The 144,179-nt window shown below is 41.6% G+C and overlaps 1 protein-coding gene across 7 annotated transcripts; it reads right to left on the bottom strand.

Moving 5' to 3' along the window:
* Positions 1–22,869: 22,869 nt before the first annotated feature.
* Positions 22,870–140,944, bottom strand: utrophin. 7 transcript variants are annotated; one of them, XM_042332831.1, is made up of 25 exons: positions 140,409–140,941; positions 130,522–130,694; positions 127,914–128,070; positions 113,802–113,931; positions 103,843–104,111; positions 85,797–85,943; positions 80,458–80,536; positions 79,960–80,023; positions 73,844–73,905; positions 70,566–70,640; positions 63,908–64,109; positions 60,032–60,117; positions 56,241–56,398; positions 54,823–54,989; positions 53,702–53,813; positions 52,087–52,223; positions 47,646–47,684; positions 46,753–46,818; positions 42,969–43,034; positions 42,476–42,634; positions 38,980–39,220; positions 31,736–31,844; positions 28,715–28,792; positions 25,572–25,597; positions 22,870–23,984 (listed from the first exon to the last, which is right to left on the bottom strand). In XM_042332831.1, exons 1-25 carry the CDS (start codon positions 140,457–140,459, stop codon positions 23,976–23,978), a joined length of 2,862 nt encoding a protein of 953 aa, XP_042188765.1. In that variant the 5' UTR covers positions 140,460–140,941; the 3' UTR covers positions 22,870–23,975. The 7 variants fall into 7 exon arrangements, with proteins under 7 accessions (XP_042188765.1, XP_042188766.1, XP_042188768.1 ...); XM_042332832.1 differs by having other exon boundaries at positions 25,572–25,594; XM_042332834.1 differs by lacking the exon at positions 47,646–47,684 and having other exon boundaries at positions 140,409–140,944.
* Between the last annotated feature and the right edge of the window lie 3,235 nt (positions 140,945–144,179).

Raw genomic sequence — 144,179 nt, 5'->3', positions numbered from 1 at the left:
TTCTGCCTGTGCTGTGCTATCTCAACCACTAATTCCATTATCTCGCTCTATCTTTGTGCCCTGCAGAATCATTGAAAAAGATCAAACAGAGAGAAAAGTAATTTCTGTTAAAAAAAATCACTTTAACTCCTTGGGCTGTAACACAGGTGCAATGCATTCATTTCACCAGAGGAACAGTAAAGTCTGCTCACTCTCTCTTTAAAACAGTCACTAGACTTCACAGTAACTAATGTGAATCACTTAGACATGTATTGATTTACAGGGGCTATTTTAAAAAAAACGCAAGTTCTTTCTTTCTCCCAGTGAGGACGCTGCAAAGGCTGACGTTTTGAAGATCGTCTTAAACCAAACAAGGATTTTGAAATGTGTATCAAAATTTCACCACAATGCACAGCTCTGACATTTTGTTTCGCCAATATTGTAAATTCTAATAATCCTTGCGCATGATAAGGTACAGGTATATATACCCTTGAAACATCTCAAAGAGCTTCACAGAGAATTTCTGTAAGTGTAGTAAGTACAATATTTTGTGGGTGAACACAGCAGCCAATTTTCATACAGCAATGACCCACACACAGCCAAGAAGTGAATGACAAATGATATCTGGGGGATGTTGGCCAATACACCGGGAGAAACTCCTTCCTCTTTTCGAATAGTGCCACGGGATGTTTAATGTCCACCAGGACAGGAAGATAGGATCTTGGTTTAGCATCTCATATGAAGAATGGAACCTCTGGCAATGGCAACATCTACCAGGATGGTACAGGAATATTAGCCTAAACTCTGAGTTCAAAGTAATAATAATAATAATCCTTGCATTTGATATAGCGCTTTTCACGTCGGGAGGACGTCCCAAAGCGCTTCACAGAACACACTGTAAAGGGAATTGACTGTATATTTGTGGGCGAACGCGGCAGCCAATTGCTCACAGCAATGTTTCACAAACAGTCGTAGATTGAAAATGACCAATTTATTATTGTTTTTGGTTTTGGAGGGATTATTATTAGGCGTGTGGAGTAAAGAAACTTGCCCAAGGTTTCGCCCTCAAGCTCACAACCTTCTGACTCAGAGGCAAGAATGCTGTCAACTGACCAGGCTGTCAATGGATGCAATTAGTTTTAATTTGAACACAGTGAGGACCCAGGTAGGGCATGAAGACGTAGAAGGGAGCCAAAGAAGTTAAAGGACCTATGGCGGGATATGTGAAGCTTGAGAGGAACAAGAGATGAAAGTTCGGAAGAGAAATTATGACAGCAGCAGAAATAAAATAGAGAAAGATGGGAAATGCACCTATACAAATTGGTCCCACTGTGACAGTTTTAGAAAAAGTCTCTGTGACTGATTACTGACCTCCCAACCCAGTACAATGGCTCAATCAATAAATCTCACTCACTGGCAGCAAAATGCAATCTACTACAGAAATGTTATCACTTGTTTCCTTCTCCATCTCCATTGCCTGGTTTCAGGCAGTGGAATGTGCTGCAGCATGATAAAAGCCAACAGATCCACAAAACCAAATGGGGGGGTGGTGTGGAGGGAGGGTGGGGAGGGAGGAAGTCAAGCCCTTTTTATAAACTGCCCTGGGACCATTTGAGACAAATTAAGGTTTCAGTGTGCCGAATGATCCCCTATATGGGAGAATCATCTATCCAATGACAAAGCGATGGAGTGTCACCTGAACCAGGGCAGCCATCTCTCTCTGGTCCTGCTCTCCCAGTAGAAAAAGGACAACGAGTTAAAGTTTACAGATCCTTCTTCATGTCAGTGTTTAGTTGTTTCCATTAGGAGAATGCTAGTGAATGATGAATTTACAAATCAGGAATTTATATGAGACGTGAACAAACTGGATTTTACCTCTCTCAGATTCCTCACTGAAAGGATAGAGGGAAGAGAAGACAAGCTGTGTTGCGGCAGGTCAGTGCAGCTCCAGCAGTCAATGTCCTCAAGCCAGAGGTCTGAACAAAGCCAAGGTTTCCTACCACTGACCTAACACTTATGTGGACAGCCGTAGTAAGACGATCCAAAATACCAAGCTCAATATCGCTTCTTCGTTCTATGTTCCATCAAATCATAGAAGTTTACAGCCCAGAAAAAGGTTATTCAGACCATCATGTCTGCACAGGCTCTGAGAGCGAGGTGTCCATTCAATCCCACTATCCTCACCTTAACCCTTCAAGCTGGATCAGGAACGTAGTCTGGATGAGGAATGTAGTCTGGATCAGGAGTGACTCTGCAGTGAACCAGAGCTACAGAGCTGCAGGACCCAAGCAAGTTTGGAAAAAGCCTCTATCTATTATATATACTTGTCTCCTTCCCTTCTTGAAACCCACCATGGGCTAATCCTTTACCAACTTACGCGGCAGGGCTTTCCACATCCCAAAAACTTTCTGTGTGAAAATGTTTCTCCTAAGGTCTCCTTTCACTTCTCCTGTGGTTATCTTATTACTATGACCCCCTCATCATGTGACTGGCCTTCAAATACTTTGTTGCGGCAATGCTGGTGGGGAAAGGCTTTGGAACAGTGAGGAAAGAACAGAATAGTGTAGACATCCAATTTGTCCAATTATGCCAACTTCCTCCCATCTCTTTTGTCTACAAAATAGTCACTACACTTAATAATAAATAATAATAATAATCCTTGCATTTTATATATAATATATATTTGCCCTTGGCCATCTAAAATATATATATATTATATATACAGTATAACCTGTGAAGCATTTTGATATGTCCTCCAATTATTATTTATAATTATTAATATGCTGGTGAACTTTCTAAAGGACACCCCAAGATAGATATTCCATCTGGGTTTAACATTTCAAAGCATGCAAAATATGGCAAATTTGTAAATACAATCTGAATTTTGAAGCCCTTTTTTGGTAAGTTCTGTGTTCAACAATTTGCCAGACTCTGAATACTCCAATAGAGCTAGTCTCGAGCCAGGTGGAATTTCTCTCCACCCATGGCCATAAAATGGCATCCAAAAATATGCTTCACAGCAAGATCAACAACAACAACATCTTGCATGTATTATAGATTATTATAGATCAAGCAGCAAGAGAGTTCCATTCCCAATGCTGCTGCAACTAGTCTGAACCTGGTGTATCCAGAACCATCTAGAACTTGCAAAAAACATTCAACATCACCAAACATTACAGAAAACGGTGTCCATAAAGTCTAATAGGCAACTATTTCTAACCAGCCTCCTCAATAAGGAATGCAAGTGGGGAACTCCTTCCCATAAGTGCACGGTCATGGCTTGTGCCACGATGACTTGTTGGGAACTTTGTTACAACAGTAAATTGTGCTGAACAACAACAAGAACAACAAAATTACATTTGTATTGCGCCTTTCACGTCAGAAGGATGTCCCAAGGCGTTGGATCGACAGAGTTACGGACCCAAGCTGAGGGTCAGGGTAGGGGATGGGGGAGGGTAGGAGGAAAGCAGGGAAATCGAAAGCACGGTCGAAAGCACGGTTGAAGCAGATTTCCCCAGAATCAGTCACCGCCCATCTGCCTCTTCTTTCTCCAAACCTGCTTGGGTTCCAACTCTATATCTGTAAAGTACTTTCAGATGTTCTCCCATGTGAAAGGCATTATGAAATTGCAAGGTGTTAATGATAATAATAATAATCCTTGCATTTGATAAAACGCCTTATCACGTTTTCCAGACGTCTCAAAGTGCTTCACAGAACTTACTGTAAAGTGAGTTGACTGTACATTTTGTGGGCGAAACGCAGCAGCCAATTGTGCACAGCAGTGTCCCACAAACAGTCGTGGATTGAGTGACCAAATTATTATTATTATTTTAAAGGGATTATTACTCACGGAAAAGCGATTCACCAATCGACTAACAACCGGGTTCCTACTTACTGCTAGGTGAACAGAGGTGTGTGGAGTATGGAAACTTTCCTAACATTTCTCCCTGCCCGGGAATCGAAACCTAGTCCTTTCGCTTGCGAGACAAGTGCTCTAACTACTAAGCTAAAAGACTCCACATTCAAGATGTTGTAATGTGCTTCTGGTTTCCTCAGTAAGGCTCCACATATGAGACATCATCATCAATAAATCTTCATTCCTCTCAAGCTTAGAAGGGTGAACACAGTTTAGAATCCATTACTTTATGCAGAAATGTACTGACTTGTCCAGGGAAGAATGGAGGTGGAGAGTATTAGATAAGGATTGGAGAGTGAGTAAGAGTCAGCGACCAACAGTATTTAGAAAAAAAACCTAATTAATTACTTAATTACTCTTACTTTGGGGCAAAATGGCCACATTTTAAGGAAACCTTTTATTTCTATTCCCTGCTCATATCCTACAACTAGGTCCCTATTGTGAAAAAAATCTCGAGTTTAATTTCTCCCGAGAAATAAATCAAACTGATTTTAACCATGATAACGGTTATTGCAAATCTGAAAATAACTTTCAAATCAATTTTACAACTGTGCTCATTAAACACTTAAGAGTGACCTAGAACTTGTGAAAGATACACGGCTTCTTATCTATCCCATTAAGTACAGCATTGGGCAAGGGGGAACAGAACAAAACCTATGGGAGGATATTGCAGAGGTTAATTTCTCATTTCTCGACAAATCCAAACTGGCTATTCGATTTCTAACAGCTGTATGTAATAATAATAAGCCTTACATTTGATGCAGCGCCTTTCACATCAAGAGGACGTCTCAAAGGGCTTCACGGGATTTACTGTAAAGCACAGCAACTGTTTATTTTCTAGTCGTACGTGGCTGTCATTTTGTGCACAGCAACATCCCACAAACAGCCATAGAGTGTATGATCGATTTTATCCGGGGCTTGTTGGCCAAATCATAGTGAGAAACTCCTTTTTTTGAACAGTGCCATGGTAACTTTAACAGCAACAACTTGCATTTATATAATGTCATTCATGTGGGGTAGCGTCTTGGGAATCAGTTTAATGTCTCATCTGAAGGACGGCCCCTCTGATAATGGGGGACACCTCCACCATTGCATATATTGTCATCCTATATTGTTCGATGAACCCATAACCTTCTCACTTAGAGATGAGAGCACGATCAATAGAGAATTTAAATTCAGGCTGACACACTGGATTTAAATTATATATGTTGCTTTTCCACTTTAAACCTGAAGTGTTGTGTGTACCTGTCTCTGGAAACCAACTGGTGCTGTATATTTTCAACAGAGCCTCATTGCAATGCTATAAAAATATTATTACAATGATAAATATATCAAATACTTTGACAGGTTTATTATTGTAATGTTGACCCTAATGTAAACCCAATTTAAAAACATTGAATACTGGACTCACTCAATCCTTCTTTCTTTCTATTTTCTTTGCCGTATTCTCTCCATCACTTTTTTACTTCTGTTTGACTTTACTCTTCAATATTTACTCTACCTATTGAAAAGTTACCATTGCCTCAACTGCTCCTTTCCTACCATCTCCTTTGGCTGAAAGCCTTGGAATACAGTTCAGAGGTATACATAGTACAACAACAACAACAACAACTTGGATTTATACAGCACCCTCCACGCCGGATGGCGTCTCAGAGCGCAGAGTACTGTGTCAATATATGCTCATCAGAAAATGTCATTTGTTTCAAGAACAAGTTAGACAGATTTCTGTCAGAAAATAATATCTCTGGATACAGTATATAGTTTGGGACACGACATGTCAAGCAACTGCTAGGATGATGGAAGACGAACTAAATGGACCTTAGTCTTCTTTCACCTAGCAAATTCTTATGTTCCTATGCTCTATCATCTTTGTTACTGACAGTATCTACTGCATTTCATATCTTTCATATTGGCAAAGTAGAGTGGGTGCTGTCACCTTTAGTATTAGCAATACAGTATATATTATATTCTGCCATCTTTAAGACTAATTGTATATAACTTGTACAGTACAAGTTTACCATAATGGTTGCACAGCCTTTTGAGACGTGTATAAAATGGTTATTTGCCTGCTATCCAAAATGGTTTCCAGATAATGTTTTTTGCACCTTGTTCAAGTGGCCCATCTTCACAGAGTAAATAATAATAACTTACTTGCCTTTCACATAAAGGAATTACTCAAGACACAAAGTAACAGGTCATTTGTAGCACGTTCCACTGACACTATAGCCGAGATCAGCTAATTCAGTACTAACCAAAATTGGGACCTTTTTAGGTCTGTATGGTTCCTCTCTAACACTTCCTTTGATGCAATTCTCCCACATTACAGCCTATCCCCAAATATGCTCTGCTCCGATAGAACTGACACCATTATTTCATTTCGTAAGTAAAATAATGTAAAAAAATGACTTCATGTTGAAAGTAAAAGATGATATCAAATATGCCATGTGAAGGATCATATATTTATCCTGTCTGGATTAGTTGCAATGTTCTAGCTTTAAAACAGTTCATTAAGAATTGACCTTTCAGTGCAATACAGTTGTTAGAGCTGATTTTGGAGCTCTTCCTGACTCAATCTATCGGGATTGCATGGCTGATCCAGAATACATTCCTGATTTGGACTACATTCCTGATCCGGCGTTGATCCACTCCACTCTATCCAGGACCACTTCTGATCCAAGTAGCATTTCTGAATCTTATTTCAAGGGCTCAGTTTTAGTTCTGCTGATCCAGACTACACTCCAGATCCAGGGTAAACGCTTGTTCCAGAGTACAATCCTAAATCCAAATCTAATTTTTGAATCTTAGTTCAATTTTGGCTCGGGTACAGCACAATTTTTAACTTGCATCTTATTGCTTTGTAACTTTTGAAAAATTGGAACTGAAATCAACCATAACTTTCCACTCATATCTGTTTATAAAGCAATCCACCCCACAAGAGTATTGATATTACCCTTGTCTCTGTTTTGTTTCCATTGCCTTTCTGTAATCTTTTTTTCATCCTCCAAGCTTCATTCTGAACAGCATTATTTCAGTAAACAACTGAAAAAGGACCATTTTGCAGTGCAACATGATCTACTTTGCAGTGATCATGTTGAGAATAATCAATAATATTCCTTGCATTTGATATAGTGGAGTCCTGTAGCTCAGTGGTTAGAGCACTCGCTTTGCAAGTGAGAGACCTGAGTTCAATTCCAGGCAGGGCGAAACCTTGGGCAAGTTTCCTTACTCCACACACCTAATAATAATCCCTCCAAAAAACAACAAAAAAATAATAAATTAGTCATTTTCAATCTTCGACTGTTTGTGGGACATTGCTGTGCGCAAATGGCTGCCGCGTTCGCCCACAAATATACAGTCAATTCACTTTACAGTGCGTTCTGTGAAGCGCTTTGGGACGTCCTCCCACGTGAAAAGCGCTATATCAAATGCAAGGATTATTATTATTATAGCACTTGTAACATTGACAACTTTTCACAGAGATTTCTGTAAATAATAATAATAATAATAATCCTTGCATTTGATATAGCGCTTTTCACGTCAGGAGGACGTCCCAAAGCGCTTCACAGAACACACTGTAAAGTGAATTGACTGTATATTTGTGGGCGATGACTGTATCTTGTGGGCGAATGCAGCAGCCAATCTGTGCATAGCAATGCCCAATAAATAGCTATGGAGTGACCAATTGTACCTGGGAGATTTTTTAGTCAGGACACAGATCTAGTTACAGATTCAATTTATTGGGATCTAATTTGCAGAATTAACTAACAGAATTCCTTAATAATGGAATCAAATCACTCAAATGGGATAACTGGAAATCCCTAACAAGACACGCAGGAATCTGTTCAGACAGGATCTACTTACAGAGCAGAGATCCTGCAGGTTGGTTTGAGTTCTGAGGAATCCATTTAAAAAATACCATGTTATACCCTGTTGTCAGTATAACTTTTGGATGGATTTAAATGGGGATTGTGTTTTTGAATAATGCCACTAAAACATCAGAGTGGTCATTCATGAGGACATTGGCTGGTTCAGCTGCTCCACATATTGTGGAAATAATCAAACCTCATTCTAGTGGGAGATAATTCCAGTTGAGAGTCTCAACTTACACTGCATTGTTTCAGACATTTCGGACGATGCAGAATTTGTCAAATTCTTAATTTCAGCTTTAATTCTGAAGCAGTTATTTCGTAGTTCTTACAAAACTTGCAGAAAATTCACTTCAAAACAGCATAAGCTGGGAACTTTTTCTCCCCCTCCCCACTGCCCTGGTGTATTCTATAAACATCAATATGGACGATATTTACAAGCTTGCACACCAGTATAGAGCGCCTCCAACATAACTCATTGTCAGAGCTTCCTTCAAGCTGAGAGCAGATTCAATATTGATGGGAACAGTACTGAATTATAATAATAATAATCCTTACATTTGATGTAGAGTCTTTCATGTCAGGAGGACATCTCAAAGCACTTCACAGGATTTACTGTAATACGCTGTGACTGTATATTTTGTAGGCGAAGGAATAGAAAAAATAATAATAATTACTGAGAAAATGGGAAAGCGGTACTTGTTCTGCTTTCCATCTGCAGTTATGGTGATTTCATTATTATAGGAGGAAATAAAATGGGTTCAGTGAAGAGAAACCAGCATCAATGTTTTTCCAATCTATAAAGGGAGAGAAGTAAATGACTTTTTCTATTACAAGCGATCAAGAAACCAAATAAACACTTTTTTTTAATAAATAAGAATGTGCATGTTTAAAGGGGCCGTATTGCCTGCCTGGGGGTAATTGTTCAGAGTGCAGCACAATAATCTTGCAGCTTTTGCAAGCAGATTCCCTAAACAAGTAAGTCATGTGGTACTGCACCTGAATATGTATGAAAGACAAGACCATTGCACTGCATTTTTGTACACTGCTATACACATTGTATTATTAACATTACATTAGAAAATCTACCTACCTTTTGTCTATCTCCTGAAATTTGCAAGCATAAAGCATGGAATGGAAAAGCCCATCCCTTTCACGTGAAATCTATTCCATTGTGGACTTCACCGCACCCATTCTATCTGCTGGAGGAAAGTTCTGCATCAATGCTGCATGATTGCCAAAGACTCCCCAAATGATTCACTCTCACTCAACAAATCTAAATGTTCATGCTTTGCACATCGTCACATTTGTGTGACAGCTTGGCTTTGTTGGTAGAACGCTTGCCTCTGGGTCTGAAGGTTGTGGGTTCAAGCCCATATTGGGACTTGAGGCATTAAGCTAAATATCCCATAGCACAATTCATGAAGAGATTGGAGTGTCTCCTGGTATCCTGCCCAACATCCTCCAGTTAAATTAGTCATTCACCTCAAGGCTGTTTGTGAGGACTTTGCTGGAACAAATGACTGCTGCTGTTGTCTAAAAAAACACTACACTTTACAAGAACTAATGGTGAAGTATTTTGAGATACTGGATATAAGATGCCATAAAAACGCAACTTTATCATTATTCTACATGTAGGGCATTATATAAATGCAAGTTGTTGCTAACTCCAGACACAGGACATGGAGCATTGTGATAATGCTTATTTTATTTGTTTTTCAGCCACCCTCGTGACCTCAAGCAAGTTTGCTCATTTAATGCTAATATGTGCCAAATTGCCAGGAGCTTGGTGCTGTGCTATAAGCCTGTGCTTGTTAGGAATAGGTTCAGTTTGACCAAATCTATTTTTGTGTTGGATACCTTTTGCCATTAGAGAGATAATATTTTCATCCATCAGTTTTCCAAACATTTTGTTTTGGTCACCTGGGTGTCTGAGAAATGTGGAAAGCCATCACCGTTCTTCAGAATATACAAACCTGATTACTGAGCGTGCACAAGATTAGTTTGGATGAAGCAGGCTCTTCAGTCATCTGATTTCACCTTTCCAGAACACCCACCCTCACAACATCAAGATCCATCACTTTTGTATTGAGATTTCCATCAATTAGAATTGCTGATGGTACTACACTAATCGGCCAGTATAGAGAATATATAAAGGAAACTGAATAATTTGATTGGATGAGAAGCAATCAAATTCCTTTGCTTAATTGACAGTTATTTCAATATAGTTGATAATAATCCACTCTGGTACAAGAACTGTGCACATGGTAAATGGCAACTAAGCAAAGTGGAGGTGTGATGATGAGCTAGGTGGTCGATGTAAAGGTGCTATTAACAATTTTGATTAAGGTAAAATAACTGACCTTGAGTATTAGCAAAGCCAGGGAGAGGTCAAAAACAACAACAATTTTCACTTTGACACTGTCTTTCACATAGGGAGAATGTCTCAAAGCACTTTGATGAGGAGCACAAGTTGGGAGGAAAATAGGAGCGGGAGGAGGGAAGTGGGTAAAAGCACAGTGAAATGGCTACTTTGTCAGGCAGGGTACCAGAGGTGATCAGTAAGTTATAGATCTCTACTCCAGCAGGACTTCATGTCTTCAGGCAAAGAATGAAGATTGGTGGAGCTGGACATTCAAATATCACTGGATAAATATGCAGTTGTGAAAGGAATTTGAGGTTTATAGGACCAAATATTGGTAGTGATGACCAATACTCCTTTGAGAATTGTAGTCAACATTTGGACAAAACAATGGGCTGAGAGGATAATGTTAGATTGATATTTTGGAGTTTTATGCTCAATTGCCTATGTTACAGTGATACATTTCTCTTGGATGATGGTACTGATTTCTAGAGTAATCTGTTCTTAGTCAATCTTTCTCTCCATTGTGGTGATAATCCATTCTCCTCATAAACAACAACAACAACTTGCATTTCTATAGTGCCCTCCATGTAGAATAATGACTCTGGGGGCATAAGAGTGAAAAGCTCAGCGACAAATGGTGGCACAGGCAGGATTGGGCCCCTCATCCTCCTCATTCTTCTCAGCTCTCTCTCTCTTTCCCCCTCCCCCAGTCAACTGTGTCAAGGCTCTGAGACATCCTCCCGAGGTGAAAGGTGCACCATAAATGTAAATTGTTATTCTTGTAATATATCCTATGTTTGCCTATCAAATACACCCAAAAGGTAGAGTTTAAAATGTCCTTTTATTACATTGTATTAAGTGTTACATTTGATTCCATTCCAAACTCGTGCACGGTTATATATTATTCTGTATTACTTACAAATCTAGATTGAAGGCTTATAATTCAAGACAGAGTTATTGCTTAAGGTGAAAAGAGATGATCCTGCATACTATCTACAAGGCACCTGATGTTTCATGCACAGCCAAGCAGCAGTTAAACTTTTACCCAATCCTTGTGGATCGCTCTCTGAAGAGATTAAATGCAAGCTCTGGGTCAGAGAAATCTTGACACTGTCCTATGAGTTCTGTCATGTAGATGAGCCCAGAGCAGGGTGCTATTTATAGGATCCAAGGGTGAAAAGGTGAACTATACATTTCAAAATAAAATTTTATTTAATCACAGTGCATTGACCCTCTTTGCTTTGCTGATCCAACAACTGCAAATAATCTGCACCTCACAGATGGCTAGAGGTCATTCAGCACACAAGGGGTCTGCTGTTTTATTTGCAACAGCTTTAGGTCGATGGGGATCAATGATAATAATAATTAATAATAATGATAATAATCCTTGCTTTTGAAATCACATCAGGAGGACATGCCAAAGTGCTTCACAGATTTTACTGTAAAAAGTAGTGATTGTATATTTTGCAGGTGGCAGCCAATTTGTGCACAGAAATGTCCCACAAACAGCCATGAAGTGAATGACCAATTTTATCTGGGGTAATTGATACCTTTTGAATAGCTATGAGCTCAAATATACAAAATGCTAAGGGATTTACTCTGTGGTGGTCTCGGTAGTTTGGTTCCTGAGTCAAGCGGATCAGACAGTACTCCAGGGCAAGCCAGCATGGTTCTTTGGCAGGACTTGGAGGAGTTGAACACTTGGCAAAGGAATTTGTTCACCAGAAAACAATTTACACTTTAAATAATTAAAACAGCTGGCGTTCCCCATAAAGCCGAAGGCACCATTAAATATTTAAATATCCAAATGTTGCTCTCTTCTGCGTGGTCTAATTGCTTCATTTTTTGTGCAGCACAAAAGCTATCTGACTGTAGACATAAGCACACATGGGTAAAATCTCCAGCGAGTTATACACAGAGTCTTTGGTCATGTACAATTTTAATGGGAAATCGCACTAGAAGCCAACACCACCAAAGGCAATCCTTACCAGAAATTTTCCCCAACAGTTTTCTCACAGCTGTTTGTGTGCAATTGTGAAATATGCAATGCGTTCAAGCATCAGGGATAACAAGAAGAGATGGGGGAAAAGCAAAGTATGTCCGAAGCATTTTGATAGAAACAATCAGTTATTGCTTCTTAACTTAATATGTGAAGCTGAGCTCAGACCAGATGCTGAGTCTAATATGTAGTATTGCTTAATGGAATTCCTTAATAAGAGTCTTCATATTCATCCAAACCTCTCTTGTGATCTGCTCTCCTTGCTCTATGTCAAGTGGTTAATCTAACATGTCTGTTTGTCATCCTTCTGAGATTAATCCTTTGCAGAGTTTAGTTATGTCAAACAGATCATTTGGGTTTATCTGTATTTGAAATCTCCTGCCTTTTTTTTTGCCAGTTTCTAAGGCTTCTCCTCATATGTAAGGTACCCAATGCTTGCTATCGATCCAGGCAGAGCGGGTCAAAGTAGAGTAGAGTTCCCAAAGGTCAGTCTGTTTGCAGAAGGAACTTGAAATACCCAAACCACCAAAAGCAGTGGTGGGAGAATAAAAAGTAGGAGGACTTTAGAAGTAACTTTAGGCAGAGTTGAAGAGATGTTTTTTAGGAGATTTCTGAAAACAAGGGAGAGGGATTAACCACATACAGTCGTTTGGGAGCGTTTGGAAGTGCTGAACTCTAGGAGAAAACAAAATGAGGCTCTGAGATAAACTCCAGCAAGTATTAACTGGAAAAGAGAAGCAAATGGAAGTTAAATTTGGAAAATGGATGTGGAGAGATTGGACATAGCATCTCTCTTCAACTCATCAACATATTGCAAGAGCTCAACAGCTGAATAATGAGGACACAAATATTCTAAAGGTCAAGCAGAAATATTTTATAAGATCAAAGAAACAGTGAACAATGAGCCCAGGGAATTATATAAAGGTTAGTTGAGGAGCATTAGCCCTAAATTGATAGCAGATACTGCCTGCCTGAGTAACCCAGCTCACAAACCAGGAGACAGAGACAAATACTGTTACAGTAATATAGCTATTCTAGCCTGAGCATTGCTTCATTATTATAATATTAACCCTAAATTAGAGAAATAAATAGCCAAAGCACAATTCTCCTTGGCTTGTGGTTTCTTATCCATAATTTTCTTGTCTAATTTTCATTTGATTTCCCTGTCTATTCAACCAACCTTATCTTGCTCCAATCTACATTTTGATCTGTTGTATCTGTGTGAATTGGTGTGTTTCAGCCTTACAGTATAGGAGCTGAACACACACACACATACACACACATATATACACATAAATAACAACACAGCTGGCCCAGGGACCATGCTATTTCCACAGACCTAAAAGCAATCTAAGCCTGTTGTCAGTGCTAAACTCTGGTCCGAGGATGATTTGCAGTACAGTTGGACTAGAATAGCCAGAATATTCAATGATGTTTATGCTGATTGGACCCTATATTAGCCATTTCTTGAAATCCCTTTTAAACGCAGAGGTGTAAGATATTGGACCCAGGGTGGTTCTATAAAGGAGTGTTTATAGAGTATAAATAAGAAAATGTTGCAAATAGCAGATAAAAGAACAATGCTGACAAATGGTGCTGGGTATTCCCCAAGAAATTTGTACAATTTGCTTTTTAGTTTTACATTAAACAAAATTAGCAGCTGTCAACTTGAAGCACAGGGTGGACTGGGAGGTAAATGTAAAAAATCCACAAAAAGAGCTTGTTCTGGATAGTGACCTTTACAGACATCTGTGTTGAGAGGTTCTGACAATCATTTCAACCTCTTGAATGTCAGGCAAATAATAAAGAGACTGGATGCCTCAACAGGGATACTTACCTGAGAGCAAAAAGGCTGGTGATAGGAATTGTAACCCACAGACGCATCAAAAGGACGGGACACAAAATCAATTTTGATGCAACAAAACTGATACATAGAGAGAACTGCCTGTACCATTGAAAGGTCAATAAAAAGCCTTTGACATTGTTCTCACTGCCAACCATCACCTAACAAAACACAATGCACGCTCAAGTCGCCACGCTGGAGAATATCCACCAACAATTATTCCTCTTCCTGGCCTGAACTCAGTGTACCTCCTCCTGCCCTGCTCACATGGCTGAGATTGTCAACAAACCTTAACAGCACATCCAGACCTAAAGAAAATGTTACATCCCACAACGTTGTCCCTGCAGTTATACTTGGAGTGACATATGCAAGTCTGTACTATGGACTCTTTATTCGGCCTTAGAGCTTAGCCATGTAGAATGGGGGTGAGTAAGGATTGTTCCTTTTATTTGTGTCCCCTGGTTTCGAACTCTTTCTTTAATGAAAAAGAGCCTAACCTATCCAGCCTAACCTGCCAGCGCTGGTATCATCCTAGTAAACCTACTCTATACTCCTTCCATCACTACTTCTTGTAGTGTAGTCCAAATGTGGTCTAACCAAGGTTCCTTACATATTCTACATCACCTCTTCACGTTTATGCTCTATTCCTCTGGGTATAAAGCCCATTGGTCTTTTAATGACCTTAGCGACCTGTGTTGCTACTTGTAGTGATTTGTGGCTCTGAATTCCCAGATCTCTTTGTTCTTCTACTCCCCTTTGGTTCCTTTCCTCACCTCTGACCTCCACTTCCTTTCTCTCCATCACAACCTATTATGCCCCTACTTTATTACTGGTGATGTCATGTTACAATTTTCCTCCCTATTTATTGAATTACTTAATGTTGGCTTTGAATGTGGAGCGACGAGAGGGGGGAGATATGAGAGGGGGAGAGATGAGAGGGGGGAGAGGCAAGGGTGGGGGAGAGACGAGAGAAGGAGAGATGAAAGGAGGCAGAGGAGAGAGGGGAAAGAGGCGAGAGGGGGAAGAGGTAAGGAAGCAGAGGGGGGGAGAGATGAGGAAGTGGAGGACTGAGATTAGGAGACAGAGGGTGGAAAGGCATAAGCTGCAGACATGGCTGTGGCTGTAAATACTTTAAACAAAAAGTTTCTCAAAGACTTTGATTTAAGGACACAAACCCTTTAAAATCTCAGGCAGCCAAGAATTGTGTATCCCTGTGCTAATATATACAGTTTGAAAGGCAGAAGGTCAGAGAGTTAATGTAAGAAAACTTGTATGTGTGCCCAGATGGGGTCAGCTCCTGACTTCTTGAAATAGATGTACAGTAAATGGCATGTGCGGAAACTAATCTGTTTCTATTTCCTAGCGAAGTGAAATTTCAATACGAGTGGAAAGATCAAGTCAATAACAAAGGGGAATTATAGAACGTTGTTACATTTCCCCACATCCAGGCTGAAGCAAATGTCACTCGGTCTATTATGGGAAATTTTACCCACTCATATGTGCAGTTCATCCAAAAGCAAAAGAGTCCCCGGTTTTATAAATTGCTGGTCTTACAGTGGGGTCTGGGCATCAGCTCTGGAATCTTGGCTCATAGCTTGCCAATGCCCTTACTTCTGGCTTGTCCAGTATAACACAGTATCACACCATAGTCCTAAAGTGAACAGGGCCACAGACAAAATCTTATTGAAAACCCTGTACCTGTGACTTGTGATTTGACCATTTTGAGGACATTAATGTGTCCTGTCCTCATGCCCAGATGAATGGATACCTAATGTACTACCACCCCACCATCATAAGTGGCTGAGCTTTCAGTCCTTCAGTCAATATGCCCTTAATCTCTAGAACCCTTGCTTTAATCCAACTACCTCACTTGTCTTTAAACAAGAGCTTCTGACCGCTCTTCTCATCCAAAGGACTGCACTGCCAGCAATGCAGTGCTTCCCCAGCACTGCACTGGATTGTCAGCCTCACCTATTGTACCGATTACTTTAACTTTCAGAGTTCAAGATCATCTCCTAGTTTATACTAAGCATTATTAGTTAGGGAAGCTCAGTTGGACATCAGCAGCAAAACAGTACATGGTCTCAGTATTCTGGAGCGAGGGAGGTGCATGTTTAACCATATTTAACCTTCAAACTCTTCAAAAAAATTTAAAAGTAATAATAATTTGGTCATTCAATCCATGACTGTTTGTGGGACACTGCTGTGCACAATTGGCTGCCGTGTTTCGCCCACAAAATATAGAATCAATTCCCTTTACAGTATATTCTGTGAAGCGCTTTCAGACGTCTTGAAGACGTGACAAGGTGCTGTATCAAATGCGAGAATTATTATTATTATTATTCTCCCGAATACAATTCGCTGTTGCAGTATTCAGTCTCTTGCTGAGGAAAATAAGCATGTGGGAACCTTGGATGAGGACGAGATGAGATTCAGACTTGCAGTCAACCAACCTCTCTGAACTCACACAAGATACCAGGACTGCTGCTGGCACCTGTGGATTCAATGGTTAAATCCCACCCTCCTGACATGACTCTGTGCCATCCATACAGCCCTCACCCGAGAGCATGGTCAGACTCACAGGGCTCAAGCAGGATGTTATGCCAGTTTTTAAACACTGCTAATCGGCTAGCTTCAGAAGCTGTGGTTTTTGAAGGAAATTGTATGGTCTGTGTGTGACTGCCGCAAGGCTTTCTGCAACTACATTTGAAAGTCAATACGAGTAACTGTGCAGAAATATTGCAACAAAACTTTCACTTACTCGGAGCAGGCTCTTTGTATTACACCCAATGGCAACTGAGAAGGGGTTTTTCATTTAAATCACAATCCTTGCATTTGACATGAGTGTCTTTAACATCGGAATATCTAAAAGCAGTTCAGACGCAATTGCTGTCAAGTGTGGCAGTGACTGTAAGCAAATGCAGCAGCCAATTATGGATACAGCAGCATCCCACAAACAGCTGTGAACTGAATGACCAATTAATGTGGGAGATTATTGGCCAGGGCACATGGCTGCTTGTGGGAACCTACTGTGCCCAAATTGCCTGCTATATTTGCATATAAAAACAGTCATTACACTTGACAGCAATTACATTTGAACTGCTTTGAGGCATTTTGATGTCATGAACACTCTATCAAATGGAAGGATTATTTTAGACCAGTGGTGGGCAATCAGTGGCCCGCGAACCGGAAGTGGCCCATTGGGAAGTCAAGAGGCAGCCCTCGAACTTTCTCAGGTGTCTGGGTAAGTCCGTGTTCTATCAGTAGCGTGTTCTCATTTTTTTCTTGATTGAATATTTCTTGATTTGTAACATAAATTAAAAAATATTCTATTCAGAAAAATTATTTTATTGGCCAACCGTAAAGCTGGGCTGGATTGATTTAGATAAAAGCTCACCAGCAGATGCCACTGAGAGTAATACAATTCTCTACCACTAGATGCCAGGACAGAGGCAGTACCATTAGTGTGAAATAAATAATAATCCTTTGCATTTGATATAGCACCTTATCACGTCGTCGAGATGTCTCAAAGCACTTCACAGAATATACTGTAAAGTGAATTGATTGTGTATTTCGTCGGTGAGGAGTGAGTAACCAAATTATTATTATTTTTTAAGGAATTATCACTTCTGGAAAAACAATCCTCCAATCGACTAACAACTGGGTTCCTACTTACTGCTAGGTAAACAGAGGCATGTGGAGTAAGGAAACTTGCCCAATTTTTCGCCCTGTCAGGAATCAAACTCAGTCTGTCTCTCGCTTGCGAGGATAAGTGCTCTAACCATTGAGCTACAGGCCTCCACAAATACGAGATTGTTTCTTCTCAATTCGCCATTATCAGATCTTTTCCAGCCAAACAGGCTGGTTGTTTGGTTGGAAAAATAGTTTAAACAGCCTCCTACTGTTTTGTACATTTCTATGGTTCTTCGCTTAAAGCCAATTCTGCAACTGACCAACAGGGGCCATGCTTTACCTAGAGTAAAACATCAGGGAATATCTTATGATTTTTCAGCGCGGTGGGATTTAAAAACACATTAGTTTCCCAAGTTTATTTGTCGAGGAGGGTTGAAATCCCTGTTCTCTTAGTCTCCAAATTAACTTTTATCGATCGGGCAGGTTGAGTCTGAGTGGAGCAAATCACTTACGTAGAGAGATAATAATAATCTGAAATGCAGAAGCCAATTGCGCATAACAGTGTCCCACAAACAGTCGTGAATTAAAAATGACCAATTTATTATTGTCTTGGTTTTTGGAGGGATTATTATTATTATTATTATTAGGCGTGTGGAGTAAGGAAACTTGCCCAAGGTTTCTCCCTGCCTGGAATTGAACCCAGGTGTCTTGCTTGCAAGGCGAGTGCTCTAACCACTGAGCTACAGGACTCCATAATGCGCTTAATGTGCCACCTGCTGGTATTCCTAAACATTCACCTAAAATATGTTTAGGAACCGTTCGGATTCCTGCTAACATTACCTCATTGTTTGTATTTTACTCTAACTCATAACATTGAATAGACTGGCTGAGTCTAACTGCACATTTGTCATCCAATACAATGCAATTTTATGGACAGAAAGAACCTTTCCTCCTCTGCATCTACATTTGAACATAATGCTTTATTTTATGCCTTACTGGAACCAACACAAATCAATTAGACTTTCTTCAGGCTAAGGCTCTTTTCATGCATTCATTCTCCAATGTTCAAAATTTTGTTCAAGCCAAATGTCTTTCAAGAAAAAAATAAAAGTAAATCTTTCACTTCTCAAGGATTAATATACAAGCAAATTTATATCAATACCAAATATATCATTATAAAATCACAATAAGGGGACCTGTTGATTTATACCCATCAATTTGCTAAATATGAGCAATTTGCTCATAGATAAAAACATCAAATGTGACTGATTTTCCTTATTAAAATTAAGGGAAAGCTTTATTGAAATAATCAATCAAAAGGCTGCAGTGTTACATTGATAAGCCTGACAAAAAGTACTTTTTGGCTAACACATGATTTCAGTGCTATAAGTAAATTGATTCCTTTTTAAAATGGGTAATGAAATTTATTTTGGCAGCGCAGTTGTGAAATATGTGTTATGGGAGCCCTTTCTTCTCTGTAACAAGGTGGAAGGTTCCTCTGTTGGTTTTCCAGTTGGATTGCAAAGACGATGGTTTAATATTTATTGCGATTAAAGGACACACGTTACAGTGGAACACACTTATCAAGGTATCAATTCATAGTATCACCTGATAACATTTCTGTGCATGTTCAGAACAATACTTCAGGACGCACCAAGATAGTAGAACAAGTTTTAGTTTTAGAGTTGCAAAGGGCAATTTCAGACAGACACCAGGGTACTCTTTACTCAGAGGGTAATTACCAAATGCAAGGATTTTAAAAATATAATTAACCACCGGAACAGGTTGCCAGGAAAGATGATTGAGCCCAGGACATTGGACTCTTTTAAAAAGTGAGATCTTGTGATGGGGGAATGGTGGGGTGGATATTCTGGAGGGAAGTGATCAAAAGGGCCTTCTTCATCCAGACTAGTCTGGTGATGTTATCTGGCTCCCAATCATGTGAAAGCACAATTATGGTCACATATTTTCTTAAACCAGCTTCACTTACCGCAGCAAAATGAATTCAGGGTGGAAGAGAGACTTTATCCTGCGTGGAGGCTGCTATATAAATGCAAGCTGTTGCTGTGATTGTGTGATATAATTCCTCCATCCAATAGTGGAATTGAAGTGAATTACGAATACTGTACCGAATATATGAAATTAAAATTGATTGATTGTGCACTTTGGAATATTTTCTATCAGGATTTGAGACCCCATTATCTAGGATTTCATGCTTTCTGCCATCTTACTCGCTTTTGTCTTACAAATCTAACCCATTATTTCCCCGGCCAGCATTTCACCACCGAGTAATATCCCATTAACTCACATTATGTATATGATTACTGCCTTTAATTTGGGCTATCTAACTTGCCCTTCAGCACTCAAAGATTCTATTCTACATGAAGAGTGCTATATAAATGCAAATTGTTGTCATCCAGCTTCCATTCCAATGAAGGTAATGTTACGCTATCTTTCTCTCTCGTACCTGATTGGCCTCTATCCATTTCCAACACCTCTTGGTTTTATTTACATTTTAATAGTTTGGTCAAGAACGAAGCAGCTTGGCTGGCAAAGATAGAGGAATCAACTATTACTTAAGGCTGAGATTTGAACCTGTGATCCTCAGAGTTGGAGGGAATTCAATAGACCACAGATGAAGCAATATGTCTGCTGGGACACAGAACAAAGTAGACTGGATCCTGCAGTTATTGAAAACAACTCACAAAGGTGATTGCATTCACCTGAGCAGATATGTTCAGTCTCCTAAAGATATGGCAGAGATCAATTTGTTACAAATCCTTCAAAGACCCCAAGGGTTAAGCTGAAACACAAGGTATTCCTATTTAATAGCAGCTCCCAGAGGTGTTGGAGCAGACTGACATGTCAGCCTGGCTCAGCTGGTAGACTTAGCTGAGTCAGAAGGTTGTGGGTTCAAACCCCACATCGGGACTTTGAACTCTTAGTCTAGACTGACACTCCAGTATAGAACTGGGGAAGCACTAAAATTGTAAGAGGCACTGTCCTTCAGATGAGACGTTAAACTGAGGTCCAGCCTGTGCTGTTTGGGTGTAAGTTAAAGAGCCCATGGCATTGTTCAAAAAAAGGGAGTTTCTCCCGATGTCCTGACCAACAATCCCCAGTAAAATTGGTCATTCATTTCCTGGCTATTTGTGGGGCATTGCTATGCGTAAATTGGCTGCTGTGTTCATATTCAAATTACACCTACTGCTGCGATTGTGTGAAAGGGTGCCTGAAATGGTGTGTAAGCCGATTCAATAACAACTTTTAAGAGAGAAGTAGATAATTATTTGGGGAGGACAAGTTTGCAGGGCTATGGGGGGAGAACAGAGGAGTGGAATTGATTTGGGTAGTTCTTTTCAAAGAGCTGGCATAGACATGATGGGTCGAATGGACTCCTGTGCTGTATAATTCTATGATTCTACTATATTACACTTCACAGTGAAGTAAGTCCTCCTGACATGGAAGATACTATATAAATACAAATTTATTGCTGTTATTGATTTAATATCACCACTAAAATAATAAAGGAAGAAATTAGGAGAATTTGTTTCACATATATGCACACCAAAAATGGTGGCTGGAGTAGAATCAGGGATAGCTTTCAAAAATAAAATACTTGAAAAGCGAAAAATATAAATTTGGGAGGGCGGGGGGAGAAGGGAAAGGAGAACGCGCAGGGGAGTGTGACTGAACTGTACAGAGTATCCTTTGAGAAAGCGAACACAGCACAATGAGCCAAATGGCCTCCTTGTGTGTTGTGGAACTTATATGTTAAACAAGTTTAGCATTTGTTGAGAGGTTATAAGTGAGCCAGCAGCCTGGCTCATTCAATGATTGGTAATCTATGAATTTTCTATTTTCTTTCTATTATTTAATATTAATTTTGTTAATTTTCTTGAAGTTGCTTCAATGAAACACATTAAACAATGAGGTAAGTCTTGTGAAGTACTGTATTACCCTTGCAGTTAATCTGTCTGAGCACTAGAGAAAAATTCTTCACAGCAGCACTAAAATGATAGCATTTCCAGATAAATTCTTCTTCTCGGAGTTAATGCACAATCTTGGGATAGAATACCATTATGCTTCAACTATCAACTGGTGAATTAAACTTCATATGTCCTATTCCCAACCTACATTTAAATACCACAATAAAAAACAGGTTTCAAATATCTGGCAAAATGACTGCATTTTTGAGATGCTGCTTTATTTTTCTCCTGTGTAACATTTAAAGCCATGACTGGAATACTGACAATAAGCTCGATTTAACAATAAATGTGGATTTGGGATATGACAGTAACTGTTGAACATCAAGCAAATAAAGCAATGTTTCAAAAGATCAGTGACTTGGGAGTTGATAAATTTCAAGTTTGAAAATGTTAGTTATAGGTACACCTGGAATATCATACGCATTGTGCCTTCAGTGCTTGTCTTTCAAGAGTATCCCACTATCACAATCTGGTTGCAACACAAATACCCCATTCCCTCCTTGGACTGTTCTATAATGGGAGACACAGCCTGTAATTCGGGATCCCACCTTGTCATCCGGGATGGTTTTAAAGCATTTCAGAGTTGCTTACAAATGAACGATAAAATTGCATGCTGGTGGACAGCGAAATGGGGTTTTGTGCAATTCAATAGGTTCACCTTTTAAGATCATTTCCCAGTTCAGTTTAATTAAATCTGTTGTGCTAAAGTGGTAAATCTGTGCGGAAAGCATCGAAGAACACATAACATCGCTCTGGCACAGCAGGATAATTCATTATAACCAAGGACTTTCTGTCCTTTGCAGATGCAGACTTCCAATAACTCGTAATTTTTACTATGTAAAGGCACAGAAATATGTATAAAGTGAGCAGTGAAAACTACATTTGAAATGAATTACAGGTTTTATAGCATCTAAGAGATGAACCAGTTCAGTTATAAGAGTGAATGTAGATACCATGAGATATAAAGCTGAACAGGGTCTCTGACAACCAGAAGGTACAGCTTACAATAAACAAGATACACAATACATCAGCAGACAGTCACTCATTGATATCTGGCAATGGGCATTGCGAAAGCAAACCGATTGAATATTTTTTCTCAAATGGCTTACCTTTCCACATTGCTAACTATGCAATGCTGAACATTAACATGAATCTAGCTAAATAGCATTAGTCAGGACCACAAATTGTGTAGGGAGAATCCCAAAAGACTAGTGCAGGTTAGCAGAGGTTACTAACATCGACCCCTGAAAACAGAACAAAGAGAATTAGGAAACAATTGTTTTGTTATATATGAATTTTATTTTGAATGAAATATGTAGTGATGTCAAATGTGATCAGCGTTGTAAGATATAGTCTATAAATCTAGAAGACAATATAGTACCTTTACATGTTTAAAATATCTAGATTGTTGGACTCGGGAGAGCGAGAAGTTTACAGTGTAATGGTACAGCATACCTACTGGTCAGTAATTACATCATTAGGAGGGACGGGGGGAGAGGAGAGAAATACAGCTATATGAAGTTGGAGGCAGTCCCAGTTAGACTTGACACAATACACAAAAATAATTAAAAAAACACAATTCCACCAAATGATTACCGATGGATTACTTGGACCCTTCTGCAAACTCTGTTTGAGCCGTTTGGTCTGTTGGAAATGAAAAGCTTTGAGTGTAAGAGAATGTTATTCAGACTGGTATAAGATCCCCTACAATGAAAGTGAGGCCTGAGGTAGAAAGGTGGTCATGGCTTTCTTTTGTTACAATACGTTAAAACAATTAAAATTCTACTCAAAAAATTTCCTCGGGGCACAGATTCGTTAAAAGTCCCTCTATAAAGAGGGGGCTGAGGGGGAAATTGATCCCCTCCCATTTACCCGCAACACTTTGGCCTAACTAAAAAAAAAGGAACTATATCCTTAGGCACGCAGCCAAGTGTTGAAAGCCACAGCTATGAGACTTGGCTTCAAAGGAGGGTGATGCTGGAGAGAGTGGAATGACTTTTTGTTTGTAAAACTGTGTAAAATGCACAAACCATGACTTGAAAATGTTCCATCAATACTCTCTTCACCAATAGTAAAAAGTGATATAAAGCCCCTTCCCCCTTCTCAAATGCTGATGTTTATACAAATAATGGCAAGTTTTTCAGACTCCACCTAACATTTTATACTTCATTATTTTACAATTGCATAGTAAAAGAAGCAAACAGGAACATAACAGTGACAACTTGTGGTCTTTGGGTCTTCAGGAAGTGAACTTCTTCAGTAGGACAGATCATTGAAATCCATAATACTTTTGAGGGTCCCGTTTCCGTATATTTGTAACTAATGTCGGTCATCGGGGTTGGTGGACGATGCTGGAAGTTACTGGCTAGTGTTTCCAACACGTCTTTACATCATCTGCACTCAATGCAAAAGAAAACGCCTTGTTATTCTAACCCTCCACCACAAACCTAAACCCAAACCCAAGCAGACATTCAGTGAAACATCTATCCTTTCAGCTCAGGTGCAGTGGGGTTTGTGCAGACACGTATTTGAACGCTCGCGAGGTCAGCATGCATACACCAACACTCTCCATGACAAACACACACACACACACACACACACACACACAGACCACTCAGTTAACTTTCAGCTAAGAGAGTTGTACCTTTGGACACAGTTTAAAAATACCAGCATTTTACAAATGTTTTTGTTCCAATGTTGGAACAGAGAAGATTGAGGGGTGACCTGATAGGAGTCTTAAAAATTATGAGGGGTTTTGCAATAGGGAGAAATTATTTGCTCTGATTGATGAGTCAATAACTAGAGGGTATCAATTTAATATGGTTAGCAAACAAGCAAATGGGAAGGTTAGAATTGGTTTCATGCACAGAGTAGTTAGGATATGGAATGTCCTGACGGAAGCAGGTGTTTGAAGCAGAAGCCATTTCAGCTCTCAAAAGGGAGCAAGATAGATATCTAAAGAGGAGTAAATTACAGGGGTATGAGGAAAATAGAAGCAGAAGCGATTGAAAGGATTGCTCTTAAAAGAGCCAGCACAGACACAATAGGTCAAGTGGCCTCCTTCTGTGCTAAATTTAAAAATGTTAACACAAATCATTACATGTACCACATTATTAGCAAGAAAGTAGAGGAAGTGGTCACTCAGCAATACCACTTTTTATTAGATCCTGCCAGATCTTTTAATATTTCCCTTCTTTTTTTATAACCCTTTATACCCTTAATTCCTAAGTATCCACTATTCCTTAGACATCCTCGTTTCTCCAAAGGAATAAAACAATTTTCTCCTCCTTACATTCCCCACCATCTTGCTACAGAAGAGCAGAAAGGTGACCTGCTCCCAGGCCTCCAACAATTATATTCTCTAACAGATATATGGAGATGAGTAACAAGGACTCAGAATCTTTTCTCCACTCAGGCGTCTTGTCCTGGTGTAATCTGTAGGTTACACCCCCAGGCCGTTAGCAAGACATTAATGCAGCATGTAAATATACAAACATTATAACACCATAGGTATTCACAGTATGTATAGATAGCCATACATCCATCCATGGCCTTGCCCCCTCCTACCTCTCTGACCTGCTGACTCCCTACCAACCTGCCCGCTCCCTCCGTTCAGCGGGCTCCGGTCTGCTCCATGTCTCCACCTGATCCACCTTACCATCGGTGCCTGGGGTTTCAGCCTCTCTGCCCCCACACTCTGGAACTCCATCCCACAGTCCCTTCACCTCGCTTCCTCCCTTGTCTCCTTCAAGGCCGGTTTCAAGACCCTCCACTTCGATCGTGCCCTCAGTCGCTTTCCCACATCTCTGCCTTCCCTCACCCCTCCCCCATGCTCAGGTCCTGACCCCTGATTGTCTAGCACCTTGGGACATCTTCCTGACATGAAAGGCGCTCTATAAATGTAGTTTTGTTGTTGTTGTTGTATATGGTTCACCCCTCCTTCAATACACAACATTTACAGATGTGTTGTAAGTGGCATACCTGCTGTCTTGGAGTGAAACTTGCTGCTGGAGACCAAATTTTGGTTGTGTTGGGGAAAGAAAAACAGAGACATTAGGAGGAGCAGTGTAAACAACAAATTACATTTGTATAGGGCCTTTCATGTCAGGAGGATGTCTCAAGGCACTGAATAGTAAGAGATTTGCACCCGAGCAGGGGGTTGAGATTGAGTGGGGGGTCTGGGGGGCAGGGAGGGTAGGGGCAGGAGGGTGGCCAAACGCACGGTCGAAGAGGAGGGTCTTAATACGTGCCTTGAAGGAGGCAAGGGAGGGAGCAAGGTGAAGCGACTGTGGGATGGAGTTCCAAAGGGTGGGGGCAGAGAGGCTGAAGGCCCGAAATCTTTTTAAAGACTTCTTTTTCAAGTAGAAATCCCAACAGAGGAGGTAACCTCGCCATTGATGTCGCTTATAAAAGTCGGTAACAAAGAAATGCAATTTCTCTGAACGCCAGCTTTGACCTCGGTTTAAATGGAGTGTTCTGATACCATCATTATGGGCAATGACAGTCTCACGGGGAAACTTATACTTGAGTATAAATTCCACCACTAATGTCAAGCCCATGGATGTACAGCAATAGACAGATCAGTAGCTCCCATGGTCTCAAGGAAGGAGAATGGGAGTTAATTGCTTTGATGTCTAATTCTACTCATTTGTCAAAATTAAATTGAGCTGCGATATTCAAGTCTCTGATGAAATATCAAATTTCAGTAAGCATATCAAGGACCTTACATACAAAGGCATTGTATGTAACCCAGAATCTGAATCTGCTTGGACCAGCTGATGAAAAGCATCTCGATACAGGGCTGAAAATTTACCCCTAAAATGTGTTAGAATGGATGAACTGGGGCTGAAATGAATGAAGGTTAAGAGACCTGATAGAGGGTTTTGAAATTATGGAGCGGTGGGAGGGTGGTGGTGGGGTGGGGATGGCGGGGTGGAGCGGGTGGTTGACCACGTAAACAGGGAGAAATTATTTCCACTGGTCAGTGAGTCAGAAACTTGGGTGCACAGTTTTAAGGAAATCACCAAAAGTGCAAAGGGAGAAGTTCGAAGACCGTTTTTACACAGGTTGCTATGACGTGGAATGCACAACTTGGAACTGTGGTTGAGAAAGAATCCATATCAGCTTTTAGAAGTAGATAAATATCTGAAAAGGAGAAATGTGAAAAGGCAGGAGAATGGGATAAATGGAAAGCTTTTTCAGACAGAGTACACACCCAACGGGCCAAATGACCTCTGGGCTGTAAATTTCTATGGTTCTATGCTTTATTGCCTTATTATTATTATTTTACTGCCTGCAGACTGAGGGGAGAAATATAAACCGCAGGCAGTGGATAGGACATAATAGTTGGATTTCAATGCATACATTTCACCCGGGATTACTTTTATGTACATGCTTCCTTGGGAAAAAAATCTCAGGCTTTTTTTTATTAAAGCAGCTTGAAGCTACCTTTATGAATACTGGAGAAAGGGGCAGAATTCAGTTGCCCTTAAGAAGCAGCTATATCTGGATGAGGGAACATACACCACAGGGCTTGATGAGAGTAAAATGTCTCATTTCTCTGAACAGAAGCACCATGTCGATGGCAAAGAAAAGGGAGCATACAAAATGAAAAGAAGACAAAACTAAGAGAAAAAGACCCAAGAGGTTATTACCAACTCAGCCTGCAACTGTGGTTCTAATGCAGAGTTTTCTTCTGAAACCCAGCGCATATAACATTAACTTGTGAAGTTCGGCTAATAGCTGCTGAAATGTTTTGTTATTAGACAGTTACAGTTAAGTGGTGTGGGGTAGAGCTGGGCAATGAGTATGAACGTACAGCTTTCTCCGAGGGCAGGTGCACATACAATGAGCTCAATAATAATAATAGTTGCATTTGATGTAGCGCCTTAGCATATCTTCGAGATGTCTCAAAGTACTTCACACAATATACTGTAAAGTGAATTGACTGTATATTTTGTGGGTAAAACGTGGCAGCCAATTGCGCACAGCAGTGTCACACAAACAGTTGTGGATTGAAGTAAACTATTTATTTTAATTTTTTTCCTACTTACTGCTAGATAAGCAATGTGGAGTAAGGAAACTTGCCCAATATTCCACCCTGCCGGTAATCGAATCCAGGTCTCTTGCTTGCTAAGCAAGTGCTTTAACCACTGAGCGACAGGACTCCTACAGTGCAATGGCCTTCTGCCCTGTAGGATTCTATGATTCTATTACGTAAGCAAGGCAGGAGGCTCACAGAATCATAACAAATTTAACAAACAATTTTGCTAAGATTTATCATTTTAACCCTCTCCTACTTTAAATCTTTGAGAAAATTGATAACATCAGTTATGTGTATGAGTTTAAAAAAAACACTACCGACAAATAAGATTATAGAAAATAAAAGTATACATATTAAAGTAAGTTGAAAACAAATTAACTTAAAAACGCCAATGACTAAGAACAATGTGATTTCAGTCCCTGGATCCGGTTCTCTGACTGACGTAATGTGTTGTTCAGATGCTTTGACCACGCAGACCGTCTCTGCCTTAAGTTATTACCCAGCAACACCTATCCTTGCTTACCAGCTTCCATTGACAGATCATCATGTCTTAGGTTGTGTATCACATATGAGGTTGTGTACTCACATATAAGTTTGAGATCTCAAGGGTACTCGCTTGGCACTGATAATTTCTTCAATTGCAAGTACTACGTGCACTCTTATTGTGTGAATCTTTTCAGGCAAAATATAACTCACCCAAGGCTAAGGGGATTAATTATACTTTAGGGGAACTCTATAACTAGACTTAGATTTGTGCCAGGTGGGCAGCAAACAGTCTAATGCCAAGTAAATAACCTTTTATCTTAAGAGTCCATTAGCACTGCCTTGTTTTTTTTAAAAAAACACATTCTCTCTTCCTTGAAGCGTTTCCTCTTAGTTTCCACTTATGCTAAATTACACTACCAGAGAGTTCCGCACACCTTGTTGATCTTCCTTGCAGCACTGCAGCAAAACACGGACCATTTAACAAGGCAGTGAGTTTCTGAGGATTGTAGGACTTAATGCAACATCCATAAGAGAATGGGAGCATTGGACTATAATTGCAGTGAAATGAACAGAGAGGAGCCATAGTCATACTTACAGGGGAAAGTGTTATTGATCTGCTCCATAACATCCGTAAGATCTGTATTCGTATCCTGAGGTGGAATCAATAAGTCATCTGAAAACAGGACAGTAAGGGCCGTTACCGCAAAAACTAATCTGATAAGATTTGTTTCAAAGGAGGGGTAGAATCAAGAGTGAACAACATAGATATGTCATGACAGGTTATTACTGTCTGTGCTAGTTACTTTTACAAATGAGGAATGTTAAATGATGAGTGTTTAAAGCAAGGCACGTCTATCAATGTTGGAATTTTCCAGTTAATTTCCCCCAACTTCTGGTCATCATTCAGATATAATTCTTTCCCTGTGGATAAGGAGCGCTCCTCTGGTGTTCTCAGTCCTGCTGCATGGTACATAAATCACAGTCACTATATGTCACAATAAATCCTGTGAAACGTTACAAGACAGCCTCCTGCCATGATAGGTGCTATATCCACTGTAAGGATCATCATTACATGCATCTTTTGGCTCCAAATAAGTGGTTCTATTCTGGAGCATGAACTCCGGAGGGTTGGGGTAAAAATTAAAGTCTTCCAGAATAGATCCACTTTTGCTGGATGCAATGTAATGAGGATCCTTACATCCTACACCAGTGCCTGTATTCCAGGGTATAGCTACACAGTCGGCCATCAGCAACATAGACTTTCTGTGAAACATTGAGTTGCTGTGCTGATAGCCAACCTGCTCCGCGCTCCATGCTTACATGCCAAGTTGATTGCAAGGATGTCCAGTTACATGCAGACACTATCCCCAGGTGAACACTATCTCCCAAGAGGAAGATATTGATGGTCAAAGAAAGAAATGGTGGTGGGACCAGCTACTGAAGTCGCTCACACTTGTGTCAATCAACCATTAAGATCAACATGTGACATGTAACATGAATTTCCTGATCTGAGAAAACGCACCACAGAAAATGGAGTCTAAAACGTGGCAATTTTCAACAGAATTCCTAACAGTACTGACTCTCAAATTGGGATTTCTTCCAGTAAACAACAGTATTCTGACCCACAGGAACTCCACTCCATATGGAATTCTGTGTTAACCTCTCATGTCGGGGATGGGAATATAGGCAAGGATTCAATCTCAGATCTAATCATTTGCAGCACAAATGCATCAATAAAAAATACGATTTCATGATATCTGAATGGAACAATGGACCCACTTAAAACAATAATATGATACTCGGCTCACCAAAAAGAGATAAGTACCTCTCAAATATAAGTGTAAGTGGATTAAGCATTCTCCCAAAGAAATGAAATGGTCAATTTGTTAAATTTAAACCTACAACCAACAATAATAGAGTTGATAGAGTGTTGCATGTCAGGAGGACATTTCAGAATATTTCACCCAGCTAACTGTTCACCCAAGCTGGGCAGCGTTTGAAGGAGGGTGGGGGTGGGGGGAAGCCATTGTAACCAAAAGGATGGTTAGAATGAAAGGTCTTAAATCAAGCTTTAAAGATGGGGAGAGAGGGACCCCGGATAAAGTTCCCGAGAGTGGAGGGCTGAATGGCTGAAAGGTAGGTGTACCGAGGTGAAAGATGAAGCACCACAGTGCCTCTGTGGGTGGCTGGTTTGAAACTATTGCTTAAGCTACTTCTCAGGCAATTTGAAACTAGTCAGAGTGACAGGTACAGAGGTGCAGGTTAGCCTTCTTGGGCCTCAGTAGCAATGCGATCAGGTTGATATTGGAGTCACAACTGTGCTGCAACCTCAGGGCCTGCCAGTACACAAGACATGCAACTATTATATTGATAATTTTGTTTAAACCAATACCTCCTAGGAAATTTGTGATTTCTTTAAAAACTGAAATCTGAAGCTGTCACTCTTAATCCATTGTGTGCTATAAGGTACATCTGCACACCTTCAAGGCAGCCACCTGCAATGTGGATTAACCACTGTCACAACAGGAGGAGGAAGAGACAGTCTGATTGACAGCAAAAATAAAATCCTCTTTCACATCCAGGGTTGAGTTTATAGCCGAAAGGCATGTCGGTGTTGCTGGCTTGATGCAGCATGTACAGTAATACTGTCTGTGGCAGCTTTTTTCACTTTCTTTACACTCATCATTGTAGTCAGTCAGTGCATCTCGTCATTCATTTCGCACACAAGTTAACCTTCGGATTTTCTTCTTACTAACCCAAGAGTTTTCAATGGCCAATAATTAACGGTTACCACAGCCTTTCTTTCCTATATAAAATAACCTAGCAAGTAAGCTTCCATTCATGATGAGGTTCTAGGTTTGAGTGAAGTGCACACTGAATTCATAAAGCATTCTGTGGATCACAATAGCTCTGGGGAAAATGGAAAGGTAACCAGCGCTGGATAAGTGATGTGGGATTTAAAGTCGTGGATATTCTGAAGCTATACATGGCTTACCTTTGGGAAGCAAGGAGAAACCTTGCATAACCTTTCCTGAGGAGGTTTGGAATAAGGATTGGTAAGTAAGGAATTGAACAGTAAGGAATGGAATCCATCCCAGTGTCCGTCCACTCACCCCCTCCCTTCCCAACTTTAAAACCTGCCTGAAGACTTTTCTTTTCAACTGTGTTTTTAGCTCCCCCCTCCCCCCAGCCCTCACTTTCCTCCACTCAAAGCTGGCTCTGTGCACCCCTCTGAGACACTGCCTGGAGTGAAAGGCACTACATAAGTGTAAAATTGTTGTTGATAGAATAATAAGAATTACAGTAGAGACAGAAGTGATTTAGGCCAATTATGCCTAAGCTGGTGTGGTCATCTCCTCTACTGCACTAATTCCCTGCTCATTCCTCTCACATTATTGCTGCAAGTTGTTTCTTTTCAATTAAGTAGATTGTCTGTGGTCTGTGGAAGGGTCTGACTTGCTGCCCTGCGCTCTTATATCATTACCCAAATACTAGGCACATCCCTTGGAACCAGATGGGTGACAAGCCTAATTTCAACCATTTGCCTGATGTATAGGACACTTTATGTACTGTTGCACTTCAGGTCAACTTGCAGTTTTTTTCATCCAACGCTAACCTGTCTGTGAGCTGAAGTCCTCATTGAAGAGCTGGCCATACTCAGATAGCTGAAAGGAGGTGGATGGAGAAACGGCAGCAACCCCGTTCACTTTGGGATCGGTCGATGGCTATATTAAAAAAAAATTCAACAGTGTAAGTCAGATCGTTCAATAAATTTATACTGGAAGTTGTTGATTTTTACAAGGCTGGCAAGGATTTCTAAGTATATTAAAAGCTGTCGGCAATATAACATTTACCATCATTGGGACACCATTTTTATAGCCCCGTCCTTCTGTTCACAGATAATAATAATGCTTGACAATCGTTTTGATGACATCTTATCATGTCATCAAAATCTCTCAAGAGCGCTTCACAGGATTATAATAATAATCATTGCATTTGACATAGCGCTTTTCACGACTTCTAGATGTCTCAAAGCGCTTCACAGAATATGCTGTAAAGTGAATTGACTGTAATATTTGTGGGCAAAACGCAGCAGCAGCCAATTGCGCACAGACAGTCGTGGATTGAAAATGACCAATTTATTATTGTTTTGTTTTTTGGAGGGATTATTATTAGATGTGTGGAGTAAGGAAACTTGCCCAAGGTTTCGCCCTGTCTGGAATTGAATCCAGGTGTCTCTCTTGCAAGGCGAGTGCTCTAACCACTGAGCTACAGGACTCCACAAATTACTGCAAAGTCAGCGAACAAATAAAAATTTTATGTACATACGTGTTATTCTGAGCCTAGACACTACAGTATAGTCTTCTCAGTACAACAGTTAGTAAATGGAACTAGTCTGTAATCAACTCTGTAACCCCATCACCTCAGTCCTTGCCAGGCTCCATATTGCAGAACAGATCGATTTTAAGATCCTCACACTTGCGTACAAATCACTTCAACTCTGGCACCTCCCTGCTTACACCCCACTCCTCTATCTAAGAACATAAGAATTTGATAAGACGAAAGAAGACCAAGGTCCATCTAGGATGCCTTCCACCATCCTGGCAGTCGCTTGACATGTTGTGTCCCAAACTATATACTGCATCCCAACATATTATTTTCTAGCAGAAAATCTATCTAATTTGTTCTTAAAACAAACATTTTCTGCTTCCACTGTCTCCTTAGGGAGCCTGTTCCATAAGTTTACTCTCGCTCACTGAAGTAATGTTTCCGCAGATTTGTTCTGAATTTACGCACCCTTCAATCGCAGGCTGTGTACTCTAGTTCTACTGTTCGGTACAAGAAAAACAGCTGATCATGGTCTACATCATGGTCACTGTGCTTGTGATTCCTAGCTCCAGGTCGTTTATGAAGATGTTAAATAAAAGAGGTCCCAAAACACACTCCTGTGGAACTCCACTGGTAACATTCTCCCAGCCTGATGACATTCCCTAAACCACCACCTTCTGGGTTTTCCCCTTCATAAACTCATATTGGCTATCTTTTATCATTTTATCTTTTACCTGCCCCCTTTGTTCAGCTGGCTTTCGCCTCCTTATCTCCGCATTCCACTATCAGCGGCTGTCCTTTCAGCCACTGTAATCCTAGACTCTGGAACTCTGCCTAAATCCGTCTGTTTTACCCTCTCCTTGACCATTTTCAGATCACGCCTGAAGACTTCCCTCTTCACCAGTGCATATGATCACCTCCCGTCTCTCCTGAGCTCAGGGTCAAGTGCTCTGAAACTTTACCACTATATAAATGCAAGTTGTTGTTGATGTTGTTGAATGACAATATCAATGTAAGACATGGATATGGGATAGGTAAGATCTCGCAAGCTACAAAAACAGTTAATGTCTCCTGCCTCCAATGAATCTGGTGGTTTGGCTTAATGCCCAGAGAGTTCACCTCTTTGCTGATCTTACTTGAAATACAACGACTGAGAGACTAAATGCAGCCGCTTCAACTAACTAGTTAAAGAAAGCTCTAACCAAAATGCTAATTAACACAGAATATTTGTCACAGCATTGTTCAGATCTTGTTGAATGGATCAACCAAGAACATAGCAGCCACAGAGCAAGTGTTATTCAATGACCATGGATTAACTGAGTTTTTTGATTGGGGGCAAGTTTGCAGGGCTACAGGGAGAGAGGAGAGTGTGATTGATTTGGATAGCTCTTTTCAAAGAGCCGTCACAGACCTGATGGGCCGAATGGCCTCCTTCTGTGCTGTATAATTCTATGAGCAGAGCTGCTTTCCCATCAACTCACCTTTCTTGGGACAAACTTGTCATTTTTAAAATAGCTAGATCCATTTCACTTTTTAAAAACAGCGTGTTTTCATTATAAACACATAGAACAGCTCAGAAATGTTGCAATCTTACCATCCCCACAACCAAAAACTGTTGCATGCAATAGCTCAAGATGTGCGGATACACAATATTCTCCTCGAGAACAAATGAGCCAATATTTCACAAGTCACAGGAAACAAACTACCACTGCAGCTGAGGGACATTGTGGTACAAACCATTTCAACTGCGATGAGGTGAACGAATTTCAGAATGTTTAAAGCCAAAGGCTTTATTGTACACTCAAGGTCATATGAGGATCAGTAGTTTACACCCATAGCTCCATCACTACAATGAATAGGTAAACATTCCCTGGCAAGGTAATAGCATTGGTCCTAACAAAGGTAATACAAAACCACTTTATACACCGTGGAGCAAGGCTTCTGTCCTTTCAGCTCTAATGAGGCTAATGTAATAGGCCAGCAGCTACCCTTTTACTCCTCCATATTGGCAACAAAACATCATATTTAAAGTGTCACATGGTTGGAATTAAAAAAAACACTACTTTTAACATCAAGAGTCACTCTAATTAAAAATAAAGATGAGTCAAGTTTCTAACTGCCAAAAAGAATGATTACTACAACAACATTACATTTATATAGTGCCTTTCACGTCGGGAGGACGTCCCAAGGCACTGGACAGTGTACAGCTTTTCAGACCCAAGCTGGGGTCAGACGGGGAGAAGGGAGGGGAGGGGAAGGGGGTTGACCAATGGCATGGTCGAAGAGGAGGGTTTTGAGGCGGGACTTGAAGGAGGCTAAGGAGGGGTCGAGGCGGAGTGACTGGGGGATGGAATTCCAGAGTTTGAGGGCAGAGTGGCTGAAGGCTCTCCCACCAATGGTGGGGTGGGTGGGTCGGGGGACGTGGAGCAGGCCAGAGCCGGCTGAATGGAGAGAGAGGGTCGGCTGGTAGGGGGTTAGGAGGTCAGAGGTAGGGTGGGGCGAGGCCATGGAGGGCTTTGTGGGTGAGAACCAGGATCTTGAACTGGATCCTCTGAAGGATAGGGAGCCAATGGAGTCGGGCGAGAGTGGGGGAGATGGGGTCACGGAATTTGGTGCGGGAGAGGACACGGGCTGCAGAGTTCTGGATTATCTGCCGCCTGTGGAGGGAGGATAAAAACAGATTATTTTACTTGAAACTATGACCATGGAGTAAGCGAGTACAAAATTAGCGAGCCTCGTAAAAACGTTATTTCTAGAAATGTTTCTCCTGAGAGCAACAGATATTTGGATCCCAACAAAACGTGGTTTAATACCTTCACAATGAAAAAGGCTCGATAACTCTGTGACTGGGACAGAAGGTTAAAGGAGGAAGAATAGAGAAATACTGACTCTCTGTGAAACACAATGGTTCGAATTCCTGCCAGAGCCATGCAAATGTCACTGCATCTGGTTGAACCATGTGGATTGAATGTGCAGGAAGGAGCATTGGGTTTAAAGTTCAAATAAGAGCCCATAAGGAGAAATTACAGAGCCTCCTCTCTTTGCAATTGTACCTGTGTTTCTTCATTACGTTTAGTAAGTTATCTGGAATTCACTATGGTACAATTGGAAGGGATGGGTTCACGAGCTGAATCAAAGGACATTAATGGAAAGAAATCACAGCTTCTCCCCATCCAAAGTGGAAACAAAACATTTTCGAAAGATTCTTTCAAGAAAGTTGTGAGGACTTTGGGCTAACAAGCCATTCAGAATTGCGCAATTTTATTACAGGTCAATACTGGCTGGGTTCAGCCACTGTAGATTGTTTTGCAGCTTTGAGAAGCTACTCCAGCTATTGCACCCCCACCCATCCTTTCATTATTCCTGGGCTTCAGGCAAAGTGAGCTCTATTGTGAGTGAACATACATACACACCGAGATGTAAGTGGCAATCAATACTCCTAGTTATTGACTGGCTCTCTGTTGGTTCTTGGTTCCAGTCAGTCTACTTTGCCTGACAGGATAAATTGCACAGAATGTCACTTTGTTCACTAAGTGACATGTCCTGTGGCGTTCTGAATTCATGGAAAATTACATTTAAATTCTCAATTCCATTTTCCACATGATGGGAAGCTTAAGACTCATCTCTTTTACTGCGCTTTTGGTCATCTCCTCCCTCCCCCACCCAAGTTCGGGTGACCAGTCAACTGTGTGAAGCACTTTCCCTTCGAGACATCCTCCCGCCGTGACAGGTGCAATATAAATGCAAATGGCGTTGATGGTGCTGCATTGTACATTCCTGGTTATTACCTTCCTCAATTATTGCGTGGAGTGGAAAGCCAGGGACGATTTTTGCAGAGCCATCATGTGAAAACTCTCAGATGTGGTATTGAGTGGCCAGGCTGTGACATTCCTGACTCAGGCACAGAGATGGTAATCTTTTCCACATGGTTACCTCGGCCAATGAGCTCAGGCTCAGCACATCAAGCAGATGTTGATGGTGTTGCATTGTACCTTCCTCGGCTATTACCTTCCTCAGTTATTGTGAGAAACGCCAAGGTTCCGGACCCGCTGAGTGAGGCAGAGCAGAAGAACCACAGATATTCACAGTGCATGGTTATAGCCTCTGCACAACTGCAACATTGGCTTTGCAGGAGAGGACACGAGCTGTAGAGTTCTGGATAATCTGCAGCTCGTGGAGGGAAGATTTGGGAAGGCCGACAAGCAGGGAGTTGACATAGTTGAGCCCAAGTGTGAATGAAGTTTTCAGCGGCCTGAGGTGACAGGCTGTGGCGGAGCCGGGCAATGTTGCGGAGTTGGGGGAAGGCAGAGTGGGTCATGGCACAAATGTGGGGTAGAAAGAACAGTTGAGGGTCAAACAAGACGCCAAGTTTCCGGACTGGCTGAGTGAGGCGGAGCAAGAGAACCATAAATATTCACAGCAGAAGGTCATTTGGCCCATTGTCTGCGTTGGCTCTTTTCAAGAACAATCCTTTCAATCAATTGTCTTCCTGTTCTGTGCAGTGAGAAGTGATTGGCCAGTGGCTATCAGGAAATCCCACATGTTAAATACTCTCTGGGCAGTTTCACATTAGGGTGACTTCACTTAGCTGCGTTATCGCTAAACTGCCAGGTGGTCACTGAAATGCATACACAGATGCCCACTTGAGAATGATCTTTTTTGTGCAAACATTTCAAAATTCCCACCAAATGGCTAGAAAACAGCAGCACGAGGTCGGACCGGAAAATACAACAACAATTTCAGGCAGGAGCAGCCCATTGTTCCACCAGCCACCCCAGCCAATTCCCACAGAATTCCTTCAAGGTATCTATCATTAAATCTAATATTCCCGAATCCTTTTAGCTGACAGGAACTTGTCTAATTCCCTGTGAATTTCTAGAGGCAGAGAGAGACCAGAAATACCTCATCTGCACGCAAATGATTTAGTTACTTCATTTGTCACAAGGTAAATTCAGAGGCAAATCTTCTGGCAGAGTTCTATTTGGATTCAGTGAACTTTTACATGAGGGATTTCTACTGTAGTTGGAGGTAGGAGCTTGGGGAGGTATAAGCCAGCAAAGGATCAGCAAAGTGAAGTACAGAATAGTGAGCTCAATCGTTCAATCATTGCTGATAGATTTTTCTTTTGAACTAAAGAACGCAGCCAATTATAAACTGAAAATAAGAAAGGCCTCAGCACCCCAAGGCCGTGCATTAGAATGAGACTTCATCCATTTACAGAGCAAATCACCTGCAAACTGCAATCAATTCCCTTTACTTGATGCTTCAATGACTCGTAGTATACAGCTCATAGCATCAGTCCCACTGGGAACCGAGAGTACAGAACCTTTTCTCTCTGTATCACACAATACAGTTCAAGATCCTGGTCCTCACCTTCAAAGTTCTTCATGGCCTTGCTCTCCCCTACCTCTGCGAACTAACCCACTACTAATCTGTCCGCTCCTTCACACTCAGCGGGCTCCGGCCTGCTTCACATCTCCCTGCCTCGCCTGTCCCACCATTGGCGGGTGAGTCTTCAGCCACTCTGCCCCGCCCCCTCCATCCCGTAGTAACTCTGCCTCGCCCCCTTCTTTGCCTCCTTCAAGACCTATCTCAAGTTCTGCTCTTTGACCGTCCTTCGATCACCCTCCTTCCCCCACTGCCCTCCGCCCCGCCTGATCCCGACCCCCAGCTCGGGTCCGAAACACTATTTGTCCAGTGCTTTGGGATGTCTTCCTGACGTGAAAGCCACTATACAAAAGTAATTTTGTTGTCGTTGCTGTTGTCATCTGACTAACAGTGACAGTGTATTAACTGGTACCTTTTGCCTTTGGGTTGAATATTGCCGTCTCTTCACTGATTCCTAAAGGTTCAATCTGGGCACCACCACATTAACACACATCATAAAGAAACCTGTAAACATTTGGGTGCTAGTAGAGGATTTCACCTCCCTTCTATAAACAGCACTTTACACCACACGTTGGCTGGAGAACGCAATCCTGCTATAATAAATAATGCAATAATAAGCCTTTTAACATTGGCGTGACTGGCTCCAAGGTGACATGCTTGCCAATGGAATGTTAGAATCCTGACCAAAGTAGGTCTGCAGTTTTCCAGGACATTGCTGATGACAGCACCGCCATCCAGGCTGATCAGCAGGACAAGGAAAGTCAGACTAGTCAGCTCCTGTTAATCCTGCAAATCAAAGCCCTAAAGGGGAGGGTTGTCTTAGCAGGACCAGCAGCAGGAAAGCTTGCCAGACTGTACTCTCAATGGCAAGCTATGCAGTTTTAGCTGGTTAGACTCCAGCAGTATCCCAACGCCTATTCTGGGTCCCAGCCTCGGATTTTGCCATTTCCAGCTCAATACTCTGTGGAATTAGGTAAGTAGGATGGGTCGCTTCAGGGAACGCCAGTAGCCATTCCAGATATGGGAATTTGGATGTGTAGGCAGCATATAAATGTGGAACTTAAGATACTTCAGATACTCTTCAGCATGGTGACGGGCTTCTGCATGTTTCAAATACCTGGCTTTCCCACCAGTGGTTATTACCTCTTCCAGTAGTTTACGCAGACGACACAGCTGTGACTCCAATTGCTTGTTGTGATCCTCCAGGATCTGCATCCTGGCTTCCAGCCTCCCCTTGTGCTGTCGCAGGAGCTTGGCCTCGGCCAGGAGCTCAGCATCCTGGGGGCTCTGCTGGGTGGGAGAGAAAGGGTCGTGTGGAGATGACGGATTGAGCCCCTTCAGCAGGTGCTGCTGTTTTAAACGCTCGTATTCAGCTTGCAGAGTCCTGTGAGGGCAGGAAGGATGAGAATTAATTGCAAATGCAGCTGCCACGCACAGGGCTGCTGTGCACAATACGTGGCATACAGCGTACACACATAGAGCTGTCACGCATACCACCCGGCGCACTGTGTACACACGCAGGAATGTCACACACATGTGGCACACAGTATACACACAGGAATGTCACGCACAATATGCGACACATGCGGACACACAAGACTAACACACAGCAGTCCTGCCACACAGATAGAAGCACTGAATAATTCAGTAAAATCATGGTCCCGCACAGCGTCCTCTTGCTCAAGCCCACATTGTGTAAGATAGCTGGCAATAAATCTAATGAATTAATGCAGCAGGAGGAGAATATGTTAATCAGGAAATTTATGGAGTGGATGGATATTCATCGGTTATAAAAACCAGGCTGAGAGAGCGAGACTCATCTCTAATTAATATTTCCAGGTTATTTAAACAAACCTTGTGAAGTAGATGGATGGCTTCAGTTTCCACCTACAGATCTGTCAGTGTAACATTTATTGGTTGGCCTAAAGAAATATATTACTTTATAATCATCTATGCACAATTGGCATGGTTCATGTTCACAGACATTTATAAATACCATGCTTCAGATACATACGTTTAGCATTCTAGCATGGGAGAGTTTATTAAATGAAATAAATGAAAATGTGGAAATGAATCGAGATGATACGGTCATTAAGAATCAGTTCACCAGTAACTTTCTTCAAAATCTGTCCGTTCCTCACATTTCCTTAAAAACACAGCTCCATTGAAAAGGTTACACTTGACGTACTTGTGAGAGGGAATACAAATGACATCAAAATCTCTTCACTTTATGACCCTGCTACCCATCCTTAAAATCTCTTTGATCAAAAATCTCAGTGATTCTGATTGTTTTTCTGAAGGGTTTTGAGATGTTAGTGTGGCACAAGGTCAACTTTGCTAATGCTACAGAAATATGCTTAATCAATTTTTGCTGCAGAAATAACTAAAAGGTTTTCAATCTCTTTCCCCATCGACAGTACATTATTGTCCATTCCGAAACTCAGTTTTAACCAGTACAAGGTTACATCAACAAAACACGACTGAGGTGAGCAGCAATGAATCCTTTTAACAGGGGTGACAGAAGGTCGCTAGATGCCGTAAAAGAAGACAGGATCTTACAGAGAAACAATTTTCCCCTCCCCATTTGAAATTCACGCTCATCCAGGTGTTGGGGGTGTTCATGCTGGGACCTGGGACATTTTCCTTTTTAAGTGCTCACCAACAAGTGCTCCCAGATCACAAACAGCTCAGCCAGATCAAGAGTAAAGACACTTCTCTCTTCACAATGGTCCTAATCCCCAACCTCAAAAGAGCATGCTATTGCCACTTCCCACACCAGCTGTCCTGTGGCCTGAATGAAATTGCCAATTTAGGTTGAATTAAGCACATTTTTGCTGTGAACTCACACCTGCTAAGAGCTGGGTTGGGACTGTCCAAACTGATTTCACACAAGGCCCTGACAGCCAGTTAGCAGAGGAGAACATCATCAGATCTACAATGAATTCAGACCCAGCTCCCAGAATTGTGTTAACCCAATGAAGCCCTCAGATTTCATACATTAAGAATATTATACTGTAATAACTGTTTGGCTCTTGCACTATCCCCATGTTGAAAGCAGTCATTCTTTCAAGTGGCAAAGACAAGCTTTTCATTACTCAGGTATTCCCATTCAGATGAAATGCAACACTTCTCATTGGTACTCTGAGCTCACATGTTTAAACCATTTGTATTGGTCACAGCAACCTTTCCCTGATAAATGTGAATGTCTTTGTGTCCGGTTGTCCCCTTTGTAATCGTCCGTGCCTAAGCTCAGATAGTTTGTACCTAAGGGTGAGGTTCGGGTTTTTTGTTCAATCATTAATGCTTTGCAGCTGCCATCATATTCAGAAAAGCACATCAGATGTGTTGTGTTAATGCACTGCCCACAAGTCTTAGCAGGGTAAAACCTAGCAGCAAAGAAAGGACTTTCGGCAGAGAAGGCCACCGAATCACTCATACCTCTCCTCTTTTTGTCACATATGGATTATACTTCACAACAATCTTTAAATGCTAGTCACAGCTTCATTTCTGATTCATACGTTAGCAGTTTAATCTTTGAGAGGTTTTTGAAGAAAAAAATATTTTCCATCCTACCCCACACAACTTTTAAAAAGAAAAAAATCCACAAGCTTTGAATTCATGAAACAGATTCCAATCGGTGAAGCAGAAATTGTGCGGAGAGTTCGGTGTTTAGCAGAATTTTTCTTTTGAAACTAGGATTTTATATATTTTTTCAGGCAGCACAAACTGGGACTGTTGATAAGCAATGTTAATAGGAAGGAATAATTCCCCCATCACTGTATTTACTTATCGAGAGAAGCAGGCCTGGACTTCCTCATTAAAGTCGAGGTAAGCACAGCCTTTCTGGGTTCATTGTTTTCTACATGCTACCATCCACCACATTTCACCCGGAAAATATTCAGTCAATTCACTTTGCAGCATATTCTGCGAAATGCTTGGAGACGTCTCAATGGTGTGATATGGAGAAAAAAAAAGAATTTTTTAACATCTCAAATTGAAGGTTGCTAGTACTGGGTAATCCTACAAACTTTACAGCACAGGAGAGAGGGGATCATTTGGCTTATCAAGTTTGTGCTGGTATTGACTCCCTTCCACCTACTCTAATAATGGAAACGTTTGCATTTCAAATACCAAGCGATGTGTCACCATCAAGAACTCCCAGATCACTTACAGGATGGCGAACAGGCCACAGGTACAGGAGGAGGCCATTCAGCCCATCGAGCTTGTTCCACCAATATTAGATATTGGCAGATTACAAACACTGAACCCTGGAACCCACAATCGTCACACACTGGCAGTCATGATCGTGAGGAACATTTGTTACACGCTGAAGTCTTCTAAAACAATATTCTAAGTCACAATTATGATGTGATTTGGGGACTGGTTCTTGGTCAGAAGATCCCAAATTGCAAATCCATCAATTACGGTCACGGAATTGCATTTGGTGCAGTGACATAGCCCAATTGCAAACCCATATTTTTGCCCTTGGTGTAAAGTTTAATTAAAAGCTAGCAGAAGAGATTCCACTAAAAGACCTCCTCTCAGAATTAGTTTTCAGGATAACTAACATCAAGTCAGAAGAAAGTTCTGGTGAAATCACTGAATAAGTAAAAAAAAGCAAGCAATAACTCGTCTTTACCTTTGCTCCTCTTCAAGGTCGGCAATAATGTGTTCCAGCTCTCCTTGTTCTTCCTTCTGCACGGACTTCAGGATCTGGGCAGGGCTCTGTGGCTGGCTGATGGGAGACTCTCTTCCCAGTGTCTGACAGTAATGTTGGATCAACGTGTGCTCATCGTCTCTGCACCACAAACATACAAGACAGACTCATTTCACACTCTTCCTCTTCCTCGGACAGACTTTTTCACTACTTTACTCACACTAAGCGGGAAGCATGTCAGATGCCCATCAGCCACATGCCAGTTCAAGCTGTGAACAAATGAATCTTATTGATTCAATTACACCTCAAAGGAACAAAATTCATTCACCAACTCGCTGGGGTGTTTATTGTGCACCTCAGTGACGGGCTGGTTTGAGCAGTAGGCCATTTTAAGTGGTGATCAATAAAAATGATATCTTCTGCCGCCTGTTGAGCAGCTGCCCTTTCCCAGTCAGAAATTGCTCTAATCACTTACATGCTTCCTGTGGTCGAGCTGCTGTCTGTGAGCATGGAGCCATTGGTTCTTTCCATCTGTGCCAACCTGAGCGAAAGAGGAGATAGTATATCATTCCATAAACAATCAAAAAGAAACTAAAAATGATCAATAAATAATAATTAATCCTTGCATTTCAGGTCAGGAGGATGTCTCAAAGTGCTCCACAGAATATACTGTGAAGTGCAGTGACTGTGTATTTGTAGGTGAACCCACACGGTTGTCATTATCTCTCAGGGGAGGGGATGGAGTCAAAATTACAGGAAGAGTGGCAGGACTCATTTGGTAGCATTCTTGCCTCTGAGTCAGACAGCTGTGGATTCGAGCCGCATGTTAGAACTAACATAGTTTAACCTGACACTTCAGCACAGTGCTGTATTGTTGGGAGGTGTCTTCATTATCTCCAGGCTCGACTATGCAAACGCCCTACTTGTCGGCCTTCCCAACTTCTCCCTCCACAGGCTGCAGATAATCCAGAACTCTGCAGCCCGTGTCCTCTCCTGCACCAATCTCCATGACCCCATCTCCCCCACTCTTGCCCGACTCCATTGGCTCTCTATCCTTCAGAAGATCCAGTTCAAGATCCTGGTCCTTACATACAAAGCCCTCTATGGCCTCGCCCCACCCTACCTCTGCGACCTCCTAACCTCCTACCAGCCCGCCCATTCCCTCCGCTCAGCCGGCTCTGGCCTGCTCCACGTCACCCGACCCACCCGTCCCACCATTGGCAGGAGAGCCTTCAGCTACTCTGCCCCCAACCTCTGGAATTCCATCCCACAGTCACTCCGCCTCACCCCCTCCTTAGCCTCCTTCAAGTCCCGCCTCAAGACCCTCCTCTTCGACCATGCCATTGGCCACCCCCCTTCCCCCCCTCTGACCCCAGCTCGGGTCTGAAATGCTGTACTCTGTCCAGTGTCTTGAGACATCCTCCCGACGTGAAAGGCACTATACAAATGTAATCTTCTTGTTGTTTTGTCATCCTCCAGATTAAACTTTAAACCGAGGTCCTGTCTGTTGGGGTGGATGTTAAAAGATTCTGTGGCATTATTCAAAAATGGAAGGCAGTTTCTCCCGGTGTCCTGTCTATCAATCCCCCAAATAAAATAGGTCAATCAATCCATGGTTGGGACTTTGGTACATGCAAAATGGCTGCCATATTCGCCTACAAAAAAATCACTGCACTCAACAGTAATCAAAGCGTTTAGATACGTCTTCACCTGATAAGGTACAAAGAAAATGTCACAGAGGTAAGATGGGGTGAGGCTATGGAGAGACAATGTAAGGACGAGGATCTTGAATTCAACAGTCTTCATGGAAGAGTTTCTGGCAACCTTGTTTGTTTGGGGGAAGAACCACCCTCATTGGTCACAATGGATTCAAAGGGAAGGAAAGTTCAATAAACATGTTTTTCATACATGTAGTGCCTGCCCCTTCACCATTGAACTGGAACCCTAAAATTGAGTGTTTCTCACTTTCTGCACATTTTACTTTGGACTGAAATGGCACAGATTTACTCAGAGGTCACAGTTTTTTTTAAAAAAAGAACTACCTAAAATATACACATTATATATTAAAATCTACCCATTAAACCTCAAAGACAAAAATATCTTCAGTTCTGGAGACAATATGAGGAATGAAGCATTTAACCACAGATGAGAATTGCAGTGGGGAACTGCAGGATCTCAGGCAAGTGTTAATTCAGAGTTGTCTTTCACCACTCAGTCTCCAAACACATCGCCATTCAAAAACGTGGTGTGCTTGAAATGTCAGCCTCAGCAAATCCAGCATTACTAAATAGGAGACCGAAACTTGTAAGGTGATAGCTTTTTGATAGCTATCGTTCACAAAAGAAAAACCTACAGCTTTAAGCGTTTAATTTGACATCGAATCTAATCCTTCAGTGCTGCTAATTGAAAGATGATTGGATACATTGTGCAAATTGAATTCAGGATTCAGTTCACAGCAACCTCCAAAGCCAGCGTTTACTAAAACCTCTGCTATCTGCAGCAACAATTCTGTGGCTGGCAGCACTAAAGCAAATGTCATTTTTGGCGTTCAACCTACGGGAGTTGCACTTTGAACAGTTCAGTTCAATGATGACAAGGTGACCTGGTGTTTCAATCTTCTCTTTTTGAATAGTGTTATGGGATCGTTAATGTCTCCTGAAGAATAGGCAGATGGGGACTTAAGCTAACATCTCATTCAGCAATGATAAGTTGAACTTTCAGCAGCTTTGTGATCTGGCGTCCTCTTAGCATTAAAAATTGTGCTTTTTGTTTGCAATGTTTTAATGGTGGGACATCCACTGTAAAGATTTAGTGGGAAAAGTGGCTTTTTCTTAGCAATCAGTGTGCATTAAACCTACAGATCTTAAAAGTGCTGGGTTGATATATACTGAAAACAGGTCACCCAGCACTTCAGGCAGTTCAATACATAAGCATAATCCTCGGACTTGATACCCCAACAGCATACTGAGTAATTGGAATTGCACTGATTCTCCTATCGGCCCTGTGTTAAAATGGACATTGAGCCATCAACGAAACGAGACTGATGTGATTGTGGGGCTTTGAAATGAGAATCAGATAACAGTTGCTACTGCAAGTCACTGACATAAGCAAATGGAAACCTGTATGTAGCACTCAATCATAAGGACGAAGCCCTCGTAATTTTTTTTGCTACATTTTATGTTCTGATGGGTGGAGAGTTCAGGAATAATCTCGTGGATAACATTCATCCTGGCAGGCCCTGTGCCAGAAGAGTGAGCTGGCAAGCTGGAGCCTATTCAAGAATCCATTTCCTATTCAGGGCTCCCCAGTGTGTTTAATCCTCATTCTCTGCAGTTATCAGGAATCAGCCTATGGCGTGGGTAAAGGTGGGGGAGCTTACAATTGGCCTCAATATTCTAGCTTGGAGGGAGAAGGGAAAATAAATTTAGTTACAGTTTCAGTTTACAGATTGTTAACTAACGACTCCTTTCAAAATGTGTGTGGATGTGGGTATCAATTGAAGACAGCCTTGGCTGTGATGCCCCTCCAGGCCTCATAGTGTGTTGCCTCCTACTGCCTACACTAAAACATGATAAATGAGAGGTACAGAAACACAGACAGCATCTCCAGAACCGTACTCCAGTCAACACAGCACCTCTTCATGAGAGGAGAACACTTTGAAAATTGCGTTTGTGTGCGTTTGTATGTGTGCTTGAATGAAGAAGAGATGTTTTTTAAAAAAGTTAAGATACAATCTTTTGAAGAGTCAGCCAAATTAAAACAGAGGGTAGATTAAAACAGATTTTGTAGATGCTGCATGACCTGTTGAGTGTTGCCAGCGACTTCTGTTTTTGTTTAAAACAAGAGGGTGGTGGTCAGAAAAGGATTTTTTTTTAAAAAGCATCTTGGAAAGTTTGGGGGGATGTAGAAAAGAACTTTTCTTTAAAGATGTATAGATTGCTTCCCCCTGTGTTCCAGCCAACAATTCTTCCCCGCCCCTCTCCCCTAATCTCCTGACGTATCTCTCTGCTTTGAGATCTCACTAACAAGCATCAGGTAACAGTGAGCTGGAGGTGTTGTGCTCAGTGACAGCCAGGCCAGATCAGCACCTCACTCGGCCAAACACTGCTGTCAGCGATGCAATGATTTATAAGACCCGTAGTGACTTTTACCTTTGGGTCGATGGCCTGTTGTAAAGTTACACGACAGAAACCAATTTCCTCCCTTCACAACCTGCAGAAGCACATTAGCATTTTAATGACGTAATCCTTTATTTTTACCTGCTGGCATAATGTTCTATCCGGGAATGAGTGTCATCATGGGACAGCTGTGGAGACTGTGTAGGGCTGCAGACAAAAGAAATAACTTGCTTTTTAATAAAAGAAACAAAGAAACGTCAGGGACTTTGAGTTACACAATTGGTATCGAGATAAATTAAATGAAAAACTGGTGTTATCGCCCTTCATGCCCTGTAAAGCGAATATCATTGGTGCGATAACATCACAGCTGCTTCCACCTCTCCCTCTAACTAGCTGTAAATCCACTTTAATCAAATATGTTAGGGCACACTTTTATGGACTGCAACAGTGCAGTGTGAGAAGCCTGGTATTTTGTTCTGTACAGAGGCTAACGGAATGTTTTAATTATTCAGCCATGTCTTCGGACAGTCACAGGAGGAAACGTTCCCACTGGCTGCGAATCGCTGGTGAAACCAGTAACTCTTGGGGTTGATTTTAATAACAAGTACACTAAAGGGCTTCTCCAACACACCATCCAGCCTAGCTTTTGGGAGAGAGGAAAAGAGCGAGCAAAAACACAGACGTTCACATGAAGCATCCTTCATGCTTACAATAATCCACATAAGAATGAGTTATTAATGTTTTTCTAAAGTAATTAATCTTGAAGCTGGTTACATGAAGAAAACAGACAATGGAGGGAAATAAAATCCCCGCTTTATCCCACTTGCAAGGAAGATCTTGATTGAAAACTTCCTTAGACTGGAAATAAAACAAGTCAGCCCCAGGGCGCTACCCAATCAAACAGCCGAGTTAAACTCAGACCAGATCTTCTGGATTGTAGTTGCACTGGAAGTTTAGTTAGTTCAGGAAGTAAATCATGGTTAGGATGAAGATGAGGGTCTTGGCATGCAGGAGAGTAAGAGGTCCATACTTACTCATACTGCTCAGGCCACATACTGATGAGCGTGACAGGGCTGCAAGAGAAAGGTGGAGGAAACCACAGAACAACCTTTAATACAACTCAAATCAGAATGCCGAAGAGCTGAGCCTTAACAAGGCAGAACCGTGTTCTCAGTCCAGCTGCTGAGAAAGGGAAGAAAGGAACTGTGGCACCAAATACTCAAGCCTGTGCATATCACCCACAGTCTGTCAGACCGTTTTGTAACATTTAATAAAAAAAATTTTGTTACATAACTTGTTTTCTTTTCCCTTCCATCCCGCTCACAGTATTTCCTTTCTCTTTAACATTCCTTTCCCCAAATTACATATGAGATGAGGAAGGAAGGATCATCCAGCCCTTGCATGGACAAGCTCGCATTTTTCACCGCCTGCACTTTGAACTATCAACGAGTTCAAGCCAATTTATTTAATCTCTTCAGAGATAAATTATTGTGGATAAGGCTTCACAAGAAGATTAATTTGTGAAATTTCTTACCTCCCACTTTCCCAGTGACTGGCATAACCTCATGAAACTGCAGGATATCAGTCTGATAGAACACCTGCATTATTCAAGCCTAACCAGCTGCATAGCATATGACATTTTCATCATCCCAAGTGCACAGGAAGTGCATTGCCCAGAGTATTTCATCATGTGTCTCTTATACTTATGACCTTCCATCCTTGATCACAGAGATACAACAAGCTCCTTTTTAAGAGTTGTTGATTTACAGATTATTAACAGCTTTTAAAAGCAATCTGTTCCACACATCAGCTCTACTATAAGTGTGATTATATATGTCCATCCAAGTAAGCTCAAGTGCGTGTGTAGTTGCTGTCTGTGTGAGAGTGTACTCAGGCAGAAATATACAGAGCATTTTAAAAAGACTTTCACTTAAACTTCTTCCCTCTCCTCCTCCCCCCCCATTCTGACCATGAAACTAACCTGCCAAACAACAGCTACTTTTTCCATGAAATTTCTATCTCAATATTTCCCAAAACTCCCATTGTTTATGAAAGAAATTAATTCTCTCCTGTTCAGAACATAGTGGAATTGTACAGCACAGAAGCCAGCCATTCAACCCATCGCATCTGAGCCAGTGATACCCGTTTATTTACATTTCTCTTCCTTAATCCCATATTTTTAATTTTTATCAAATATTTCTCTTTTGTTACGTGACCTTCTAAAATCCTGGGCAGGTTGGGTTTCATTTGGTGTTATTTTTCCTATTCTTTTCTCTCGTCTTCTCAGCACAGATCAGGGAGTGAACTGGGACCTGCGGCACAATGAGCAGCCTGGTCTGAGCTGAGAAAGCTCCCCTTCAATTGACCTCAATGTGCCAAGAGTGAGCGGAGCACCAGCTTCTGTTTGTTAAACTGTGATCAGGAAGCACTTCTGTACTCAGAACGTGTAGCAGCTGGAATAGATCACCAGGAAGACAGCTCACAGGACTCATTTAAGAATCAGCTCAATGTTATAATGGGAAGGCAGTAGCTTGGGTGTTTTGAGTTATTTTGATCTCTCCTGAAGATCCATCATGTGGACACAGAGAGGAGATAGAATGGAAGCTTGTTTGTGATGCCCCATTCCCTCTAGAGTCAAATAACCCCCACCCTTCCCCCATACACACACACACTTTTTCTTCCTCTTGGTTGACACACTGTATTAGTGGACAAACTTTCACCAGAAAGCAATGGATCACAAGCCTTTTGTCGCCAGTACTTGTGGCTGAGCCACAGCACAAAGACCGAGTGGAGGAGAGTTATAACTGTGGCCTGTCCAGCCCCGTTGAGAAATGCATTTTAAGGTTGTAGATTGTGAATCTGACCTTTTTTATATAAATAAAAACAAATCCTTGATATTTTAATGAATTATTTCTAGCCCAGGGATTTTATTGGAGTAACTCCTGCTGCGCACTGTTATTAGCACAGGCTTTGTGCTGCCTGTTCACGGGGGCAGTTGAACCTGATTGCAGTAATCTGCTATTGCTGAGGACATTCACATTAGATTGGCTCATCAACTCCAGCACCAATGTTACAGCAGTTCAACCAGGCAGAAAGGTGCTAATGGCAGTGCGGCTCACACAAAACGTTTAGGCATTTATGTTTCAGCTGAAAAAGGTTGAGTGCTACTTCATTTCCCAAAACTCACTTTCCTCTATTGGTTTAAAATCCTTTCACTCTTATTTTTCCACAACAACCCCACACACACGTACACACTCCCCAGCCCCCACTGTGTCACAAACCATTTCCCATGAAGGAGGCTTATGTTGCTTTTTAGCGTTTCCACTCTCAAACGCTAAAAAGCAACATAAACAAAATGGATTTGTTGTATTCATTGCAACTTCCTATTTGTTATTCATAATATTGAGATACACGATTCAACCCTACTCCTCCCCTCCCACCCAAATCATCCTCAAACATCAAACCACTGAAGCCCAAAACAAGACTCTGTATTGTTCTCTTCTCCCTGTGCCAGTCACAACTGTCCTTTCCTGGCTCAGGATTCAAAACTTGCTGGCTAGCTGTTTTTTTCTGGAGGGTGGTGGGGGTGGGGAAGAGTTCCAATTTCATATTCATGAATTGCAAACCAGGTGTTGTAATTAATGCAAGAAATCTGTTCACAAATCAAATTATGCAAATTTATCATCTTCACAGTGTTTATTGAGATGTGTGAACAAGTCGAGAGTAACCTGCAGTTCCACTCATTCTCCCTCCCCACCTACGTCTGTCCTTCCCCAACTTGTGAAGGCAGTACCTGATGTTGAGCTATTGGTTTCATGGACACTATCCGGTTTCTGGCACCTCAAACAAGCGCTCATTCTTTGAATGAAAGCTCAGCCAGTGATTGCAGCCAACCGTGATCCTGTCCTAACCCAAAAACTAGAAGCATGCAGACATCAATGGATAGTGATTGGAGCGGAACTCCTTTTGCCCTCCCCTGAGGTATTGAGCTTGATTGCAGCAATAAAAGCCTGCATTGCTGTCACAGCCAGGATCAGCTCATTTAGCATAGACTGATCAAGGATTGAACCCATGATCTTCCTGATCTGTGTGGCTCAGTTCACCCTCAGCAGTTCATCAATTGATCCACTGGGAATAGTTTTATGAGTGGAAATCATTGCTGACGTTAAAACATCATATTCCTATCATCCTTAAAATCTACGCTGCTAAAAACGATAGACAAAATATTAGAAGCCGCAGCTTGAGAATGAAAATCCCCATTCAGAAATGGAGCTCTCCTCTTCCCCCCACCCCCCAAAAAAATAATTTGTTATTTGATAAAAAATGTTCTGCATTGTTGTGAAGATAGTCTCTTGACACGCAGCTTATGGAAGTGAACTTAAAGCCCTTGATGCTGCAAATTGCTCTCTGTAATAATGCCTGGACTATTCAGTGAACGCAATGGATATATAATGGCTTATCACAAGTTCTAACCAAACTAATTATTCACTGATAAACTTTACATCATTACTTCTGTTTGCAAAAACAATAAATCTCGTAAACTCGCTTTCGTTGAATGCAGGATGTACATAAGAGGATGAACAAACCATAAACAAGCAAGAAATCCTCTACATATATTACACAAAGGTTGAGCACACAAGGGTTAAAAAATAGTAACCAAGGATAAAATCCTTGAGTGTTACTTTTTTTGTACTGGATATACTATATGTACTTACACCAAGAAATACAGATGATTTAAAATGAAGCCTGGTAGAATCTATAACAAATTGTTGTTCTCTGCAGCAGAGGATTTACTGAACACTCAAGTCACTTCACTAGTTACACAGACACTGCTATGTGGAGAGGGAAGGAGCGGGGAGGAGGAGGAAAAAGAGGGTGGGGGGGGCACACATGTGTGCAATCGGCCAGATAGACCCTTGTGGGGAATCATTTATTTCAGGAACAGATCTTGGTTCTGATTTCAAGGCTGTAATGGATCCCTCTACCAGAGGAAAGAGTCATCCACTATCTAACCTGCCAATTCCTTTCATTATTTTAAATTCCTTCAATCAAATCACGCCTTAATCTACTGCACTCTAAGGAATATAAGCCTAGTATATTTTGCCTCTCCTCTTCATAAGTGATGATACTTCCTGGCTTTGCGTTGGCCAGGCCACAGATGGGAAATCACATCTAACAGATGTTAATCCTGCAGCTCTCAAGATATGTCAATAACTGGTAAGTATCAGCATTGCTTTCATATATAGTATTGGAACTGGTAAGTATCAGCATTGCTTTCATATATAGTATTGGACTCCCACTGGATGTACATGCACGCTACCTTGGAGGTGACCACAGTGGTCACTGCTTCATGGTAACGACACTTCTGCATGCAAAGGTTTCTCCCACACACAAAACCGCAGGCTGCTGTGTACATGTGTTGTACTCAGCAGCATGTGTACATTACAGAATACTGTGTCACATAAGGAAACTTACATTTCAAGGTTATCGCCTTCCAGAACGGTTTGGACGGGCAAGTAACCCAATCGGGGGTGTTTGGCGAAGTATTTTTTTGACCTGAACTTGTTTTTCAACACCTTAGTGAAATCTCGGACATCTTCGCCAGACGTGGTCTAAAAGAATCAAAAAGAAATCCTGTTAGAGAACAATGTAAAGATTCACACTCACTATTTCACTCCAGCCAGGATTCTGTCACATTAGAACCAAAGACATCACTTTTCTGGACAAGTTATGTTCAATGATAAAGTGAATGTCGTCCAGGATCAAGTCAGAATACAAAGACTCAAAGGGGACCTTATGGAGGTGTACAACATTTTAAATGTAATTGAAAAAGTAAACCCAGATCAATACTTTGGACCAAAGTGTTGGATTTATCAAGACAGTAGAACAAGAGGACATAGGTTTAGAGGTGTAAAGGACAATTTCAGGACAGATACCAGGAAGTTTTTCTTTACACAGAGGGTAATCAATGACTGGAAATGATTGCCAGGAAAGGAGATAGAGGGCAGGATACTGGACTCATTTAAAAAGCAGCTTGATGCAGTGATGGAGGGGGCGCTGAAAACAGGAGGACGGGTATTGTGGAAGATGAGGTCCGTTGGGCCGAGAGGCCTTCTTCATCTAGACCAATCTTGTGAAATGGCCAGAGCTTTAGACACGTCACACAAGACTTTGATCAGCGGTATTGCCATTGGAGTCCTCCAGCTCAGTGGTTAGAGCACTTGCTTCGCAAGGGAGAAACCTGGGTTAAATTCCTGCCAGGGTGAAATGTTGGGCAAGTTTCCTTCTCCACATGCCTCTGTTTACCTAACAGGAACCCGGTTGTTAGTCAATTGGTGATTCGCTTTTCTAGGGGTGATGATTGCTTCAAAAAAAATTGTTCACTCAATCCACGACTGATTGTGGGACACTGCTGTGGCGCTGTGGCTGCTGTATTTCGTTCACAAAATATACAGTCAATCCGCTTTACAGTATTTTCTGTGAAGCGCTTTGAGATACCTTGAAGATATGATAAGGCGTTATATCAAATGCAAGGACTATTATTATTATTTAAGTATTTTCTCACAAAAAACACAAATATGAGCAAACAGGGATTATGGAATGGGGGGGGGGGAAGAAATTGACCAAATATTAAATAGCTTTAGTGGAGGAGCTAGCACTAGCACAAATATCATTGACTCATTAAGAAACAGCTTGATGCTGTGATTGGAGGAGAGAAGGGTTGGCAATCTGGAAGGATAAGATCAAATGAGCTTAAAAAAAATTCTTCTTCATCCAAACCCCTCATCATTTTCTCACCTACACCTAAATTTGACCAGTGTTTCCCACCGAAACATCATTAGAAGTCACAGCTTTAGAACAAGCTCCAAAGACAGTTGGCATTGTCGAATGTTGAAGGATGGTTTGTGCTGTGTGTGTGAAACCAGGCTGAGCAACAAAGCAAACGCACTGCCAGGAGATGGTCTTTACCTTACAATCCTGGGGGGGGATCTCATTTAACCGAAACTTCACAGAGATTTAAAACTGCCTGCCCAAAACCTTTTCATAAAGACAATGCAGAGGACTACAGGATAAAACATGCATTACTCACTGGAGTGCAGTACTCCACCATTGGGTAATGCAATTTATGTCCTTTTGCTGTACGTCCAGAAAAGAAACAGCTTTGGCAGATGTCATAGTTGAAGTGTTTGAGACTCCGGTACCTGCACAGAAACACAAGCCAAATGTAATCAGATTCTTTCTTATGAACCATTGTTACTAGTGAAACTGTTTAATTTACAGTGATTTCTTTTTAAATCCTAAATTTTCTTCTCTGCTGATGTTCCTTCCTGATCATTCCTTATCACCAGCTCCTCCCCTTTCCTTCACACCTGGTAACTTCCTGACCGAGAGGACAGGCCGAAAAGGACCTCAAAGCCTGACTCTCCATAAATCACATGATAAAATACAAACGGATATAGATGTCAGTTAACTGCAGCTTGAAATGGTAATGAGTTAGGTTTTACTGCAAAAATCCCATAACGGTCTCACCCGACCCTACCCCTGCGACCTCCTTCAACCCCACCGACCCTTCGCTCAGCGAGCAACAGACTGCTTTATGCTTCCCAATCTGCCTTACTATCGGGGATGGGCTTTCTGCCATTCTTTCCCCGATCTCTAGAATTCCATCTTGGAATCCCTCTGACTCGGTCCCTCACCTCATTCAAGGTCCGTTTCAAGCCGTGCCTCGTTGACAGCTGATAGCATTTTCGGGCACCTTTCCCCTCCCCACTCCCCTCAGCCAGGGTGCCCAGCCAAGCAGCATCAAGGGCTTTGAGACACCCTCTCGACAAGAAAGGCCCTATATAAGTGTAAACTGTATTGTACTTTCCTCAATGGCCTGAAGCATCTGCGCAAGAATAAAAAGTTCACCACTTTTAAAATTAGAATAAAAAATGTGGCAAATTCACTGTTAATAATATCCCTAGTCGCAAAAAACAGGATGCGGTCGAGTGCCAGTGGATGCTGTAACCAAATACTCTTCTCAGATGAAACAGACTTCATTCAATTCTGGTTTCTCATGAGTGATCAAATTACTTGGCAAACCCATTAGAAATTTAAATTGCTCCTGTTGTACTTTATTTATTTTGCCCTTGGAAGTTTCACAATGAATTACCGCAAAATCTGAAATGGTTTCCAGATCATGATTTGGCATTTTGTTACCCGGCTCACCTAAATCCAACAATCGGACATTCTTTACAGATGTTGCACTTTGCCTGATGTTTTGCTGTTTCAGCAGCTGCCACTCGATGCAGAACAGGCAGCCAGACCACGGACTGAGGCTCCAGTCTCATCCACTCCACAAACAGTTTAACGTCAATCTCTGTCTTGTTCTGAGCCTAGAAGAAAGTAAAATACCATCCACATCAACACTGGTTCAAGGATTATTGCATTCCATAGTGAATGAATTACTGGTAATGTGCTAGAGGCTGCGTTCAATCTCCTGGTATTCTCAACGCATCCACTGGATGAATTTAATTAAAATACTAATCGTCTTTTATATACAGAGGGCTCACTCATCTACAGTTGTAAATGAACCAACGTTGCATAGTATAAGCAATAATAATTGTATTTAATATAGTGCTGATAATGATGAAAAGTCTCAAATGCTTCACAATATTTAACAGTTTTTGGCATGATCGTGAAACATTTTTTAAAAAAAAGCAAATTATCAGTATTTTTTAAATAAAATTTGTGTTTAGCAAATTTATCATTGCTGTTTAGCAATAGATTTCTCTTCCGAGGAGATTGATCATTTCAAGAGTGAGCAACCAATATAATGTGAGCCAGAAAACAAACTATGCAATGAATTTACAATTAAATTCATTGATGCGCCTTTCACATCAGGAGGACATCTCAAAGTGCTTCACACTACTGGCAGGGCTGAGGAGCTCAGCCAAGTAGAGACCTTAAGGTGATCTTTAGAAAAGGGAAGAGAGAGGGAAGGGGTGAGGTGGAGGGACTCCCAGAGAACGGGGGCAGAATGGCTGAAAGCTCACCCACCAATGGTGTTGTGCATTGAGCAGGGAAATGTAGTGATTGGTAAGTGGAGGAAAGGGGCTGAGTTGATAAGGGTTGCCGGAGGTCGTAAAGGTAATAGGAGGTAGAGGGATTTGAATGCAAGGATGAGGATCCTGAATTAGATCTCTTAGGAAATGGGGAGCCAAACAAGGATGGAAGTCATAGGCTCACAGAACCTGGTGGGGGAGAAAACACTGACTGCAGAGTTCTGTACGGTCACCAGCTTGTCTAATGAGAAGCTGAGGAGTTTGGCTGTACTAAAACCGTTTGGCATTCTTCATGCAACTCTGGTTACTTTAATTAAAATACCAATTGCCTGTCATATACAAAGTATACAGAGATAGAGAATGATGTGCATTTTACACATCGTGGGCATGGTTGTGAATATATACACAAGTGGGTTGAGAATACAGCCACTTAGAAAAGCTCAATGTTAGGTTTTCAGTTGTACAATTTTAGTTAAGGCTTCGATCAAAAAATGTAATTAAAAGGTACATTAGTACAAGCTTGACACAATATCACAAAAATGTGCACAGCATATATATCATACTGGTGTATGGCAAACTTACGTGCTGGAAACAACTGCGTACACTTGGCTCAATGTTACTCCCACCGAATGAGGCGACTTCACCCAGCTGCCGAGGGATCTGGATTGCGTCGTGAAGCAAATGGCTCAGGCCTCGCTGGTCACACTGGGCATTAGGTCCGGCCACTTGTTTGAAGAGATCTGTATACAGGCAAAAGCTAAAGTTGTCGATAAAGAAAACAGTGACACTGCTGAACTTACAGCAGCTGAGAGGAGTTCTATGTAATGGGCACTGCGTCCACACATACACAGTTTGTATTCCTGCAACTTAATCTCCAGATTCATGTCCATCAGCAACTTTGAGTTGCCCAGCTTAAAGAAAAAAGTTATTACATTAGAACTGTGCACTTTTCTCATCTACCTGTTCTCACAAGCTAATAAATAATAATAGTCCTTGCATTTGATGTGACGCCTTATCATGTTGTCAAAACACTGTCAATTGGCACGCTCACGTGCTAGTCGACTGAAGTGCTGAAATGTGAATTGTGCCATTGCAGGATTGTTGGTTTTAAACTGAAAGACAAGAAGACATCAAAGTCCAACTCAAATCTTTATGAAATGTGAGAGTTTGTTCACTAAGCTGAGGGAGAAAGAGTTTTTTTGTTAAAACTCTTAATCATGTTAACATGACTCAAAATACTTCTCAAGTAATTACTTGTCCAGTTTAGTGATTGCTTTTCCCACACCAGACTCTAGGAACCTATCACCCCTGTTTTTCACTGGCTCCCCATTCCTCAAAGAATCGAATACAAACCCTCATTTTTACCTTCAACGCCCTCCATGGTTTTGCTCCCGCCTCTGACCTCATGACCCCATATCAGCCTGTTCGCTCCCTTCGCTCAACAGATACCGGCCTGCTTCAGGTCCTCCGCGCTTCTCGACCCACCACTGTCGGTCGGGCATTCAGCATCTCTGCCCCCAGACCCTGGAACTCAACCCCGCAATCCGTCTGCCTCACTGCCTCTCTTGCCTCCTTCAAGTTCTGTCTGAAGACCTTTCTCTTCGATCGTGCCTGCGGCTACCCTCCCACCCCCCCCATCTTCCTCCCCTTCTGACCCCCAACTCTGGTCCAAAAATCCTTGACTGTCCAGCGCCCTGAGACGTCTTTCCGACATGTAGGGCGCTATACAAGTGTCATTGTTTGGAGTCCTGTAGCTCAGTGGTTAGAGCACTCGCTTTGCAAGCGAGAGACCTGAGTTCAATTCCAGGCAGAGGGCGAAACCTTGGGCAAGTTTCCTTACTCCACACGCCTAATAATAATCCCTCCAAAAAAAAAACAATAATAAATTGGTCATTTTCAATCTACGACTGTTTGTGGGACATTGCTGTGCGCAATTGGCTGCCGCGTTTGCCCACAAATATACAGTCAATTCACTTTACAGTGTGTTCTGTGAAGCGCTTTGGGACGTCCTCCCGACGTGAAAAGCGCTATATCAAATGCAAGGATTATTATTATTATTATTTGTTGTTGTTGCTTTTTGGAGCCAAAAAATGTAGCAATCGTTTGCACTAGCAAGGCATCAAAACAACCATGGCGTACATGATCCACCACTGGCCAGGGCACTGGGAAAAACTCCTTGCTCTGTTTGAACACTGTTATGGGATAATTGGTAATGTCCACCCGAAAACAAGCAGATAGGGTTCAATATTTCATTCCAAAGATGGCATCTCTGCCACTACTGCTGTCTCTCTCCCAGCACTACACTGGAAGGAAAAACTGGACTATGAGCTCAAATCCTGACAACAACAACAAGATTCCATTTATAGAGCGTCTTTCACATCGGGAGGACGTCCCAAGGCACTGGACAGTTGGGTCAGGACCCGAGCAGGGTGGATATGGTCAGGGTGAGGGGAGGGAAGGGAGGTAGCGAGAGGGGCTAGAGAGTCGAGAGGGGAGCTGAAGGCACGGTCAAAGAGAAAGGTCTTGAGACCGGCCTTTTCCGGTCATGAAGTAAGATGGCATGAAGTAAGACGGTCAGATTATACTACTAATTAACTTTGCTCCACAACTCAGATACCTCAAAGTCTCACTGTGGTGCTATCATTTATTGTCTTGCAAAGAGATCCCACTGTTAAGACTAGTCTGATGCTAACAGCTCAGACAGGAAGGACAGAACATTGAAAACATTTAGAAGAGCCATATGCTTCTTCCGATTAGTATCTCTGATCAGAGTCTCAACATATTCTTGACAATGTGATAAGGCCTAGATCAAAGAGAAGGATTATTATTATTACTCATCACAAGCCCTTTTCTGCATACAAATCATTAAAGAAACCTAATTGTTCGCTTTTTTTCACAAAACTCACACGTACTGTTAACAATTTGTCATTATTATTCCAGAGCACAGCTTGCTCACATTTAGATCCACACACATTTTTATTTGTCACTTTTAACAGCTGAAGAACTATACTGAAAACGGAAACAAAACACTCATTTTGTAATTAAAATTACCATCAAAACTGAATAAGTTTCCGAAGATGAACATGCGATGATTGTACCCAACAGTACAGATGACACTCATTGTAATGATACTCATTCACTGTTTAAAAAAAACATTTCTTCGCTTCATTTTTTTGTCAGCCCAATTACTCACACTCTGAATGAAGAAATTAATTCTCATGTCACTTTAATGACACAAACTGACACCTCATTTACATCAGTGCACATATTCCTCCATTAACATCAAACAGCATTTCTGACAGCACCCACGATGAATTAATTTGTTACTAAGTACACAGACAAAATTCTCAGCTTCTCAGCTACAGTGTTAAGGAGGCTTAGATGTGTTGTTTTGTATTAAAATATTCTGTATATACCCATTTAATTTTGCTCTGGTCTTCTTTAAACAGCATTCTGTGCAATGCTCCAGCAGTAATAAATTGTGCTGCAATGCCATGGGGATAAGTCACAGATTTCCCTAAGCTTCATAAATACTCTAACAGCTTGGTTCAGCAAGTGAGTATTAGTTCTGCATCTAAACTTTTAAGGACAGGGGACAGCTCCTCAAGTCACGACACTGGGAGAGATTTCCACAGGCAGAGAGGCAGTGCATCATGTTTGGTTACTGGCACCTTTTGAGATTGATGCAAGATATTGAGACAGCAGTTCTCATGTTCCTTGCATAATACCAACAACCTGTGACAGTATGGCTACATTGAGTGGTGTTGCAGACAGTGGACTCTGTCTTGGGGCAGACATTACTCATCAGGCCCATTGGCTCACTTTACTGGCATTCTGGACTTCCCTGAGTTTGAAAGGAAGACATCTTGCTTCCTCCCATGTACGCTGGGCTCCAGGCTCAATATTTGCATTAATGCACAAATTTACTGTCAAAGGCAAATTGCTATAGACTTCAGAGAAGAAAAGTGACACATTTTTTTCATTGCAAAGTCACTTAGTGAACAATGCAAGGCCAGAAGTCTAACAAACGCCGTCGCCGAAAATCTCCATACAACTTTCCACAGCCAGAATTGTCATTTTTTTTGTGTTTTGATAGCTTTTGACGCCCTGTAAATTGTCGCTGAACAAACACTATGTAAATGAAGTAAGTCAAAACGCACTATGAAGGGGACTGCATGGTTAGATTCCACGTACAATTGCACCGCAATGAACATTTGCTCCAAATAAAAGCAGATGGTTATAAGGACACATTGCGGTTTCCAGCTGATTGTCAGTGTGTCGTTCAGCAGATCACTTCTACCCTTAAAATTTACAGCTCAAAACATTCAGTCCAACTGTGCCTTTCCATCTGCAGTAAATGAATCAGTACTCACTCTTGTATTTTTCCTCTAGGAGACCCTTAGATAGAGACATCAATCCGATCTTCAGAGATAGCACACGGATTTTTCCACTCCTACCCCTGGGTAATAAAGAGCAGTACACAAGGTCACCTTCTGTTCAACTGCTGATGAGATCACCTCACCAGCACGTGTCCTTTCTTTGCTTAAACAGTGAAGCTCGACTTAGTACAAATGCATTTACTTCCGGGCACATCAAGCTCCCACAGCAGAATAAATAGATCTGTAAGTGTGCCGAGTTTGCACTTTATATCACCTCACAGACCCAGGGGTTGGAAAAAGTGCCTCGGGGCCACATGCGCAATTTAGATTTATTCTGTGTTTTGCGTGTCAATCTGTGAATGAAGTGCCAATCACACAGGCCTAACACTTTGATCCAGATGATCTGAAGTGACAGCTCTCAGGTAGGTCCTAGTGACAAACAGCACAAGACAGCCGCAAAAGACTAGGGCACCTAGCCCACTGCGCTTATATTACCTGCCGCAGTGGGACATTACTGGGTTGTGGGAATACCTGCAGTCCTCAGAACTCATATCCTGTGTGGATCAAGGCACCCAGGTACACTTGGTTCAAGATTTATTTGTACAGGTTTAAGGTCATTCTTCTTCTGCTCACACTACACTTACTATTAGTGGGTAAGCAACTCTACAAGTAAAATTTTAGTGTGACCAATTATTTTTCTCCCCACTGGCCTCTCTGCTCTTAGTCTGTCCCACTCTTACTGGTGCGGTTTACAGGTGCCGGTTGCCCTCCAATATCTTATCCGAGTTGCCTTGTTCATGTGTGAATCTCGGCAGTAAGTGTCGGCAGGCTACTCAACTGTGAAGGATGTCACAGCCGAACCTGATTTCTCCACACTTACACGTACAATCGGTAAAGGGTGCCTTCGAGTGACCAGCATCAGGAACCAGCCATTTATTCCCTCCCTCACCCTGAGAAGGTTAGCGCAATTTATCTTCTTTATGCAGTCCAGCCTGAGACCAGGAACTTTAGGACGCAATGTGATTCAAACCAGTAAACTCCTGGTCCATAACCTGTAACTCAACCCCATTGGGGCTGCCCAGGTTTGAGAAATTTCAACATCAGCTGTTTTAACTATGGATGTGATCACGCAACATGATTTCCAGATAGTTACTAGCATATGCAAGCAAACACCCTAAACATATCGTATCAAAACTGTCTTGGCACTGGTCTTCACGAAACTGCATATCTATATATATATATAGAGAGAGAGAGATGGCTTTTGGTTTGAATGGCAGATCAATCATCTTCAATTGAAAGATGAGTGAAAGCATCTCAGTAACATCTGACTGTCTGACAGTCAGTCAGTCAGTCAGTCGTGTGACAAGATCCACCAAACAAGCAGCTCAAATATTGTAGGTTGCCAGCATTATGAATAATAATAATAAATAGTCACATTGAGCTTAGAATATTATAAATATTCGAATGTAAATTTTGGCTGCCATCCCGGGGGCAGGGCATTAATAGTCAAAGACACATTAGCACTTGAACACAAAGTGTTGCATCAAAGTGAATCAGACATTTTAATAACACACTCTAAAGACTTCAAGTGCAAATATATTTGTTCTATTTCCTGAGTACGGTAATCAGGGTGAAACATTCATGGAGCAGAAGCATGCAAATGGAATCAGTTTGTCTTTAGTAATGCTACTGTCCATCTGATTACCAACATCTATCCTTAGGTCAGACATGTGAAAAGTCAGACAGGCCAATTTCCATACTGAGCAAAAACTGAAATTTTACAAAAAAACCTTTGGAAATTTTCCTTCTTTTGTGGTAACATTCGGAAGATGTGGATGCATTAGCTTAAAGTGGCGAACGACATGTAGGGATGAACTTCTGAATCTCACTTCACTCAAATTTGATTACCTGATCAGTAATCCTTGTGGATGTCATTTTGCATTGGCACAGCACACGGGTATCAGCATTTCCACTCGTAGGCGATTTACAAGTCGATTCTCTGGACTTTTACTTTAATATTTAAAAAAGCAATTTCTCCATCTCATGATTAATTTACCAAACCACGAGGTTAGGCTGGTGGTTCAATCCCAGGTGTGGGGACTGAGTCAGCATAAGTATGCTTGGTGGACATTCCTCTCAGACATCTCTCTGTGGGAGCCTCACAATCAACTGCTTCATGTTGTACTGTCACACCAGTTAACAATTTCTTCTCGTCTTAACTATCTCCACTGTTCTGAAGCAGCTGACTCAACCTAGAGTATAGTTCCATGGCACCAGCTGAGTCCAGTCAGCAGGTGGTTTACAACTGAGCTCAATCTAATTCCCACCAGACATCCACACAAGTGCACATCCTAGCACATTGATAAAATGTGTGAACCTTGATTGATTTTTGCCTCCCCAATGCTGAGCCCAATTGTCAGACTCAGAACCCTGAGATTATCAAACTTTGCATTCATCAAAGATCTAACTTGGCACCTTCCGCATGACTGTCAGACTGAAAAGGACAATTACCTATTAAGCCAGCAGAGGAGTGGACATTGCTTATTTATGTATCTAAGAATATGATTGACCAGGTTTTGAAGCCAGTGCACAGTTTGCTTTCAATTAAGTGATAAGCAAAGTAGCTCATCAGTGATCTCTTCTTGCTGCTTATTCTTGATAATTAGTAGATTATTTGAAAAGCACCAATTTATTACTTTTGGAAAAAAACTGTAATATTACTTTGATACAATATACAAATGAAAATTGAATGGAAACGTAACAGCTTGTGGCTATCTTAAATGAGTTTATGTAATCAGCCAAATTTATTCCAAACAACTTTGAAATGTTATGAATACGTTATCAAACTTAATATCACACTAATTATAGAAAAAATAAGCAGAGGTTTACAGGAAGTGAAATATACAAACATTTACATAAATATTGTTCTATAAAATGTGAAACTAAATTGGTTTGGATGGATAGAAATAAGTTTTAACAAAACATTTTCTTGACTTGCAAACGTTAGAACAGGTTTTTGTGGGGGAGCAGGGTTAATATGGAGGATTCTCTTCTCTTATTACAAAGAAGCAACTTATTCAAACTCCTGAGGAGGGTCATGAAGTAGGGCTGTTGAAGATGATGAACCTTAAGTAGCGATCGTCTTGTACTAAAACCTAAAAAGCTACTTTGTGAGTGACAAAATTTCCACATTCCCCAAATTTAAGATTATCCCCCCAAAAATCTCCATTAACCAGCAAGGTTGATTATTCTTTCAAAGTCCAATCAATATCAACTGGCTGACTGATATGTCGAGAAGTAGCTCTTTCTGGGTGGCACTGTCTGAGTTACCAAATCCACTGATGCAGTCGGGCGCTTCAGGTGAGAATCACGACCCCAAGGTACTGCAACACTAATCCAATGTCTTTTCCTCTGAATTAAGAGGATCAGCTAACGGTTTGTTCCTATTAGGTATCTATTATATACAATTTATATATGTACAAGATGCGACATTGCAATTTCCACTATACGAATACATAACTGCATTATCATCATCATCCGTACATTTGGTATCACATCGGGAGGATGTCCCAAAGCGCTTCACAGGATTCACTATGAAGTAGAATGACTGTATGATAGCAGGAAAAAGTTCTTTACATTATATTAATATTATTATGGTCTTTATATTATATATTTACCAAACCTTTGGAATGGGAGCTGATGAAACTTCCTAAACTTATTGTAATTTATACCTTCAACTTAAATAAAAATTGAAAAAGCAAAACCTTGTGTAAATATTGCCCTACTGTGAATGAGTATTTATCATCAAGCAGTGTTCATTCCACTCAAATCATGTGTGTCTCAAATCTCAAACAAGTAAGTAATACGTACGTGTCAAAGACATTTAGAAGCCAGTTCAAACACATGTCCACACACAGCGGCACGTTGACCAGATCCTTGTGGCTTTGCTCTAGGCCGTCGTAAATAGTTGTTAAACAATTGATCACCTCAGTCACGTTTAGAAGTTGCTCATTTTGTGTCAGCTTGTGCTGTTCAAAGATGCTATGTGCAGTGTTCAGGTCCAATAAATCCACTGTGAAAGGAAGACATTACAAAATTAGAACTCATCAGAATTTAAACTTATTGGAGCTGCCTGAACAAAAGTTAGACAGTCTCTTTCTGTCCTGTAAATGATCGCAGCGAGTCAAGGTAGTATTTAGTATTGGCATAAACAGGCCAACTCTTCTAAAAATAACAGCAGTACTTCCAGCATCAGGCTGTGATTCCTATTTAAATGTGAATATAGAAAAATATGCTGTACAGTCTGTTGGTGGAGGTACACTGGTCCTGACAGAAGGACTTGGCTAATGACGAGATAGTTAATACTTTAAAGGATCCCGATTGGAATCTTCATTCTCACTATTTAAAAAAAATTGGGTCACTGAATCCACAACCGTTTGTGGGACACCGCTGTGCGCAATTGGCAGCCGCGTTTCGCCCACAGAATATACAGTCAATTCAATTCACAGTATATTCTGTGAAGCACTTTGAGATGTCTAGAAGACATGAGGCACTGTATCAAATGCAAATATTATTATCATTATAACCAGTTATTATTTTGCTGGATATTCTGGCAGACACCAAACCACCTAGTGATTCCTGCGTCAACATGAAGTCAAAATAATTTCATTTCCACAATGAATAGACATGTAGGAGTGGAAAAATGCAGCATGCGATGTGATAATTATGATGCGGGACATTCCAATCGATGCTTGCAGTCGATAACTTCTACAGGGAACTTCCACTCCCTCTTTAAGTTGTTTTTTGCCCAAAAGCCGATCACTTCAGCTATTGTGCTGGCTGCTGGGGCCTCACAGATCCTAGCAATTCAATGTTGCTTTGGCTTAACTCGACTTTTAAAATTATAATTATCCCCAGTGTACAAATATCACATTACTTCACACACCAGATTTTTCACCATATACGGTAGTCTCAATGCTCAAGCGAAGCACCAATGCTTAGGCTTGATCTGAAGATGCGCAGTACAGGTGCAAACAGCGGAAGCGGCATTAGGTTTCTGAAGCCGGGTGGCCGTCTGGGTGACTTGAAGAGACTTCAGTGATGATCAATGATTTATTTCTCAGGCAGCACGTTCAAAACCAGGAATATGCTTTTGGGTGGTCAGGGTGGAAGAAAGTACGCGGTACATGTACAGTACATGTATGCGGATGACACCCAACTCTATTTTTCCACCTCTCTTTGCGACCCCCAGTCCCCTGATGTTCTGTCAGCCTGCCTGTCAGATCTCAAGGGCTGGATGAGCGCAAATTTCCTTCAGCTGAACGCTGACAAGACGGAAGCCATACTCTTTGGCTCTCGTCAACGTCTAAAATCTCATGGCTCTCACCTCCTCCACCTACCAGACCTCCCACTAAAACTCTCCGAACCTGTACGCAACCGAGGCGCCAGTTCGACCCCCAATTATCCTTCCTCCCCCACATCCGGTTCCTCACCAGCACCTCCTTCTTCCACCTCCGACACATCACCCGTCTCCGCTAATATCTCTCTCCGAAAGTCGCTGAAACCCTAGTCCATGCCTTTGTCACCTCTCGGCTGGACTATTCTAACACCCTCCTCGCCGGTCTCCCCTCCACTACCATTCATAAAATCCAGATTATTCAAAACTCTGCCGCCCGCATTTTCACCCGCACCAAAATCCACTCTCCGATTACCCCAGTCCTTGCCAGACTGCACTGGCTGCCTATCCCAGAGAGGATCAACTTCAAGATCCTCACCCTTGTATTCAAATCCCTCCACTCCTCTGCACTGCCCTACCTCTCTGACCTCCTCTCTCCTCAAACCATTGCCCACTGCCTTCGTTCCTCCGGGTCTGTCCTCCTCCTCGTCCCCCGAGTCCTCCGTTCCACACTCGGCGGCCGTGCCTTCAGCCACTATGCCCTGAGGCTCTGGAATTCCCTTCCCCAATCCCTTCGCCTTGCTATTTTCCTATTTTCAGGTCCCCGCTGAAGACCTTTCTTTTCGACCGCACCTTTGGTCACCTTCCTCCCCCTTCCCGTGGCTCGGCCCCCGGGATCCGTTACTATGAAGCGCTCTGAGACGCCGTCCGGCGTGGAGGACGCTATATAAATCCAAGTTGTTGTTGAAAGTGCACCACTTTCTCTGTGGTCTCATTGAGGATGGGTTAATAAGTTGGAACAAGGACAACTTTTTTCCACGCAGTTGGAAAAGAGTGCGTCGTATTACAGAGGTCATACAGCTGCACTGTAGGGAGCTGTTCAATACCTACAAAGTGATGCAGGAGATAGAGCGCAGTCATTAAAATATGTGCTGGAAAATAGACGGGACTCTTTGACTGTGACTAAAAAGGTGTGGCTAAATACAGAGAATACTTCCGGAGGGTTTCTCTTTGAGTGCTAGCTTCTGGTTATTGAGGATTTTCCTTTTTTTATTCTTACAAGAATTGACAGCTTTGTTATCCCTGGATTAAGCAACTGGTGCTGAGTAAGCCTGGTATGCGGCATTGGACTCAGACCTCAAGAACATCAAGGTGGCTGGCATGTCACAAACTGTCCTGTAAAGGTCTTCCCACCATGCTGAACTGTGTTGCCCAAAAGAAACTCGCAGGGAATACCTGGTACCTGCAATCTACCTAGTGAGGGCTCAATCCTCCGCTTGTGGATGACAACTGACCAACTGGTGACTAAACTCGCAGGGAATACCTGGTACCTGCAATCTACCTAGTGAGGGCTCAATCCTCCGCTTGTGGATGACAACTGACCAACTGGTGACTATCCTCCTTGGGCGGGAGGTAAGCGGGGTCTCCTTGGAGCTGAACTGCCTCCAAGGTTTGGCAACAGAATATCAGAATCAAGCGAACCTTCTGTGGCAGACTCAGTAACCAGTACTAGAGCCAGGCAGGTCCGCAGTACTCCAGGGTGAATCACAGCACAGTCAACCTGGTTCATTGGCAGGACTTTGAAGGGCAGACCAGTTACTGGGGCAGGGAGTGATCCCACTCAGGTAACTCTGCAAGCCAAAGCTCTGACGGATGGGGTGGTCCGAGCTGGACAAGCGAGGGAAAGCTTGCAGGCAATGTTCTCGATGGCAAGATATGTTGAGACTACAAAAGTCGTCCCACAACACTGAAGGCAGATGCTTGCCAGATAGCTGATGGTGGCAATGCTCACTCACATTTCATTCTGAGATACGTTGCCCACCAGGAAGCTCACAGGGAGTTCCTTGTACCCACCATCCACCTAGTGAGGGCTCAAACCAATCAGCGCTTGCCGGATGTTGAATGGCCAACCAGAGACTATGTTCCTGTGGGGGATAAGTAGGGTCTCCTTGGAGCTGAACTAGCTCCAAGGTGACATGCCTGGCAATGGAGTGTCAGAATCAAGCCAACCCTCTGTGGTAAACTGGTTCCTGAACCATTTGGATCCACAGTATTCCAGGGCACTGCTGATGACAGCACAGTCACTGGGAGTCATTCCATTTACCTCCTGTTAACCCTGCAACTCAAAGCCCTAATGGGTAGGGTGGTCCTGGCTGGACAAGCAGCAGGAAAGCTTGCCGGACAACAATATCAATGGCAAGCTATGTGGTTTTAGCTGGCTAGACTCCAATGCACACTCTGGGGTCCCCAAGCCTTGGCTTTTGCCAACCTGGGCCTAATATTCTCCGGAATTAGGGAGGAAGGATGTGTCCCTCCAGTGAAAAGTTGATCCATTCCAATAAACATCTCAGATATTTACATGCATGATTTGAATATTCTTAAGCATGATGATGGGTTTCCACATTTGTGTCACACACCTGGCTGGACAAAACAAAAAGGAAGCTAACCTGTAGAAAAGATGGTATATATTTTTACACTATCCCCTAAAAGTACTCCTGCAAGATCTCCTAAAGAGGCAATTGCTCAATTTGGAATCCAGCCCAACAGATTGGCAGCAGCACCACATAAAGCGCTGTATGAATGCTCGATAAGTGTCATCCTGTCTGCATACCATACACCAGCAATCGAACATCAATAAAGGCTGACTCACCGCAAGAGTTTCTGGATTGATTTTGTGTCCTGGTGACTACAAGCTGTGATAAAGATCCAGAAAGATACCAAGAGAATTTGGCAGTCCAAATGCTACGGATACGTTAATGATCCTATGGCTCTATTCAAAGGTCCTGTAGCTCAGTGGTTAGAGCACTCGCTTTGCAAGTGAGAGACCTGAGTTCAATTCCAGGCAGGGCGAAACCTTGGGCAAGTTTCCTTACTCCACACGCCTAATAATAATCCCTCCAAAACCAAAAACAATAATTAAATTGGTCATTTTCAATCTACGACTGTTTGTGGGACATTGCTGTGCGCAATTGGCTGCCGCGTTCGCCCACAAATATACAGTCAATTCACTTTACAGTGTGTTCTGTGAAGCGCTTTGGGACGTCCTCCTGACGTGAAAAGCGCTATATCAAATGCAAGGATTATTATTATTTATTAAAAAGAGTTTCTCCTGGTGTCTTGGCCAACTATTCCTCAAATAAAGTTGGTCTTTCATTTCATGGCTTTTGTCGGACACTGTTTTAAGCAATTGGTTAATGCATTCACCTACAAAACACAGTCACATAACTTCACATTGTATCTGGGACATGCTCCAGATTTGAAAGGCACTATAACATATATAAGGATTATTATTATTTATTTCAGGAAAAGACTGGAAATTTTTTTGAAAGCTTCAGTGTTCATATCTGCAGGAATGCCCTGTTTAATCCTGTATTCCTTACATAAAAGAAACCTTGTGTAAATATAAATAAATGCAAGAAATACTGGCTCTGCTACATTAAATTTACAATTATAGTATTGCTCAGGTCAATTAAGTTTACAGAAACGCATAATATTTATGTGAGTAGTTTATGCTGAAACGTCTTGAAATCGCTTTGGATTTTGCTGAAGTCGGTGAGGCCTGATCCTACAAGCTTGCAGATCGCTTGGAAATCTGGAAGGAACAGATGCCTGCGATAATCAGTTTCAAATGTTTTTCTACATAAATCTCATTCATGCATTTGAATCAACATACTACACCCAGCACAGAGAACCACTTGAAATGCTTCACTCTTGCACCCACCCAAAAAAAAAAAATTCTAAATTGAACGCAACTGCAATCTCACATCTCCATTTTGCTGTCAGATATTTTAGTCCTACCAGTTTCACTTACTGAAATTAAAGTATTATTTAACTGTATAACATGGCGCATTGGATTCATGGCAAACTTGGTTTTCTCACTGTCTGTTTAATTTCCCGTCCAGTTCTCCAACAATTCTCAGGAAGTTGTTGAGTGTATCACTATATCGGAACATTCTAAAAAAAACTTCATTCCTGTTTAATCTTGATAAGGAAATTGGGCACAGAGCAGCCAAGGTCATGAATTCCAAAGCACACAATTATGCTGGAATTTATATAATCCATTCGACAAGTGATTTTCACAAAGGACCACCTACGAGTTAAAAGTTAAAGTTTCACAGTTCTAGATTTCTTACAGCCATCAAACTTGTGTTTACCAGGCTGCACATCTCTCTGAAATCTGGATAGTATCAACACCTGGGCTAAATCGGTTTCCAGTTCCTGACTTCCTTAAAACGCTCCTCATGTGACTCAACAGCTAAACTGCTTGATTCAACGCTGCTCACTGAAATCGATTCTGTTTGGTGCACATCCGGAATGCAGAAGATAAAGTGATGAGATTTCGTACCTGCAATCAAACTAATTCATGATGTGCACCTTGAAAATCAATGCCTGGAGAGAAACAAACAAAGCTGTTCTCTTGAAAAATAGCCTGATAAGCTCAGCCTCAGAACTGAAACAATCCACAATATATTCCTGAACAGAAAAATTGATTTGATAACTTAAAAATGTTTTTATATTGTTATATATTTACACGTTTCATTTCTTCCTCTACCTAATCCCAGCCATTCTTCGATTAATAATAACAATCCATACATTTGGTTTAGTCCCTTTCATGTCAGAACATCTTAAAGCACCTCACAGGATATTCTGTGAAGACTGTGTTTTGTGGGCAAACACAGGCAAATTCCACCCAGACAATGTTCAGTCAATGATATCATGATATCTATCTTAGTGACAACTTGACTTGCACCCGCAGGGAAGCATTGTGCTCCCTCTCTGCTTCTCCTGACTGCATGATCGAGATTAGTAAATCAAGAGTACAAACCTGCATCCCACCCCAAGTGCCGTTTGCAGCATTGTGCTACGGATATCAGTTTAAGCCGAATCATCGATGACACTGAATCATTTTTGACAAATTGCGTAACTGTTGAAACTAGCAGCCAGTAATAAAGCTTTAACCAACTTCAAGGAGATTTTGTAGCGCAAATACAGTAAATGTGGCATCTATATTATTCCACAATGTAGGTTCACAACTTTGGATGCTAGGATCTCACCACACACCCCCCAACTCCCCATTAGCAGACTGTAAACCATGATTGATAACATCTGGAGAAATTCTCTGCAGACACTTACAGCAGAGAGCTTTCTGGAGCCGTCGGATCTTCATGGCTGTACGGTAAGCAGAAAAACGGACGTTGTTCAGGTCACCTATATTTGTGAAAAAAAACATAAAATCACAACACTTGAAATATGAAAACAATCGTTAAAACTGTATCATACAATAGGGGCGAGAACAGAAAATAAACATAGTGAAAAGCTCAAGAATACAAACTGGCGGAAGAGCAAAAAAAAAATCCCTCATCTCTTTGGGGTTAATTTGATGTTGATCACACCAGAAACAGACTCCCTTCTCCCTCTCCCCCACCCCCAATTAAAGCTTTGCCTCATAGAATTGGAAGACATATCCAAGTCTCTTTGATGCTTTGAGGAACAGCCTGGGCAATTATCAACAATGCTTTGGATTATTCTGGTCTTGCTAGGCTTTGCCAGGTGTACTATCATACCCATTTTACAGCTCAGTGGACTCAAGGCATTTAAAGCCAGATCTCACCTGGTCTCACAGCCTCAAACAACTGAGCTACCACGAATGTTAGAACATATTTATTGTTCGTCTCCCCCCACCCACTCACCCTCCGCAAACATACACTTATATAATATAAGTGTGGAGTCCTGTAGCTCAGTGGTTGAGCACTCGCTTTGCAAGCTAGAGACCTGAGTTCAATTCCAGGCAGGGCGAAACCTTGGGCAAGTTTCCTTACTCCACACAGAGCCTAATAATAATCCCTCCAAAACCAAAAACAATAATAAATTGGTCATTTTCAATCCATGACTGTTTGTGGGACATTGCTGTGCGCAATTGGCTGCCGCGTTCGCCCACAAATATACAGTCAATTCACTTTACAGTGTGTTCTGTGAAGCGCTTTGGGACGTCCTCCCGACGTGAAAAGCGCTATATCAAATGCAAGGATTATTATTATTATTATATATAGAGAGAATTGGTTTTATCTCATTTAGCTTTGCCGAAGTTATGTTGCCTCATAACAAGCATTTTAACTAGAACATTCAGAAGAATAACATGAGCAAATCGCATTATCGTCATTGCCCTGGGAAGCCTTATTTGTACTGAGTTTAAAAGTGAATTTGACATTACATTTCAGGTTTGGAATCTGTTTAGAAGTGACATATTCCAGAATAAAGTCCTCATTTGTGTCCTTTAGAACAGATGCATCCATAACAAGAACCTCCTGATGAGGTACAGTTTTGCTAAATCATCACAATGCCTGCCCAGAATTTATCAAGTTAAATTAGCTCAACTTTCACCACATTCAATCAAACTGCTTGAATAAACAGGTAGAATATAGTCTGCATAATAGGAACAAACACCTCAACAGATCCATCCTGTAGCTAATTTAAAAACAAGACCGTGCCACGTTCTGATCTCATATTGAGATCTATTGAGCTCATTGAGACACCAATGTTCGTTATATTGATTCCCTCAAGACCCACATGTGTGGGAAGACTTCCCCCGGTCTACATTTACACTATTTATGTAGCATTCGAGAGCATCCAGAATTTGGCAAATTCTAAAATACAATCTGCATTTTGAGTTAAGAACGAACTTAACAACTTGCTGGACACTCACACAGCAATGTCTCACAAACAGTCATGGACCAATCAGTGACCAATTTTATTTGGTAGCTGGTCAACCAGGACACCCAGAGAAATTCCCTTTTCTTTTCAAATCATGAGTTGGGTTGTTCATGTCTCCCTGGACAGGCAGACTGGACCTTGGTTTAATATTTCATCATTCAATGTACATAGAATGAATCTAGACCCAGGTGGAAATTTCTCCCCAGTAATGTGTATCAGGTTTAGATAGTCCATAGAAGAAGCCAAGCATTGAATCAAGAGGGTGTAGTAGAATCATGCAGACACAATGTGTATTATTTGGGGCTCATGTGCCTTTTTTTTTAAACATTCTGTACTTGAACTGAGTGTGGCTTCTTTGTTATGCTGAAAAATAAGCCTTAGTAGCCATTTGTCATTTTAGGTTGTTGAAATGACTGATTGGATCTTACAGAAGTGCAAAGGGAGAGGTCAGTTCTAAGTGTTTGATGGGAGAGAACATTTACTAAGTCTGAAATGTGGCAAAACATTTCTGTGTCATTGAGGTGTCAAATTAATGTGTTCGGACTGTTTGCTTGTCCTTCCCCTCTGCTTGTCCCCACTACTCGCAAAGTCCAAGACAACAATAACAACTTGTGTTGATATAGCGACCTTCATGGTTTCAGAGTGCTTCACGGGTACGGTGTCAGACGCTGGAAAGGAGGAGACCCATCCTCTGAGTGTTGGCAAGGTCGAAGAGGTAAGTTTGGGTTAAGGGTGGTTAAGGTCAGATTGAGAGAGGGAAGGGGGATGGAGGGGAACAGGGAGGCACTTCCAAACAGTGGGGGCATAGTTACTGATGGTGAAGTGGAGGGCATGCAGCATGCATGGGTTTTTCAATCAGAGGGGGTGAACATAAGAGTGGGATCACAGAAATAAGGAGGTGTTAGGGTATGAAGGGTTTTATAGGTGAAGGCGAGGACCTGAGAGTTTCAGAATACTTACACTACAGCCAATAATATATTTTGCTGTTCAGCAAGAGCTCAGAAGTCCAATGAAGGCGCATTCTTCTATTTTCCCTCAAAGTCATATAAAGTTTTCTATAAATACTCTTCATCCTTTGTACACTGCATTGAAATTGAATCTCATCACACTATGTCTGATTTATGTTTTACCTGGCTTGCAAAGGAAGCTTATTATCTCTCTGGTCTTCCCACTATCTGCAGCTTTCAAATCTCAAACTCGGTACCATCTAACTACTTTTACTTTCCTGTCCTTTAAACCTCGGAGGAGGCCAGTTCTGCAGTTCTTGCCAACCCCCTAATTTCCCTAAAAGCTTTTATTTCTCAGCTGCTTTTCTATCCCAATATTCTATTGATGATCCAGTCTCAATTGCCCCTTAATTGATTACCAGTGGTAATGAATTCTACACCCTAACAACCCTCGGAGTGAAGGTATTCCTTTGAACCTCTCTCACCAGATTCTTCTGTTCACAATCTTGAGATCATGCCCCTTGTCTGTGATTTCCCAACTATGGAAAATGTTTTCCACTATTTATCCTGGCCCTTAACAACTTTTAACATATCCTCTTGCAAGCAGATATATCTCCTCTTTATAGAATGGACTTCAAATAAATAGATGATAAATACAGGCAAATTAATTGTGGCCTTCCCTTCTTCCAAGCAAACAATAAGCAGTGATTACCCCAGACAAGAGAGTGTTCTGATTGCTATTTGCCTACTTACCCAATGAGTGGAAAAGCTCCGTCATCTTGGGATGATCCCAACAGGTGCTTTGGATCTGGTGGCTGGATAGAAAACACACAAACCATTATTAAGGCAGGCAAGGTTAACTCAAGATTTGCAAATTCACATTCAACTCTGAACAAAACTGGCAAATAATTTACTAGAACAACTTAATAGCAGCTTCCATTTACCCAGCTAGTGGCATGAAAACCACACATCTCAAGCCAGAAGCAGTGGCTCACTGAACAAGTTATTAGCAATAGGGCTTGGGAACCCTTTGTGTCAACTTTATCTGAATCTTGTGAGAAACTAACTTGGCAGTAGAGGACACAGGTCTCTCTGAAAAAGCTTTGCATTTGCATACATATGAAGTAGACGGGGCTTTTCTTTTCACTTAAAGCACAACTTTCTGACAGCCATCAAGTTGGCAACACTGATGCAAGTCATAACCCACAAAGATCAGCATCAAAAAAACCTACTGATAGGTATTCAACGACAACAGCAAATTACATTTCTATAGTGCCTTCCATGTCGCATTTGCCAATAAAAAACAGTCACCAAACTTGACAATATAGTGGAACCTGGTTATAATGCGGTGATTGGAATCCGTTGTGAGGCGAAGTAGCTGGTGATAAAAGTACAAATCTCTAATATAATAACCAAGGCCTTATTATTTGCAATAATGTGACAACCAGAGTTGCTATCTTCAAAAAACAACTGGCTAACAATCAGCGTGTGATATATTCACTGGAGTTGAATCAATAACCATCCACAAATTACTCAGTCAATGCTGCCTGTGACCAGTTATCAATGATCTGATAGAAGGTCATTAGCAATTTCAACTTTCTAAAGCTACTTTTTTTAAAAAAACGTCCTCGCCCTCTTTAAATTCAGCTCCTGAAAGAAATAAACTTCTAGAATTGAGGATTTTTTTTAACATGGATCCAAGCTTCTAAAATAATAATTAATGAGCTGTTCAAGAAGATGAAGTATTTTTGTTGCAGGGTCATTTCGCACCCAGTACATATTGACTCCCAGTGCATGGGATGTCGATTTCGCTGCAACTAGCAGATTGTGTTTCACACGTCTAATCGGATTTGTTGTTATTACCACAGAACAAGAAATTTGCTGGCACAAGAAATCAGCGAATTGTTTTACTCTTCGTAAATCTAATTGTCAGCCATTTTGCTCAGAACCATCAGATGAAAGATCAAATAATAACACAAGCATTTTATATTTATATAGCACCTTTCATGTCAGGGGGAAAGTATCTTCACAGAGCTGGCTGTGAAAGGTGACAAGAACAAAGGTCTTAAGGCAGATTTTAAAGGTGGGGAGAGAAGGGTGAGGGGTGGGACTCTGGGATGACTTCCAGTAAACAGAGAGAGAATGGCTGAAGACCCGCATGCTGATGGTGGGGCAGATGGGGCAGGGGGCACGACACAGACTGATATTCACAGAGCAGAGGGACTGGCTGAGATGATAGGGTTGTGGAAAGTCAGAGGTAGGTTGGGGCAAAGGAATGGAAGGATTTAAACAGAATGTCAAGGATCTTGAGCAGGTTGATCGAACCGTCTACCTTGGACAGGATAAAGATTGGTAAAGATTGTTGAACAAGACACTGACAGAAACTCCCTTTCTCTTTTCGAATAGCGTCATCATTCTTAAGCATCCAACTGAGCAGGGAGTTGGGACTTGGTTTAACGGCTTTTCTAACGCATGGCACCTCCAACATTGAGGTGGCCTCCAGCAAGGCCTGATGTGAGGCATGAATAACTTGATGGCCCACAGACAAAAGTGCTACCAATAGAATCAAGCTGGTGCCTAAAAGAAGAAAATAGATTTTAAGGAGAACAGCTATTAATATTTCCTTCAGATGGAGAGCAACATTCACCATGCATACACTCCTGTGGATACAGTCCTCAGCAGTTTCTAGTAAGACTGATGCACAGCAAACTTCAGTAACCATTCTCTCTTCGCACTTATCTCTGCTTTATACAAGGTGGACATTGATTTGTTGAAGCCTCCTTGAACTTGATGAATTTTTAACAGGAAACCAGGTTACAAATGACCCATATTGTCGAATATCCTTTACAGTAGCTTCTCCTGGCTACTATTTCAATGTTAAAACATTACATTTTATAAGTCTATCTCACACCTTTCTGATTATACAATCAGAAATTCTGCATACCCTGATTTTTAAAAAACTAGCATCTAAGATGAACCTTTTTTCAATGAAATGTAATTAAATATAATTTCCAGCTTGTCTCACTGTGCAACATGACACCAGTATGCTACAGGTCACAATGAAAAGCTTTGTAAGGATGAACAGATAGGTGTAATTACAGATCCTAGAGATTGTGCTGGAAATGAGAGAAAGGATTAGATCATTTCTCTCACTGGAAAGGGAGGGAGGTGTATGAGAAAGGTAATATGGAATCGGCAGCATGTGTAAGGCTTCACTGAGCAGGACCGACCACCTCAGGTGCTCTGGGAAGATGGTACAGTGAAATGGGGTCTGGACCCTGACATTTTCACACCAAGATCCAAGATGTGCACTTCAGAATGCCAGCTAAAGCGCAAGAAGCCAAAATGGCCAGCGCGCAGGAAAGGAAGTTGGAATTTGGCTGCGCGCACCGGCCAGCCAGTTATTTGAAGCGTTAATGGAGGCCAGCATCTTTCTGCATGCAGATGCAGGAATGCTAGTCGTGTCACACAAACAAATATACCAATAGCCGCCAAAAGATTCATATCAACAATGCGTCCATCTCAAAACCAGTGCAAGATGGCAAAATTCTTAAATATGACATTAAAAAAAATCTACTCTGTCACTAGTGACGGATAAAACAATTTAACTTTTATGGTTTATGGTCAATAAAATAATGATGGTGGGTTGTCTTTTAGATTTTCAGCATGCTGCAGTAGTTCAATCAATGACCTTTGGCTACATCTATGTGGTTATTTGGCACCTGGGTCCCGAATTGCTATAATTTCTAACAACAAAAAAAATCATTAGAGCTACCAAACAACCTGTAGATCAATGCAGGGACCTGCATGGGGTTTAAATGTAGAAATTCCTAAAGTGTCAATTTGGAATTACCAGGACAGGTCAGACCCCACTGACGTCAAACTTTGAGATGAAGTCTTAGCTTTTAGCTCTGATCTTCCTGCAGATTCTCTATGTACAGAAAATAATTAAAATTGGGCCTTAAAACTATTGCAACCTGTGCTTAACCTCTGCAAACTATAAATCTAAAAGGTTCCTAATGCTATCTCTCTTCCCTGCTCCCGCTGGTTCCTCCAACCTAGAGGACTCAGACCCCTGCTGAGATCTGTGATGAATTTCTAAATTAAAGGCCGTTCTTTCACCTTTGTAAAGCTGTAAAGTCTGTGCACGCTGCAAAAATACGGTTACAAACATGCAACTTACTCATGTTCATGGCTCAGTTTTTCCACAGCAAGATTTCAATTCTTTCCACAGTTCACTCCTCAAACACTGCAAACTGATGAAGTTTCCCTACATCTTCCAAGTGCTGCCCAACTCATGGAACGCCATGCAACCCAGTGACCCACCTCCCCCAATCCCAGCAGTAAACTAATGACTACCAACGGATAAATCAGCTCACCACAGACATCAATGCAAATTAGTCCCGAAGGTGGTCGTTAGAGATGGATTTAAATACATAGCAATGTTCATGGACATATATTTGTACTGAATCTTTATAATTGGAGCCAATGTATTCTGAATAGTATGCAAGGTCTTTGGTTTGAAGTTCTGCTACTACAGCAAATATTCACCTTAATGGTTATATCATATTATATCATATTCACACTATTTTAAAAAAACGTCTTACTTTCTTCAATGCAGAAGATTAGAAAGTAGTATGTCTGTTTCTGAGAAAGAAACTGAGAATAGCTTTCCAGACATAAGAAATACCATCACCCACAAAATAGACAGTCAATTCACTTTACAGTATATTCTGTGAAGCGCTTTGAAAATGCTCAGAAAACCAATAAATGAAATGCAGCATTGACAAGAGGTATCTACATGGTACATGGGGGAAGGTGGGGGGGGGTTGAAGAAGAGATACAGAGGGGGAGAGAGAGAAAGAAAGACACATACATACTCTGCAGATGTATAGACTGCAACTTACCCAGTAATTTCCTGCCTCATGTCCGCCTCAAGTTCAAGCACTTGTGTTCAGAGTCAAACAAAAGGGCACAAGCCCAGTTTCTACAACAGACGTCCAGGAGTCTCACTCCGAGACCAGCCTGCACAATTAGGGCTCAACCGGTACAGTTTCACAGTGTTATCTGCTTCACGTCGAATCTTACCATTCCATCAGTCTGCACAACCATAGCCCCACAAGGATCTTCTGACCAACTGTCTCTGCTGTATATTTTACAGCAAGAATGGTAACAAAAAAAACCTCTTTAAGACACTCCCACGTAACTCAAATACTGGTGCAAAAAAAAGGTGTCCGGTATCACTAGACATGTCAAGTCAGAAGCTATAGACTGGAAGGGAAGATGCCTCCCTAATCACAGCCTCGGCTTTCAGAGAGATTCCTGTCCCTGCACGCACACGTGCCTGAAGACAGTGGAGGTATATCTATTTAGAGGAGAAGATCAGGATTTTAATCATTGTGACAGCTTCCTAATTTACTGCTGAATGGCAACAGAGAAGAGCAATATCTGCCGAACGAGCACTGTGGATTCCAGTCATGCCATTCCGGCTCTGTAGACACAACTCCTCTCTTTAGGAGGACAATTGTTTTGGCACGTATGCACCTCAAGTGGATTCCTGTCAACCAGCTGCAGCAGATGCCTGTCGTGTTTTGTCAGGTATTAAGTAACTCTCTATTCTCCCCAACACCACCACCTCCAAAGTACAGAGGTCAGTCACCGATCCTCTGAAATCACAGCTTTCTCCTCAGACAAAACAGATTGAATTTTTTTATTAACTTTCACAATCCTCTAGCTTGGGAAAAGTAAAACTCAGTAACAAGGAAAGAACCCTTCAAATGAAGCTTTAAGAATAGACAACGGGGTCTTATAATACACCGATCATTAAAACGTCATTCTGTTTGTTATATTTTCCATTAGAAGGGCTAACAGAAAGATTGTGATTTGCCGATTGACAGGACTAAAACTAATATTTTTTCTCAGAACTTTCAGGTTCACATGCACTTTCACTTTAGAGATTTTGAAATCCTTTATATGAATTTAAAAAATGGAAGGAGCAAGGAAAACTCAAAGCCAATTTAAAACCCTTTTTATAGTGAATACAACCTAAGCCAGTATTCATTTCTTCCTGCAGCTATTTATTTACTTTTTCCAATCCTAGGTCAGGTTGTCAGATGTGACAATTGACTCCTTCCTTGTCAAAAGAGTCCTAGACTAAAATAAAGCAGCAGGAAGTAATGAAACAACATCACAATATATACCCATTATTTAGCTTGCCAGGTTCTTCATGTGCCAATATATATAATCCTTACTCATATTAAGTTACATTTTATTAAGAATGGGATCTTGGGATCCATACATAAAGTGCAACAGAAAGGTCTTTCATTGAAGTCAAGTATAAGTAAAGCATGTTAGTGTAATTGGAGGCTGTGGGGTTGCGATTTAAATTTTTAAATAAAACTATTCACAAAGTTACAATTGGAACTGAGCACTTAAATAAGTAGTCAATCGCTAAACACAAAATAATCAATTTAATTATACAAATACCCTCAGCCTTCCGCTAGTTTAATGTCCCTCGTCCCTTTCTTCCAATGTTCAGCACTTTCAGCGCTTTGGGACGTCCTCCCGACGTGAAAGGCTCTCTATAAATGTAATTTTGTTGTTGTTGTTGATGTTCTCTTAAAGGAGATTCAATCCAACTCAGAGACATCCTCCCATTAATGCCATTTGGTTGACTCTTGTATCAGTGATTGAATAGTGTTTAAGAACAATATGGACTCAAGAGGTCAAAGTGGACTCCATCCCTTTTTAATTTCAACTCAGTTTCTATGAGAGGGTAAAGCTTTCTAATCATCTCCTTTGATTTGAAGGCCTAAAGTGAATACATTTTACAAAAGGCATCAAGCCTTTGATAAAAGTAACAAACTTACTTGATGTAATATGGCACTTTATTATTATGCGACACTGCTCTCTGCCAAGGCAACTGAACAGAGGCTGCAGAAACAAAAGCAGATGTTAAAACAAATATAAACGCATGCAACAAAACAATCATTACTAAAGAATCTCTGTAAGCATGATCCTGGACATTACTTTTTTAATAAGCAAAGACATTTAAAATAAATTACTCGACTAAAATGTAAATGCAAAGCCTCAGCCGTGTGACCTGGTGAAATTAATTTGAAACATTTGTGTAAATCCCAACAAGGAATAAAAGTAAAAGTTAAATTCTTCACTTATCAATTACATATACGAATAAAATAATCACTTTTCATTCCGAGAAGACAATTTGGGCATCAATTAGCATCAATGAAAGGGATTTCCTCTTTTCATCTCTCCTCCTCCCCAACACAAAAATCAACTTATCTCATCTCTGACACCAGGAAGAATTTCAGTATACTCAGTGTCAGTATTTCATTAAACTCACTTACTGGAGAGGAAATGTTGTGATGAAGGTCCAAAGTCCCGATGTGCTTCTTGCAACTGTTTAATCCGATCCTCAACATTGACCTGTGATGAGAGAGGCACGCAGCATTATATCTACCTACCCTTGTAGAGCTGTTGCTGGTAGGTGAAGAAATAAAAAGTTCTACTACTGATGCTTCCATACCTACTCATCCTAACACTGGAATGATTTGACAACAGTCTTGCAATTTCATTCATGGTTCAAGACAGTTTTAAATTGTAAGGAACAAGACACAGCTCGGAAATTACGGAAGAAACATGATATGGGTACATTTTTTGGGGAATGTTACAGATTGATACGATCTGAAAAGCAAGCTTCAGTGAACCCACAAGCACGATTGATGAAGTAACTACTCACCTTCAATCTTTCTTCAAATAAAAGTAATTGGGTTTTGTTCAGAGTTAATGTTCCATGTGGGAATAGGCGTGGGCCTGACAGCTAAAAGAAATTGCCCAGGGATGCCCAAGTTTGAATGGGAAAGAGAACACACAGTGAGCTAACTATCACATAGGTCTTGGCACCAGACATATTGACCATCACCTGAGATGTGGGATCACTGCATCCTGGTCCAGTCTTGAAAAAAATAGAAGCAATACATTTTCTGTTCAACATCATGGATTTGATGTTGAACAGGATAAGGGAGGCTGTGTCCTTTTGGCTTGGAGAAGTCTTAGTTGTAGCCAGTGGTGGATCGCTTGATGCCTCTACATCTATATTAAGAAACCGTCTGCTTTTAGTTGGGTACCTTGATGCAAATCTATCTGCCCCAAATGGAATGTGCTCAGGCACATCGATTTGGTTGGGGGGGCAGGGCGAAAGAGAAGAATGATAATGTCTAAAACTCCTAGATCAAATGTGGTATTTGACCAAAAGTAGAGGTAGATAAGGAGGTCTTCACTGGTCTGAAAGGTATAGGAGGACCCAATGAGAACAAACTGTTTTCACTGTGGTGGGATGGAGCTCACTGTTTAGATACCATGGATAGTTTCTCCAACAAGGGTGAAAGAAACTAAATGTTTACGAGAGGCATCTTGGATTCGAAGCTATGTACGATAAATGCTTCTCAACCTTGGCATCACAGGCCAGTATTGTTTGTTGAACTTTCAATCCGCAAGCCAAACCTCATTAGCATCAAACAGTAGATCCAGAGGCTCATTGTGCACATACTGAAGTCACATAATCTACAGACCACTAGACATGCAGACTAGAGGGCATCAAGTTAAGATGGTCACCATCTGCTTGTCGGCCTTCCCAACTCTTCCCTCCACAAGCTGCAGATCATCCGGAACTCTGCAGCTTGTGTCCCCTCCTGCATCAGGCTCCGTGACCCTCTCACCCCTACCCTTGCCCGGCTCCATTGGCTTCCCATCCCCCAGAGGATAGAGGTCAAAATCGTCGTCCTTGTCTTCAAGACCCTGCATGGTCTTGCCCCTCCCTACCTCTGCGACCTGCAAACCCCATGTCAACCGCTCCACTCAGCAGGCACCAGCCTGCTCCATGTTCCCTGCCCAGCCCGCCCACCATCAACGGACGGACCTTCAGCCTCCCTGGCCCCACCCTTTGGAACACCATCCCACATTCGCTTTGCCTCGCTCCCTCTCTCGCCTTCTTCAAGCATGTCTCAAGACCCTCCTTTTCGACCGTGCCTTCGGCCACCCTCTTACCCTCCACCCTTCCTGATCCCAATCCAGCGCCTTGGGATGTCCTCCCACTAAATATACTGTCAATTTGCTTTACAGTATATTCTGTGATGTGCTTGAAGACGTGATAAAGCACTAGATCAAATGCAAGGATTATTATTATTAAACTACATGGGTGTGGGGAAAGGGACTGAAAGGATTGCTCTTAAAAGAGCTAGTACATATTTGATGGGCCAAATTGGCTTTTTCTGTACTGTAAATTTGTATGGTTAGAATAGAACTGTGGAAGTGTCTTTCAACATACTTTGTAATTGTATTTGTGCTATGGCAATGTCAATTTGTGAAGGAGTAGTTATAGGGATTTTTGAAAAGGAAAATTATGAAAGTTTTTGGAACCAAACTGATGACTCCTACAGAGTCACCACAGCACAAATGGTGTTCTGTCGCACTGAACTCCCTGATTCTATGCACAAGATTCAAGTCATTCTATTTCACAGAAAGTTTATTGTGATGTTTTTTTTCAGGGACAGAGTGAACTAAATTAGCTCAAGCAATTTTTTTGAAGAGATGCTGAAAATGTAACTGTAACCAGTGGTTTACTGAGATGGGCATAGAATCTAATTTGGATTTGGAGTAAATGGGTTAGAATGTTAACCTTTTGTCTGCGCAAAAGTAACATGAAATGGAACAGATAATTTTAACCAAATAAACATTCACATCTTGGAGCAACCTATGCACCCTGATGCTTGTGTTACTGGCTTGGATGCCATTTCTTTAGAGGGTACAGTGCACTAGGAACCTATCGGGATTCTCTTCTCAAATTGACTGCAAGGAGTCTTTCAATTGCAATCTCTTGCAATTGCCTTGATGTAGACAGGCAATTGCATGTACAGTGACACACTCCAGTGGTGCATCCTGTTTTGAAGTCTGTGTGTGTTCCGCCTTTTCTTGTATCCTCTACTGGTTTCAATGCAATATGCTTGGTTCCATGTGCAGATCGATATAGAAATGCAACAAGATTTGATCTCGGTAATGGTTTTCGTTTCCCTTTTGATTTCAAACGTAGCTGTAAAGCTTCGCCCTTGAGAAAAAAATGCACTTTATCCAAGTTAAAGATCTTTCTCTTGAATTCTGTAAAACATGGGAGAGTGGAAGCAATGATGCAAACCTGACTTTGGGCAAGTTGAACAGTATTAAGTAATCCACTAATGTGTGGTTTGCCATTGGAATGTAAAACTCTTCCTGAGGTTCTGTTCATGTTTTTACCCGCATTGACTCTGGACTGCAGGGCAGGAAATGAAAACAAGGCTTGAATGACATGGAAAAGGCCTGGATGCAATCAGAACAAGTATTTGAAGCTGCTGCTCAGCACGTAAGGAGCAAGTACCTCTTCTTGGTACCAAAAAAAATCAAAAAATTCAATGGGCCTCATAAATCGTGCTGGTCTGCCACCAGTGTGCACACTTGATGGAATGTAAATACCAATATACCTGCACCTCTTCATTCACACGAACAGATAACTCGCACAACACATCACTATTAATGGCAAGTGAGATGTGACTGAAAAGGAGTGGTTTTACGCAAGGTACATAAAGTGCAGGAGTGAGTGACAAAGAATGTTACAATATATATTCTTACAAGGGGCAGGTGCAGGCACTTAAGGAAACAGTGGACCAGGACATAACACACATAGCAAGCTCCCAATTCTATCTAATGAATGAGTGAAATGGTCAGAAATGAGTGATTATTATTGTAAACCTCTCATAATAAATTTTCATCTTAACATCTTTTGAAGCTGTGTTTACAGACATTAAAGGAATTTAAACCTTGAATACTCATAAGCCCGGTTACATTGTGAAGCCCAATTTAACCATTTCACTAACTGTTCCCCTGAATTAGTTTTTCAGCTCAAAAGTCCTGTTTATCATACCTCATACTTTTTTTTCTTATAAATGTACTGCAAAACAGACTGTAATCTCAATGGGGTGATTTGCTCTGATATGAATTTGTAGGGAAAATGCCCACATTTCAGAGGCTGGGTTTAAAGTCTGGTGCAATTTAATGTAATCTAAAACAAACCCATATGATAGCTTAGTTCAAATAGAGTATATTAATACTGTCTGTGGCATAAATGAGGTTTGGGCAGAGCTGAATATGAACAGAGTGCTTTTTTACTTAATCTATACAATTGCTTAACATAAATAGAATTTAAGATTGCTTAAAAGGCATCCATCTCCGACTAAAATGGTTTTTGGATCCATTAGTGAAGACAGTTGATTTTCTCTGGCAATTCTATCAGTGACTAACTCTTATCCTGGAAAGGACAGCCTTGACCAAGCAAGCCGAGGGGGCATTAGCTGGCATATTTATAAAAAAAAGGCCATAAGTGACTGCAGATACATATCACGAATAGCCTTATAGGATGATGCCTGTACAATGCCCATGCGTTATGCGGCATGTGTTATGAAGCACCACAACCTCAGATCTGGATGCAAAAGCAATGGTTTGAGATCGTTGGCTGAAGAGGCACTGCTAAGTAGCCAAACTATACAACTACATGTAAAATAATGACTATACAAGAATCAGCATTAATCAGAAAGTCTATAAGGCTGCAGTATTGTAAAACATAAGAGTTCAGCTGGCAAGAATAGTTTTGCCTGATCCACTGACAATTGATTTTTTTTTACTGTGAATCCAACCAGGTTTTTAAATGGACTGGCGAGCAACAACCTAACAATCAGCTCATTGAGAAAGAACCACTCATTGGAACAAAATGTACAGTACCATCTAAGTGCTGATACTAATATAACACTTTATAATTTGAGGATGTAAGAAACTCAGGAACGCTCAGGATGCAGGAACGCTCAATGAATAAATACAATCTTTGCCAATGTGAGGAATTGAATTCACTGGCACAAATTTATAGTATTTTTCCATCTGTCTTTGTTTTCCTTTTTGAAATTCTTTGTGGTCTGCCTTAAGTAATGATAATAATAATAATATTAATAATAATAATCATACATGCATTTGATAATGATATCAAACAATACACAAAAAAGTTTTTTTTATATAAAATTCCAAATCCATATCCAAAAATGAGTTGTGGTAACTGGAGCTAAAGTTGGCACATTAACACGTCATTCCCCAGCAACTTTGTTGCAAAGGTACAGTATTCCCTGCGTGTGGCAACTTCATGATGCCATTTTTACCTTCACCCAATTGTGCTTTTTTGGTCCCCAGCTTTGACTCCATTATTGGGAGAAGCTCTGGGGTAGAGACTGAAGTATTGGTTACCGAGCTATGTAACCTGGGTACTTAGGAAGCCTAACAATAATTCTTACATTTGTTATATCGGGAGACATCGGGAGAACATTTCAAAGCGCTTATACTGTAAAGTGGAGTGATTATGTGTTTCTTGGGCGAATGTGGGGCCAATTTTGTGCACAGCAATGTCCCATTGGTTATACTGGATGTATAACTTGAGATATATTCGCAATGGATGAACCATGGAATTTATTCTAAAAAGGTTCATTCTGAAGCTTCTGCTTAGGAAGCAGAATAACTTATTTATAACCACAAGACAGTGTGGCCTTAATTTCCTGGTGATAATGTAAATTAGTGCAGGTCGATCCCCTCAGAAAATGAGCTGTTTTTCCACACTTACCTGTATAAGTTTCCAACGCATATTTAGGTCGTCAAGCTGATGAGAGGTCTTTGGAGATAAAGGGACATCAAGTGGAGACAACTGACTAGCCAGGTCATTTACTATTTTGACTTCTTGCTTCAATGGGGCAATTTCCTCTTTAAAAGCCTAACGGAGAGCATGCAAAAAAAAATCTGAGAAGTGTCCTTATCTAAGAACAATCTTAAAAGTAACGGCTTTAAAGTTTAAATTATTATTCAGTTAAGGTATAAACCACAACTCAGTTTGAAGTATAAAACATAAAAACCAAGATATGAGAATCAATAGAGGTTTTAATATTGTACAACCCTCAACTCTTAGGCAATTTTCATACTTTTAATATATAAATACTGGCTAGAGCCAGCATAAACCACTGAAATAAGCAAACACAGCAAATAGGAAATAAAATGGGGCGAGCAGTGAACTCTCAATAGGGCTACAGGGAATTTCTAACTGAAGAGGCACCTTTGAAATCTTCCTAAAACCGCACTTTCAAATAGAAACAATATTTGGTCAGGAGAATGCTGATGGCCCTGGAGGATGATCTGCACAAGAATACTCAACAAAGCTCATTTATGCATCAGTACTTGTGTAGTCAGCCCTCATTAAACCTAAAATAGCATAGACAAGGCATTGAAATGCGGGGGAAGGGAGTCAGGCACAGGGGAGTGCAGGTTTGGCTGAAGCACAAAGAACATGATGCAGGGGTAGGGGGGGGGGTAAAAACACAAAGGATTGGGAAAGTAAAAGTGCAAGATAGTTGTGGGGCCAGATTTTAAGACAGACGATTATTTAGTGCCTTTGGGCTAAGAATCTAACTGTTTGCTATGTTCAGCCAACAAGGTTTACAAAAGGCTTGCGGCGAGAGATGTTGAGCATTTGAGCACCCAAATGCTCTACCTTTCTGTTTGAATAGCTTCCAATAGCCAATGGGTAAACCCTGTACTCCAGAGAATCGTAAATTAGATTCAATGAACATCTAGAAAGTTTATGTTCAAATAAGCTAAACAGGAGATACAGGATTTGTGCTTGTATTCTTTGTGCTTCAACCAAACCTGCACTCCCCTGTGCCTGACTCCCATCCCCTGCACTTCATTCCCCTGTCTATGCTATTTTAGGTTTAATGAGGGTTACACAAGTGCTGTTGCACAAATGAGTTTTGTTGAGTCAAATGTGGGCAAAGTACAGGATAAAGTTCGCTTGATTCCACTCCAGTAATGTACTTAATCCTTCAGAAAGGGGTCTGTCTGTGCCCCACACCCCACCCACACTTATATATTGGTGTGAATCTTTCCATTCCCTACATGACTGTCGTTACAGCTTCTGAGTGGGATTGGACATTGTACAGTTATGGTCACATTTCATGAAAAAGCCCATTATGCCATAGACTTGAAACTACAATTTCTTTAGATTAATTTGGAATCACCGTAATAATAACTTACGCAAAGTCGAAGTTCCATGCAAACTGTATAGGTCATAGAAAATCTGATTTAATCAATAATCTACACTGCAGATGCATAATTCAAGGCAACCAGTAAGTGCACCTGCTGTGACGGGTCAAGACTACATTTCCCGCAATTCAATGATCAGTAAGTGTGGGAGTAATGGAAGGTAGGAGAACGGCGTTACGAGTTAGGAGATGATAAATACAACTAGTGCAAAGAATTCTAGGTTGTTTTGACAGGAACCTGAATGGAATTCGAGTGGATGTACGACTTAGGCAATTATATGATCTATAAAGATAAGACTTATGCGAGTTTTACTGTGTATATACAAAATATATATTTGAGGCCTGAATTCACATACTTTGAGCAGGACATTTAGTCTTTCATTTTTAATTTACATAAATTACCGTTAATGTGAACAATGTACTTTTTGGAGAATGGACTATCTTCCTATTTCAAGCGCCAAGGTAAAGTGTGTGTGAACAGCAGTTCACTCGATTCCCGTAATGTACTTAATCCCTCAGACCTGTTTGACCATGCCTTCGGTCATCTTTCTCCTCTGCACCCCCCTCAGCTCTGGTGCCAAGCCAGAAATGTCAAGCATTTTGGGATGTCCTCTCGACATGAAAGATGAAATATAAATGTAAATTGTATTGTAGAGAATTAACCTATCCTTCTCCCCTACGCAACAGTGTGATTCATTCCACTTTCTACATCACCATCTTCACATTCTATGAGTGTGATGGGACCATTGCACAGTTATGGTCATAAGCCAACTTGGCACAGGGTTGAGGCAGCAGATTTCTAGGAGGATTCTTACAACAGCTGTCACAGAGAAGATTGTCATCCTATCAATATAGGCTGGATTCAAACCCAGGTCCCAGAGGTGAAAGGACAGTAAGCTGACTAATGAATGTTCCACAGCTCTCCTCCTCCATCTCCCCACCAGATGTTGGTTATTAATCAGCCAGACATGTGTCCAAACATCCATCTTTACAAGGTTGATAGGAGACTGCGCACCGCCTTATCCTAGAGACGAGCGGTTAAAATGTGTCAGAGGCTGTGTTCCACTCCACCTCTTATCTCTGACCCCATACTTTAAAGCACTCTCTCTTGCTCCCATTCTTCTTTGCCCCGACATCTTCATTTCCTACATCCTCATCATAAATCCCAAGAGCTGAAAATGGTCAACCTCACTAGCTGTTAAATTGAATAAAATCCATTAAATTGTAATGAAATCATACTGGAAGTTAATGTACAAGTGCGATAAGGGATATCTCCAAGCTAACTAGTACATCTTCTGCAAAGGCCTCAAATTGAGTGTTGTCAGTAAGGGCATTGCTCATTGGGTATAGATTATATTTGTGAGTAATGTGAAGATGATAATAGTGCAAAGAGCACGTTAACTTTTAAGTCAAGCCACATCATATCTTATAAATTAAATGTCTTTTTGAATCAAACAACATAGCGGATGTCCACCTGGGTCTAGATTTAATCATTTTCTTAGCATTTCAGAAGATCCCGAATTTGACAAATTCTTTACTTATTTTGAGGCTGGTTCACTTCTCCTAAAAACTAGTACAGAAAAACAGCCTCAAAGTTCAGACTGAATTCAACAATTTGTCAAATTCTGGACACTCTGAAATACCAAGAAAATAGAGTAAATCTGGACCCAGGTAAAGTGAAACCTAGACAAAGGTGAAATTTCTCCCTTTTAGGGTGGAAAAAGCTAGCACATGGGAAATTTTCACCTGAAAAGAGATTAATGATGTCATTTATTTGGGATCTAATCATTAATCCTTATTTACCGTGCAAATTATATTACTTTAATTATTCACTGCTCTGTGACACCGATGTGTCTTTAGTTTATTTAGTTAATATGCATTCTGTGATAAACACATGCAAAAAACTATACAACCAATGCATGATTATAATTCTAATTCTTATTAAACAAGTACAAAACAGTAGTTGATAATAGCATTACACATATGCTGTAACAGATAAGCAATTAATTCTAATAATCCTATTTCTAAATCGCAAAATAGAAATCAGTCGTGCTCCGAGACATTTGTCAGTTGTCTCTATCAATTGTATCCACTAAAGAAAGACTTACATTAAGGTAAGGAATACAGTACAATCAGTGGAATCTAGGTTACTTTTAAAAAGGGGGAATTAACACTGGAGAGGTCTAACTTAATTGCATTCCTTAATAAGGAATCTAATTCATGCATATGGGAATTCATTCCAGTAAGTGGAAGTAATTGGAGGCTTGCATCCTGCTTACCTAATACCTGAGAGTATTAGCTGTAGGTTGGCAGGTGCCAAGCCTTGTGTGTGTTGGGGGTGCTACTGGAGTTTAACTAGTTAAAACCATATCACTTGACATTGAGAGCTCTGACTGGACAGCTTCACATTGTTTGGCCAGAGGTAATATCTAACAGTAACTGCATCTTATTAAGAAATACTGCCATTTAGACTCCAATGTTAAATAACTTATTTTATTTCATTATATAATCAATATCATTATTAAAATAAGTAAATACATTATTTCGAGTTTCCTCTGTCATCTCATAATACAGCCTGCAAATTAGGTGGAAGAGCCTCTTGCAAATACAATTCCTTACAGTGTACGGAGGATCCAAGAAACAAGTAAACAGTATTGTGTTATGGGTGCATAACCAAAGCTCTTAATGTAATTAAGCAATTGTAATTAATTTCGCACTGTTCTTGCCTAAGCTGTTTGTCCTAAATTAATAATTCATGAAAAAACTGATGAGAAAAATAAATACTGCAGAACCAACAACAACAACAAGATTCCATTTATAAAGCGCCTTTCACGTCAGGAGGACGTCCCAAGGCGCTGCACAGTTGGGTCAGGACCCGAGCAGGGGGGAAATGGTCAGGGTGAGGGGAGGGAAGGGAGGGAGCGAGGAGGGGGAAATGGTCAGGGTGAGGGGAGGGAAGGGAGGGAGCGAGGAGGGGGAAGAGAGTCGAGAGGGGAGCTGAAGGCACGGTCAAAGAGAAAGGTTTTGAGACCGGCCTTGAAGGAGGAAAGGGAGGAAGCGGCGAAGGCACTGGGGGATAGAGTTCCAGAGCCTCGGGGCTGAGAGGCTGAAGGCCCGACCACCGATGGTAGGGCGGTTGGGGCGGGGGACGTGGAGCAGACCGGAGCCAGAGGAACGGAGGGTACGGGCAGGTAGGTAGGGGGATAGTAGGTCGGAGAGGTAGGAGGGAGCAAGGCCGTGAATGGCCTTGTAGGTGAGGATGAGGATCTTGAAATCAATCCTCTGGGGGATGGGGAGCCAGTGGAGGCGAGCGAGGGTGGGAGTGATGTGGTCGCGAAGCCTGGTGCGGGACAGTACACGAGCTGCAGAGTTCTGAATGACCTGCAGCTTGTGGAGGGAGGTGGCGGGAAGGCCGGCGAGGAGAGAGTTCCCATAGTCCAGCCTTGAGGTGACAAAGGCGTGAACCAGGGTTTCAGCAGCGTGAGGGGTGAGGTAGTGCCGTAGTCTGGCGATGTTCCGGAGGTGATGGAAGGCGGTGCCAGTTGTGGTGCGGATGTGAGGGAGAAAGGACAGCTCAGGGTCGAACAAAACGCCGAGGTTCCTGACTGGCTTTGAGAGGTGGAGAGTGCAGCCTTGGATGCTGATGGTGTCAGCGCCTGAGGTGCGGAGGCGCTGACGTGAGCCAATCAGGAGGGCCTCGGTTTTTCGCACGTTGAGCTGAAGAAAGTTGTCTCTCGTCCAGGACTCGATGTCGGACAGGCAGGCTGTCAGGACATCGGTGGTCGTGGAGTTGAGAGTAGAGGAGGAAAGGTAGAGTTGGGTGTCATCCGCATACATGTGGAAGTTAACTCCATGTCTGCGGATGATGTCACCAGGGGGAGCATGTAGAGGGTGAAGAGGAGGGGACCGAGGACAGAGCCCTGAGGGACACCACATGAGACAGTGCGGGGGGTGGAGGAGAAGCCATTTGTGGAGACAAAGTGAAGACGGTGAGAAAGGTACGACCTAAACCACTCAAGGACAGTGCCTTGAAGGTTGAGGTGGGAGGACAAGCGGTGGAGTAGGATAGCGTGGTCGACCGTATCGAATGCTGCCGATAGGTCGAGGAGGACGAGGAGGCAGAGGGAGCCCTGGTCACAGATGGTCAGGATATCATTGGTGACCTTGACCAGGGCAGATTCTGTGCTCTGGGCAGCGCGGAAACCAGACTGAAGGGGTTAGAAACATGAATGGGTGGAAAGGAAAGAGCGCAGTTGGGAGGCGACAACTCTTTCCAGGACCTTGGAGAGAAAGGGGAGGTTGGAGATGGGCCGGTAGCTTGATAGCTGCGACGCATCAAGGGAGGGTTTTTTCAGGGTGGGCGTGATGGTGGCAGTTTTTAAGGGAATGGGGACAGAGCCAGAGGAGAGGGACAGGTTGACGATGTCGGTGATATGTGGGGCAAGAAAGTGGAGCTGGGAGATAAGGAGTGGAGTGGGGATGGGGTCAAGGGAGCAGGTGGTTGGTTTCAGGGATAGGATGAGTTTGGTGACAGAGGGTGGGGAAACGGGTACAAAAGTGAGTAGGGGAGGATGGGTAGCAGTCGGAGTGTGGGAGTGAGGGGTGGGGGTTGGTGGATGTTGGAGGGGAAGTGACCGCGGAGCGAATTCCCTTGATCTTGGATTCAAGGAAATCCAGCATCTCCTCGCAGTGAAGGTTGGAGGAGATGACCTGCGCGGGGTGGCGGGGGGGACGGAGGAGTCGGGTTGTGGTGGAAAACAGTAGCCTGGGGTTGTTCTTCGCTTCCAGGATTATCCTGGAGTAGAAGGACGACTTGGCCGAGGCTAGAGTGGAGCGGTAAATTTTGAGGAGGTCCAGCCAGATTTGTCGGTGGACCGTTAGGCCAGGTTGTGGAGTCCTGTAGCTCAGTGGTTAGAGCACTCGCTTTGCAAGTGAGAGACCTGAGTTCAATTCCAGGCAGGGAGAAACCTTGGGCAAGTTTCCTTACTCCACACGCCTAATAATAATCCCTCCAAAACAAAAACAATAATACATTGGTCATTTTCAATCTAAGACTGTTTGTGGGACATTGCTGTGCGCAATTGGCTGCCGCGTTCGCCCACAAATATACAGTCAATTCACTTTACAGTGTGTTCTGTGAAGCGCTTTGGGATGTCCTCCCGACGTGAAAAGCGCTATATCAAATGCAAGGATTATTATTATTATTGTTATTATTATTGACACAGGTGCGTTCAGCAGCCCGCACCTGGCTTTTCAGTGAGCGGAGGTGGGTGGTGAACCAGGGGGAGGAGCGGGGGTAGGAGACAGTGCGGGAAGTGATGGGGGAAAGAGTATCGAGTGTGGAGGAGAGGGTATTGTGGAGGAGGGAGAGAGGAGAAGAGGGGTCGGTGAGGGTTGAAGGCCAGAGGGAGAGGAGTTCAGAGGACTCCAAGGCATCGGTTAGGGATTGTGGGGGTAACTTCTTCCAAGGGCGGTAGAAGATGGTGGTGGGTCTGGTGGAGGTGGGGAGGGGGGTGGAGGTGGTGAAGGAGATGAAGTGGTGGTCAGAGATGGCCTTGTCGGTAATAGTGACATCCGAGACACTGAGGCCCCGGGTGATCACCAAATCGAGTGGGTGGCCGTGACTGTGAGTGGGGGAGTTTATGTGTAAGGAGAGGTTGAGTGAAGAGAGCAGGGAAGAGAAGTCTGAGGAGATGGAGCAGGAAGGGGTGAAGTGCAGATTAAAGTCGCCCAGGATGATGAGGCGATCAGAGCAGAGGCAAAGAGATGTGAGGAGTGTTGAAATATCAGAGATGAAGGTGGGAGAGGTTTTAGGGGGCCGGTAGAGGAGGAGGATTTTAAGGGAGAGGAATGAGGGGTGGGAGAGGGTGAGGTGCTCAAAGGAGGGGAAAGAGCCAGTGGAGTAAGGGGATAGGGCAAGTGGTGTCCTTGAGATAAGGACCATTATATTCAGCACACTTTTTTTTAAAAAACACATCAGGAGATACTTCCAGCTGACATCCCTTTGTTTCTGCACAATCCACGCAATCTTGCTTCCCTCTCCTGTTTTGTTAAAGTTGAAATTAAAATACTTTTTGGGTCCCATTTCACTCCGTGCAAAAATATTGGAACGAAAATCCGCAAAATTTAATGGGCCATGAAAAATACTGGTTATACAGTGTGTAAATATTTAGTAATCAGCAGTGAACAAATTGAGTTTAAAATGTTTTGGGTGTTATAATAACAATTATAAATTATAATACTTGCATTTGATGTAACACCTTATGTCGTTGAGATGTCACAAAACACTTCACAGATATTACTGTGTAGTGTAAAGCCTGCATATTTGTACATTAACATGGCAACCAAATTGTTCACAGCAACATCCCACAGATAACTGTGAAATGAGTGACTAATTTAATCTAGCATATTGTTGGCCAGGACACTGGGTGAAATTTTCTTCTTTTCTAATAGTGCCATGGGATCTTTATCATCCACCTGAATAGGCAGACGAGGCTTCGGTTTAACATTTTATCCAAAGGACGACATTTCTGACAATGTATTGCATCCCTAACACCATATTGGAGTGTTAGCATAACTGTGAGTTCAAAGTCCTGGGTCTTGAACCCACAACCTTCTGAATCAGAGGCCAGAGTGCACCCAACTATACTAGGCAGTTGAATCATGCTTTATATTGATTCTGTTCAGGTTAGAGGTTAAGTTTCTAAGTTGAACTCAGTTGTTGATTTTGTCCAACTGATGGATGACAAACCAGTGGTTAAAATGTAAAAATGCCAATATCAGAGATTTTGCCAATATCATCGTCCATCACACGATGCCTGTGCACCACCTTCTATAGTTAAGGAACCTATTTTTTATAGAACAGGTTCCCTGAAGACAGCAAAATATGATACAAAACAATCATTACACTTAACAGTGATTATCGACGAAGCTCTTCAATGTTTCAACATTATGAGGAGCTATAAAACGCAAGATTAAAATCAGCAAGCACCAGCAAACAAAGTGAATAGAGCATAATTTGGCCGTAATTAATGCTACGGGGAAGGCTCAAAGATAATGCAGGGCTAATCCACAGGGTGCAGGGCTAGTCCTGTGATGTCTCACAGACATTCCGTCTGGACAGTAGTGGTCCTGCAGTCAGTGGAGGTAGAGATAAGAGTTGGGTGTCATTCACATACACGTGGAAGTTGGCCCAATGTCTGCGAATGATGTCACCAAAAGGGAGCATGTACATGTTGAAGAGAGGACCAAGGGCAGAACTCTGAGGAATGCTGCACGAGGTGGTACAGGGGCTGGAGGACAAGCCGTTCATGGAGACGGTGTGAAAGTTAAGATTTGAACCAGTCAAGGACACAACCACGAAGGTGAGAGAAGAGGCAGCGGAGGAGGATGGAATGGACAACAGTGTCAAAGGCAGCAGAGAGGTGAAGGAGGACGAGGAGACAGAGGGAGCCCTGGTCACAAATGGACAAAATGTTATTGGTCACTTTCAGAACCTTAACTGGGTCAGACCATCGAAAAACATAAAGTAGTAAACAACATGATTTTGATTTCCAATTCAAAGGCAGCTTAGTCACTTCAGTTCATTTTGCCTGGTCGATCCTCTACAAATGTCACCAAGTTTGTTCAGGTACAAAATCACTGTTGTGTTGTCTGAACATTGCCTATCAAGATGATCCCCGCAGAACCAGAGGAATTTAACAACTGTTTAGAGCTGCAGATAATTAATTTGTTCCTCCTCATTACAGTGATTCTGTGTCATGAGGTATCATGTACCCAATTCCCTGACCACCCAGTGTTAGAGCAATCATTAGCATTACTTGTGGAGTTTGAGCTGTGGGGGGCACTGGCCTAACAAATTGGTGGGGCCAAATATTTTCAGTGCATTAATTGGGAAAATGATGTATCAGTTCAGCAAGCAACAAACCTGAGTGGGTTTGAGCAATAACGACAACAAAATTACATTTGTAAAGCGCCTTTCACGTCGGAGGTCGTCCCAAAGCGCTGGACAATCAGTATTTCGGACCTGAGCTGGGGGTCGGGGAGGGTGGAGGGCAGTGGGGGAAGGAGGGTGATTGAAGGCACGGTCGAAGAAAACGGTCTTGAGACGGTTCTTGAAGGAGGCACGGGAGGTGGTGAGGCGGAGTGACTGTGGGATGGAGTTTCAGAAGGTGGGGGCCGAGTGGCTGAAGGCCCCTGTGCCAATGGTGGGGCGAGCGAGGCGGGGGACTTGAAGCAGGCCCCACCCTTGGCGTTGACCCATGTCTGCGGATTATGTCACCAAGGGGGTGCACATAGATATTGAAAAGGAGAGGGCCAAGAACAGAGCCCTGAGAGAAGCCACACGTGACAGTGTGGAGGCTGGAGGAGAAACCGTTCGTGGCGACAAAGTGGAGACGGTGGGATAAGTAGAATTTAAACCAGACAAGGGCAGGTCCGCGAAGACTGAGCTGAGAGGAGAGATGGTGTAGGAGGATACAGTGGTCGACATTGTCAAAGGCAGCAGAGAGGTCAAGGAGGACAAGGAGGCAGAGAGAGCCCTGGTCGCAGATGTTCAGGATGTCATTAGTGACTTTGACCAGGGCTGTTTTTGTACCTGTGCTGTGGGCAGCGCGGAAACATGATTGGAGGGGTTCAGAGAGGGAATGGGCGGAGAGGAAAGAGCGAAGCTGGGACTCGACGATTCATTCTAGGGCCGTGGAGAGGAACGAGGGGTTGGAGATGGGGCGATAGCTGGGGAGTATGGATGGTGTAGGAGGAGCAGAAGCCAGGGGATGGGGGCTGGGGGAATGTGTTTTTCCAAATAGTACTTTAAGTAATAAGAATCATCCTTGCATTTGATTAGCACCTTATTTGTTGTTGAGATGTCTCAAAGCACTGCACAGAATATACAGTTCTACAAAGTGGTTTGATTGTATTTTGTCGACAAAAAATGCGGCAGTCAATTGCTCACAGCAATGTCCCACAAACAGTCTTGGATTGAGTGACCAATTTTTTTTTTGGGGGGGGAGGGGCGGGGAGGGATTATTAAGGCCGGAAAGCGATCCGCCAATCGACTAACAACCCGGTTCCTATTTACTGCTCGGTAAAGAGGTGGGTGGAATAAAGAAACTTGCCTAATCTTTTGCCCCACGAGGAAATCGAACCCGAGTCTTCCTGTTTGGAGGCAAGCCCATTAAACACTATGCTACAAGACTTCTAAATGGGTTGAGAGTGTGGATATAAGCACGAATATCGCTGTTGCATCACAAGCATCTTATTCCAAATGATGAAACAAAGGGGTCAACTTCTTCTGTTAATTATTTAATCCTGGTTCCTTTATCCAGAGCAATTTCCAATACCTTATTCCAAAGCATTGTCAGATATTTAGCATGCTTGCCTATGACTCAATAGGAATTGCTGCTGAAGTGAATACTAAACAAGTCAATGTTAATTCTTAAAAGCAAAGTACACGTAAAGGCTGGCTCTAAAATGAAATTTGGCACAATTTCAAAATATTTTACCATAATGATACATTACTAAATTACAAAAACACATAGTGGAATTGACTGGTGCAGAGTACTCATGCACAGGAGAGCGCACACTAGATTCAGAAATTTATAAAGCAAGCCATTTTGCTTAAAAAAATACATCATCACTAAAATAGCAATTACTTACGAATTGCATAGAGACCTTTCATCATGATAAACAGCAATAAAAATGCACGTGTTTACGTGCAGCACCGAATAAGCTGAAATCTCAAGGTGGGGATTGAACCTATGATCCACTGAACCACGGGTGAGAGTACTACCAACTGAGCCAAGCTGACAACTAAGTTTTCATTAATACCGACCAAAGGAATATGCCTGAAAGTGCATTTATAAAGTGTAAACCATAGTATTAAGAGTGAGGGCTGTTTGATAAATGCCTAGGTATGTCTTTTTCCATTAGGTTAGCGATGCTATCTTCTCTGCAGATAAATGCTTGTGACACAAGAGATGATCTCCTGGCAAGGGAATGAATTGGCACTGTGAGAAACCAATATGTTCCATTCAAATCAATGTATTTGTCAATTAACATGCAAGAACATAAGGTAAAGATGAGCAAAACCCATTGAGTTCAACAAGCAATCTGTGCACGGTTGAACCAAGAGATACATCAGTGCACAACATAAATCTGCAGAATTTATTTATTAAAAACAAATGTTTGTGAACAAAGATCATCTATCTGAATGCAGCATTATAGGTCGACATGTATCCAACCACCCAGTGTGCACCTTGCATTATGCAGAAAATCTAAAATGGACTATCCTCCTGGGGTGGTGGATGGCTCTCCTTGGGCTGAGCTGGTGCTAAGGTGATGTGGTAGGCAATGGAATACATTACAAAATTACTTTTGTATAGCGCCTTTCCGTTGGGAAAACGTTCCAAGGCGCTGGACAGTCAGAGATTTGGATCCAAGTAGGGAGGAGAAGGGGGCAGATTAGGGTAAGGGAAGTTGGAGGTCAGGGAAGGTAGGAGGGTGGCCGAAGGCACAATCGAAGAGGAGGGTCTCGAGACATGCCTTGAGGGAGGCAAGGGAGGGAGAGAGGCGAAGGGAATGTGGGATGAAGTTACAAAGTGTGGGGGCGGAGAGGTTGAAGGCCCGACTGCCAATGATGGGGCGGGCCAGGCAGGGGACGTGGAGCTGACCGGGGCCTGCTGAGTGGAGAGAGCGAATTTGTTGATAAGGGGTTAGCAGGTCACTAAGGTAGGAAGGGGCAAGGCCGTGGAGGGCCTTGAAGGCGAGGATGAGAATTTTGAACTCTATCCTCTGAGGGATGGGGAATATCAGAATGAGTCAATCTTCTGTGGTGGTGTTCTTGGTTACCTGGTTCCTGAGCTACACTGGTGCACAGTACTGCTGACGACAGACCAGGCAGCCTGGCTCATGAGCAGGATTTGGAGGGGCAGAACAATCACTGGAAGCGGAAAGCTTGTTAGACACTGCTCTCAATGACAAGCTATGCAATTTTAGCTGGTTACAGCTCCAGCAGTACCCCTAACACACTCTGGAGTGCCCAAGCCTTGGCTCTTCCCAAACTGCACCCAAAACTCCCCGAAGTTAGGTAAGATGGGTGCGTCCCTCCAGGGAGAGATTTGATGGATTTCTGTACATGTCAGACACTCAGCTGACCAGAATGCCCCCCCAAACTGGACAGTAGAATTAATTGTAAATAAATAAATGGCACAGTGTTAATGTTCAGTCACTAGATGTCACAAGCAGATTCAATTAGTTACATTTAATACGTCATGCCATGAGTAACCGATATGGGGCTTGAACTCACATCTTCTGACTTGGCGCTGCAACCATGGATGAACACAGAGCACTGAGAGGCAGCTGCAGAAGCTCTTGTGTTCCAGGTTAAAAGTGAGGACCTGTCTTGCCATCTGTGGTTTGCCAGTTAGTAATGGAAGCCAACCAATAATTCGTAGAACAAATAACCTGACCCTAGAATACATGTGTGTTTAAATTAAGTTCCAGTATTGTATCGTTGAGAATAATTTGCTTTCAAACACAGTGGGTTTGTCAGCCATTGTGAAAGAATAAATGTGAAAATGACAAGGTATAAAAAGTATAGGGAAGACTGACCTGTGGAATTATAGGATCACAGAAAGGTGCAAGATTGCATTTAGGCACTTTAATATAGAACACATACTACATATTTTTAAAAAATGGATTGAAAGGAGGACAAGTAGGAACAGGTTAAGGGTTGTGAAGGGCAAGTTTAGGATTGACACCAGGAAGTATTTCTTGAAACAAAAGGCTGTCAACAGCTGGAACGACTTACACAGAAGAAAAGGCCAGAATACTGGAGTTGTTTAAGTTTGTTGCTGCATTGGGAAGACTGTTTAAGGTTGATATTCCGGAACAATGAGATCCGATGGGCAAAACCCCACCCCACCCTCACGTGATGTCCATACAGGCACATATTGTACTATTATTTGATCAGTAGGGGTCCCAGGTCCTGGTTAAAGCTGAATTTTCCCATCTTAAACCAAGAGGATCAGAGACTACTTATAGTGTCAAAGGACTGCCCTGACTGAGATCAGAAAGCTCTGTGCAGACCAGGGATACACTCCGATACCATGTGGTTTGTAATGACTTGGGTCCATAGTACATTGCAGCTTTATCAAGTGAACAATCAGGGAGTCACTTTCAGCTTTTCCTGATCAAAGGATCACTAAAGCGTTTACAAGTATAAATCCCATATCAAGAGGAATTAAGTGTAAGCAGTGATAGATGCACATCAGAAGCATTAAATCCTTGTAAAGCAGGGTTAGTTAGATTTGCAACCGAACAACAGGACAAGTGTAACAGCAGCAACTACATTTAGGAACTAACATAAATTTCAATCACAGTGAAGGTGAAAGCCAAGGACACGGCTTCACGAACCCTGAAGTGATTTTGAGTTTCCCCCTCCCCTTGCGTCACCCAAAGCAACACAAAAAGTTACAAACAACATTTGAAATGTAATCCCAAAAGCAATTTAAAAAAACACAAATTTTGGAAATCCCAAACGTATTGGTTGACAACTTGACTTGAGCTTTCTTTGGATTTTATTAATGCAAATAAATAATTTCTTAAGTTTTGAAAAAACAATTATTATTTTGCCACTTGTTTCTTTCCCTGCCCCGGTATATTTTCCTTCTTTCCCTTCACTGTATTTGTAACAATGTGTAATTTGAGCTGTACAATCCTTGATAAAGCCAAAAAGAGGAGAGCACTTCTCGGTCAGACAACATCAGACAGCTGTCAAATGCTTCAGCAGTTCTCTTAATCGACTTTCAGTCAAAAATCGCACAACCACACATTTCCCAAACAAAATACTAGCTGCCTTTTGATAACACAAGTCCTTATCGGAAACCTGTGAAAAAGGGGAGAAGTGGACATTTTCTAGGATGGCTGCCGAATACGTTTCAAAGGCAGTGATGTGAAAACACGATGTTCAGTTTAAAACTGTTCACAGGCACAAAGGACCTTCTCAGTCCAACCATTTGAACACTTAACAACAAAATCTATCTAAAAATTACAGATTTGGAAAAAAGTGATTTGTCTCTCACTTATTATAAAGCATCAGACTGGATGTAAGTAGGAGATAGCTGGGCAGAGACCAATTAGAGTTTGAAGACCAAAGCAGACTGTACGTGCTGTAAAGTGAGTACTCCTTCCACTGACAGGCCAAAGCTTGCGGATGATGAAAGGCAAGTACACAGACAGTGAAAGTAAAGCGTAAAGCAATGCGTCTTTTATTAGCAGCTTGAGCGAATTTGGAATTAAATTTTAGATTTTCAAGAAGTGGAAAGGATGAAGCAGTTTCAGCATTTTGCTGCATCATCAGAACAGAATGAACCTTTAGTACCGAGAATGGGTTATTTTTCTAAAAAGAAACTTGCTGGGAAGTTTGAAAATAAATTTAAAATGGAAATAACATGAGGAACAGGTGATGGGGAGGAAGAGGCAGGTCCTAGATGCCTTTGCACGATTCAACGCTCAAAACTCAACAACCCGAATAACTATCCAACAGTCGAAGGCCAACACAGCAGACAGTTACTCAGATAGAATCAGTCATTCATTTCACGGTTGTATCTAGGGCATTACTGTACACAAGTTAGCTGCTGTGTTTGCCTACAAATACACAGTCACTACACTTCACAATAAAATCCTATGAAGCACTTAGAGACTCCTAAACGACTCGATAAGGCAATATATTAAATGCAAGGATTATTATTACTAGGTTTCACCAATAAGAATAGTATTGTGGGGTGGGCGGGGGGGTGGATGAACAGGGAAAACTTGTACTGATTACACTTGTGGAATGAGTTGAAGATCGTTTACTGGAGTGAAATAGGACACATGTAGTTTGCGCCTAAAGTTCATGCAAATTAAAGAATTAAAGTGAGCCCATGGTATCCATAGCTACAAAAAGATAAGGACTTAAAATAAAGCATAAGATTGTGAAAAAATACAATCTTTGAAGCTCACTGCTTTTGCACAGTACGTATGATCCACTCAACAACTCTAACATAACCCAATTAGCCCGAGAAGGACGACTCTACAGTTACTCCCTGATCGCTCCTCACCCACCAAAAAGCTACACTCTGAAATACTCACCAAAAATACTTTATATTCAACTATTGTCCACCTCACAGCAGTCACTTAGCTATAAAGCTTCTTATCTTAATAACCCTCAACTCTATTCCTAATCAAATATTCAGACAGCTCTTCTTTACAAGAGTTAAAATCAGCAGAGCATTAACAGCTTTAGTTTGACGTTAATCCAACACGTTCACAACACTGTATGGCTACTCGGTGCGCAACAAATTCCTGCAAATCTCAGGTTTTGCTCGAGGGTTAGTTCCATACTCAGTTCCACAGTTCCAGTCCAAGTTAAACAGCCTGCTCACATCTACATTATCCATTCTTCAGTGCTCCAAAAACCCAGAACAGCTTTCCTTTTGACTTTCTTTCCTCAGATGCAAATACAACTCTGTGGATTTGTATTGAATAAAGCTGTTTTTCTTTGAAGATATAGCACCAACAACTTGCATATCTATAGCACCCTTCCTGTAATGCAACTGCATAATTTACTGTACAATAAAAGTAATCAATAAAATTCTGAGAATATTTTTGTTTTAGTCACCTGGAGTCTAACAAACATGAACTGGCAAACATAAAAAGTCGAGAGCCTCCAAATCAAACAAGAACTGGAAGTACAAATTCTACTTGGCTCCTGTTAACCCTAAAAGCCAAAGCCCTGACAGGTAGGGTGGTCCGAGCTCCACAAGCAGTGGGAAGCTTGACAGACATGTTTGCAAAGGCAAGCTCTGTAGTTTAAGCGAGGTAAACTGCAGCAGTACCTTCAAAGCATACCCTGTAGTCCCCAAAGATTATTCTGCTTTCCATAGACTCAGCTCTTGCCAGCCTGTGCCAAACGGTGTTAGCTTGACTCAGTTTGTAGTACTCTTGCAAACAAGTCAAAAGTTGTGGATTCAAGCTTCATGGCATGACTTTGAACTCATAGTCAAGACTCTCAATCCAATGTCGTGTTGGGGTAGAGCTGTATGTCAGAACTTGCATCCAACACAACATGCATTAAACCGAGGTCCCACCCTCCTATTCAGGTAGAGATTTAAGGTCCTGTAACACTAATCAAACTGTTGGGCTGGCAAAAAATTCCCCTGATTAAAAATTGGTTGTTCACTTAACAACTGTTTGTGGGACACTGCTGTACAAACTTTGGCTGCTGCGTTCACCTACAATTAATATTCCTTATATTTAGTTTAATGCCTTTCACTTCAGGAGTACATTTCAAAGTGCTTGACAGGATATACTATAAATTGGAGTGACTGCATTTTATGGGCAATACATGAATACACAGTCATTCTAAACGAGTGATCACTTCATTCCACACAAACAGAAATTTCCACATATAAACTCTCAGTAGTTTGTATTTCAGCCTGTCTCATTTGGTAGCACTCTCCGCATCAAAAAGTTGGAAGCTCAAACCCCACGTTGGATCTTGGAACTCATATAATCTAGGCTGACACTCCAATGCAGTGCTGGGGGTGTGCTACATTGTTGGAGGTGCCATTCTTCGGATGAGACAATAAACCCAATTCCCGTCTGCCTGCCCAGGTGTTGTTAAAGATCCCTTTATTCAAAAATAAACTGAGTTTCTCCTGTCTCTTGGCCAACAATTCCCTAAATAAAATTGGTAATTTGTTTCAAGGCTGTTTATGAGACATTGCTGTGTGCAAAAGAAAAAAAGGTCCCTACATTTTATAGTATATTCTGCAAAGCTCTTTGAGACATCCTCCCAATGTCAAAGGCGCAATATCAAATGTAAGTATTATTATTATAGTTTGGGTTGAATAATCTTAAACACAGTTTTGGGTTTCTGTCTGTGTCTGAACCCAGCTGACCAAGGAAAAGCCTATGGTGAATATGATGAACAAAGTAAGAAACATTGACAAGAGAATGGGAAAGAAAACAATGTCCTGAATATTTCTGTTCCAGTCGATAATAATGGCATAAAGTGGACGATAAGTTGATGGTGATTGACAATTTGACTTCAAACACCTTGAGAAAGAAGGTCACATCGCTCTTTGGGTGGACTAGCATATGATAGACAGCATCAATACAAGACTCAGTAAAAATATTCTGTAGACGCTATTAAAGACATGTCAGATACAAATGGAATGAAACTAGAATAGGAATGCTGATCACATGGATTAAAAGTTAGTTGAAGCCAATTACAAAATAAAGATATTACATATAAAATATGACTTAACAAAGCTTTTGTCCCAATTTTAAACTCAAGTCAAATGCCTCAGGTAATAATACATCCCCATAATCAACAAACCAATAAAAAACAATCTTAGCAATAAAACTCTGTTGTTACTCTGCTTAATATTAACATAACATGATAATCTTGATTAAGTGTATTTCATAAAATGTGTTGACAGACATGCAGAAGTGCAGAGATGTTTATATTGCCTATGCCAAGAAGACGTTATTTTGTACAGAAGTGCTCACAAACAAATAAATTCTACTGACCGTGGTTTTGTCAATGTGGTCCTGCAGGGAGTCGATGAGCAGGTCACCTACAGGTTCCCAATCGTTGCGGGCATTCTCAGCCTTTGTCATGTGCGCCTCAAGGTCATCCATAGCTCCTTGTAGTTCCTGAAGTTTCTCCAGTGCCTTTTCCACCTGTTTCTGCCAGTTGCTGGCATGAGTGTTGAGCAGTTCCCAATTCTCTTTGACTTCCGTTGACTGCTTGCGCACAGCTTTGGCAATTCGCTGGGCTCTCTCTTCTGGGGTTGGCTCTATTGTAACACAAGCACAATAACCGATTGAGATTGGGCACAGATTTATTTTATGTTTAAAAAAATATGGATGGTTCTTCCTAATATCACACTGCTACATGTGCTCGCCATTGCAAACCCTCCTCTAGCAGAGGTGAGCACGATGCTAAGGGAGGCAAGCTCTTTTTAAAGATGCATTTGAGCTCATCTTGGTGAGGGATGCTTGTGCTGAGGAACGTGGGCTGCAGATTTCTTCCCAGTCGCTGACAGCACTGTTCTGTGATCAGGTAGCAAATGATTTCATGGCATTTCCAGTGTTTCCTCCCCATGAATTTAGATACAATACAAAAGTCTTTGAGTGTCTGCAGTTTGTAAAGAAGTAGTAATACCATAAGCCATCCTTTCATAGTTGAAATTAGCAAACATGCTGAAGAAAACAGCAGAACTTAAACCACGGGGAAAAAGCTTCTCAGAGCTCACATTCACAGTTGTCTATTGTAGTACACAACAACAACAAATTACATTTGTATAGCGCCTTTCACGTCGGGAGGATGTCCCAAAGTACTGAACAGTCAAGCATGTGCAACTCGAGCTGGAGGTCAACACATTTAACAAACATATAAAATCTATTCCAGATATTATTACAGCTTATTCCTGACACACAGCAACTTTAACTGTCAGCAGAAGTTGCTTTTAATGTTTGAGATGAGTATGAAATCCATTTCCTTTCTTCCTCCCCTCCTCTTCCCCCCTCCCCAATATTTGGGCAACATACTTTATGATCGTATGAGGCTGAATGGGGAATCAAAGGCTTCCAAAGCCTCCCTCAATGTTAATTTACAGCCAGCTCATTTGGAGCTAGCCAACGCTGACCATTCAATGACACTTCCCCTCTCTCCTCTTTAATGCTAGCAGAAACCATTGTGATTTGTAACTTACCAGAGTATGTGTTGCAATAGCTGGGGGAGAGGAGCGAATTATCCCTCCCTCACTAATCTATGGCCATGTATATTTTATTATTATTATTATTATTATGTGAACCAATATCTTACAGCCAGCTTCATCCTGAATACTGCAAATTCAATTTGAACTCCATTTGAGGCACTTTATGAAATTTCTAATCTATTTATTTGAAACATGGGCATAATCTTTCATTGTCAAATTCAGCAATTTATCTTGTGGGGTGTTTACACTGAGATATTCCATTCAGAGAGACTGATAGGCCTTGTAGAGTTTACCCAATTATATCCAAACCGCCCTTGTTCAATGTTTCAATAACCATTCAAAATACTAATGAGGGGAGTAAATGGCTACGTTAATATTCCAATCACCTTCTGTATATTAAATGAGAATAATGAGATGTGTCAAATTCAAAGCACTGCAAGTTACTGCAGGCTATAGATTCAGGACTTCAAAAAACTATGCTGCAATAAAAATAACATATAAGATTTTTAAAGCTTAAGTCTAACATTCAGAAATAACTATTAGAGATTACGGTGAGGGATGAACACATTAGAAGGTCGTTGGCAGAACTCTTTTAGAGCAATAGCAAAGATGTTATTACGAGGCATGTGGTCCAGGGAGCTCTTTGATATGGCTTATCCATTGAAGCAAAAGCTAAAGAGAAGACTAGGTGGAACAGTGTGTTAGATTATCCTCACTGACTTTTCTTTTCTGGATCCTGTGTTTGAATCCAGCTCAGACTGATAGGATAACCATCTGCGGTGTGTAAAATATCCTGCGTGATAGCTTTGGGGAGTCTCTACCCAGTTGTTGGTGGGAAACCCCACAGCACAAAACCTTCCCTCAGCTGAAGCCTAACATTGCTGCTCCCACTCAGAGGGAGGCATATCATGCCGATGTGCGTAACGGAAGCAAGTTACACTTGGTGCAAACGCAGGTGCTCTTCTGAGGTTGGGATCTCATTGCATCGAATTGCTGTGCCTGGCTTGGAAGTGCTCAACACCAAGGTTCCTGTGAAACCATTCCCAGAACCTTCAGAAGAGTCAGGGAGCAATTTAGAAGACATTGAAACAAAAATGGAGCCACGGACATTTCAATATACATTGATCCTCTCACTCATTTTCAAATCCCTTCATGCCCTCGCACCTCAACAACAACAACATGCGCTTGTATAATGCCCTCCGTCTCAGACCACCTCCCTACCTATCCACCTTGCATTCCTCCCCCATCCGCTGCCTCCGCTTGGCTGGCTCCGACCTCCTGTTCGGTTCGTCCCTTGTCCCCTCCGCTCCACCATCAGTGGCTGTGCTTTCAGCCACTACGCCCCGCAGATCTGGAACTCTCTCCCTCACTCCCTCCGCCTTGCCCCCTGCCTCCCCACTTTCAAATCCAGCGTACAGACCTTCCTTTTTGATCATGCTGATGGTCACCTCTCCTCCTGGCTCAGGGTCAGACTCCGTCTCTGTCAAGCGCTCCGGGACGTTACCACGCGTGAAGGGCACTAAATAAATGCAAGTTGCTTTTGTTGATATAGGGCCTTCCATGTCGGGAGGATGTCTCAAAGTACTTAACAGCACTGACTGGGCACCCGAGCTGAATGTGAGAGCTGAGGGGGGTGAGGAGTGGAAAGATGACCTAAAGTGCAGTCAAAGAGGGTGGTCTTGAGCCAAGACCTTGAATGAGGTGAGGAAGGCAGTGAGTCAGAGTGACTCCGGGATAGACTTCCATGAGAGTGAAGGCAGAATGTCTGAGTGCCCGCCCACTGATGGTGCAGCAGATAGGGCAGGAGAAATAATGTAATAATCCTTGCATTTGATATACTGCCTTTTCAGGTCTTTGAGACATTCCAAAAGTACATTACGGGATTTTGATTATTGTGAAATGTAGTGACCTTGAGTTTGGAGGCAAAGATATGCAGCCAGTTAGTTTGTTCTCAGTGAATCCATATACCTTTTAGCAATACAGTGAAGCTGTACGCGAAAAATTTGATTTCAGGTACAGCACAGCAGTACTGTTGTGGGCAGCATTTCCAGATGCTTGGCTAGTTTACAGAACATGGCATTTTTGAAAGAAAATAAATAATAATAGTATATTCCAAATAGAAATAGATACTCATTGACGGCATTCAACGATTGTGTTTGGCTAGCTATGAACACTGGGACAGTTCAGGTTAACCACTAGACTCTGACCCGGGAGGAGCTGTATTCTTTGGCCTAGTTGTCATGGTGATGCTCAGAGTCCAGACTATCTTCAAGACCCAAGGGACCAGCTAACTACCATGTGCAGCCACACAGCCAAAGTGTGGCACCGCAAAGAGGACTTGAGCAAGAGACAGTACAGGGTTATCCCAGCAATAGCAGGCTGGCTTGTACGCATGGAGAAAGCATATACAGCACAAGCAGTTAACTGGAATTAAAATACATAATTTATGAAGCTGTTCTTTATATGTCTCTGTAGATTTGAATTCTAGAGAAAGGGGGCATTGGTACAGAATTGGGCTGCAAAGTTAAGCACTTCCGCAAGAGATTCAGCAAATGAATGGGGCTACAGTCCTTCAGTAATGGTCCTGGAACAAGAACATGTGCGAGTGAGGACCAAGTAAATGGCCTCCAAAAATAATTTTAAAAACAAGAAATAAATGACAGCTGGAATGGTTGGACTCAGATAGCCTTTACAGTATAAACCCATTCGACTGGATTCTGCAATAATGACATCTTAATAGCTGCACCCACAAAAGAAAGTAGCAAAAGTGGTTCACAGCAAGAATGCCACCTTTTGAAGCCTAATACTAAAAACATCTTGAAGTCTCAGTAGTCGTACAAATGGGGTTTGGAGACTTAGTACAACATGGTCTACTGATAGAAGGTTGTTCCCTGCAAAGAAAGTCACTGAAATTGGCTGTATTGTCCAAGGCATGTTGGAGAGTGAACTTTAGACAAGCACAAGTCAACATCTTGCATTAATATAGCCCTTTGTATGGGGTAGTGTCTCGGAGCGCTTAACCTATAAAGCTTGATCTCCCCATCCTGCTACATGGCAGACACATTAAATAGAAATGAATGAGTAAGAGCAAACTTCAGTAGCAAAGGCATCTGAAATTAATAATTTAAGGAACTTGAAAAGGGCAGGAATGATTTTGGAGGAAATTAAATGAATAATTAGAAAAACTTTGCAAGGAAAATAGGATCACAAGATAGCATGTGTTTACGTGAGAAAATTTAAAGGAAATCCAGCAACAAAATCTAAATAGATAAAGAACTTTGAAAATAAAAGGAATGTGAATTTTGTAACGGGTATGATGGTCCATTGGCTTTGAAACTGGCCTTTTGCCTCTGGAACCTGGAATTAAATCAGGCCAACCGATGAGATGAAAGGGTCCTATCTGAAACAAGTTTATAAAGATTTAGCTCAGTTCCTATTAGTTCCTAGCAATTCTGGGTTCAAAAGTGCCCTTGATTCACCCCAAAAAAGGCATTCTCACAAGAGGACCACAGCACACCTGGCACTGGGCATTGGAAAACATTGCACCAATCCAGCAGGGATGTGGAAGCTCTTTAGTAGTGGAGGAAACTCTTTAGTGGTGGTGGCGCAAGGGGCGAGGGGTTGGGTTCTCATTTATGGTTGGGGCTGAGGCATATTGCTGTCAGTGCAAAGGAAACTTTATTGTGCATCTAACTGTGCTGTACCTCAGCTGGGGGGTGTTGATAACACTGCATTCTCCAAAATGGAAAAAGATTTCAGTCCTAACACCCTTCGCCATGAGGAGTATAACATTTGCTGGGAGAAAATAAAAAGCCCTCAAAAAATCTTAGAAATTTACAGCAATGAAGGAAGCCATTTGGACCATCAAGTTATTTAGACCTTAGTTGGAATATTGTGCCCAGTATTGGTCACCTTCCTTTAGGAAAGATGTCAGGAGATTGACATTGGGGATTGATATTGGGGATAAGTGGTTTGGCCTATGAAGGAACTGAGCCTTTTTTCACTGGAACAAAGAAGGTTGACAGGTGACTCGATTGAGGACCTTAAAATTATGAGGGGTTTTGATAGGATCAATAGCGAGAAATTATTTCCACTGGTCAGTGAGTCAGCAACTAGTGGGCATCAAATTAACATAGTTAGAAAATGAGCAAATGGGGAAGTTAGGAAAAATGTTTTCACACACAGTGAGGTTTGGATATGGAATGCCCTGCCGGGAGAGGTACTTGAGGCAAAATCCATATTAGTCTTCAAGACGGACCTTAAAAAGAGTCAGCTACAGAAGGATAATAATCCTTGCATTTGATATAGCGCCTTATCATGTCTTCGAGACGTCTCAAAGCGCTTCACAGAATACCGTAAAGTGAATTGACTGGATAATTTGTGGGCGAAACGGGGCAGCTAATTGCTCACAGCAGTTTCCCACAAACATGGATTGAGTGACCAATTTATTATCATTATTTTGATGAAAATATTATCGCTGGAAAATCGATCCGCCAATCGACAAACAACCAGGTTCCTACTTACTGCTAGGTAAACAGAGGTGTGTGGAGTAAAGAAACTTGCCCATCGAACCCAGGTCTCTCGCTCTAACTACTGAACTACAGGCCTCCACTGTATGGGGGAAAGGCAGGTAAGTTAGACTGAAAGGATTGCTCGAAGGAGCTGGCATAGATACGATGAGCCGAATGGCCTTCTTCTGCATCGAAAATTTCAATGGTTCTATGGAGTCTGCACCATCTCTCATAACAACGTGTTCACTCCCACTGCCCTCCCTCTCCCCAAATACGTTCAAGTCTCTATCCTTCATATACTGTACTTATCTACTTCCCTCTTAAAACACACAATGGATTCTGCCTCTACCACCTTATATGACATTCCACATTCCCAACAACTCTGTGAGTGCAAACAAATAGGCCAAAGCTCTCCTTTCACTTTTCTTATGACTATCTTACAACTATTGTTCACTCCCCTACTAATGGAAATAGCTTCTCCCCATTTATCCCGTCAAAACCTCATATGTTTGTACACTTCTATTGGGTCCCCTCTCAGCCTTTTCTGCTCCAATTAAATAGACCGACTCACAGAAATCTCCCCTCATAACTGAAGCCCCTCATCCCTGGTATCATGGGACAGTGGAGGGAGTCCTTTTGTGGTGGCGATAGTGAATTTTGCTCAGATGACCATGAATATTAAATACCAACGGGAAAGTGCACAATAGTTTTTCATCTCTGGTATCTAGACTCAGTCTGTTGGACGCAGAAGTTTAGCCAGTGTTAACCTACCTCCTGATGAACACTACCCCTCAGCACAAATTTAAGATAAACACAGGGAGGGAGAATTAAAAGTAAGGTTATAAAAATTGGAAGGTTGGGAACTTTTCTTTACCCATAGAGTGGATTGAATATAAAAGTGTCTGCCATGAACCATGAAGTAGAGCCAATAAATTATTTTAAAATAATTAATGAATTTGCAAGGGCATTTCGCCCACAAACATAGTCAATTTACTTTACAGTATATTCTGTGAAGCGCTTTTAGACGGCTAGAAGATGTGATAAGGTGCTATATCAAATGCAAGGATTATTATTTATTGCTGGGCACAGGTTGGCTGCAGACATTCCATCACCTCAACAAGCTTAAAAGTTTACCGAACATCCCAAAAACTTCTGCAGTGGACTAATCTGAAATATTCAGCAAACCCACTACAAATAACATTTGAAAATGAACTCTACAAAGCCCTTCACTGTTGACCGACGGAACCGGCAGGATTAATGTAATAACATTTACATGGTAATGCTTCCATTTCTGCCTTCAATTCCTTTGAAAGATGATCCAGTGTCATAATTGTGCATTGCAGACACAGGAATATATTAAACTCATATGACAATACATCATGCAGGAGAATTGTAGGACAGGACCAGTTATCTGCAGAAGTAACTGACCCTGTAAAACACAATGCCTCTCCTCAACAGCACTTCAGGATCCAGCAGAATCCAGAGTTATTGAGCTGGAGGTGAGTCACTCACCAGTAGGTGAACTCTTGTTCTATGGATTAATGGATGAACACACCACAGCTAGGCAAGGCAGGCCTTGCATCCGGGAACAGAAATCCTGAGCAGCGATTTGATGCCAAGGAAGTTGGCACAAAATGCCAGAGAGCAACACAGAATGGCCAGCGAAGAGAAGAGCAGCGGTGAAGGCTACCGTAGGCACAGACCTATTTTACTTTTAGGTTTCACGGTTTGCCCCCGAAATAAATAAAATTGATAAAACCTGCAGTATTTATATGCACTCATCACAATTTCTGGGCAACTGAGCTCTGAGTTAATGTACACCACGAGAACTCCCAACTGCGGCAAGAGTTATTCAGGACAGAAGAAACTGACAACCATTATTAATGGTCCGGCAGGGTATATAACAACAACAAATTGCATTTATATAGCACCTTTCACATCTGGAGGACTTCCCAAGACGTATATATGGGGCAGCAAGGAGTGCTGACAGAGAGAGTGGCACTCGATACTCAATTTAAAATGCAAAGTAAGCTCACATCGAATTTCAAATAATGGAACAGCTTTTATGCTTTTACCAGTCTAGTTACGGAAGGTATTTCAGTTCCATTAATAGACTTACAGACTCTTACCATAATGTAGCTGCTGGCTACCTCCCAAACACAGCGATAATTTGAGTTTACCATAGTTTAAAATATGGATTTTTAAAAAAAAAACTTTTAAAATATTGCTCTATATCATGCTCCAAATAAAAGCAAACAGAGCATTGGGCTAATGTCCATTAGCACAATGCATTGTTTGCTTTTATTTGGAGCATGATATAGAGGATAATTTATGGAGCAATGGCAATTTTGTTTTTGCCATAAACAAGATGCTGACATAAATCTTCAATGTCCAAAGGTGAGTTATGGTCAGTGTCATTACCACAAATGAAGCTCAACATCATGAAAGCTTCTGTGCAGAACAATTACATTCTTGAAAGCTTTATTTGAACTGAATTTAAAAAGGCATTTTCAGATTTCTTAGATCCAACCAAATCTCAGAGAGTGGGGTCTAATTTATGTTGTCTCTTACTGGGATTCCTTTTTAAGGATGGCCAATTAATTTGCTGGGGGAAAAAATCACACTTAACGTCAGTGTGAATCTCAAGTCACTTCCTGGCCGTTTGTGTAACATTGCTGTGCAAATCAGCTGCCTCGATCATCTACAAATTTGTAATGACTACATTTAACAGTAATTACTGTAAAACGCTTTGAGACATTTCGACTTTATAGGCACTATATCAAACACCAGGATTATCATTATTTAAAGTCTTGCGGTGCTATTAAACTACGTGCAGGTCTTATTTCATAGGCCACTTTATTGCACTCTAACCTAGGTCACATCATCTCCGCTGCACACAGCATTGGTACTACATAATAGGAAAATAATCAAAATTGATTTTATTTAAAAGAATCTTTGCATACATACAAAATAAAGACCACTTTGATTTTCTCATCCTGAAGGACGCATGGACATTCAGTTCCACAGCACTAGCAATTTCCCCAAACAAAAAGTGACTAAAGGATATACAAGTTTGCTACAAAATACACAGTCACAACACTTCACAGTTTATCCTGTGAAGTGCTTTGAGATGTCCACTGATCAAAATTCTCATTTTCTTTAACTAAAATCACCTGTGAAATTCTAATCCGATCTCTCAACCTCAGAGTAATCTCCAAGCAGATTCTAATGGTTATTGTATATAATAAGAATCCTTGCATTTGATATAGCGCTTAATCACGTCTTCAAGAAGTCTCAAAACACTTCACAGAATATACTGTAAAGTAAATTAAGTGTGTATTTCATGGGCGAAACGCGACAGTCAGTTGTGTACAGCAGTATCTCACAAACAGTCATGGATTGAAGTGACCAATTTGTTTCTGTTTAAGAAATTCTTACCCCTGATAAAGTGATCTGCCAATCAGCTAACAACCGGGTTCCCACTTACTACTAGGTAAACAGAGGCTTGTGGAATAAGGAAACTTGCCCAATATTTCACCCTGCCAGGAATTGAACCCAGGCCTCTCGTTTGTGAGGCGAGACCTCTAACCACTGAGCTACAGGACTCCGTGATCCTGAAGAGCCCAACAATTCCAGTGGAAAAGTTGTGCATTAAAATAAAATGCAAAAACAGAACTGAAACGAAAAAATAAAATAATCCTTGGATTTGATTTTGTGTCTTTCACATTGGAAGGATATCTGAAATTAAGATTTATTGTCAAATGTATGCCGTATATAGTTTGGGACATGAAGATTGCCAGGATGGCGGAAGGTGAAATAGATGGACCTTGGTCTTCTTTCGATGAGTAAATACCATGATTTGTGGGCAAAAACAGTAACCAATTTGCGCACAAAAACATCCCCAAAATAACTGTGAAGTGACAGTAAAAGATCCTCTTATACAGATTACAAGAGAATCAAACAGCAAAGGGGTCAACGCATAAACCACCCTGCACTAATCCGGAAGTGTTGATAATTTTTTATTACATGTGTTAAATGGTACGTTTAAACTCCAACCCACTAATCCAACAGGATCCTTCACCCAGCAGGTCTGCAGGAATGACGAACGCAGCTAAGTGGATTTCAACAAACACTCTCCAGTGCATTGTGCCACCTGCCTTTCGTTTTCAGTTAATCAGTGTAGCAGAACGAAAGGTCGAGCCTTTCCAGCAATGTGGTTGCTTTCACTACAAAAGGCAGGAGTTTAACGACTGACCTGTTTTAACATGGAGATGACGTCGCGGCTCCTCAGGCCCCTCAATAGGCTGGTCTGCCAGGAACAGTCGAGCGGAATCCAGAGCATTGATCACAGTCTGTTCCTTAGTCACAAGCTCCCGTCTGAGTGCCTGTACAAAACAGAGCTCACACTGTAACATATTGCATTTTAATATAAAAAGGGACTGCATTTCCATCGAATTAACTCTTGTTAATTTGCAGCTGCAGAGGAATGATTGATATTATTCAGTATTTATGGTGAGGGTGAAGCCAATGACTGGGAATTTCAATGATGAAAGCGCCTTTCGCACAGAGAGTGTTTAACAGTAAATATAATTGATCTTATTGGGCAGAAAAGATTGTTCACCAATATAAATACAATCCAGCTGGTACAACACCAGGAGTACATATGTCTTGGCTCACAACCATCCACATGGCAATGAGAGTACCAGTCTCCACCAGGTGTTTATCCACAGAATTCAGTGAGGAATCGCCCCTGGACTGCCAGTTTAGGCTATGAGTTCCAAGTCCCGACATGGGGTTTGAATCCACAATCCTGTGACTCAGAGGCAAGAGTGCTACCAACCGAGTCAGATTGACACACAAGACGAACATGAAATGGGCAAATAAATAAATACAAAAGAAATTAGAAATGACAAAACTAATTACTTCATCCCTCAGCCTGCAGCGCTTGTAAACACACACTCAGATAAGTTTTATGGTGGCACTGGTAAGCTTTATATAGTGCAGCAGACAAACATTTATAGGCTCCTCCGATGCCCGGTGAACAACACTAAGCCATGCCGACTGAAAGGTCTGAGGTTCAATTCCCAGTTTGTGCTGAGGCAGCTAATCTTAGGTAGCAGCAGAGTAGTTACAATGTGAAAATTGCCTTCAGCATCCCAGCCTGTACCCTGGGTTGAACAGTTTTTGCCAACACAACTCACTCACATACACAAAAACAGTTAGGTTGGGGCAGTGTCCCAAAACAGTCAAGGATTGAATGACCAAATTATTTTCATTATTTTGAAGGAATTATTATCCCCTGAATAATTCTTTGTGAGAAACCCATACATACAAAGTACAACCAGCACAATAACTTCCATGCTAATTCACTAGATATTTGTGAAAAGTGCGCATTTTACCCGACTATGCACAGCTGCATGGGGAGTAAAGTAAGCAATACAAAATTTTCACATTCATCCTTACAACCAGCCCTTTTGTTGATTGCATTAGCAGTCATCAATTTCTGTCATTCATGACAGCAAGTTTTGTAAACAGCAACAGCCATCACGTAGCACTTCACATGTGACTAAGGTCAGAGATTTCAGAAGATGTTCCTTTCTCAAGGTGTCAGCCTGGCTCAGTTAGTAGCCTCTGTATCATAGAAATATAGAAATAGAAGTAGACCATTCAGCCCCTCGAGCCTGTGCTGCCATTCTATAAGATCATGGCTGATCTGTACCTCAAGTACAATTATCCACCCTTCCCCGTATCTCTTAATATCCTAACCTAATAAATAGCTATCCACCTTCACCTTAGTCTTGATGTGAACAGATCTAGCATCCACAGTCTTTTGGGGGAGAGAGTTCCAGATTTCCACTATCCTTTGGGTGAAAAACTGCCTCCTGATTTCACTCCTAAATGGAGGTTGTCAGTAGGTTGTGGATTCAAGCCCTACACTGGGATATTCATCCAGGAACTCACACAGTTTATACTCAAAAAGAGAAGGAAGTTTCTTCCAGTGTCCCAGAAAACAACGCCCCAGATAATATTGGTCACTATCTCCATGAGGGAGAAGGGAATGCATGTGCGATATGGGAAAAGGGGGGTATAGATGAGGGAAAGTAGGAGTGGCGGTGGCTCATGTAGAAAATAAACACTGGCACTGACTGGTTAGGCTGAATTCTGTGCCATTTAACTCTATGTAGCTGTGTAATTTCATGGGTATGTTCTGTGTGCAAGGGAGCTGCCATATTTGCCTACAAAATAATCACTGCACCTTTCAGCAAATCCTGTGTCAATATCTTTCTGCCGTGAAAGGCACAATACTGAATGCAAGCAATATAATTATGTAATCTACGAGCAAACTTATAAAGGTTAAGATGTGTGTGCCCTCAGATATCTATTGGTTGCTCTACCTAGCAATTTCCCTCACTGATGTGACCATTTCATTCAATTTCAAGTGTGAGTTAGATTATCCTACAAAGTCAGCAGCCAAAGGGGTAAAAAAAAGTTTCAAATAGGCAGAGGTGGCATTAGTATTCAAAGGGAAATTGCACCAACAATATAGCAACATAAGACCAATGAGCCCTGTCCACTATTTTGCAAGCTCATGGCTCCTTTTAATATTTTTAAACCTATTTCCTTGCTCTTTCTCCATTTTCCTTAATGCTCCTGCTTCATCTGAAGTATCCATGCATCAGAGTGAGATATAGAATGTGTGTTAGAGAGAAACAGTAGAGAGATTAGCAATAAATGTAATAAAAGGTTAGAAGGAATTCGATTAAAAAGGCAAAAACCTCAAAACGTGACTGTGCTTCGCAACACTGGAGATATATGATGGTCACATCACAATCTGAACTGCTCTTTTTACTTCCAAAGACTGGGCACCGTCTATTTTACCAGTAACCACTTTTTTGTTATAATAATAATCCTTGCACGTGATATAGCCCCTCACCTGTCAAAAAACATCTGAATGCGCTTCACAGGATTATACTACAATGTGCACCGACTGTGTATTTTGTAGGCCAATATATTTGTGTGTCTGTGTGTATCTGTGCATGCGTTCGTGTGTGCGCGTGTGTGTGTGGTGGTAGGGGGGAGAGGGGGTGGGGGAGAGATAAAGGGCAAAACTTTTTTTATAAATTGGTGCTTGCTTCTACAACGGTGGAGCAGATGTTAAATGGTACAGTGGATATACAATATTCTTGGTTTGAAGTAGTCATGGGATCCTCAGCAGATGGCACTGACTGCTCCCAGAGCTGCTCGTGAGAGGGCCAAAAGGATGGAATCAGTAGTTTGGATTCTCTTCAATGTTAATGCTGCACTGGTTTTAATTGAGGGAAGGACCTACTTGAAAAAAAATGCAGAGTAAATAGAATAAATAAGTAAACAAAAATCATACAGTCTGAACGAGGGAACTCTGTTAAATTGGTGAATTGTCCATCAGCAACACGAAGATCTATCTCACTTTCATGTCTGCCCACATCACACGTTGTGTGAACATTCGAAGCCGCTCTGCAGCAGTGGTTGTTAATAAGTAATACCAGCTGGATTTCAGATCACTGACTGCAGCCTGAAGGAAAGTGGATTGGTAAGTAAATGGGACATGAACGCAATCGTCATCACTCAACACTGTTGGGGAACGCCAGTTGCGAGGACTCAACACAGTTAGAGGGGCTGCACACTGGCTCAGCACTGGGGAAATGACACACGTGGAACAGTTTTGCAGTAAATCTGCAAAACTGCTGGCCACCCTCAGACACACAGCACCAATGCCAACGGCGCCCACAAGCGGTCTGGCCACTCTCTGACAAGTGAACAGGTTGTACAGCAACGAGACAAGTGTATAATGACCATCGCCTGCCCCAACCTCCTCACTCCCAACAACAAACTTTGTCATAAATAAAGCAACATCTCCAACCACAGACTGCTGTTGCCTTTGGTTGGTTTCACCAATCCCAATTTTATGTTCCAATGTACTTCTCTCCGGCAAATTCCCCCTCTGCCTTCCCTTCTTAAGGTGTCCGACTCGCTTCACTTTCCACTAGGTATGGTTCTACAGGACCTACATAGCCAGGGTTCATGTGCAAGCCATGAGCAGGAATGCTGGCAGGCTATATAACACGGACCTGTAACATGTGGCAAGCCTTGAAGCAGATCTCTCACATGGGCACTGACAAAGACTCATACATACACCCTCTCACACTCAAACACACACTCTTTCGCAGAACTGATGTGCTGCCTCACTCACATGTAACAGCATAAGAATATAAGAACATAATTTGTTTAAGCCAGAGTTTGAGTAAATTAAGTTACTAATTTTAATAGTTCGCAGATGTAAGGAGGATAGAGACTGTGGATGGCTTTGAAAGCGATGGCGAGGACCTTAAACTCGATCTTCTGGGGGATGGGGAGCCAATGAAGCCAGTGATCAGCTCACAGAGCTTAGTGCATTTATTTCAATGGTACCCTGAAGGTTAAATTTTTAATCTGTAAAATTTTCTTAGTATCATAGTGACACTAATAAGTCTTAGTACGTAGAGTACAGAAAGTACTTTTCAGTCTGCCATGACACCCACTCACTTTGTGACATGATTTAGCCAATAAACCATTTTCAATGGGTTTTTAAAATATTTATTTGGATGCCAGATTTAAATATTCCTGCAACAATATCGCCCAACAAAAAAAATCTTGCAAGAATCGGTAACTAAACCATCAAGGGTTTGTTTAATTATAGTCTGCCATGCAAGTAATGACAGTCTGCTTACTGCATCAGACAAACAACCAGCGGAGTGTAACCCAGGCAGCATCCATAGCTATGGACATCTGTATTCTACAACAGTGACCTACATATTGCCATGTTCCAAAAACAAGTACAATCAAACAAACTTCAATCTGCCACACAAAACAGTCACTGTAATAGGACACCTTGGAAAAACAATCTGACTTTCAGTACTCACATTGCATGCAATGGACAACCCCTTCTGATATCAATCAGGGAGTAAACCACCCACATTAATTAAGCCAAACAGATAATAGCTTTAATTACCCCAGATATGCAAACTGTTTACCCCATGAATCAGTCATTCCATACAGGAAATAATGTGGCACTGCCACTGAGAACTAATAATCATACTTACATTTGAAGCACTTCACAGTAAAGCGCTTTTCTGTGGTACTTAATAATAATATAATAATAATCCCTCCAAAAAAACAAAACAATAATAAAAATTGGTCATTTTCAATCCACGACAGTTTGTGGGACACTGCTGTGCGCAATTGGCTGCCGAGTTCGCACAAGTATACAGTCAATTCACTTTACAGTATATTCTGTGAAGCGCTTTGGGACGTCTAGAAGACGTGAAAAGCGCTATATCAAATGCAAGGATTATTATTATTACTTGTGAGTGCACATGGCAATCAATTTGCACACAGCAAACAGCCATGAAGTGAATGACTTTTTTTTTAATCTGGAGAATTGTTGACGAGAACACCAGGAGGAACACCTTTCTCTTTTTAAATAGTACCACGGGATCCTTAACATTCACCTGATCAGACAGAGGGGGACTTCAGTTTAACATCTTAACTGAAATACAACACCTGCGGAACTCCCCACAGTATTGCACTTGCTTGTCAGCCTTGACTGTAAGCTAAAGGTCCCGAAGTGGGATTTGAATCTTCAACTCTGACTCAAAAGTAAGAGACTACCAACCAAGTCAGGCTGATGACTGCTTGAACAATTTCCTATTCCCTCAGAGGGACAGTGTGGAGTGTGAGCCAGTCACGGTGGCAGGGAAGCAAATCACCAGCGCTGGTGTGATGTACGATTTGGATGAACATTGAGGACAGAAATGATGGCTGGAAGCAAAAACTTTTACCAGGGTTTTAATCAAACAATTGCACGCAAAAGCACAGTAAGAACATCAGAGTAACACGCTGTTTTACTGACAGTGATTATGGATTTTACCCAAGGCAAGACTTGGACCTGTAGGAGAATGAATTCATGTGGTTGAAGATTGAGATAAGCCTTAAGGGCAAGAGTAGAATTACAGGGAGATGGGAACAGTCATCAATTGCTAACTGCTCACCAGCTCTTCTATCAACAACAATAACTTGCATTTATATAGCACCCCTCATGCAGGGTAGCATCCCAGAGCGCTACAAGGGAAAGTGCTGGGAAGGCCAAGATCCACATTTCTTTCACTGTCGCTCTGGTTTCGGCTCAGAATTAGCCTCCACCCAGCAAAGATGTGATGGTTTTAAAAGTAATGTTACTCTCCTGAAATTTCACTTGACATGATAAAGGTCAAACGTTTAAAAGTCTGAGACTGAGCACGAACTAGATAAGCAGACAGACTAACAGGCAGAAAACAGGTGACAATTCCAAGTCACTGGAATGGAACATGAACCATTTAGGACAGAAGAAATGAAAAGTGGAGGTTAGAATTGTTTTTATATTTAAACAGAAGGTAATACATGGGATACCTTAGCTTGAGTGGCTGTCAAAGCCAAGCCTAAAGCAGCATTCAAAAGAGAAATTTACTCAAACACTTGAGCAAAAAAAAATGATAATAAAGGTATGGGGAATGAACAGGCGAATGGGATTAGAATAGACAGCTCCGATAGGGAAGCTAGCGTCAGCACACAGATGAATGATTTCCTTCTGTGATTAGAAACTGTGTACAGCACAAGAGCTCACTCCCAAAATGCAAACTGCACTCTGCAACTGAACCGCAAAGCCATTTTATCCAGACCACCACACGTCATGCTCAGTTATGGCTGGAGAGCCTTCGCTGGGCTCTCTATCAGTGCCTCTCTGCACTGCGGGCTCAGTCAACCCACACCAGCAGCCAGCCACAGTAATTGCCTTCAGATCTATTGGATTAACATTTCATAATACGAGAGAGAGAGAGAAGCTGAGAAACTGAATAATAAGCTCATTTACTCTTGGAATAAAAAAAAAGCAAACTGCAAACACATAGGACAGCTGTGACATTAAAGAAGCAATAGCATAACTCTAGAAGCCATATAAATATCAACAAAGTAACCTGAACAAAACACTTTCAATTACACAGCGAGAGCGAGCTTAATTGAAATCTCGATAAATAACGGTAGAAAGCGATTTCAAGATCAGAACATCTTGAATGCAAACTTGCCTATTTCGCACATTTCACAGTGAAAGACCACAAATGAAACGTAGTGAAAACTGATAGAGAGAGGGAAAAATTATATACATATATATATATATAAAGAGAGAGAGACAGACAGACAGACAGACAGGCAGACACAAGAAAGGAAAGAAATGCAAAAAAAAGGAAATGTATATATGAGAGAAGAGCAGGAATGGGAGAGAAAGTGTAACTGATGAGGTCTGAAAATAATTGGGAATTGGGAATTCCCAATTTTGCATTCTCTACACAGTACCATCAGCGGCCAAGGGTTCAGCCACTATTCCTGAACCTCTGGAATTCTTTGCCTCAATCCCTCCTCTGCCTTGCCCATCTTTACTCGGCCTTAACTCGCAGCTGAAGACTTCCCTCTTCGACTGTGCTTATTGTCACCTCCTCCATCCTCCCTGGATCGGCATCAAACAACGCCACTGCTCATCGCTCTGAGACACTATCCCTCTTCAAGCTCATTGTTGTCACGGGCTAACAGACTATACACTATCCCCAATGCACTTCGTATTCCTATCTACACATCCCAGTCATCTACTAAGGAAAGTTCTACAAAGTTTTCTCTTGGCTACATGAAAGTAAATCAAGCAAAATACTAGGAAACTCAACCATCCTCACATCCCTTATTATAGATACTTGACCTGACATTTCCATACATCAATGTATGAGGCTGGATCAGTTGATAGCACTCTCGCCTCTGAATCAAAAGGTTGTGGGTTCAAGCCCTATATTGGAACTCAGAACTTATACAGTCTAAGCTGACACTCCATTGCAGTGCTGTGAATGTGCTGCCTTGTGACATCCTCCAGACGTGAAAGGCGCTATATAAATTGTGTTATATTACAGATCATTAATCAGACTGGAATGTGCAGATTTGGACCATCTCCAAGCAAACTGTAGCTGTAAGGTATCAAGTTCTTCTCTTAATAACATGACTGATAAATGCAAATAGACCTGATCAAATGGGTTACGAACTTTGGTCGGTTAAAAAATAAAGAGCGCCAAGGCAAAGCTACCTAGCTTTGCTCCAAACCGTTTTATTATGTTCTGCTCACACATTAACATTTCCCATTTGCTTTTCTCAAAGGTGCACTTTGTTTTGTAAATATCAAAAAAACTAAATATTTCATTCCACCGCATCCAGGACATTTTATGCGTCTTGTTTTTAGTTAATTCTTAAACAACGGGTTTATAGAGCAAGCTCTTAATATTGAATTCTAATTCCTGTTTCCAAACTATAATGTAATTGATTTATTCTAATTTCTTTCCAATTAAAAAAGGAGACGGCTAAGAAGACTGAAGACGATTGAAAAAAGTAGACAAAATGTCACAAGATGCCAGAAAGGCAAGAAAATGTCTTGCAACTTCAAAATAACCTGTGAACCATTAAAGCCTGATACAAAATGGAGAATAATAATCCTTGCCTTTTACATAGCGCTATTCATAGCTTCTAGATGTCTCAAAGCGCTTCACAGATTATAAAGTGAATTGACTGTATATTTGTAGGTGAAAAGTGGTAGCCAATTGCACATAGCAGTGTCCCACAAACAGTCGTGGATTGAATGACCAAATTATTATTGTTACTTTTAAGGATTATTATCCCTGGAAAAGTGGCAATCAACTAACAACCGGGTTCCTACTTACTGCTGGATAAACAGAGATGTGTGGAGTAAGGAAACTTGCCCAACATTTTGCCCTGCCGGGAATATAACCCAAGTCTCTCGCTTGCGAGGCAAGTGCTCTAACCACTGAGCTACAGGACTCTTCATGGGACTCCAGAATGGCTTTATTCCACACAAAGAATGCCTCAAACTAGAAGAGCAAAATAATATATTATCTAAATTATCTTTACATAGGATATAGGTTTTCTACAGGATGGTTCTCAAAGTGCTTCAGAGGATATACTGTAAAGTTTGGTGACTGTATATTTTGTAGTTGAATAAAAAAATGAGAGCAAGAGAGTTCTTTATGAGGTTTTGTGACAGCGCATGTTAATTGTCCAGACATTCCTGGCGCAGAATGTTTAAAGTCACACGAGCTAATGCACCAAAGGCCCCTTTCATAAAAGCAAAACCGAGTGGGAGAGGAAATTGCACGTAAAGTCTGATTTGATTCTGATGAAGCAACCTTTTAGTCAAACAGAACGAACAAGCGGGGAGGTTTCCAAGTGAACATTTTCCAGAGGAGACAAGTGTCAAGTCGAAGGGAGGATGCTTTTGAACTTGCCTTAAAGTTATAATAAAGACACTGTTTTGTACTTCTTAGCTGTGCGAACACAAGATAGGTTTAGTTCTGTGATGTGCCAATTTTCTTTTATATACATATATAAATAAATATAGGGCATCCCAATTTTTTTTCTCTAATTTGCTCCCGAGTGTTATATGCTCTCTGCTCTTGGTTGCCAGCCTCCTGCCTCTTTATGTTAGCTCAGTTCCATAAGCTCAGCTCACACCACCATCAGGGCTGCCCCCCCACCCGATACACAACAAAGCATTTTTTCAAGGTGCGAGACAGATTGAAGTGCAGGAATTTTGCATTGCATTTCAAACCCTCTGTAGTGGTAGTGAATTCCCAAGAATTTGGCCATGCTTGAACATGAAGGACTGAACACAGATCAGAGCTGAGCCAGCATGAACCAGGCTGGAGCCCAGGTCCCACCAATTGGAGGAATAGTTCAACTTGCCCTTGAGGTGTAATTATACGAGGTGCAAATCAAACAGTTCTGGGCAATGATCCCTATTTTTGTTGATCCATTAAGGGAGCAATTTAAAGTTATTAAAAGAGACCATCTCACCCATAGCCCTTCAACATTAAATAAAAACAACCAGGATTTAGTTTTTGTTTTAAAAACAGCCCCAATCCAAAGTGAAGCGGGACGTATAAAACCATATGAACATAGCAGAAGTTCAATCACCTTCATACTCTTTTGAATCAATGAAGAAACAATCGTTCCAGCCAGAAAGCTTTGATACAGAGAGCCCCAGAGTAAAGAGACTTCTGGATGAACATGACACAGACAGACAGCCTGGCGCGGAACAGCAAGGAAACCTAATGCTTCTGCGTGCTCACAATCCAACCTGTTAGTTGGAGAGATGAAATATGTTCCCTAACGGTATACTACGCTGCGCATCATCTACTCACACACAAGATAGCTTAAAATCTGCTAAAAGCAAAAAAAAACGTCAAAACAATCAGGCAGACAAACAAGGCAGAAGCCAGCCAAGGCTTGCAGAAAGGCACTCTTGGTATTTCCACTCATCTTTTCCACTGATGTTATCACTTTTGTGAAGTTTTATCAACTGATGGGTTCTGATTTTAAAAGGATCAACATCCTCCTGCATGATGATCTTCTGCATCATATCAGAAGCGGGCACTAAATGATATTTTTTATTTTTAAACAGATACAAACTTCATGACCCACTTAGTCATCAAAGGTAATTGAGTTGAAGGAAAATATCTTAGAAAAACACAGATCTTTGATAAGATGCACGACATTTTGGCCTATGTTCTCTCCACCTCCCCTCCTGTTGTCTGTGTCATGGCCATGCCTATGTGGGTATTCTTCACATAAGTGAGCTGAGAGCACGAATACCAAGCACCTGGGCAGCTATGGTGTGGGGGGAAGAGTGGAAGATGTATAACCGAATGCAACTGTCCTTACTCGAGAGAGCGAAAGAGGATGAGGACAAGTGAGCGAGCGCACGAGAGAGGATGAAGAGTAAGAGAAGGAATTAGTACTATACAGTAAAGTAAGATAGCTGATTTCAAAGAAGAATGCAACTGGGCAGGAGGCAGAGTACTACAGCAGGGCAGTAAGAAAGGTTCAGGAAGAGATGACGGGGATAACTCAGTAGGCGAGTGGTGAACAGTCCTAGTGTTGGTGGTCCGGGAGGTTGCAGAATTGTATGTGGAAAATGAACACAGTGACAGACATTCAGCATGAACACAACCCAAACCCCTCGAGTGGTGTTGCACTTAAGCCAACCATCAGGACATGCACAACAGTCCGCAAGTAAGATATCCTTTGATTTGTCCCTCACTGACAGCCAAGAGATTAAGAAACCACTGGTTGTGGAATCAAGGGACACAAATTTCCATCTTACTATCTTGGAGCACAACATGTTCGTACATCAATGTACTCTGTCACTGTGTTACAGCTGAAACAAGTCGTCTTGCACTGATGAATTGGAAGGGAGGTAAAGATTGCATAGCTGGTTTGGAGCTGCTGCGAAAGAATAGGGACAGAGTGTGCCCTTTTTTTAATGACTGTAAGAGACATTCAGAAGAGCTGAAGAGGAATGAGTGAGTGAGTTTAGGAGATATGAGAAAATGATGATATGCCAAGCTGCAGAACAGGTCTCAAGTGTTTAAGAGTGCAGTGTTGGAAGAATTTGAAAGTTAAGCTGTGTTGAGCATAGGTGCCTTTTCTGGTCCGAATAGTAGTGAACAGCAGGCTCCATTCTTCCCTGTGCCTATACAAAAGGATGGCATGCGGTCCTCATATTTCTGCTCATTTTATCACGTCACCAAACCCTGTTCTTTTCTAACTAGCCTTGAACTTTTCCCATCAACATTTCGAGGCAGAAGCAACCCAATTTCCTTGCATCTCCCATGTAACACATCTACAGTAGAATCACATGCTGATTGAAAGACAAAGTCAATCAGAGTACTCCAAAACCCAAATAAGGGAAGAGAGTAACAGAAAGAAATATAAAACTGGAATCAGAACTTTTTACAATAGAGTATTCAAAACAGAGAATGTTTTTCTGTAACAACTTATTAAACTTTATGTAGGTCGAACATCTGAGAGTGCTTCACAGAACATTAAGGAGTATGAAGTGGGAGAATTTAAGTGTTGCCAAAGACATGGACAAAGAGATACAATCTTTAAGAAGTTTTTGGGGCAGGGAGAGAAGTAGAAAGGCGATTTTAATTACAAGGGACATTAGGAAAAGAGGGTGGGAAAACACAGCAAAAAATAAAAAAAAGCTGTAATTGACAGTCGGTTAAAACTCTGAGGATAAATGTGGGTTTCATGTAACAAGATTCATAATGTTTATCAAGGACAGCACAAGGTTAAGCAATGATGAGACAAAGCGAGAGAGGTTCAGGGAGGGAGGATCTATGGAAAGGACAGACATATCCTCAGAGGGAATTCAGATGGAAAATGGACTGTAAAACAGTCAAGAGATAATAATTGGGATCCACTGTAGACCTTCTGGGATAAAGCAATGAAAACCATTTTGGAAGTGTATGAACAGATTAAGGGGCTCTGGGGATGGTGAGCAACTTCTCGAGACAAAGTGAAAAAGGGCACTTGGAAAAGGAGACTGCAAGTCCGTGGAGCTAGTTTAGGACTGAGCACATTAAACGTGGAATCAGGGTAGTGAACCTAACCTCCTAGTGCACCACTTAGATGCTGGCATTTGGAGTATCAGCTAATTTTAGAGAATGGGAAGGCGAAAACCTCATAATATAATTGGATTTCACTGACCTGAGCAACGAGTTAGAGACATAATTGCAAAATACAAAGGAAAATAGAAAGGGGAGAAAAAGCAGAATCACATACAAAAACATTTTTTTTTACAAATTCACTGCTACAAACACACACAAGGGTGATGATTTGAGAAGGGAATGGAAAACTGATTTAATGGAGGAAGAATAAACCCTTTTAAATCAATAATTTCACCATTAGTAAGTATTTCCAAAGCATTCCTTGAACTACTCTAATTTACCATTAGTCAGGATCATGCAATTGTTAAACTGGACTTTTTGATTGAACAAGCCGGGCAAATTTATACTTGGGTTTATTTTGGTAAAACACACACGAAAGAGTAATAATAATAATAATAATAATCCTTGCATTTGATATAGCGCTTTTCACGTCAGGAGGACGTCCCAAAGCGCTTCACAGAACACACTGTAAAGTGAATTGACTGTATATTTGTGGGCGAACGCGGCAGCCAATTGCGCACAGCAATGTCCCACAAACAGTCGTAGATTGAAAATGACCAATTTATTATTGTTTTTGGTTTTTGGAGGGATTATTATTAGGCGTGTGGAGTAAGGAAACTTGCCCAAGGTTTCGCCCTGCCTGGAATTGAACTCAGGTCTCTCGCTTGCAAAGCGAGTGCTCTAACCACTGAGCCACAGGACTCCACAAACAGGAGTACAGGAGAATGGCCATACATGTGGACATCTTGTCAAACAATACAGACAATATTATACCAACATATTTGAGAGATTAGCAAGGACTCTATAATTGATGTATCTAAGAGGAAGTAAGGTTTACAGCACATCACAGAACCAAAGGACCATTGGTCCCAGGACCAGTGCATCATTAACTCCTCAGCTAACAAAAGAAAAAGGGGAGGTTTTCAACTTAGACTGTGTGTAGTTTCGGCCGTTGTCAGATAAAAATATATGCTCATGATTTCTTCAAGTGATCGTGTGTGTGTGTGTGTGTGTGTGTGTATGCAGGGGAGCAATGGTGTGGTTGGAGCAATGGAGTGCTATCATGCTCTTGGCAGCTTCTCCATTTCGCCTGTAATTTTTAGCAAGTGATTCGATTACCATATGAAGGGAATGTAGCAGACTGTTGATTTCATCTTCCAAAAAATAAAAATAAAATTTGCCAAAGTTCTTATAGGATTGTTCCAGGGAACAGTCAGATGAAAAAAAGATGAACAGAATCCAGAAAAATAAGAATGTCTGTGAATAATCCACTTAGGCAGAAGTTCCACTTCTCCCATTAACAATTGTGGAAATGGTATGAACCACCTTATTGTCTGTTTTAACTGCTTGTCAATGCATAATGTACTGGGGCTGAATATCCATCAGTGAATTTATGGAAACTTAAAAAGAGATAAAGTGGAACTCCATCCCAGAGCACCTACGCCTTGCCTCCTCCTTTGCTTCCTTCAAGGCCCATCTCAACACCTTCCTCTTTGACTGTACCTTCAGTCAGCCTTCCAACCCCAGCCCCCTCTCGATTCAAACCCCCGGTTTGGGTGCAAACCCACGACTGATCAGTGCCTTGGTACGTCATCCTGATGTGAAAGCTGCTATATAAATGCAATTATTTGTTGCTGTTGTTTGCAAAGGGGGAGGAATGGTAGAGAAAGAAGAAAAGAGTTTCTGTCACTGATTGCAATGTACTGCCCACTCCTGTAAAGTCTCTTTATAGAAATGTTGAGTGCTGTTCGGCTTACCCGGCAGTGGTCGTGCTGCTGCAGGAGAGCCTGAACATCTTCCCCAATAGGCATCTGCTTTGCCAGCGTCTCATCTTTCAGATTTAGCCACTTGCTCAGTTCTTCAAGGGATGCCAGTAACCTGTTCCATCGTTCTGCACTCGCCTCCAAATGGCTCCTGCAACAAACCAGGAAACGTGCGGCGTCAAATATTCTCATTGTAAACCAATTGAATCGTTCTTACTTCATTCCAGCTGCTGAGAAATAGAGGCCAGTGAAATGTGATTTATGAAAGAAATTACAAGTAGGATCCTGGTAGCCACCCCCTCCACTGGCTCATTTGATATAGCGCCTTTTCACATCTTCGAGTTGTCTCAAAGCACTTCACAGAATATACTATAAAGGGATTTGACTGGATATTTTGTGGGTGAAACGCAGCATCCAAACAGTCATGGATTGAGTGACCAATTATTAGTGTTATTCTTTTGAAGGAATTCACTTCCCAGTTATACAGAACCGTACAGAACAAAAAATCCCAGGCACGAATCTTGGTCTGTACGGAGTCAGCAGAGATGTTAAAATAATTTTTTTGCAGAATAATAAGAGGAGGGGGTAAAGTAATATTCAGATGGGGGTTCTGCTCCCGATCAATATCCAGTTATTCTGGCTGGTAAATTCCTGTATATAAGCAGAGACAGGACCGACTTAGGTTTGATGCCGCTTTCTCATATGGTCTCAAACTGCTGAAACCCAGTGGCTTATCTTCCCCAAGGTACAGAATGGTAGAGTGAATTGTACAAATATGGACAGACCCCAGCATGAATCAGTGCCATCAATTGGAGAGAAAAGTGGAAGCAAGGAAAAAAAACACTCCCAAAGATTTGTTTCAAAAGTTAAAGCTTCTGTTATCCTGAGTACCTTTGTCCACACATTTTTAATTCCTTTTCAATACTTTTTCCCTTCACGGGTACAAGCAGATAGATAACAACATAAATGTTGTAATATCAGGCAGCTAATGCAACTGACAGCAACATATTTGTTTGGCAAGGGAGGTCATTTCTGCTGCACATAAAGTTTGAGTGCAAGTAGATGCTTGAAAAATAAACATCTGCAGCAAAACGTGCACATTTTAAAATATATATTTTAATGAGCAAATGCTCTACATGGGTCTGAGTTTGAATATTTAATCTTGACAGGGACTGGAGCTGGTATCAATTAAGCTGCAAACCACATCACTGCTGTGACATCTCGTAAAGCTGAATTTGACATATATCCCAATGCCATACATTTCACACTAATCAGGTGTATACTCAATTTGCAGATACTAGGCAAGATGCATTGTTATTTCACTGAGCAGAACCCATCAATGCACAAGAATTGGCTGTACTTAAAAGAGTGTGTGTATATATATGTATATATATATACTAATACTGAGGCAGCATCAATAAAACAAATTATACTAGCCCCAAAGGGTGCACGTACACCATTATGATAATGCAATGACAATGAAAGTTTTTAAGTGGGCAATTAATGTAAACCAATTCTGAATGAAGCTATTCGCGTTACAAGCATCTATAAATTTCCCAGCTACAGCAAAAAAAAATCAGAGGCATGTTAATGAGAATAATAGATTATATATAGGGGTGGGGGGGGCAGGAAAGAAATGATTACTGCAACCATGTTAGGTTGATGGGTCTTCTTACAGTAGGATCCACCATTGAAAAAATCTCTGAATTATCATTTGCTCAGCAATACAATGGGTTCTAAAAAGGCACTCAAATGAGATAAAACGCATTTACAGACACGACCTTTCCAGAGTAACTGATTCCCATTTAATTTTTGCATCCTTTGGATGAGATATTAAACCGAGGTCCAGTCTGCCTGTTCAGGTGAATGTTAAAGATCCCATGGCACTAGTTGAATGAGAATGGAGTCTCTCTCCCAGTGTCCTGACCAACAATTCCCAAATAAAATTGGTCACTCACTCCATGGCTGTCTGTGAGACACTGCTGTGCACAACTGGCTTCCGCATTTCAGCCTACAAAATGCAGTAAATTTACTTTACAGTATATCCTGTGAAGCGTTTTGAGATGACGTGATAAGGCACTACATCAAATTATATTATTAGTTGCTCTTGCTGAGTTACATTCCGCAACTGCAGAAAAGCCAGCCAGATCACTACCTCAACTGCTTTTTAATCAAGAGCCACAGGAATGAGCAGAACAGCCCAGAAGAGACCTCCTTCCCCCTTCGCCTACTTCAACTGATGTTCCATGCACAGTACCCCCAGATAAGCATGGGTGCAGTGAGAAATATCCTCCTAGTGGGTGGCACAGCAACAATGGGTACACCAACACACTGCTCATGGGGGGGGGGCACCTTAACAGTGGTTTTATACATTAACTGGGGTAATACTACGGCCATGTCCCACAGGAACTGGCAAACCCTTTCTCCTATTTTATTTCTTGTCCCACCTGCTCTTTCCAGCTCATACAGTTCTTACCATCTATCTTAGGTTGTAAATAATCCAGCAGACGCCATTCCATTTCAATAATAACAGCGAGCTGTGCTTCGCTTAAAGATCTACAATGCATCGCTAAAACATCCTGCGGAAGCACATTAAACTGACCTAATATTCACAGACTTGGCCTTCAGCTCACTCCAGCGCTGGTTCATGTCATCAAGTCGGTGCTGAAGCAGGGCAGCTTCCTCCGAGCTTCCTAAAACCTTCACCATCTTCTGTTTGTTGCCGTCAATGCTCTTGAAGATGTCATTATGAGCATCAATCTCCGCCTGGATGTCCTGATGAAGGCAAAGTCAACACAATCATAATCTATACTCTCCAGAATACATCACTTCAAGTGATCGAGCCTATAATAATAATAATCCTTGCATTTGATATAGCGCTTTTCAAGTTGCAACCACTTTAATCAGATAATTAGATAATATTGCATAGTGTGATACAGCACAGAAACAGGTCATTCGGCACAACTAATCCATGTGGTCATTTGGCACAACTAATCCATCCACTAATTATACTCCTATACCCACCTGTTCCCTTCTCTCTCATGTATACATCAACTTCTCTCTCCAATACATTGATGCTTTTGGCTTAACAACAGCTTCCAGTAGTGAGTTCCATATTCTCACCACCATCTGGTGAAAGGTTTCTCCTAAACTCCCTATTAGATCTAACTCTAGCTATCTTATATTTATGCCCTCTCATTTTGGACACACCAAACGGAATCAACTCATCAACATCCACTTTTTGAATCAAATTACTTAATACTCAGCAGCACCATGAGCACAATGGTTACATTTTATAAGCAATATAGCAGAGCTCACACAATGGCTCAGTTGTTAAGGTTACAGCTATATCCCCACACACCCAGTGTTGTTGAAACATTGTAAATTGACAGTAACACAAGGAAAATGTCCGTGCTGGAGACCAAGCTTTTTGATGCTCAAGGTGAGGGATGTTGACCCTGGGAAACATGGACATTGTGTCAGTATCAATAAATTTCATATTTTCACATCTATTAATAATGGCACAACATTTTACCACAGGCCTGGCAGCCTATTCAAAATGTAATACAAAAGGAGTGAAAGTCATCAAGATACCACATGATAATCAAAAGAAATAAAAGATTTAGTATGAGCGGTTAAGATTTCTGTGAATGCAGATGCATGATTCTTCAGCACAGAGACAATGTTTGTACGCTTCGGGAAGGTATTCTGCACTCCACAGCTTTCTCGCTAATGCATAATTTATCTAAAAATATTTTCCAATTACGAACTCTATCCAGGATTTCTAAAAATCATTTCAGAAAACAATGAAAACACTGTCACATGAACGATAGCTCATGCGTTTCTCAAATTACCTCCTCGACATTCTGCTCTGCAAAATGCCAACAATATTGTCTTTGTGGAAGCATAAGGCAAGAGGTAATTTACTTGTGTCACCACTATAAAGAAAGATGATAAATCCCTCAATAATTTAAGGTGCAGCACGAGTTAGAAAAATGCGTCATTTGAGCCGTTCTTCACACTATAATCTAACTTTTGGTCCAAATTAAGAGATTCCTAAAGAATCACATATAAATCAACCATTTAAAGCCCACCACATCCAGCCCCACATTCTCAAAGCCGACACTGCACAATGGTCTCTCCCTCACAGCCTTGACTGCCTGGTAGCTGGTGCATTGAGAATGGTGGTGGAGGTGGTTCTGTCTGCTGCACATCCATCAATGCATATCATTCATATTAAATTCAAAGCTGTGGTTGAAGCAAACAGCAATGTATTTAAGCAAAAACTTGCACATGTGAAAGATAAGACAATAGAGGAATAGATGAAGGGAATAGGAGAGTTGACGGCTCTTGTGAAATACAACATGATATGGCATGAAACCAGGCCATTCAGTGTGACATGGACCAGTCACACTGAATGGCCTGGTTTCATGCCATATCATTCTGTGTAACTACAGGGTGACCAAGAATTCGTAATACATTACAACACGTCTTAAAGAAATGCTATTTTTGGTTTGTTTTAGATAACAGGTTAGTTATCATGACTTTTTGGTCACCCTGTATTTAAAACTTTGGGAATCGATGTAGACCACAAGTCAGATTCTGCCATTGTCTTTTCCACATCGTCCTTTCCAATGTGGTTTTTTGGGAGGGAAGGGAATAAAGAAATAGTTCAAGGCTACTTTTGTACCTTGATTAGCACAAATATTCAGAAAAAAATGTTCGCTTTAACCAAGTTTGCTTTATTAGTACAGTATGCACCACGGCCAAATAGCTTTAATGGGATCTGCATCGGGAGCACTCACCACAGTCAAACCCTTCTCTGTACATTTGGGGAGATTGCCTGCACCATTGGGCAACAAATGAGAATTCAACAAAGCAGATAAGCTGCAAGAGGGAAAATAAGGACACCTTCCCCGAAATGGAAAAAAAGTGTGCACTTGCTGACAAACTCACCAAACCAGTGGAGAGTATCCAAGATCAAAATCAACCCAAACATTTTGTGTGGAATTTCGTGAAACACTGAACCAGGCTTATATTTTGATTTAACCCAACACTTATACAGACTCCAGTATGTGACTTAGGAATCAGCCCCTCGAGCCTGCTCCACCATTCTCTTAAATCATTTCTGATCTGTAACTCAATACCACTTGCCCGCCTTTTCCCTATACCCCAATACCCTTAGTAGACATGTGGGTGACTCACTCACATTTTGTTCAACAAGCATTTAGATACTGGAAATGCCTCCCTCCCCCCATCCCCCCCACATTTCCAACATTGCAGTTATAAAGCTATTCAAACATCAAGAATATTTGTATTAAGATGATATTAACCTTTATTTGTTGAAGTATTAAGAACAGAACTTAGCAGAAAATAAAACATTTAAATTTCTTTTAATGTTCAAATTTGTCTTCACTATATTTTTTCATTAAGGAACACTGCAATCACTAGGTTTGCCCAGTAGGAAGTTGCCCTAATTTGAAGTGGAAACTCTGGAGTGGGATACGCAAATGCAAATTCATATCTAGGGCAATGTGCCAGGCTTGACGGTGGCACTTGGTGGGTTAATCTACCCACTTAACTTAGTAGACTCGGATTCTAGTTTTTAGTGTGGTTCAGTAATCGATTCCCTAATTACATCAAAACAAAAACAGCTTCATGAAGAATTAACGTCAAATTTTGGCGATCAATTTCACAATCCTGCTGGTTCTGCCTCTTTTCACTCCGTGTTCAAGTCAGCTGGAGTGACAAATGAGCTGGAGTGACAAAGTGAGCGAGCGAGTTTTGTACAAGGACAGAATCAGGCTGCAGAATCAGGCTGCAACGTGCAGCTGTGGACTTCTTACCTGTAAACAGCAGATCTGATACAGGCTTCTAATCAAAACTTTTCTTATAAAACATGTATATTAATGGTCTTTATTTCACGTCTTTTTAAAAAATACACACATGCATGTTTTAAGAAAATATTCATTCCAGATTAAATTCTGGAAATCATTTGCGATCTAATTGTGACTTTGATCTTACTATGTGGGCGTCAATCACTTGAAATGAATGGAGTGCCTGCTCAAGATTGATCCCACCACAACAACAAGCTGGATTCCCACATGGCAATAGAGCAGAATAAATTCTTGCATAGAGTACCTTATCATGTTATTGAGACGTCTCAAAGTGCTTCACAGAATATATTGTAAAGTGAGTTGACTGTATGTTTTGTGGGTGAAACACGGCAGCCAATTGCACACAGCAGTGTCCAACAAACAGTCGTGGATTGAGTGACCAAATTATTAAAATAACAATAAAATAACTTCAATCTTGAAAGCCAATGGAGGCTTTTATTAATTCCAAGGGGTGAGAGATGCTTTGTTTCTTAATAGGTTCAAGGATAATTAGCACTTTGAATCTGCAAGAAAATGTCATATATTTCAACTCCCAAATGGGGAAGTAGATTTAAAACCAATTGTTAGTTGCACTTTCATTTCCCGCTTCAATCTTTGCTCTTTCCCAAATTAACTCTTCGGTTGGGAAGCTGGGAGGATCACTCCCCCATTTCTGAGCCTATCATTGAGCATTTCTTGGTCAAACCACAGCATCACAAGAGGGCTCCTGTGTTGGGAGAACATCTGCCTTAACACCATCCAGTGGATCATCAAAATGTTTACCTGCCTTAGATTTTTTCTTTTAAACGGCATGTTACAATGTTTATGCAACATTAAAATGGGGGAACGGTTAAGTCTTGGATGAACCCGAAGTTAGTTTATCTCAGACAGGATGGTAATGCTACAGTTAGTTTCAGTAGGTAGAGCTCCTGCTTCCTGCTAGTACCAAGTGACCTCTTCTGGAAAGTCCACACGTGGATGGGATGCTGGTCAGTTATGGTGTCGTCCCCATGGTTGAATAGCCTAATACTCACTAAGGCATACATTGGTACATTGCCAGAGAGTGGCTGGAACCTGTGGAACTAAACCCTCACACGATTCCATGGCTTTAGAAGAGTTGAGGAAAGGGGAAGGAAAAAAAATGGATGACAGCGATTACAATAAAATAATTCAATCTTAATAGTCAAATGCCACTAAATTTGATCTAAACCCGTTTGCTATCTAATTAAATCTTTAAAGGGTCTTTCCTTCTTGCCAAGCAGATACAAGAATTAAAACACTGCTGCCTTAATTGAGATGTAAATTTAATAGGATCACGAATGCCAACTCCCACTATATCGTAAGTAGCTACAATAACGTATTGCTTGCCTCTCAGGTACTATGTTAATTTAATTGCCTACTACACACATCAGCACATCTGTAGATATAAAATCCATGATAATCAGGTCATCTTTTTTTTACACACGGACAATCAATAACCACATTAACTGTGACTAAACAGAAAACAGATTTACTGTTTTTTTAAAGAAAATCACTGTTCTCTAAGCTTCCAACTGGGTAATGACACAGGCCAGTGTGGAATCAGCCATACAAACCAGAAGGACCTAGGATCAATAAATCAGTCTGGTTTCAGCTGGGAACAGAACTGTCATAGTTTTCCTGGGCTGGAAAACAAACAGCTATGGGGGAAAAGAGGGGCAAATAGGGAATACAGCGAGGGTTATAGCTGAGAGTGGGGTTTTAATTCGGTTGTGATTCTCTACCCCCATGGCCCCGGTGGTCGATTAATCTACTGACACACATGAACAATGGTCATTTGGACATGGTGGTACCAGAGGGTCCACCTTTCTAACCTGACAGAATTATTCTGCTCTGTTGCCATGTGGGAATCCAGCTTGTTGATGTGGTGGGATCAACCTTGACTGGGCACTTCATTCATTTGAAGTGATTGACGTCAACATGGAAAGATCCACAACAGGACTCGATGTCAGACAGGCAATCAGTCAGGGCATCAGTGGTCCTGGAGTTGAGGGTGGAAGCAGAGAGATAGGTGTCTTCCGCATACGTGTGAAAGTTAACCCCATGCCTGCGGCTGACATTACCAAGCAGGAGTGTATAAATATTAAATAGGAGAGAAGGGATGACAGAGCCCTGAGAAATATTGTATGTGATGGTGCGGGAGCAGGAGGAGAACCCAGTAAAAAGGAGTCAGGAGAGGTCAGGAGAAGCTTGTTGAAGAGAAACTGGTTCCCTGTCTTTTTACACAGAAGTAGTAAAAGATGGACAAATTGTACAAATTGCTTATTCAAGTAAACAGCCAGATTCTGACTAAAATTGAGAGCCTATCACAAACTACGGAAAGAATCGGACCACAGTAGCAACGGCCTTGAAAGGTTTATCAAAAGCATTCATCTAAGGCGGAGAATACTGAACTGGAAACTGGACAGAAAATGAACATTTAATACAATACATCATAAAAATACCAAGGTCTCATGAGCCACACGAGAATACAGCCGATTAGCCTTTGCGCAATAGCGTAACAGCAGAACGCTGCATTTTCTGACTGAAGCAATGTGGCATTTGTAGAAAGGTATGCCTTTTTTAATGAATTAAATCAAATGGAGATTTTTGACCTTTACGGAGCTGATCACTGGAGAAGCTGAGATGGGGAAAGAAAAGCAGAATTTGAATCTGTGGGATTTCCATGCTACTGTCAACCATTTCTCCACGTTATCTTCATTTCTGTTTAGGAACTGTTCTGCAACCTGCCTCTAAAGTGGGAGCTCCTATGTTGCAGTGCAATGAAACCCAGCTTCTGGCCTGGAGGTTTCAAGTGTGCAAGTGTAAGCTAACACTAAGACGAGTCTGGACAGAACTGCAAAACAAAACTGAACTAAAACATGTGCGCCCCAAGAGAGGAAATGTAGTTTATCCTTCAAAAATCTGTAATCCGTAATTGAAAGGGCTTTTAAGTTTTGGTTAGCTGGGATTGAACATGTGCAGAAACCGCTTGTCGTGCTTAACAGACTCAAGCTGCAACTGCCAAGAAGTCATAGAAGGTCTGCGAGCTTCTGTTCGTCAGTTCTGGATGTCCACTCTCTCCCTCAAGGTGAGGAACATGTCCTGTTTGCCTCTGCCCAGAGAACACAAGAACACGTTGGCAGAAAGCTCAAGCAGCTGGAACCAGAGACACTAAAGCATAGAGGTTTCGACATGGTGACCAAGAGAGAAACAAAGATAACGTGGAGAAATGTTTGACGTTAGCATAGAAATCCCACAGATTAAAAATTGGGTACTGCAGAACTGAATAGGTTTAAAGCAAGATTCAGGATTAGCAAGTGACAGACGGTAAGAATCTTAGTGTCATGTCTCATCTCTGCAATCCCAACTTTGAGCCAGGCAGCCTGGGCAATCAACAGAGTCTACAAATACACAGTCACTACAGTTTACGGTATAAAATGTGAAGTGCTTGAGATGCCTCCTGATGTGAAAGGCACTATCCCAAATGTAAGGATTATTATCAACAGTGCTTTGTGGATCTAAGTGCAGGTATCAAATCATTGAGTCCACCAGAGAATTGACTCAATTCCACTCTTCACCAGGCATCTCACCATGGAGCTGGAGCCCCAAGAGATCCTCTCTTTTCCACCCACTCGCCAATCAAAACAATCAGAAGCTCGTGACCAGGCAGTAAACAAGCTCATGTGTGAGATTTCAAGACAAATAGTCGGTACCAAGGACTCCCCAGGAGTGGTATTCTGAGCAATACAGCTCTACGTAAAGTATGCAAGTGTATTGCCACCATGCTCCAGACCACAGCCATGCACTTGCAACACATAAAACAGAGACACCATCAAGGAAATTTATGAGTCTAGGGACAAACAATCTAGGAACAAGTTCCTCGGCATGTGGCGCACAAACATAAACTCTTAGATGTGGGATTTGCTGGTTGTAATTTCTGAATCATTAAACATTAATTTAAAAGAAATTGGTGAATCTATAAGGCAGTTAGAATCATTAATTGCCTTATTGCCTTAATTGTGGTAACTAATCTCAACAGGAAATAAAGAACATCAATTCCCACTATATTGAATTGCTACTAGAATATACTATTTGCTTGGGTAACTGATATGTTAATTTAACATCCTAATTTAGGCAACAGTATAACTATCGCTCTCAGAAAATCCATGATAATAGGTCATCTTTTTCCTACACAAACAATTACGAACCACCCAACTTGTGACAAAACAGAAAACATTTTTCCTAAACCAAACGCAGAACTCCTGATGCTTTGAGGATAAAGGCACTGAGCATTATAAATCATACAGACAAGAAATCCCCACAATTGGAGCTGAGTCAGCTTATCTCAGCCAGAGCAACACTGAATTTAGCTCTCCTGGGTGAGGTAGACGAACAAGAAAACCAGCCATTCTTCCCACTGCACAGTGTGATTCACTTGATTGAAATGAATGGGCACCAGACGAGGACAGGTTTTGACTTCACATCATACTGCTAACACTCCTTGTCCAGGCTAATGCACAATACAGTAGAATGCTCTGGATCCACCTGCTGAAAATCTGCATGTTCGACTACCTGCAAACGGGCTAGAATCTGGAAGTGAGCATCCTGCGATGGAATTTATTTTAGCTGGGTGGTATCAGAGATGATTCCCAACCTCCAAGGTTACCAACAGTTTTCATATCTGCAACCGTGCCTATAGTGTGACTATCTGGCTTACTACTGTATGTACACTTGTACTGGAGAGTGTCAGTAAGTCAGGTGTGTGCACCTAAGGTGCATGCACACAAGTTGTGTGTGAGAGAAAGGGGAGGAGAGAAAAAAGATAGGAAAAGGTATATCCAAAACAGGATCGGTTGGGAATGGGATACCCACCCTCCCTCCACCTCGCAGTGAAACAAGATGATGAAAATTATACTCAGAGCAATCAATCAGACAACCCGTGCCTATGAAACTATAGCAAAGGGACAGGAAACACTGCAAAGAATGGCTCAATGAAGTAATTCTTACACAATACAATACTAATTGTGCAGGACCCTCTCCCAACCCCTCCCTTCTCAGCTCACACTCCATTCCAGACAGACATCAGTAAAACAAGCAGTAGCCTTGAGCCTGCCTAATCGGTCATATGTCAGCCAGTCCATTCTTGTTCAGTATTTGTCCAGGTTCATATACAAGCAGTGCACATTGTTCCTCCTGAATGAGACTATATTCACTTTATCATTCAGCATCAAAAGGCAGCTTTGAATGAAGAACAGTTTCAATCTCCCTCCCCAAGACACTCATTCACTCACACACACACACTAAAATCTTTAGTAAACAAGACAAATCATCTGACTTTAATAATTCCAATTTTTAAAAACTCAGATGATGAAAACACTTTAGTGGTTGTTGCAGAAAAGGGGTATTGACCGCACAGGCGACTGTGAACCTACACTCTCAGGGTTGCGTTTAGGAAACTGACAAGGGAACAATTAAACCACAGCGGCACGTCAGTAAATGCAATTACAACCTCTTCAGGCTAAAACGCAGACATTCTGAATAATTCATGGAGTAGGTGCAATAATAATCAAACCAAAAATATTGACAGAACTGATATAAAAACTGCTATTCCTGCTGTTGCTGTGCAGCTATTACTCGAGCAGCCTTCCCCTATCGGGCTTGTGCATCTTTACATCCCTCAGTGTAAGTGTGCGAGCAAACTTTGTACCTCACCATCTTGTTATTAGTTTAAAGCATTTATTTGATTCTAATTGTAGTAAAACTGAGTAAAACTGTACACCTATGATTGCCCTCCTCCCCCCCTTTGCATCCAAGTCTGTCACTGTGAAGCATTCCACGATGTTATCCTACTAAAGGGTGCTATATAAATGCAAGCTGTTGTTGTGAGGGCAACAGAGCTAAGAAGGTTTCAAATTTACCACCAAAATTGGTCACTGGTGTCTCTTTGTAAAGAACTTTATTCATGGGCAAGAGACAAAAGTGGTGGAAGTTTTCATGGAGAATCTATTCCTTAGTCAAAATTGGGCATTCATTTCATGGCTATTTGTGGGATATTGCTGTGCACATAATGAGCTATCAACAAAATACACACTTTACAGGAAATCCTGTGAATCGCCTTGAGACATTCTCTTGGCATAAAAACATGCTATAACAAATGCAATGATTATTATTGTTAATACAGAATGGTTTAATAAAGATGTTCACTTTTTTGGTAAAAAAACATAATGTTCGCCATCTCACTGCTATGTTTTCTATTAACAGTGGCTAAAAGTGTTTTTTTTGAATAACTTTCACTTTCCTACAGAGCTTGCATTGGAAAACATGAGGTATCTTTAAAGCACAGCAGGGATAAGATGTAAGCAGTTCTCACAGCCAAAGTAAACATTCCAACTAACACACTCCAGGTTTAATCTCCATTCCCCCACCAATGTTCTCAATTGCTCCAACACCAAAATTTACTTAGTGATTTCATACAAAATGTCAATACACTCTCACACTCAAATTCACACAGACACAGACATACAAACAGAAATGTACACATTTTTGGTGTATATAAATGAAGCTATCAGGCAAAATACTTCTTTGACTATACCTGTTCAAATTGTCTTAGCCACTCCTGCAAGCTGAAGTTCAGGCCAATCATCGTTGCATCTCACCTTGACACAGCCTACATCTTCCTGTAAAAGGTGGTCCATTTACTGCTGCTTATTTTGCAGTTTTACATCTGCAAACAGACTATTAACCTCCTGCTTTAGCCTGTCCGAAGCCTTTTCTTACACACCAAATCCATCCAGTCCCAGTTTACATATTAGCAGCTTCCCAACGTCATCAATGCAAGAGAACTTTTCCAAAGATACCCCGATCCAAGATGCTGAGAAATCTTCTACAGTTCTCAGCCAGCTTCCTTAGTGCATTCATCCTTTCGGGTCTTGTATTCCCTTTCCCCCTCCTTAATATTTAGTTTAAAAACTCTGTTTTAATGCCCCACCGCTCTGGTGATCTGTTGCCACAGCCCAGATGCTGCTTCTTCTATGCTCACACACGCCACTCTTGATCAAAGGGTTGATTCTCTCGATTGTAACTATAAGTTGGCAGCTTGCGAGCCAGAGAAAAAGAGTTTGACAAGTGGCTGCATGGGATGAAGGCTGAAGGAATTGCTGTCCAAAAGCAAAAAGCAGGCCTCAGCAGGAATCGATCAGACAAAAGCCAAGGGATACTCAAAGGGCAGTATCAAGGCATTGGACAAGAGCTCCTCAGTTGCAAGCAGGCACGTGTTGATACACCAATGATCGAGCTTGGTTTCCGAGGTTTAAGATTTATTTTTTGTCTCTAGCCTGAGGGAAGAGGGAAAGCTGAGGGTTCAGAGAGCTGTGACCCATTAGCTCTCCTCAGCTCGTTTTCCCTCCCACTGCAGGTTACTTTCAGTGCCTCCACTGGTTAGGAACTCTGATCTCTCATTCAACCAACGCCCTGACAGTCTGTAGTAATCTTCTATTCCAGCTGCTGTTTATTATTTTAAATCAGCATACTCCCACCCCCCCACCCCTACCCCACCTCCTCTCTCAAGCCAAATACACTCCCACTTCCTGAGGCCTCATTTTTGGCAGAACTTCAGTCCAGGAGAAATGTGCAAAGGTCCAGACCCTGATTTAATAATAATGAAACAAAAACACAAAGTGAAAACACCTCGACTACTGACTGTTGATACCAACCCCTTCAAACGAAAATCAAGTAATGCATTTTTTTGTGCATTCAAACAAGATCTTGTTTGCTCAGTTTCTATCTCCATGCATCAGTGAAATTTTGTGTAATTCGATGGAGTTGGGAAGTGTCTTGCAAGGAGTTGCATTATTTATTACTTAGTTTCCCCCCACCCACCGCTGGCGATGTTTAATTGCACCTTCAGTTCATCCATACGGATATGGTCTTGTATACCCTCGATCACTTCATTCGCTTCCCAGTACTCAGGATTGAAGGACACACAGAACACACACACTGCAGAGCCAAGCATTTCCACCCGAGAATTAAGTTGTAGACGTGAAACCGAAGAAATGGCAGGCAAGAGCAACTCTGCAGATTAACCAGCCTGCAAACTTTAAAATGGAACAGTAATAAAGGTCTTTGGAGGAAAGCCTTCNAAAAAAGGATTTCAAGAAACCCTAAATACTTGATGAAACCACCAAGGTCCTGGAGTTGTAAAATTACACTCCAATACAAATCAAGACAGCTAATAATTCTTCAAGCTGGAAATGTAAACGTTTAATTCCCCCAGCGTGAGCCATTTGACACTTAATGCACGTCAGAATGCCATCCCAGCCAATTGCCCCTCCTCCCTCCCAGCTCTCCAGCTAAATGTTACTGCTGACTCCTGCCTCCTCCAATCAATCACTGCCAACAAACAGATTTCTTCATTGTTACAATCTATAAATATTAAAATAACTCCAGAAGAATCAAGGGGAGTATTTGTAGGACGGATAACGTTGAGTTAACACTGAAGAGGGACACACTGCAGTTCTGGGAGCTCACTCCTGGCTCCCTCAAGAAAGCAATCTCACATTCTGCGGATTTGTAGCCAACACAAAACAAACAGAACACTTTATTTTTCCCTCGATTATTTCCTCCTCTCCTCAGCCCTCACATTTCTCTTAGTTTCTCCAAGGAACCAAAGCCAACTGCAATGCCCAACTGTCACCCTATCTGATCTTAACAAACTCAATGTGGAGAATCAACTGGGATCTTCCAGGTCCGTATGGCCAGTGTGTCAGCCGTGTGCGATCTCTGACAGCGAGTGTTGGCAGGTTATTTGACCAGAGGAAGCACCCACCTGACCGTCTTCTGACTGTAAAGTGACTTGACTGTATATTTTGTGGGCGAAACACGGCAGCCAATTGCGCACAACAGTGTCCCAGAAACGGCCGTGGATTGAGTGACCAATTTTTTTTTGTTTTTGAAGGAATTATTACCCCCGGAAAACCGATCCGCCAATTGGCTAATTGGCCAATTGGCTTCCTACTTACCTCTAGGTAAACAGAGGCGTGGAGAGTAAGGAAACGTGCCCAACATTTTGCCCTGCCAGGAATCAAAACCAGGTCCTCTCATTGCAATTGAAGAGCTCTAACTACTGAGCTACGGACTCCACGTCAGTCAACACAGGCCAGCAGTTGAGCGACCATGACTTTCTAGTATGCGTGACGCAGTCCTGCCCAGGGCAGTGCATTTACCCACAAGACCAGTGGGGAGCTGCCTTAAGATTTGTTAATATTTCTAAAAACCCATCAGTCAGCCAGCAACAAACATTAAAAACTAACTAGCATTTGAGCAGTGGTAAGCGGAGCTTTTTCACTATGTTCACATCTGCAGATCGCCCACGCCAATTTAGCTTAGGGGAAAAGCTATGTGGAGATATAAATGTCATTTCACAGTATAAGCACGATAATCTTTCCATTTTAACAGCACCTACAATGCCCAAAGGGCCTCACCGAGTGAAAGAACTTCATAGATAATTGTGTGGTGACGGTATTTATTGGCAAATGTTGCCAGCTCGCAAGGCTCCCTTACAAACAGCGGCTAGACAAAGAGCCAGTGCTATAACAGACATTAGAGTCTGATCATAGTTTAACATTCATGACTGATTTAAATATTGTGCTCAAGTTATTATAATCTGACTTCTCTGGTGCCAGTGCCCTAGCACTCTACAAATCCCTTAACCTGTAGATGATTTTATACACAAAGCAGGTCCTCGATTTATCCAGGAAAACAAAGTTAAGACATGGCAGCACAATATCAGACACTCACAACACTGCTGGCACAGCATCCACACCAGGGACCAAACCAACCCATACAGTACCAGGAATAGCAAGACACCCTTTGGAAAAGAAAAGGACAAAAATATTATGATGACTGTACATTACAACAAACGCAAGAGGTCAAGGCTACAAAACAATTCATGTGCATGTTTAGAAAGGCTGACGAGACTTGTTATTTGCGACTCGAAAATAGTCCTTTTCCTCATTGTGATGGTTCCTGCCCCCCGTCAAGGACGCCGGAGGGGGAAGGGGGGAGTTGAATGAGACATTCCAGGCCTTTTTTTTGCCGCAGCGTTACCATATGTTGGGATTTCCACAAGAGTGCTTCACAGACATCCCTCCGTCAACCTCCCCCATGGGAGATCCCCCATCTATCCGTCTCATCTCCCCTCCCCCCACCTCCACCACAGATTGATTGACTCGCTCAATCTGCCTTTCTTCAGATTCATTTCTGTTAAGTGCTCCAAGACACTACCCGCATGAAAGGCTCTATATAAATGCAAGCTGTTGTTGTATCTGAAGCTGTGTGAACCACAGATATCCATGTTTCTCTCCTT

The sequence above is a fragment of the Callorhinchus milii genome, unplaced genomic scaffold, assembly GCF_018977255.1.
Source record: "Callorhinchus milii isolate IMCB2004 unplaced genomic scaffold, IMCB_Cmil_1.0 Scaffold3, whole genome shotgun sequence".
In the NCBI taxonomy this organism is placed as follows: Eukaryota; Metazoa; Chordata; class Chondrichthyes; order Chimaeriformes; family Callorhinchidae; genus Callorhinchus; species Callorhinchus milii.
Note: the sequence above shows the minus strand (reverse complement) of the source record. Positions and strands in the feature narration are given on the sequence as shown.

Excerpts from the sequence above, each read along its gene's own strand:
- utrophin (XM_042332831.1), bottom strand. The coding sequence starts at position 140,459 with ATGATTGGCCTGAACTTCAGCTTGCAGGAGTGGCTAAGACAATTTGAA. Across the intron at positions 80,537-85,796 it reads TGCGTTGGAAACTTATACAG|GTCAATGTTGAGGATCGGAT; the intron begins GTAAGTGTGGAA and ends CTCTCATCACAG. Across the intron at positions 53,814-54,822 it reads TGTCCGATTGTTGGATTTAG|GTACCGGAGTCTCAAACACT; the intron begins GTGAGCCGGGTA and ends GTTTCTGTGCAG.